At 36.7% G+C, this 144,179-nt stretch overlaps 5 protein-coding genes across 5 annotated transcripts; 2 read left to right on the top strand and 3 right to left on the bottom strand.

Annotated features, from left to right (window-relative positions):
* The first annotated feature begins 31,058 nt into the window (after positions 1–31,058).
* On the top strand, positions 31,059–61,146 carry LOC124959625 (tripartite motif-containing protein 43-like). Its single transcript, XM_047518008.1, is given in 9 exon segments — positions 31,059–31,260; positions 31,263–31,468; positions 33,945–34,040; positions 34,647–34,877; positions 35,505–35,527; positions 37,117–37,214; positions 38,431–38,890; positions 58,002–58,225; positions 60,857–61,146. Coding segments are annotated over 9 exon segments (1,830 nt in total).
* Positions 61,147–62,437: 1,291 nt separating this feature from the next.
* LOC124959624 (KRR1 small subunit processome component homolog) lies at positions 62,438–92,077 on the bottom strand. The gene is given in 3 exon segments (XM_047518007.1): positions 62,438–63,380; positions 65,070–65,092; positions 91,862–92,077. Coding segments are annotated over 3 exon segments (1,182 nt in total).
* A 9,825-nt stretch (positions 92,078–101,902) lies between these two features.
* On the bottom strand, positions 101,903–104,651 carry LOC124959623 (BTB/POZ domain-containing protein 1-like). The gene is given in 5 exon segments (XM_047518006.1): positions 101,903–102,963; positions 102,966–103,380; positions 103,382–103,673; positions 103,675–103,910; positions 104,607–104,651. Coding segments are annotated over 5 exon segments (1,497 nt in total). The 3' UTR covers positions 101,903–102,454.
* Positions 104,652–112,927: 8,276 nt separating this feature from the next.
* Positions 112,928–118,979, bottom strand: LOC124959622 (tripartite motif-containing protein 43-like). The gene is made up of 6 exons (XM_047518005.1): positions 118,569–118,979; positions 117,626–117,721; positions 116,805–117,035; positions 116,170–116,192; positions 114,580–114,677; positions 112,928–113,430 (listed from the first exon to the last, which is right to left on the bottom strand). The coding sequence occupies exons 1-6, from the start codon at positions 118,977–118,979 to the stop codon at positions 112,928–112,930; spliced, it is 1,362 nt and encodes a 453-aa protein (XP_047373961.1).
* Positions 118,980–133,057: 14,078 nt separating this feature from the next.
* LOC124960352 (tripartite motif-containing protein 64-like) lies at positions 133,058–138,976 on the top strand. The gene is made up of 5 exons (XM_047519084.1): positions 133,058–133,474; positions 134,247–134,342; positions 135,020–135,283; positions 137,359–137,449; positions 138,498–138,976. Exons 1-5 carry the CDS (start codon positions 133,058–133,060, stop codon positions 138,974–138,976), a joined length of 1,347 nt encoding a protein of 448 aa, XP_047375040.1.
* The last annotated feature ends 5,203 nt before the right edge of the window (positions 138,977–144,179 follow it).

Here is a 144,179-nt window from a genome sequence, read left to right as displayed (position 1 = left end):
GAAACCAATGAATTTTTGAAAGTGAAATTTCCTGGAGAGCCCATGAAGCCACCAATGAATGCATATCATAAATTTCATGAAGATATATGGTCAAGTAGGGAGCTACAACATTTGCCCCTGAGGGAGCGAATGGTAGAGATTGGGAGACGCTGGCAGCGAGTTCCACAGAGCCTGAAGGAACAGTATAAGAGACAGGCTGAGGAGCTGCAGCAACAGTATAGGGTGGAGCTGGACCTCTGGCTCAGGACTTTGTCACCTAAGGAGTATGAGGCATACAAAGAGACAAGTTATGGAAAGCGTAAAAACATAACCAGGACTGGAGGACCAAACCCCAAGTTCAGACAAATGGACCAGTGGTCCCCATCATCTGAGGATCTGCAAGAAGACCTGGAAGAGAAATAGGAGGTGAAGTCTCAGGGAGTAATCCCCCAGAGACTGCTCAGATGTCGATAAATTAACACCTATAATCCCTCATGGGGATCAAAAGAGAACAAGAAAGAAGAGTTCCAAGAGGCTGAAAGAAGTGACTCCACAGACTCCAGCAGTGGACAGGAATTTGGAGATGTTTTGGCTGAGGGCAGTGACTCTAGCTCATCCCTCTAGGGGAATCCTCACACTTAGACTCCATCTGAGCTTAGTTCTTATCCTAAATTGTTATGGTGAGGGAACTTTCCATCAAAAGGAAGGAGTACAGGTTGGAAAGAAGGGAATGTGGAGTAGTACATTCTATACCAGTTTTCTAAACATGGGATACAACGACCCTTCTGAAAGAATAAACATAGCGGTTACCAAGTGGAATTCCACACAACTAAGACTCTGAAGAATACAAAACGAGAGGATTGAGCTTTGGAAGGCACACAGGACTAGACTGAGTATTTTTGAAGGAGGTTTTGCTTTCAGTTTCTGACTTCCAGTGTTGGTAGAGGAACACCCATGAACCTGTGACCCTCCCCCTTCCGAATTCTTCCCTCAGCATTCTTGTACTGAATCTGGAATGAGGACTATTCGATGGTGGGTAGGATAGACAGATGCCTTGAGAAAATCGACCAACTCCTGTATCTTTCTTCCACCTGGAAGTGGGCAGATTTATGCAAGGAGAAATACCTCTATATGTATATTTAACTGTAGGTCCTCAATGAGTTTGCCACTGATTTTAAAAGATGGTAAATAAATTTAATTTTGTTTGAATAAGCTCCTCCATAGAAGCAAAGTCATAACTTTGATAATGGTTGCTCTAAGTGATATCTGAATTTATTCTGAGCAGAAGGTCCAAATCCTTCCTATTGACCCTGGTGAGTGAATCTCACGTTCAGTACTTAGGACATATAATTACACAGATATGGACATAATAAGTATACTACTCTGTGATTTTATGTGATCTGACTTGAGTTCATGCACCAGTATCATAATGCATTAATTACTTTGGTTTACCAGTGTTTTCTAATGTATATGTGTAAGGCTAGAAATTTCTTATAATTTCCCCCTGAATATTGCTTGCTATTTTTATATTTTGTTCTCATGAATGTTAGCATCATCATAACTGAATCATTTTTATATGAAAAACATTGAGATTTGAGTGGTTAAATTGTTCTTATCTTTTAAGAATTTGTTTCTTTACCTGATACATTAAAGTAAAACAAATTGTACATTGTAATGGAGTGCTGTGTTAAGTTTCAATATATGTATACATTGTAGAATTTTTAAACCTGATTATATGTATTTATTTTCCTCAAAATGTTATCATTAGGAGAATATTTTCAAAATCCTTTCTTCTAGCTTCTTGAAATGTACAGAACATTATTGTTGCTCCTAAATACTTTAGTGAGCTATAATTTATAATTATTTTTTCTAGGTTAACAATCTTTTTCAGATAATAAGGGCAATATTTACAATAGCTGCTCCTCTGCTGTATTTTCACTATTAAATGTGTGGCATGAATATCCAGAACAATGTTAAGCAACAGCAGAGATATGCTCTTGACTTCATTCTTACTTTCAAGCTAAGGCTTACTGGATTTCCAAGTATAAAAATCATGCTGACTCACACATTTGAAATAATTTATGACATGTTAGGAAAATGTTTATTGTTATTATTAATCAGTTTTAACATATATTTATTACTAATTCATTAGATACCTTGTCTCTTATATAAGAGTGACTTTTATTTAGTGTATTAGGCAAGTTTCTCCACAGAAATAGGACTTTCATACAGGCAGAGAGATTGCTTCATTTTGAAGAAATTACTCACATAGTTATGGAGGATGAGAAATCACATGACCTACAATATGCAAGTTGGACACTCTGGAAAACTGGTGTTATAATTCAGTCTGAGTCTGAAAAACTTAGAACCAGAGGAATCAGTATTGTAAATCAAAATCCAAGGTTAAGAGAAAGAAAATGAGGCAATTAGGGAAGAAATGGTAAAACCTTTCATCATTTGCTTTTTCTTCTAAGCAGTCTCTCCATGGGGTGGATGATGCTCATTCATTGTGGGAAGGGAAATCTACCCTATGGATTCCACTGATTCAAGTTAACACATAAAGGAAACAGTAAAATTAGTAAAGGAAACTGAGTTAAGAACATGCCTAATATTCCCTTGTCACATTCCAGAAATGAACTCCCTTTATTATGCAATTTTAAAGTTATGACTAGAGTTTATGAAATTCCTTCAGTCATTCTTATGTTGGTAATGTTAATGTTAAAGAGATGCAGAGTTATTTGGTTCATATAAGTTATTCCTGGGCAATGATACCACAAAGTACACAGTCATTCACATCTTTTCCATTCTATATTTAGTGTCATCTCCTCCTCTCTTCTCCATCAGCACAGTGAATATGAACAGCTCTCTCAATACACCATCATAATGTGGGCCCCAGGAATAGAATCATAAAGCTGCTAAGTTCTAGTACAATTTTCCCTTTTCTCTAAGCTCTGTAATATTTACTTAAATAACTGATGCACAAACAATAGCAAACTTCACTTTTTTCATATTGAAAGAAAAGAGGACTTTGTATGCTATCTGCATACATATTATATACCAATATACCCATTATGTGTTCTGCATTTCATTAATGCTCTGGTCCCTAGACCAGTTTTTAAAATGTCATAAAGACATGTGGAAGATGGCAAAAACATCAAACTTATTCAGATTTAATAGGAATCAAACATTTACTGTTTGCCTATTTGTACACTATAGGAGGTTTTATATACTTCACCTATAAAAAATATACTTAGGATAATCTGTTCATAGAAGCATTCCTACTCCCAGGATGGTCTATACTTTAAATGCTCTTTCACTTTCAGTACAAACTAGAACCAAACCATTGATTTTTGCCCACAGAGAAATATTACATGCCCTCATATGTGGCATGTATATATATATATATATACATATATATCCTCATATGTGGATTCCATAGAAGTGTGATCTGTCAGTTCATGACTTTCATGCTGCTATTTCTCCATTGAAATGTGGGGTTCCTTTATTCTCATTTCCTGAGTTTTATTTGTTCAATATCAGGACTTCTGGTTCCATCACTAAGGAAAACTGAATATAGGAATAGCTAGTGCTCAGTAATCATGTTTCTTGGGGAAAGAAAGCTGATTTTTGTTTTTAAACAGGGTTAGCTTTCAAAAGTAGTACTGAGTCAGCATGGTGGTACATGCCTATAATCCCAGGACCTCATGCGTCTGAGGCAAGTGGTGAGGATCACAAGTTCAAAGTCAGTCTTAGCTACTTAGGGAGGCCATATGCAACTTAGTGAGATTCCTTATCATAAGATCTAGGAATGTGGTTTAGTCTTAAAGTGCATCTAGGTGCAATCCCTGGTACCAAAATACAACACATTAAAATGAAATAAAATAAAGTGGCAGTTATTTTAAAGTCCCAAATCTATCATTTAAATATGAAAATGTCCTTGATCACTCACTGACTTTTCTACTTCTGGAGTGAAATCGATTTTCTTCATAGTGCCCAGTGACACCCAGCTCACAGTACACTCTGAGGTGGTCAGTCTAATATGCCCCTTACCCTCCAGGCAGCCCTTATTTCTCTGAGCCCATTCTTTCCTTTGTCCTTTTTCTTCCTCTATTCTTCTGACCCTACTCTGGACTTGAGCAGAGAATTGTTTCTTGGCTGTGTGGTTAAACTCTGGTCAGTCACAGCACTGCTTTGGATTTGTGATCCTATTAGTAAAACTCACTAACAATCCTGTTTGTACAGGTCATTACCCACCACAAGTGTACTGTGTCAACATCAGGAAGCACTGTTTAAGTTTCAGGACCACAGATCCAAAAGGCACCTGAGAAAGAAACCTAAAACTTGTATCTCCTAAAAATACCAGATGTGAATTCAGAGATATGAGGGGAATTGCCCATAGTTAAGCAGCTAAACAGACATAGAAAATGGAGCCATATTTCAAACCATATCCACAACAAAACAAAGGTTAAAGCTAAGAAAACATAAGTCAATCAAAATAAAGTCTGGTTCCCATCAGACACTTTCGGATTTCTCCATAGATTTTTAGATAAAATACAGGTAACCTGTAAGTTGAGAAATGCTGCTCAGTGGAAGAGAGGCCATTATGTACCAAGAATCTTTATTCTCAGTTCTCAAACTAAGTCTGTTAGCTTCAGATAATATGCTACTATTTGAAAATAAAAGCTCCAGCTCCAACTCCATTTATTTATTTATTTATTTATTTATGGTACCAGGGATTGAATCTAGAGGCACCTAAATGCCACAGTCCGCTGAGCCACATCCTCAGCCCTTTATGCTTTTTGTTCTCAGACAGGGTCTCACTGAGTTGCTTAGCACCTCTCTAAGTTGTGGAGTAAGGCTTTGAAATTGCAATCCTCCTGCCTTGGTCTTCCAAGGGGTTAGGATTACAAGGGGGCACCACGAAACCACCTTTCTTTCCAAAAAGTTAGTTATAAGATTAGACCTTACACATCACATGAGATAAATTAATGAACCTGAAGAAGAATTAAGGAGGTACATGAAGATGAAAGCAAAAGTGGAGCAAACAGTTTTACAAGCAAATTATCCCAGTTAACTAAATATTAAGTTTAAGATTAATTTACAGAATAGTGACAGAACTATTTTAGTGTCAGTATTGTACCATTTTTAAAAAGATCAATTTGGAAATACTAAGGCAAGCATGCAGAATTCAGAATACTAAAAAATACAAGACTTGATTGACCCAATATTCTCAAGTGAAGGTGGATTTAAAGATGCTGAATAAAACCAATGAATTAGAACCTGAAAGGGGTATTTGAGAGGTGAGCAGCCTTGCTTCCTTCTTTTATATATGAGGAAAGTGAGCAGACAGGAACTGGTGAAGCTCACATGGAGATATCAGTGTGCATACAGCACTAACTTACGGTGCTATTTGCAACCACATATACTTAAAGTAAAAGGAGACAAATACCCAGAACACATTAAACCAACTAATTTAAACAAAACATTGGAAGATTAAGACTTTGAATTTCATACATATCAGTATTATTCTCAGGGAGTTATGCTATTCCCACAGTACTAAGTTTTTTTCCTTAACACAGGGGTTAAAAAGGGTTCTATGTTATCAGGGGATAACAGACCTCACATTTTTTAAAAATTTTTTTAATGTTTTTTTATTGTAAACAAATGGGATACATGTTGTTTCTCTGTACATGGAGTAAAGTCATACCACATTTTTAAGAGATTAAATAAAAGTAAATGATCTTTGAAAGATTTTAATGTTTGGTTTTCACAAATGATGAAGTTTTTATTCAATCTTCTGATTTATGGTAAAATGTACTAACTTAAAAATGTTCATACTTCAGCTATCTCCTACACTTTTTGCTTTCTTTGCACATTGTCAAACTGAGAACTGGGTGTTTGTAACCTAAGAGATGTTCTGTTGTATGTACATTATAACTGTATGTCCTACAAATAATTAGGCCCATATTTTAGCAACTCACAGTGTATTTATAAAATAAAAAATAAATCTCTATTGTAAGTAAAAATAACTGAAATAGGGGCAGACCACAGGACAAGTGATGTCGTCCATTAAGCCATGGAGTCAAGCAGTTAGGCTATTGGAGAGGTGCATTTTCTGGGTGGAGAATGGCCACCAGGTACAAGAAGAGTCTTGTTTCATAGGTTACAATGAAGGTGACTTTTTCATTGTAGACCTAAGCAGAACCTGTTGCTTTGGGCATTCAGGAAAACAGTAAAGTTCTAAACCAATTGTTACTGGAAAGGGATGAAAATCTGGAGCCCTAAGCTCAAATTTATTTATTCCTTCTGGGACTCATTTTTACCCAGAGCTCACTGTTTGCTTTCTTCCTCCAGGACCCATAGTCACTGGGAAGGGGTGAAAGCCCAGAGCACAGTGCTCAGTATTGGCTTCCTCCCTTCAGGACCCATTGTCCTCCATTTTCCTTGGGGGATGTTATTTTTCATTCCTTCATCTATCAAAATCATTTTGACTGGAATAAATAAATAAAATGATCTATGCAAAGAAAACATTAACTTTGGTAGATTTCAGTGTAGGACAGTCTATCACAAACATATTTGGCCCTTATTCCCCAGAATTACTTAATTTCAAATTAAGAAATTCAAATGTTAAGGATTTTTAAAATTTTTTATTTAGATTTTATTATGTCTGTCAATGTTTGGTTTTCATTCCACATGATCTTCAAGCAAGCTCTAGCACTTAAAATTTTCTGACTAGTTGTTGGAATCTTAGTCGCCAGAATCTGGAACACATGTGATGGAAGCGTTTGCTGCTAACAAGGGCAGCTGTCCACACACAGCTATTGCATTTGTCAGATGGTCTATACCTTCTCACCTTCACCTTGAGCTAGGAACTCTTCGCCAAGTGGTATGTCTTAATGGAAGAATTTCTGAACAGCTTTAGCATCTTTACGATCCTGTAATTTAGAAAACACACTCTCTCCTTGGAAAACTGCTGCTTCTTTCTTCGTTCCTGAAGTGTGCCTTTGAAGTTGGGCACACTTTGAAGTTGCTCCATCTCTTGCAATTGAAGTAAGTGCAGTAGCAGATGATGAATCCTGCATACCAAGGCAACCAGGGTGTGGCTTGGACTCACCTCTTCCCCAGGGGCTGGGCATGTCATTGCCTTGGGCAAGGAACAGCAGGTGGCTGAGCCCAGAGAGAGTGGAATTTTAATGTATTTTCTTTACAGTAAAGTTTACATATTGATTGTCTTTCACTCATTAGACTTTGCTCTTCTTTCAATACCATAAACTCTAGTTTCCTGACAAGGCCTTCTAGTTTCCCTCATTGCTTTCTCATTCATGGGAATGTGTGCATTTTCTTATTCCTGATCTCACTATAACTGGTGCTTTGATCTATTATTACTATATTGAGTACAAAATTGTTATCTCAAAGTGTCAAAAACTCAGAACTCATCCTACATCTAAACCCTGCTCATTTTTAAAGCGTGTTGTGTTCTTCCTTGTTAACTAAGTCCCCAACAGCCCACATTTTTCCCCTTTTTATTCAGTATGTCCCCCTTGATTCTTCCCCATCAATACACAATCATAAATGTGGGGACCAGGAAGAGTGATATGGGGCTGCGAAGCTCAGCTAGAATTTTAACACATTTTCTGTATAGTTAAACATTTTCTTTAGGCTTTGCCTAATGTTAAACACAGAATTAAATGGGATGAAGGATGTCTAAGAGGAGAAAATTGAATTTTCCAGTAATAATATTTGTTAATACTAACATTTGTTTATTAACCCACTCTTCTATTTGTATCATGTACTACTTCCTAAGCATTGCATTTTGGATAAACGGAATATAGTAGTAAATATGACAAATACTGCCCTTCTGATCTTGGAATTTGGAGTCTACTAGTAACAAGTAACTATGAATTTGAAAAGAGTTTGTTGGATTTTATGAGTTGGTATAATATGCTTGGAGTGGTTAATAAGAGGAACTACCCTGGTCTATGTAGGCAGGGATGGCTTCCCTGAAAAACTTGGGAGCAGAGATGTGATGAATGTCTAAAACTTGGGGAAATGATAATCCGTCAGATACCCAAATCTACCCAACTAGTTCAGACTTGAGAGGAATCCAAGCACCCTTAAATGCTTTCTTTTCTTTAGTAAGTTAAGATATAAGTCACTTCATCCTTCTTCCACAGCTCTGCTCAGTTATGTAGATCAAACACTTAGTTTGCAATGTGAATAAGCCTTGAAGGTTTTAGACTAAATGATAGAAATAAGACACAAAGAGTCACAGCTATAATTCCATTTTCTTGAAATTTCTAGAATACACAAATCCATAAAGAACTAAATAGTTAAGAGGTTTCCAGGTGGTGGGGAGGGGAAATAAATGGGGAATTAATGTTAATAAGTATTGAATTTCTTTGAAGGGACTAAAAATAACCTCAAGTCAAAAAGCGGTACTTACACAACTTGATTTTATTTACAAAATAAAATTTAATATATGAATTTATAAATTCAATGTAGTTTTCATGTTTTATGACCATAAGTGATTATATTTCCTTAAGTTAAAACCGGCCCATAGACATCATGTGTAGACTTGTAACCTGACATGAGAAGGTCCCAGGAACACAGTTTCTCAGATATTGGCATTCATCAATGAGGTCTCATTTTATTTCTCCTTTTATTCTTCTTTTTAAACATTTCTCTTTATTTATTTATTTATTTTTTTTCTATTTTAAGTACTATGGAATGAGCCCGGGGTCTCCCACATGCTTAAGCAAATGCTCTACTGCTGGGCTACACCCCTTTTTTCTCCCCCCTTTTAAAATCTCACTAAAATGCCCGTTCTAGCTTCAAAACTTTTAGTCCTTCTGTCTCAGCTTCTGTGTAGCTAGGATTATAGGATTGCAACACCATTCCCAAGAAAATCTCACTTTTTATGGGGAAGCTAGGGAGAGAAAAGACTTCAGTGGGCTGATGAAGAAGGAAAGAAACTATATATGAGGGAACCTTGGTAAACATCATAGAAGCTCATAGTTGCATTGTTTAGATCCAGAAATATACCTTAGGCCTTTGCACTTTAAGGTTGGGGGTTGGTATAGAGGCTATAGTGGTAGATCCACTTCAAGGAAGAGAAAAGAAAAATTTCTCACTGTAAAACTCTCCCTTGAGGATACTGTGGTTGTAGCTCAGTGATAGAGCATTTGCATTGCATGTGTGAGGCCCTGGGTTTGATATTCAGAACCACAAATAAACAAATAAAATTAAAAATCCATTGACAACTAAAAAAAATATTTTTAAAAGAAAACAAACTGTCCCTTGTGAGAACACCCAGCACCCATTGGATGTGTTTGTCACATCCACCTCCCAGTAGTTCCTACCAGAAATAAAGGCCTCAACATTCCATGCAACATAGTTCTCATGCTTTGGGTCTCTTCAGTTGCATCCTCATCTCCAAATATTCTGTTTCTAACTTCCTCAGAAAGGCTGACATAGTGATTGGCCCATCCTTGAATCATTTAATTATTCAGTGCACACACACAAAAAAATAAAAATCAGATCAACAAATAACATTTGCAAGTGTTGGGGCAAAGGTTGTCTACCCATTGAATCTCTTTCTTTGTCATCATCTAAGGAATGGGAGATGAGTATGGAGAGTTCAGATTCGCTCATGTATGGAGAAATGTCATTATCACCTCTATAGCTCAAGTCAAAGAAAATAGAAGGTATCTATGCTATGTGAAGGTGTGATTTAATATATACTTTTGGATCGTTTGTTTCAGGACATACCTAAAAGTCTTTTTTCTTTAGTAGAATATTCTTCTTAGGTTGTTTGTTTTTGATATGATTGATAAATAGACATCACTTCGCTATGATTGTGCCTGCTGCAGTATCAAATATCAAATAATTTGATGGAAAGCAACAACTGCACACTGTGTTGAAAAGAATCTTCCGATGTACATTATCAGTATATTATCAGAACATGTACATTACCAGAATATGCATTCAATCTACTTGAATTTCAGTCTTCTGCTATCTAGACCTCTTCTCAAGTAGAACAACAACGTGCATGGGTCATGTTCACAGATCCCTCAATTTTCAGTTGTTTTGCAATCTATCTGATAGTATTAAAATTGTTCTATTTATGGCAAATTTAGTCATTTTTGTTTATTGAAACTTGGATTTTATAAATAATAATTACTATGTGCCTAAAGCATATCATAAATCCACCTGTGATATAGAATAGATTAAAAAACACCCAATATCTTATTTAAATCTTCAAAATTAGAATAAACTGAAATAACACAAAAAATTGCTGCTCTGAGAAGTAAGCATTGTATTATTTAATAACCACAAGACTTGAATACTCTTCCTTCTCTTGTACTGTTGGTATCAGAACTAAAATAAGTTAACAAGTGCAGTCTTGATCATTGTATTATGACTAGACAGGGAAAGAAGATATAAATGTTTTGAAAAATCACATACCACCTTCATGTCAGAAAATTAACAATGGGAAGCAGTTCATTTCCAGGAATCCCTAAAAATTGAAGCTGACTGCCTGGGGGTTCACTGTTACCTTTGAAGTTGTTCGGCATGTCCAGGATTCCAGTGATGTACGATGAAGAGAGATCTTTGACTTCTGTCTTTGTACCAGCTCGATACTGTAAGAATGATACAGTTATATTTTCAAACGAAAGATTAACCACAAAATCATTACAAAGATACCACTTCTAATCCAAGACATTTCATCAGATTTCTCCCATTTCCGTGGATTATGTATACCTTTTATTCAACACTCTTGGGGGTATGAGATACTTTACTCTTTTTCTAAATTTAGTGTACTAAAGTTCCATATATTTATTCTCCTTGAATATTTTCCAACTTTAAATATTAATGAGCATCATTTTCTTCCTCTATTCCTCACTCAATCTTGAGTAATGCAAAGATCTTGGGTATCTTATAGAAAGAAGAAAGTTCAGGCAACATCTTTGGAACTTCAGTTTACCAAAATCTTTAGTGATATATTCATTGGTTTCTAAAGGGGAATGTTCCTTGAAACAGAGACGTTGATCATCTCTGCCCTTTGAGGGGACCTAATACAGTCTTCCAGTCCTGATCCTGAGGGTTCCCAGGTAGCCCTTCCCCTCTGAGTTCTGCCCACATCTGTGGTGTACTATGATGGAACAGGATCTGGTCATTGCTATTCATTTAAATGAAGTCCCCTCTCTTTCCCATTCTTATGAATATTCCTTTATACTGTCTTTTTCACCTCTACCTCACTAGAATAAGATTCTTCTCTGGAATACCTTAGGAAAATCTGAGTAATGTTTATTGGGGTTACGTAGAGAGGTTAGAGGAATGGGTGAAACAAAGACCAGAACACCAAATCACTCCTAGATACGTATTAACTCATTCACATCAGAAGAAAATTTTTGAGATCAAAGAACATATTGCCTTAGAGCCTCTTTTCAAACAAAATATTAAATAATCATAGGAAAGTGGTTCATAACCAAAAACATAAACAATCACTTCTTCAACAAGAAAACAACTTTCACAAAAAGCAGAAATTATTATTATAGAACTCACTATGCAAATATGTCTCCTAAGTCCTAAAAGGAAAAAGGCAAAAGGTAATGTTAACAATCAGAACACTGTCCTTTTTCATCTCCTGTGGTGTTCTTTTCTTTTCTTAGTAATTTTTTTCACTTATTCCACTCTGAGAAATCACCTGAGTCTATGCTAGTAATAAAGTCCAAAGGAAACAAGAAAGAGCCTTGGTATGTACTGAGAAGGGTGAAGCTTATAATGGTCTGTGCAGAAATGCCCCAGGACCTAGGTTCCTATGTCACTCATCTCCCAATCTTATTTCCAAGAGAGACCTGACCATGTCTGACTAAATAGTGAACTACTTGAAAAATGGTACAATGAAAATGATTAGCAAATTCTGTACATATTGCCTAGGAGAAGACAAACCCTCAATTGCTTTTGTGCAGGCTAACAGAGTGGTAATGGATTAGGGAAACATGAGTTTAATATTTCCTCAATAAAGTTATCTTTCCTTTGACCACTGAGTTTTGGGATGATCTCTTGATAACATAAACATTTTGTCTTGTGTTATATTCTAAAAGGTTTTAAGACTCCCAAGATTTCCAGAATATACAGAAACAAGTGATTGGACAGTGATAGGAGTGAAGGAGCTCGTGTCGCTCAGCTGAGCATAGTGCTCTCTGCAGGCAACACTGCCCAGACAAGGATCCCTGTGTCTGAGGATGGACCCTCCCTGCTCACCTGGAGCAACTCCTTGTTGGGCTTGGGGCACATCTCAGTCAGCCCCTTGTACATTTCTGTCAGTTTTTCTCTGTTTGGTCATTCTGATTTTACTGTCCCTGAGTTCTTGGAAAATATGCTGTGCTTTTGTTTAGTTTTGCCAGTTGAAATCACTCTTCCTCGAGGAGAAACGGATGCATGATGTGATATTGGGATTGAATTGTGTTCTTCCTTAAAGCCACATAGTCCTGCAGAGATATTCATTTAAAAGGATTACGTGTCCTCATTCTCAACAGAAAATGTAAAACTTCAAATATTATTGTCTTAGTATCAAGCAAGTACTTCATATACCTGTCTCATGCCTGCAAAGAGTCTTAAACGTGTACTAATCCTCTCTGCTGTCCTTTCTCTGTTTTTTGCCTCTGTCCTTTTTAAATCAAGACCTCTGAGGGGTTCCAGGATATCTCTTCAGAATTCTTAGTGCTGTATTTCCTCTTTTACCTGAATCTTCTCCCTTTTCTTTTGTTCCTTTTTCTGATTCTTCTAAATATTTCAAAATATTTATATATACACAGTATTATACATTTAAATAATTCTCCCCTTTGCTCATGGGTATGATTGTATTTCCTTCCTCTCCTCCAGAACTAAGTTAATTTAGTACTGTGTTATACTCAGTGTCTGGGGAAGATTTATCCAACTTTTAGTATTGGACAAGGAATACCAGTCATGATTTATTCACCCCACACTAATATTCTTAACATTAGCATATGTTGGCCAGTACATTTGTAATATTACCAGAAACTACTGTTTTCTGAGAGAAAAACACTCTTCTCAATGATATTTCAAATTTAGCTGACCTTATCCTGTTAATCTGCATAAAAACAAAGAAAATCTTTTCATACTTACTCCAAACAACTGCAATTTGCTAAATTCTTCATTTAGATTATTTTGCATTTCCTGAGTCATTTTCCATAAAGGATCTATTTTCTTTATAGGTTTCTCCTGCAAAATAACCATAGGCTTTAGAGGCAGGGAAGATAGTCTTGTACGTTTCATCCTTTTTTTTTTTATTATTTTTATTTATTTATTTTTCATTGTAAACAAATGGGATACATGTTGTTTCTCTGTTTGTACATGGCGTAAAGGCATACCATTTGTGTAATCATGAATTTACATAGGGTAATGTTGTTTGATTCATTCTGCCATTTTTTCCCTTCCCCCCCTCCCCTCCCACCCTTCCCCTCCATCTATACAGTCCTTCCTTCCTCCATTCCTGCCCCCCTCCCTAAACCCAACTCCAACCCCAACACTAACCCTTCCCACCCCCCATTATGTGTCATCATCCACTTATTAGCGATATCATTCTTCCTTTGGTTTTTTGAGATTGGCTTATCTCACTTAGCATGATATTCTCCAGTTTCATCCATTTGCCTGCAAATGCCATAATTTTATCGTTCTTTATGGCTGAGTAATATTCCATTGTATATATATATACCACAGTTTCTTTATCCATTCATCAATTGAAGGACATCTAGGTTGGTTCCACAATCTGGCTATTGTGAACTGAGCAGCTATGAACATTGATGTGGCTGTATCTCTGTAATATGCTGATTTTAAGTCCTTTGGGTATAGGCCAAGGAGTGGGATAGCTGGGTCAAATGGTGGTTCCATTCCAAGTTTTCTAAGGAATCTCCACACTGCTTTCCAGAGTGGCTGCACTAATTTGCAGCCCCACCAGCAATGTAAGAGTGTACCTTTCTCCCCACATACTCGCCAACACCTGTTGTTGCTTGTATTCTTGATAATTGCCATTCTAATTGGGGTGAGATGGAATCTTAGGGTTGTTTTGATTTGCATTTCTCTTATTACTAGAGATGTTGAACATTTTTCCATATGTTTGTTGATTGCTTGTATATCTTCTTCTGTGAAGTGTCTATTCATTTCCTTAGCCCATTTGTCAGTTGGATTACTTACATTCTTGGTGTAGAGTTTTTTGAGTTCTTTATAGATTCTGGAGATTAGCGCTCTATCTGAAGTATGATTGGCAAAGATTTTCTCCCACTCTGTAGGCTCTTTCTTCGCATTGCTGATAGTTTCCTTTGCTGAGAGAAAGCTTTTTAGTTTGAATCTATCCCAGTTATTAATTCTTGCTTTTATTTCTTGTGCTATGGGAGTCCTGTTGAGGAAGTCTGGTCCTAAGCCGACATGTTGAAGCTCTGGACCTACTTTTTCTTCTATAAGATGCAAGGTCTCTGGTCTGATTCCGAGATCCTTGATCCATTTTGAGTTTAGTTTCGTGCATGGTGAGAGATATGGGTTTAGTTTCATTCTGTTGCATATGGATTTCCGATTCTCCCAGCACCATTTGTTGAAGAGGCTATCTTTTCTCCATTGCATATTTTTGGCCCCTTTTTCTAGTATGAGAAAATTGTATTTATTTGGGTTTGTGTCCGTGTCCTCTATTCTGTACCATTGATCCACCTTTCTATTTTGGTACCAATACCATGCCGTTTTTGTTACTATTGCTTTGTAGTAGGGTTGAAGATCTGGTATTGCGATACCCCCTGCTTCACTCTTTCTGCCAAGGATTGCTTTAGCTATTCTGGGTTTTTTATTCTTCCAGATGAATTTCATAATTGCTTGCTCTATTTCTGTAAGGTACATCATTGGGATTTTAATTGGAATTGCATTGAATCTGTATAGCACTTTTGGTAGTATGGCCATTTTGACAATATTAATTCTTCCTATCCAAGAACATGGGAGATCTTTCCATCTTCTAAGGTTTTCTTGAATTTCTTTCTTTAGTGTTCTGTAGTTCTCATTGTAGAGGTCTTTCACCTCTTTTGTGAGATTGATTCCCAAATACTTTATTTTTTTCGAAGCTATTGTGAATGGGGTAGTTTTCCTAATTTCCCTTTCTGAAGATTCATCGCTTATATATAAAAATGCCTTCGATTTATGTGCATTGGTCTTATATCCCGCTACTTTACTGAATTCACTTATGAGATCTAAAAGTTTTCTGGTGGAATTTCCTGGTTCCTCTAAGTATACCATCATATCATCAGCAAATAGGGATAGTTTGAGTTCTTCTTTTCCTATTCGTATCCCTTTAATTTCTTTGGTCTGTCTAATTGCTCTGGCTGGAGTTTCAAGGACGATATTGAATAGAAGTGGTGAAAGAGGGCATCCCTGCCTTGTTCCAGTTTTTAGAGGGAATGCTTTCAGTTTTTCACCATTTAGAATGATATTAGCCATGGGCTTAGCGTAGATGGCCTTTACAATGTTAAGGAATGTTCCCACTATCCCTATTTTTTCTAGTGTTTTGAGCATGAAGGGGTGCTGTATTTTATCCAATGCTTTTTCTGCATCTATCGAAATAATCATGTGATTCTTGACTTTAAGTCTATTGATATGGTGAATGACATTTATTGATTTCCTGATGTTGAACCAACCTTGCATCCCTGGGATGAAACCCACTTGATCATGGTGCACCATCTTTTTAATATGTTTTTGTATGCGATTTGCTAAAATTTTGTTGAGAATTTTTGCGTCGATGTTCATTAAGGATATCGGTCTGAAATTTTCTTTCCTCGATGTGTCTCTGTCTGGTTTAGGAATCAGAGTAATATTGGCTTCATAGAATGAGTTTGGGAGAGTTCCCTCCTCTTCTATTTTATGGAATACTTTGAGAAGTATTGGAATGAGTTCTTCTTTAAAAGTTTTGTAGAACTCGGCTGAGAACCCATCTGGTCCTGGACTTTTCTTTGTTGGAAGGCTTTTGATGACTTCTTCTATTTCATTACTTGAAATTGGTCTATTTAAATTGTGTATGTCCTCCTCGTTCAGTTTAGGCAATTCATATGTCTCTAGAAACCTGTTGATGTCTTCGAAATTTTCTATTTTGTTGGAGTATAGATTTTCAAAATAGCTTCTAATTATGTTTTGTATTTCGGTCGTGTCTGTTGTGATATTTCCTTGTTCATTCCGAATTTTAGTGATTTGGGTTTTCTCTCGTCTTCTCTTTGTTAGTGTGGCTAAAGGTTTATCAATTTTGTTTATTTTTTCGAAGAACCAACTATTTATTTTGTCAATTTTTTGTATTGTTTCTTTTGTTTCAATTTCGTTGATTTCAGCTCTGAGTTTAACTATTTCCTGTCTTCTACTACTTTTGGTGTTGGTCTGTTCTTCTTTTTCTAGGGCTTTGAGCTGTAGTGTTAGGTCATTTATTTTTTGAGTTTTACTTCTTTTATTAAATGCGCTCCATGAAATAAATCTTCCTCTAAGTACCACTTTCATAGTGTCCCAGAGATTTTGATATGATGTTTCTTTGTTCTCGTTTACCTCTAAGAATTTTTTAATTTCCTTCCTAATATCTTCTGTTATCCATTCATCATATAGTAGCATGTTGTTTAATCTCCAGGTGTTGTAGTAGTTTCTGTTTTTTACTCTTTCATTAATTTGTAACTTCAATCCATTATGATCTGATAGAATACAAGGTAGTGTCTCTATCTTCTTGTATTTGCTGACATTAGCTTTGTGGCATAATATATGGTCTATTTTAGAGAAGGATCCATGTGCTGCTGAGAAGAAAGTGTATTCGCTCTTGGTTGGATGGTATATTCTATAAATGTCTGTTAAGTCTAAATTATTGATTGTGTTATTGAGATCTATGGTTTCTTTGTTCAATTTTTGTTTGGAAGATCTGTCCAGTGGTGAAAGAGGCGTGTTAAAATCACCTAGTATTATGTGTTATGGTCTATTTGGTTTCTAAAATTGAGAAGGATTTGTTTAACATACATGGATGAGCCACTGTTTGGGGCATAGATGTTTATGATTGTTATATCTCGCTGATTTATGCTTCCCTTAAGCAGTATGAAATGTCCTTCTTTATCCCTTCTAACTAACATTGGCTTGAAGTCACACATTATCTGAAATGAGGATGGATACTCCAGCTTTTTTGCTGAGCCCATGTGCATGTATGGTTTTTCCCCATCCTTTCACCTTTAGTCTATGGGTATCTCTTTCTATGAGGTGAGTCTCTTGCAGGCAACATATTGTTGGATCTTTCTTTTTAATCCAATCTGCCAGTCTATGTCTTTTGATTGATGAATTCATGGCCATTAATATTCAGTGTTTTATTGAGATATGATTTGTATTCCGGGTCATTTGGTTCATATTGAAAATTTTTGACAACATCTTGGTTCCTCCTTTATTTGACAGTTCCTTTAGGATAATTCCTCCCTTTGCTGATTGCTTCTTTGTTTTTTATCTCTTCCTCATGAAATATTTTGCTGAGAATGTTCTGTATGCTGGCTTTCTTTTTGTAAATTCTTTAGCTTTTGTTTATCATGGAATGATCTTATTTCATCGTCAAATTTGAAGGTAAGTTTTGCTGGGTATAAGATTCTTGGTTGGCATCCATTTTCTTTCAGAGCTTGAAAATGTTGTTCCAGGCCCTTCTAGCTTTTAGGGTCTGGATTGAAAAATCTGCTGATATCCGTATTGGCTTCCCCCTGAATGTAATTGGTTCTTTTCTCTCACAGCCTTTAAAATTCTGTCTTATTTTGTATGTTAGGTATTTTCATTATAATGTGCCTTGGTGTGGGTCTGTTGTAATTTTGTGTATTTGGAGTCCTATAAGCCTCTTGGACTTGATTTTCCATTTCATTCTTCAGATTTGGGAAATTTTCTGATATTATTTCTTCAAATAGATTGTTCATTCCTTTGGTTTGTTTCTCTAAGCCTTCCTCAATCCCAATAATTCTCAAATTTGGCCTTTTCATGATATCCCATAGTTCTTGGAGATTCTGTTCATGATTTCTCATCATCTTCTCTGTTTGTTCAACTTTGTTTTCGAGGTTAAATATTTTGTCTTCAATATCTGAAGTTCTGTCCTCCAGGTGTTCTATCCTATTGGTTATGCTTTCTATGGAGTTCTTAATTTGGTTTATTGTTTCCTTTATTTCAAGGATTTCTGTTTGGTTTTTTTTTCAATATCTCTAACTCTTTATTGAAATGATCTTTTGCTTCCTGAATTTGCTCTGTTAACTGTCGATTGGTGCGATTGTTCAATGCCTGCATTTGCTCTTTCATCTCATTGTTTGCTTCCCTAATCATTTTAATTATGTACATTCTGAACTCCCTTTCTGTCATTTCTTCTGCCATGCTGTCGTTGGATTTTAGTGATGTAACATCTAGATTTGTTTGGGGCATTTTCTTCCCTTGTTTTCTCATATTGTTCAGGAATCAGTGGGTCATTAAGATATTGCAGATTTCCTCTATCAACTTATAATGTCCCTGAAGATTGCTAGTATATCCCCTCTTATCCTTCAGTAGCCTGAAGTCTTGGAGGAGGTTGATAATGCAGAGCTCCACGAAGAAGCTGCCTCTCTAGGGGTGGTGACCCTCAGGTGGCGTATATTCCCTGCTAGTGGGCAGAGGTGCCTCCACTTGTTGACCAATGGTCATCCAATGGGGAACTAGACTGAGGGCTGAGGCAAGGCCTGTTTGTGCCTATGTCTCTGGCTTTACCGTCCCTGTGGGAAAACCTCCCCCGGCTGGGAAGAGTCACTCGGTGGGGACGTCTCGCTGGTCAGTTCCCCTCCTAGAGGTTCCCCTCAATCTACAACTACCACCTGGGCTGGGCTGTCTTCCTCTGCAACGATCCCAGGGGCCGGGACCTACGTCCTGGGCCTGGGAGCCTCCCCCTTCACAGGCGAGTCTCCTTAGGCTGCCTCTCCCAGAGAATCTGCCCGCCGCCCTGGAAACTTCGCTCCGCCCCTAGGCGTGTCTCTGTGCGGCTCTTCCAGCAAGAAGCCACCTAGCTCCTGGGACCCTGCTCTGCACCAATCGCCTGGCTATGCAGCCCCTCCCCTGAGCCACCACCTGGAGCCCCGCACAACAGCTCCGAGACCCAGAGACCCTCCACACACCTCCTCCTCCGGACAGCCACCCGGCTTCCGACGCAGTCACCAGGAGTCCAAACAACTCACTTCGGGTCTCCTCCTCCCGCCAACCACCGGTAGCCCTAGGCAGTCACTCCAAGTCCAAGTGACCCACCCTGTTCCTCCTCCTCCTCCTTGGGGTAGCCCCCCGGGTGTTCAGGAGCGGTGGCTCTGAGACCAGGTGACTCACCACGCTCCTCCTCCAGGCAGGCCACCGGTGTTCAGGAGCGGTCCCTTTTAGTCCAATCAACTCACCACTCGCCTCCTCCTCTGGCAACTGCCTGTGGTTCTGATGCAGTCACTCCCAGACTAAGCGTCCCACCGCTCTCCTCCTCCAGGCAGGTCACCAGTGTTCTGGAGCAGCTGCTCCGAGTTCAAACAGCTCGTCACGCAGCTCCTCCTCCGGCAACCGCCCACGGCTCTGATGCAGTCACTCCCTGGTCAAGCAACACCCCGCGCTCCTCCTCCTCCTCCTCCGGGCAACCTCCCGGCACTCAGGAGCGCTCGCTCTGAATTCAAACAGTTCACCACGCAGCTCCTCCTCTGGCAACCGCCTGTGGTTCTGATGCAGTCACTCCCAGACCAAGCGTCCCGCCGCGCTCCTCCAATTCCTCCGGGCAGTCCCCCGGTGTTCAGAAGCGGTTGTTCTGGGTCCAAACAGTTCGCCACGCAGCTCCTCCCCAGGCAGCCGCCCGGAGCCCCAGCGGCTGCTCGAGTCCAAGCGCTGTGCTGAGCAGCCTCCTCTCACGTTTCATCCTTTGTGTTTTGGAAAAAAGCAGTGGTTGAGAGAACAGTAACTTTGAGTTAAAGAGTCTAATTTTTACCAAGTATTCTAATTTGATTCTTATATTTGGATATCAGAAGCCCAAAACTTAAGAGTTTGAAGGGAATCTATAAATAATACAGTCCATTTCTTCAGAATACAATTTTTACATATCTTCACCAAGAAAATGTCCATCTTGCAGCCCATGTATCTAGTGCTAGCCATCAGCTCTATTGCTGCCCAAATTCCACATATTTGTACAAAACTTTTTTTTTTTTTTTTTACTTCCTTCTTTCAATATTGGAGATTGAACCCAAGGCTTCACATATTGTAGGCAAGCATCTTCCACTGAGCTATATTGTCAGCCCCTTAAAAAAATTAGAATAGGATCAGATCTTACAAAGTTGCCCAGCTTGGCCTCAAACTTGGGAACCTCCTGCCTCAGCCTGCTGAATAGCTAGGATTATTGGCATGGCCACCATGCCCTGTTATTTGGATGATGTTTCTAGAGGAACATTCTAGGGGAACATTCAAGAGCATTCAACTTAGTAATGATCATTGTGTTGAACTAATCACCTTTTAAAGGGTATATTCCCATCTGTAGATTTACACTGACACATGACCACCCGCCCCATCTGAAGGCTCATCTGTCTCACTATCGTGGGGCCGCCTCTTTCTGATCTGGATCCTGCAGCTTCTCAGTTACTTCTCAGCCATCACTCACCCTGCACTCCTCTGCCGCCCATGACACTGGGTTATGACTGTGAACCACATATTCCAGTGACTCAGAGCAGGGAGCACAGAGCAGGCTCTTCTCTACATTGCAGAAGATCCCCTGTGCCTCCCTGTGTGCCCTGCAGAGCTGCTCCCCAGAGCAGCTGTCGGGGGAGTTCTGGCCTGGCTGGCGAGGGAAGCCAGCTTCTTGAGGATAATGTTTGTACTGAAGCCTGGCTTTTCTGTTATTTCTCTTCACTTGGGGCAGCACCTTGGTGTTTGGGCTTCTTCCCGGTAGATGCAGAGGTAAGGTCGGCAAAAGCTGTGCCCATAGTCTATGGTGATGGGGTCTAAGTAATAGTTCATGCAAGTTTTTGGCAACTTTGTCTAGTTTGAGATAACTGTACTTATGTGGGTATGTCTCTGTGTCTTCTATCCTGTACCATTGATCTACCTGTCTATTTTTTGGTGCCAATACCATGCGGTTTTTGTTACTATTTCTCTGTAGTAGAGTTTAAGGTCTGGTATTGTGATACGTCCTGCATTACTCTTCCTGCCCAGAATTGCTTTGTTTATTCTGGGTCTTTTGTTCTTCCACATGAATTTCATGATTCTTTCTCTATTTCTATAGGAAATGTCATAGATATTTTAATTGGAAATGCATTAAATCTGTATGGAAGTATGGCCATTCTGATAATAATAATTCTGCCTATCCAAGAACATGTGAGACCTTTCCTTCTTCTAAGGTCTTCAATTTCTTTCTTTAATGTTCTGTAGTTTTCATTGTAGAGATCTTTCACCTCTTTGGTTAGATTGATTCCTAAGTATTTTAATTTTTTTTTGAGGCTATTGTGAACGGAGTTGTTTTTCTCATTTTCCCTTCAGATGCTCCATCACTTATGAATAAAAATGCTTTAAAATTACACCAAAAATACAAATAACCCAATCAATAAATGGGCTAAGGAAATGGGCAGACACTTCACAGAAGAAGATATACAGGTGATCAATAAATATATGAAAAAGTGCTCATGATCCCTAGGAATTAGAGAAATGTAAATTAAAACCACCCTGGGATTTCATCTAATTCCAATTAGAATGGCCATTATCAAGAATACAAGCAATAATAAGTATTGACATTGATGTGGGGAAAAAGACACACTTGTACATTGCTGGTGGAGTTCCAATTGGTGCAACCATTCTGGAAAGCAGTCTGGAGATTCCTCAGAACTCTTGGAATGGACCCACCATTTAACCCAGCTATTCCACTCCTTGGTCTATACCCACAGGACTTAAAATCAGCATACTACCCTGTTGCAGCCACATCAATGTTCATAGCAGCTCAATTCACAATAGCTAGATTGTGGAACCAACTGAGATGCCCTTCAATTGATGAATGCATAAAGAAACTGTGATTATACATACACAATGGAATATTACTGGGCCATAAAGAAGAATAAATTTATGGCAATTGCCGGTAAATGAAGTTGGAAAATATCATGCTAAATGAAAGAGGCCAAGCCCAAAAAAACCAAAGGACAAATGGTAAGTGGATGATGATATATAATGAGGGTGGTTGGTTGGGGGGAAGAGAAGAATGAAGAAACTTTGGATATTGTAGAGGAAAATGAGGTGGAAGGGGGTGGGGGATGGAAAGATATAGAATGAAACAGAGAGTATTACCCTATGTATATGTATGATTTCATGAATGGTGTGAATCTACATTTTGTACAACCATAGAAATGAAAAGTTGAACCCTATTTGTGTACAGTGAATCAAAATGCAGTCTGTAAAAATAAAAAAAAAATAATTAAAAAATATAGAAATAGTTCATGCAAATGAAGCATGTGAATTCATTGGAATTCTTGGAAGGCATGGGAATCCATGTTTCTTGAAACAAAATATCTGGGGGTGGTGAGAGGAAAACAGCAGAGAGGAGAAAGTTATTCTAAAAGAATAAGATACATGAAAGTACTTTGGATCATCCTGCTTGTTCACTTGAGTTCTACCAAATCTCTCTATTAACTTCCTTCAGTACAAACCTAGGTATGGAAAATATAGACAGGGTGAGTTTGTTCTATGACACAAATGACAAAATGAGATGAGCATGATCTTTATGTAGAAAAACAACTTTCTCAACCATTTGGGCAAGTTTAATATAGGAACAAAGAAGAAAGATTAGGATGAGTCCAGAGTTACTTACAGTAGCTGATCACTCCAGGTGCCCATATAAAATATTTCTCTCTCTCTGACACAATAACTATAAGAAACATAGAAAAAGTATTTATGCCAAATTTCTATTAAGGTTGAGGTCTCATCTTCAAGAAGGGTATGGATAAAGAAAATGTAGACTATTCAGTGGAATACTATTCAGTCATAAAAAGAAGGAAATCCTGTCACATATAATCTCATTCACCTGTGGAATCTATTAAAGTAGTTTCATAGAACTAAAGGTGTGAATGGTGGTTATCAAGTGCTGGAACCTTGCAAAAGGAGATGGGAGTGTGGGTGATGCTGGTCAAAGTTTACACAATTCCAGTTAGGAGGAATAAATTCAACAGATCTATTTTCCAAAATGATAAATATAATTAATAATGATATATTGTGTGTTTGAAAAATTCTATGGCAGTTGATGTCAAGTATTTTTATTTATTTATTTATTATTTTTAAAGGGTACATTTTGATTCATTTTACACTAAGGGGATACAACTTTTCTGTTGTATGGTTTGGTTGTACATGTTGTAGATTAACACCATCCGTGTAATCATATGTGCACATAGGATAATTATATCTGTCCCATTCCACTATCTTTCCTATTTCCCTCCCCTCCCCCTCTAATTTATTTATTTATTTATTTATTAGTACCATGGATTGAATCCAGGGTTCTTAACAACTGAGCCATATCCTCACCCTTATATTTTACTTTTTATTTATTTTTTTATTTTTTATTTTTTTGTGGTGCTGGGTATTGAACTCAGGGCCTTGTGCATGCAAGACAAGCACTCTACCAACTGAGTTATATCCCCAGTCTGGCCCTTTTATTTTTTATTTTGAGACACAGTCTCCCTGAGTTGCTTAGGACCTCACTAAATTGATGAGTCTGGCTTTGATCTTGTGATCCTCTAGCCTCAGCATCTTGAGCTGCTGGGATTACAGGCATGCACCACCTGGTGGATGTTAAGTATTCTTATCACAAAATAGCTATGGGAGTTTATGCATAGGTTAATTAGATAAATTTAGAGACTCCACAATGTGTATGTACTTCAAAGTATGTTGTATATAAGTATATATATTTTATCTGTCAATTAAAAATATGAAAATAACTTTTAAAAAGGTTTGTGAAATAAATGATGTAGCACTGTACTGTATTTAATTAAAAAAAAATTTTTTTTTGAGAGGGTCTCACTATGTTGCTCATGCTAGTCTAAAATTCCTGTGCTCAATTGAACCAGAACTACAGGCATACACCATGCTGCCCACCCTATATGGTTCTTGAAATGTTAATGTTTAGGTGAGACAGCCCCTGTTTATAATCTAGCTCCTCAGAAGTTGAGACAGGAGGATCACACACTTCAGGTCAGCCTTAGCAAATTAGTCAGGCTCTAAGTAATTTAAGAGACCCTGTCTCAAAAGAAAAAAGAATAAAGAAAGTTTTGGGAACATGGCTCACTGGTTAAGTACCCTGGATTCAATGGCCAGGACAAAAAAAAATATTAAAAAGTCATAAATAAATGCCATGTTTGTTCCAAAAAGTGTATCATTCCCTCAAATTATGAGATTAAATTCGAATCTACTAGAGATTAATATTTTAATGTGGGTTGCTTGCACTGTAATTGGAGACTTTTTGTTGGGTAGCCTGTATTTTATTCAGTGATTAATAAAATGGAATGCATTCTTTCATTGCTTCTTTATTAACAACATGTGCTAGCCATCAATGACAAACCATGAAGAAAGCAGGCTACTCTATGGAATGCTAACCGCTCTCATGAAAGCTAATGTCTACTTCTAGAGCAAGACATTGAATAGACAGGCATAGGAGTAATCACATACTTTCAAAAGATTGAGTGTTATGAAGGAAGATACTGGTCACTGTGGTCATAACTGAATAGTGCACCCAGACTACTCTTTTTCAGAAAGAAAAATCTGATCTTAGAGATAAAACATGATTAATGTGTGGTGGGGAGGAATAATTAAGTGGGAGAAAGTGTAAGTTCAAATGTCTGTACAAAACCATTGAGTCTGGAGTGAGCCTGATACAAGAGCGGGATAAAATAAGTCTTTAAAGGTAAGCACCAGCCAGAATATTCAGGACCACAGGATCCCTGAAAGTCTTTTAATTTTTAATACATTTTCCTGTCTCTTTCATCTGTATAAAAATGTTTTGTTGATGTATAAATACAACCTAGAAGACAACACAGCCTATTTATAGGCTGATGCTTTAATATTTAAAGAGTTCGTACAAAGCAAAGAGAATTAAGATGGGCAATGGAAATGAAAAAATGTCCAAACACACGTAGAGATACTCCATCTGATTCATGAAAGGAATCAGAATTTTCAAATACACTGAAAAGAGCAGAGTTTGGAGGAGGGTGCGACCGATAGGCTCAGGAGGCGAGAGGAGGCCAAGCACAGGCAGAACTCGCGCCCCTCTGGCGGACCTGGGATTTGGGGCACCCGCATTAGAACAGCTGGGGTGGCACCACAACCATACCTCTGCGAGCCCAGGCGAGCCCGCGCACTGTGTCATTTGGAGAACTCGGGAGAGCTCGCTGCTGGAGCTCAGCCCTGCTGGACTGCTCTTCATGGTTAGAGCTGTGGAAGGAAATTCATTAAGGAGCAGCCCCAAGAGAGCACACAGTGCTGTATGAAAACATGCACGTGACGTGAAAAACATGAAATTCACAAACCTATTTATTGGCCATTTGTGGGTTTCTGTCATTCACCCACCTGCAACTTCCAACCAATCTTGGTTTCAGGTCTCTGTTTCTAAGGTTTACCGGGGGGGGGGGGGGGGGGGCGGGGCACACAGATCAGGGTTTGATGAGAACATTGCCATTTAGCAGTCCAATTTAATCTCATTCGTATGGTGGCAGTAGATACCAGTGAAGGTTCAAAGAAAGTGAAACAAACTTGAGCCTTTCCTCTCACTCTCAGATTCACTATGGAAGGGTTTTGTGTAGATTTTCTCAGGGAAAGGTGGTCCTTACTTCTCTAAGCAGAATTAAAAGTTAGCTTTAAAAGCTTTGAAAATTGTAAATGAACCATCCATTGTTTAATCCCAAACAATGCAGAAACATATTTAGAATTTACTTTGCAATTACACAACAATCAGAAACTAATCATCACCATTTTGTAAAATACTGGAAAACAAAATAATAAAATTACATAATTTTACTCACATCACCCCTACAGCAACTTTATAAATACTTTGGGAAAATATGTAGTAATTTGTTTTTTCCTTCTTCCTTTTCTGTTTTTTCTTCTTCATTTTTAACCTAGGGGTGCTTTATCACTGAACTAAATTCCCAGCTCTTTATTATTTCATTATTTTTAAAAATTCAATTTAATCTGGTTTTTAATTTTGTTTTTCGGTACTGGGATTTGAACCCAGGGGCACTTAAGAATTGAGTCTCATCACCAGCCTTTATTTATTTACTTATTTATTCATTTATTTTTAAATGTTAAGATAGGGTCTAGCTAAAATTTCTAGGTCTGCAGCAAACTGCCAAGACAGGCCTAAATTTGAACTTCTCCTGCCTCAGTCTCCTAAGTGGTTGTAATTATAGACTCAGGCCACCACACCTGGCCCAGGCAGTATTTTCTTCATAAATACAGATTTTTATACTTTACTAAGGAGAGAATGGTGCTAGAAAAATTGATTAAGAACTGGAAATAAAGTCCTTGGGTTTAACAATTATGGGCCCCTGGAGTGCAGCTGTGCTTTTAGAATCCAAGATTATTCTAGAAAGCCCTGTTGTCAATACTTAAAAGACCATGAATTGTATACATACATATACGTATGTTGGAAGACTAAAAGATCAGGTGAGAATTCTCATTTCTTTCAAAAACCCTTATGTTCCCACAGCTGAATATTGTTGTGAAGTATGCCAGGATAGAGAGGCACCCACATTTAAAGATCAAGTTTGATGGAGTGGGAATACGAGTTATTCCTTTTTGAAATGCTATTTCTCAAAATCAGTAAATAAGGAAACTATTTCTCATTTTTTTCCATTGTTGTTTTCCATTTGTTATTGTGATGGGCTGGCAGGTCTGGCTCCATGAGAATGTTACAGGTCAGATTTTTAAGGGAAATGACTAAACAGACTCCATTTTGCTCTGAGACTCCATGTTATGTAGGAAATAAGCTTCTCCCGTCGGAACACCACACCTCTCTACCCATCATCAGTTACTTAGTGTGACATGTTTAACAATACAAAATGACAATTCTTATGTAATAAAAAATTGTTCTCTTTTTTTATCTCTATTGCTCCTAACCAATGTACCATGTAAATAGTAATTGTGTAGTTATTAGTAACCATTCTTTAGTTTGTACCTAGGTGGCCCACTTCCCCTCTGTCGATGATCTCATGATGTTAGTTTGTAATTTAGAATCATAGCAACAGACACTTATGATTGATGTGATTTTTGATATAAGAACCCCTATAACCCTGTGGTCTGGGCTGCTCTCCCAATAGCCATTTTTTGGGGGCATTGTATGAGACAGCCAGCTGGTCGGCTTAATAAAGTCTCGAATTTGGACTTCTCAGAGGTGATCAGTCTGTTCTTAAGTTGCGCCCCATAAGAGTTATAATGTTGCCAAAATTTCGGTCCTTTTTCCTGATATCGATCCAATAACCAGGACACAGTTTTGAGAAAAAAGGAAAAAAGGTTTATTGCTTTGCTAGCAAAGGAGAGACACAGGGACTCCTGTCCCAAAGGTTGTTATTCTACCCATCAGTAGGAACATGGGACTTTTAAAGTGATGATTCAAGTGCTACATACCATGTGTTTTCTGTTGGAGTTGTAATTCACTTGTTAATTGGGGAGATAGTCCTTTCTGAGATCTTCTTATGCCATCCTCAATGTGTGAATTACTTTCTTCCTTTGGTGGGTGTGTACTCAGGGACACATAACTCTGCCTATGATGGGAAACAAAGGTAATCCTATTTCCCCAGAGATTAGGGAGGGGTGAGATTAGGGAGGAGCAGGAGGAAAGGAAGAGAAAGAAATGTGTTTATTTTAAAAATAAGTTGCAGTTACATAGCAGCAAGGGTTATAGTCAAAGCATAAAGGGGACCACTGTTATAATAATAAGCAAATTATAGATTTCTGTCACAATGGTGTTTGCCTGTTATTCCACTACTCTGGAGGTTAAGTCAGGAGAATCTCAAGTTCAAGACCAGTCCAAGCAGTTGAGACTGCATAAAAAAATAAAAATAAGTGATTATAATTATTATTAATTAATTAAAATAAATAATTACAATGCCAATTATAAATTAAGGTGCCCCAGAAAGTTCCCTGAGCTAGGATTTCTTGGCATTTGTTCCCTGTAATTCTTAGATGGATCAGGCAGTACCAAGCAGAACTCCTGACCTTGTGGGATGCCTTGGGAAAACTGATCTGGAATGTGAAGACTGAAGAAATCTCCAGTGTGGAGTGGGATCAAAGATTCTTAGATTAAAATGAAAAAAAAAAAAAAAACATCAATAACTGCATCACTTTCTATAGGACAGGATAGAATTAAAGTTAATTTCAAGCAAAACACTTTCAAATTTTCTAAAATACTTGATAAAAGTATAAGTTGATGACATCTCTTTTCTATAATTTTATAAACAACAATAAAAATATTCCAAAAAAATTGCATATAAAGTGGACATTTGAAGGTTCAATTGTTGTAAAATCAGGATCTGTTGGTGAGAGGACGTTTATAGAAGATTGTTTATGGAGATTAGCAAAGACGTTAAATCAAACGTAATCATCCATTCAAGCATCTACCCCACCCTCCAAGAAATGCAATCACTTGGAAGAAGTGGGTGTGGTTTCAGCAGCAATAAAAGGACACTTCAGGAGCCAAACTCTTTATTCTCCAGAACCCACAGAGTGTCTTTGGGGCTGGCTGGGAGATTTCTGAAGTCTGCCACTAGCACACAGAGGCCCTGATTCCTGCATAGACTTCATATTTTTGCTTCTGCAGCAAGTATTGGTGAGCCACAGGCATATTTCTTAGGTGAGTATACAGAAGAGCAGCGCCTGCTACTTTCCCAAATCAAAGCAAGCACATGTGTGAATGTTAATGACTAGCAAACTGAACTTGTTTTCTGTGAAGTGATGCGATTTGCTTACTTAGAAATGATGAGACTGCTATTTTGTCATCTTGTTACATACCATGGAATTAATTTGATGATTAATTATACTTCAATAATTTTTGTATTCTATTGTTGTAACTAAGTTGCTGAAGCTGGTCTTGAGTTTGCAATCCTCTTCGCTCAATTTCTCCAGTCTCTGGGATTACAGGTGTGCACACTAAGCATTATTTTCATATAATTGTCCTCCAGTTGTACTTCTTTTTAGAACTATCTGTTCAGTTAATTTGCCTATTAACTGGTTATTTGTTTTTATAGTGCTCAGTTTTTTTAAGTTCTTTATGTTCTGGATATTAATTCTGTCAGAAGAGAAGATGACAAAGATTTTCTCCTGATTCAGTTTCTCTTTACTCTGTTCCTTCCTTGCTGTGCAGAAAGTTTTTAATTTGATTTCATTCCATTTATTGGTTTTTGGTCTTATATTCTGAGCTATGGAGGTCCTATTCAGGAGGTCTGGTCTGGCAAAATACATTCTGTCAGAAAGCACTGCTTGTTTCTTGGTGCCAATTAAGATAATCATGTGTTTTCCAATGTGAAGGGTACTTGATAATAGTTTTAAGGACTTGCTAGATATACTTATTATCTATAATTTGTGTGTATTTTCTTTTATTACAGGAGTATAGATAATAAAAATAGGAGGGAACCACAACAGATTAGTATATTCCTGTCAGTAGATTTTGGCTGAAATCTGTTCCAATTGGTCATGTTTAGTTTTATCATTAGCCCTTTTGAATTTGAAAATTATTTGGAGTAGTAGATTTTTGTTGAAATAATAATAATAATAATGTTTATGATAATAATAATACCAAAGGAGATATTTAATTAGAATAACTAAAGTTAAATTTCAGTAGCAGAACCATATTATTATTTTTATGTGCTGGGAACCAAACCCAGGCCTTCTACCATGCTGGGCAAAAATCTACCACTGAGCTAAGTCTGTTGCCCTCACATGCCCTTTGCTAAAGCAATTACTGGCAGTAAGCATTATGGTTGATGTTAAAAGCATTCAGAATCCACACTATAGAACTGTAAATTGGGTTGAATACCCATGGTTAAAGCTATTTAGAGGAATGTCACAGCTCTATGAAACTATGGTTCTTTCTTTTTTTCTTTCTTTTTTTTAAGAAAAGTCTGATTTTTGGGGGCAGTGAACCAGAGATTAAACTCAGGGGCACTCTACCACTGAGTCACATCCCCAGTCCAGTTTGTGTTTTATTTAGAGACAGGGTCTCACTGAGTTGTTTAGAATCTTGCTTTTGCTGAGACTAGCTTTGATCTCCGTATCCTCCTGCCTCAGCCTCCTGAGCCCCTGGGATTACAGGAGTACGCCACCTTGCCCGGTTAAAAAAGGCAGTTTTATAACTTCACTTGATAATCAGCAGTTAGTTCTCATCACATTGTCTGTAGGTTTTTGAATGTGACAACTGGGACGTAGGATACCAAAGTATAATGCTCCTTTGGTGAATCTTCATCCTCATATGTTTTCTGGGCAATTGAACATGGACACAAATACATTCCATGGTCTTGCTTTGTAGAGAGTTTTGATGAACCTTACATGTATCCATGCACATATCCATGCATCTCCTTCATAGCAAATTTCTGGATCTTGAGTGCCCAAGGAACATGGTTTGAAGTCCACTCCCTGGATGTGCTTGTGATTGCTGATAGGGCATTCTTTGGTCACCACTTCCTTGATGGCAGAACTACTCTTGTCACCCACTCTTCATTGTGAAAGTCATTCTGCCTGGGCCCAAGTTGGAAAGGAAGAGCACTAGGAATTATAAGGTTCTATTTTATTCATGAGAGAAAAATAGAATAGGATGCTGATGACTAGGCAAGCAATAATGTTTTCTACAGATGTTGAGAGTTCTCTTTGTGCCTCAGTTTTCTGTTTGTGTCATGCAAATAAAGTCTAGTCTTCTCTAGACATAGGCTGATTATTGGGTCATAACTTGAATAAAATCATGCTTAGTTCTTTGTATTTCCAGGGTAGGAAAAATGAAATTATTTTGATTCTCTTCTCTTAAAAAACAGGGGAAAAAAGGAAAAAAAATGGACTCAGACATCCTGCAAGCCTTCCAGAGAGAACTCACCTGCTCCATCTGCCTGAACTACCTTGTAGACCCAGTTACCATGGGTTGTGGGCACAGCTTTTGTCATCCATGTCTCTGCCTTTTTTGGGAAGAAGCCCAAACTCCTGCTCATTGCCCTATGTGCAGGGAGCTATCACAGCAAAGAGACTTCAAGACCAATATTCATTGAAGAATCTGGTATCTATTGCCAGACAGGCCAGTTTCAAGCATTTCCTGAACTCTAAGGAGTACATGTGTGTTACCCATAAGGAGAGAAAAAAGATCTTCTGTGAAGAGGACAAGAACCTGCTCTGTTTGCTCTGCTCCAACTCTGAGGAGCACAGGGCTCACAGACACTGTCCCATTGAGGAGGCTGCTGAGGAATATAGGGTAAGTGATGCTTCAGAGGGCACTGAGGAAGCCAGAGGGCAGGATGACTAAGATTGTAAGGCAAAGAATGATCATGCTTTTACTGAGTGCCACATACAGCTATAGGTGCCAGGGATAAATCTTTGAATAAAATATGTGAGTGTACTGCCTTAATGAAACCTGGGAGAGTGATGAAGATAATTTATCATAAGTCATCATGACTTTATAATAAATTGATTATATGACATACTAGTCAGGGCACCTTTAAATTTTCATGATCATAAAGAGTTTCTTTTTTTGGTTCGCTTTTTTGTTTGTTGATTTTTTTTATTAAAATCTTTTTTTTTATTTTTACAGACTGCATTTTTTTTATTATTGTAAACAAATGGGATACATGTTGTTTCTCTATTTGTACATGGAGTCAAGGCATACCATTTGTGTAATCATACAGCCACTCTGGAAAGCAGTATGGAGATTCCTCAGAAAGCTTGGAATGGAACCACCATTTGACCCAGCTATCCCACTCCTTGGCCTATACCCAAAGGACTTAAAATCAGCATACTACAGAGATACAGCCACATCAATGTTCATTGCTGCTCAATTCACCATAGCCAGACTGCATTTTGATTCATTGTACAGAAATGGGGTACAACTTTTCATTTCTATGGTTGTACATGATGTAGATTCATAACATTCATGTAATCATACATATACATAGGGTAATACTGTCTGTTTCATTCTACTATCTTTCCTTTTCCCCACCCCCTCCCACACCATTTTCCTCTACACCATCCAAAATTCCTTCATTCTTCTCTTCCCACCAACGCCCCTTGTTATATATTGTCATACACTTATCAGAGAAAATATTCAGACTTTGGTTTTTTGGGCTTGGCCTGTTTTACTTAGCATGATGTTTTCCAACTTCTTCCATTTACTAGCAAATGCCATAATTTTATTCTTCTTTATGGCTGAGTAATATTCCATTGTGTAGATATATCACAATTTCTTTATCCATTCATCAATTGAAGGACATCTAAGTTGGTTCCACAATCTGGCTATTGTGAATTAGCTGCTATGAACACTGACGTGGCTACATCACTATAGTATGCTGATTTTAAGTTCTTTGGGTATAAACCAAGGAGTGAGATAGCTGGGTCAGATGGTGGGTCCATTCCAAGCTTTCTGAGGAATGTCCACACTGTTTTCCAGAGTGGCTGCACCAATTTGCAACTCCACCAGCAATGTATGAGTGTTTGTTTTTTCCCACATCCACGCCAACACTTATTATTGCTTGTGTTTTTGATAATAGCCATTCTCATTGGAGTTAGATGAAATCTTAGGGTGGTTATAATTTGCATTTCTCTAATTACTAAGGATGGTAAGCACTTTTTCATATATTTGTTTATCATCTGTATATCTTCTTCTGTGAAGTGTCTGCCCATTTCCTTAACCAATTTATTGACTGGGTTCTTTGTATTTTGGGTGTAAAGTTTTGTAAGTTCTTTACAAACTTTGGAGATGAGTAGTCTGTCTGAGGTATGTGTGGAAAAGATTTTCTTCCACTCTATAGGCTCTCTTTTCACATTATTCTCTCCTGTGCTGAGAAAAAACTTTTAGTTTGAATCTCTCCCATTTATTGATACTTGCTTTTACTTTTTATGCTAAGGGGGTCTTTTTAAGGAATTCTGGTCCTAAGTCAGCATGATGGAGATTCAGATCTACTTTTTCTTCTATTTGGTGAAGGGTCTCAGGCCTAATCCCTAGATCCTTGATCCATTTTGAGTTCAGTTTTGTACAGGATGAGAGATAGGGGTTTAATTTTATTTTACTGCATGTGGATTTCCAGTTTTGCCAGCACCATTTGTTGAAGAGGCTATCTTTTATCCATTGTAAGTTTTTGGCAAAAAAAATAGTTTCTAAACTAACAAAACTAAATGTTCTTCTGAACTTTCGGGGGCACACCTGCAATCCTAGCTACTTATGAGTCTGAGACAGGAGGATAGTCAGTTGGAGGATGACTTGGGAAATTTAGAACCTGTCTATAAAAGAATAATAATAACTTTAAAAAAGGACTGAAAGTAACTGAGTGGTACAGCACTTTCCTAGCATGCAGGAGTCTCTGGATTCATTTGCTAGCAAGGTGGGTAGGGGAGTAATACTACAAATTCAAAAGGCTTCCATATAGGATACAGTGCATTGGAACTCACAAAGCAGTAGTCTCAGTAGATCCAAATTCTGAAGCAAATTGCTAAACTAAGAAATAATTATGCTCATGTATTTGCCAATTTCCCTAGAAAACTGGTTTTAGTACATTGTGCAATTCCATAGTCTGAATCTCGTAAAATTGATAATTACACATACCAAGTATGGAAACACCATCTTCTGTTCTCCCTAAAACATTTTTTTTAATCTAACATCAGTTGAAATTCTCCATCATTCCAGGTCTGAAACCATAAACTACTCACTTATTTAGTGCTCAAACTTTGTTCTTTTACAGGAGAAGTTTGTAAAACAAATGAGATCTTTTTGGAAAAAGATGAAAGAAAACCAGAGAAATCTAAAAATGGAGAACAGAAAAATTAACCAATGGGTTGTAAGTATGAGAGTCTATTTCCCTGAGAATCAACTTAAGACAGGAAAGGTAGAAATTTATCAATTCATTGTGTGAGCTGAAATCATCACAGGATTTTATCAAGATCTTTTTGATGGCTTCTACTTGTGGGGGTACAATGCAACACCTCTGCTCAGGGAGAATGGTTGGACTCCAGAGGTGGGAGGTTTGATGTTATCCACCTCTTTAATAACAGAAATCACAGTGTTACATACAATTATTTATGAATTATTCATAAATTCTAATGGATAGTATGTAAACTTTCACATTTAAGTAGATATATGCATATATGAATTACCATTGAAAAACTTTATTTGCAGATGTTTCAGAAACTCATGGAGTAGATGAGTTTGAGGGAGGACAGATATGGCTCTTAATATAAGTTAATAAGTTTATAAGTTAATAAGAAGTGAAAAATAAATGAAGGAAAGAAAAGAATGAATTAATGGTTTATGGGAAGCAGAAGGACATGAATTTAGGCATGTAACTTATAAGTATGTGACATGCATCAAAACACATAGATGATGTTAAAGTGGAGGAGAATAAAGTAGAGCTGTTATTTGATCTAAGATATCCTTGTCCCTGCAGTGGTATGTGCATTTGCACAGAGAGGCTACCAAGGCAGCTTATCGAATGGTGCATCCAGGTGTCCATGAGGAAGAAAAAGAACATTTGGAGACACTTATAAAGGAACGCAAAATGACTGTACAGCAACTTAATAAAAGCAAAGCTAAAATGCTTAAGAAGAGGAAGCAGCTAAAGAAAGGCTATAAGGAGCTAATGAAAACGTGCCATAAACCAGATGTGGAGTTACTCCAGGTAAGGACTGAGGACATGATTGACAATATTTTGAGTCTTGACCACATTATTTGATACCAAAGATATATTTATTTGTATCCTGCATTTTTTGGTGGGATCTTCCTCATTTGCAAATAATAGACACAGTGTAACTTCTATGTTCATGCAGCAAGCAAACATTATTAAATTGTGATGGTAGGTCCCTCAGGATATGTTTCCTTCTAAAATTATCCTTTTGAAGGTTTCTTCATTAAAAAACAGAAACCATTTATTCATGAACATTCTGTTTTTGTCTCCAGTTGAGCAACATGAAGAAATTTGGAAATAGCTAACATTTCTTACAATTTTTTTGACTTGAATGTCCTTAGTTCAAATTGCCCTTAGCACATGGTCCTTTATGGAGAATTCCTGCAGAACACCCCTTTGCAGACAGCTGCTGATTTGCAGCAATGCACAGTCACTGTCAGGGTTCTGAATGTAGAAAGAATTTAGATTCTGCCTGTTTTACCTTTTGGTAGAAAGTTAATTTACATGGAGGGTTGGTGTAGTGGTTGTATTCTTAACTTTCTCAAATACATAAGCTGGATGAGAAGAAGAGCTAATTCTGATGGAGTTTATGCTTTTCTCTCTTTTGGTTTTTCTTTACAGGATTTAGAAGAAACATTGGCAATGTAAGTTTTGCTTTCACTGAAAACTGGGGAGACATGAAGGCTGTGAATACCAAGATGTTTCTAACAACGAAGGGAGTACTTACTAGGATCTTGTACCTTTTCTCTATGTGTTTGTATTTTACTGAGTATGATTTCTTTTTACTTTTTATCAAAACTTATCTTTTCCCTCCCTGTTGCTGAGGGGCATATTCATTGCTGAACTGAAGCGGAGGTTTCTAAAGACACCTTTGATTTTAGATTTCAAGTCAAATATATGAGGTCCATAGAATAGGTATACCCAAATGATAGGTGAGAGAAATAGGTAAAGAAAAACATAAGGAAGATTCCTTCAGAGCAGAACAATCCTGAGGTGGGCACCATGAAGCATGCCTGTAATCCCAGTGACTCAGGAGGCTGAGGCAGGAGAATTGCAAGTTCAAAATCAGTCTCAGCAAACTTACTGGGACCCTGTGTCAGTAAAAAACAAAAATGACTGGATGTACTCAGCACCCTAGGGTTCAATCCTGGATACCAAGAAAAAGAAATTCTGGAATGATCCTACCACCCCATGATTATGTAGTTACACTAATTGTCAATGTTTGGTCATCTTTTAAGTGATACAGATCCCTTAAGCATTATAAGCACTTTTAGGGGAAAGAAACTTGTACATTAACACACCTTGAAATTGTCCTTTCCTTTGTCTCAGTTAAAAATGTTTGGAGAAATTTACAGAGTCAGCCATGATATCCATGATCACTTTGCCACTCTTAAGTTTTTCTTTTAGATTCATTATAGCATTTAGCTGAGCAAGCTGAGAAGTGTTTGTGTCTGCATTTATAAGTGTTCACATCTGCCATTTTAATCTTTTACCCTGTGCTTTATGTCCTCTACTTGAGCATGTCAAGAAATATATGCCATCTTTCCATCTTAAAATATGATCCTTAATTAAGCATGCTCAGAAAAGTACATATTTTGGTTGGACACAGCAGTGCAGGCCTGTAATCCCATCAATTTGGGAGGCTGAGACTGCAACTCAGAAGGATGACAAGTTTGAGGCCAGCCTCAGCAACTTATGAGACCCTGTCTCAAAATATAAAGGGTTGTACATAGTAAAGTGCCCCTGGGTTCAATTCAGAGTACCAAAGAGAGAGAGAGAAAGGGAGAGAACTGAGAAATGTACTTCTTTTCCTTCTTTTTTATTCATGGGGATTGAAAGCAGGGCCTAATCCATTCCAGACCATTTCACTGAGCAACATCCCCAGTCCAGAAATATATACCCTAATACAATAGCCCCAAAGAGACTGCATTTACACTCAGCAGAATAAAGTCTCCAAGCTTGTTTTCTTTGGAGGGGGCATTGCTTTTCAGACAACTACCATACTTTCCTTATTCCCTATCAGTTATAAATAGTTCTCCATTCTGTTATATTCTGGTGTGCTCCTTGACCTCACTGTCAACAAAATGCAAACCCTTTTCCTTAGGTTTCATAAGAATATGATTTTGAAGAAGAATTTTCAATTGAGTAATTATGTCTTTCTTTTAGCACTGTCTGAAACCAGCATTACAAAGTCTTGGTTCCAGAAAGATCAGTTTAATTTTTTTCTTTGCAGGTGTGAGTTAGTGGTGCTGCACATGCCTCAGCCTGTGAGGCCACAGCTCAATGCTCAACCCATCACTGGACTGGTAGACAGACTTAAACACTTCCAAGGTGAGTGTCAGTCTGTTTGAGGGACAAGTGTACTGTGCCCTTCAATGATAGTTTTCTATGGGTAATCATTCCCTCTTTATTGATCTTGCACCTAGTGAAAGGGAACAGCCTGCAACTAAGAATGTAAACCATACTTAGTGATATACATACCTCTGATATTATGGAACAATGTAAAGGAAAAAAACATAAATGAAAGCTGGTGTAATTTCAAAAACCCTGTCATGAAACTGATAAGTAGGAAAAGGAAACAAAAAGACTCACTAAACCCCAGAAACATTATCAAATATAAATAGCAGATGTTCACTGAGTCATACTAATGGACTCATGTCAAGGCATTCCAATTTCAAGTGCAATTATTTATGGTGATGGATTTATCGATTTTATATGTAAAAATACTTTCCTTTAATGTTTCCCAGTAGCTGAATTTGTAATGCATTACACTTGATATATAAACACATTGCAAACATACAATATCAAATGCATAGAACAAATTGTGAACAGTAATAAGTCAGTCGATGAGTCAATATATGGAACTCCATGGTAGACCTAAACCTTACAGGTTAGTTTATCAGAAAAAGACTGGGGCTTAGATGGATCCAAGTGTAAAAGGCAAAAAATGCTTAGTGGGAAACCAATTCTCTTATATTTACATTTTCTTAAACATAAACTTGGTTTCTTAACGAGAACATCGTAATATTCCTGACACAAATGATAACATTTATTTTGGTCTTATTTGTTTCTTCTTTCCTTAGGAAACAGTAATGAAGTTTAGTTCTGTTGCTATGGACTTGAGAATACTCAGATCTCTAGATTTTCAGGTGTCATGAAAAGTAACCCGCAGAAATAAGCTTTGGGTTGGGGTTGTGGCTCAGTGGTAGAGCGCTTGCCTAGCATGCGTGAGGCACTGGGTTCAATTCTCAGCACCACATATATAAATAGATGAATAAAATAACAGTGTATCAACATCTAAAAAATATTAAAAAAAAAAGAAATAAGCTTTATACTGCTTGAACTTCTAGAAATATTTCCCCCTGTAGTTAGTAAATGTTCAGACTTACTGGTAGCCCTTGTATCTGATACTGTTCTAGCCAGAGTTGTTCCACTAATCCTTGCTTTTTTTTTTTTTTTTGATAAATCTCTGAATAGACTCTCTCATTGTATTAATTGAAAAGAAAAAAAGACTTATTTTGTCTGAAATATTATCTTCTTTTCACAGTGAACTTTTCCTTCCATAATGAAGTAAACGGTCACAATACCATGCTGTTTGATGATGTGAGAAGTCTGATATTTGAACAAGACAATGAAGATGAATCTTTGAATTCTAACAGATCAAAGTATTGTGCCGCATGGGGAGATCAGGGCTTCTCCTCTGGGAAACATTACTGGGAGGTGGATGTGAGTGACTCCTGGGACTGGGCTATAGGAGTCTGTAGGGAATGTGTGGTAAGGACGAATCACACCGTGATGGAATTTCAGGACATGTTTCTCCTTTTATGTGTGAAGGAGGATAAACATTTCAATCTCTTGACTATCTCCCCAATATTTTCTCTGTATATACAGAGACCTCTGGGCTCTGTTGGTGTTTTCCTTGATTTCCAAAGTGAAAGCATGAGTTTTTTGAATGTTGCCAAGAGTTCCCTTATATGGCGATCCCCTGCTGGGTCCCTGAATTTCCTGTCAGGCCATTTATTTTCCACAGGCAACACATAATTAGGGATAATTGAGGAACCTGACTTCTCTGTGTGGGGACTCCATATTTAAGGAACTCCTCAGTTGAAGCAAAGCATTAATACTGTAGCTGTCTTTTTCCCCTATCTTAATGTAACCTCATTTTATTAAATATGAAATAGGATACAATGTAAATTGTGTTTGTTCGATTTTTCTTTAATAAAAATCATCTTTAGTGACCCATTATCTATAATAGGCTGTGGTTTCAGTGTTTTCTGATTTCTATGTGATTACGAAAACATGGGTTCATGATTCCAAATCAAGATCTAATGCAGGAACACAAGAATTTGCACATCTGGACAGATCTGGCTATCTATAATGCACCCATCAGTTTGAATTGTCCCTCTTGATTTACTAAGTCCTACAAATCAGTTCCCCTAAGAGGGGGAAATGTATAAGTGTGTGGGTGTGTGTGTGTGTGTGGGTGTTGCAATCATATTGGGCACACAAAATTTTTTGTTGATTTAAGGAGCTGGAACTGTAACTCAGTAGTAGAACATTTATCTGGTTTTTAGGGTTTGATTTCTAGCAGGTGTGAGGATGTTGGGGGATTAAAAATTTATGGGGCATGAGACAGGAGATGGGAGCATAGAAAAATAGAATACAGACTTGTCCTCCCTACTGATTTTTCCATCTCATCATATAATACTCCATTGATTTTTAATTGTTTTCATGTCAATTGTTTTCATCAATGTATTTCTTCCATCAAATGTTCTTCTTAAATGTATTATAGAAATCAAAAAATGTCTGTTAATAAAAAATTTAAATATAAACTTGGTAGACATTGCTGTCCACCATACCTGGGAATGAGAAGGTTCACTACACAGACTTGAAGTTACTTACATTCACTTTGCCACAGTTTTATTACATATCAGTACTGGTAAAAAGACTTATGACATTTCCATTTATTGAACATTTATTGTGTGGCTTACATATAAATGTATCCTGTGTGATTTAAATATAAAAACACTTATACTGCTGAGTTTAGTGGAGCAAACCTGTAATCCCAGCGACTTCAGAGGCTGAGGTAATAAGGTTGCTAGTTCAAGACCAGCTTTATCAATTTAGTGAGATCCTAAGAAAATAATCAAGACCCTGTCTCAAAAGTAAATAAGGGGGCTGGGGATATAGCTCAGTTGGTAGAGTGCTTGCCTTGCAAGCACAAAGCCCTGGGTTCAATTGCCAGCACTGAAAAAAAAAAAAGTAAATAAGGATTTGGGGTGTAGCTCTATAGTAAAGTGCCCTTGATTAATGACCAGTACCAAACAAAACAAAAAATAAAATCACTTATACTGCAATAATTATGAAGAGGAAGCTGAGCCAGGAGGAATTTGAGAGACTTGAAGGAAGGTGATGGTCTCCAAATAAGCTTTAACTTCGGATTCACTGTGTTTCCTCTCATGTGAGTCAGCTCAAGTGATAGACCAACATTCATTCCCATGACAGCTAGGTGAGATAATACAATGTAAGTAGTTTACCCTAGTACCTAAGAGAGTATACAAAATAAATATTGGCTGCAAATATTAAAATATAATATAAATGATTCACTAATTTAGCTATTTAAAATTTTTAATTATTTTTTTAGTTGTTGATTGACCTTTATTTATTTACTTATATGTGGTGCTGAGAATGGAACCCATTGCCTCAACCACTACCATTACCACTGAGTCACAATCCACCCCACTTTAGTTTTCTTGATATGCATTTTATTCACTCCTTCCTATCATTGGCTAATCTGCAACTTCAAGGGCTACCAGCAAGCCCAGTCTACCTTCTTTATTTTCACTGCATGAAGTTGCAGCCTATTCTACTGATAAGATAGAATTTATGCAGTTTCTTACATTCATATTCATACTCATGTATTCTTCAACTTGACAGTAGTTTCATTACTGCATTTCAATTATATGCAATAAAAGCAACTTAAAGTTAGTTTATATTTTTCATATAGAGTACATATTATGAAAATACTGCTTTAACCTTAACATAAATTGTTATGACCTACATGTACAGAATCTTTAGTATTCTCTTCTCACATTAGAACAAAAGTGTAGTGTAATCACATATTATGCTAGCTTGAGGAAAGTTTCCAAAGTGTAGCAAACATAACAGGACAGAAAAATATCAGAGGACAATGTTAAGGAAAGGCAAGAGGGATTTCCAGATTCAGAGGTTAAGGATGGTACCTTATTTTGAAACTTCAGATCATTATCTTATTTTGTGCCATAAAGTTGATTTTGAAATTTCTGTAGGGACAAAAATATGTACCAGTGGAATATGAAGATGTCTAGTGACAAGGAAACATAAAATTTGACTTAGAATGATGGAGACAATCAAGAATTCAAGTGACAAATTATTACGTCACTTACTAAGCCTAAGGTGATATAAATCTCCTTTATTGTGGCAAACAAAAAATACTTCTACATTTTAAAGACTAATACAAATGAAAGAGAATACATATTTTTATAACATGTGAGATATTTATATCTACTTAATAAATAAAGAAAACATCTATCCTGGGGGTATATCCATGAGACAAATAATGATTTCTGAAGAAATTGTAGCGTTTGTAATATGCTCAATTCCACCAAACTGAGGGTTATTCCCCCCCTCCCCTCTCTATCTCTCTCTTTCATATTGGTATTGGGAATTGAACTCAGGGGATACTTTACCCCTGCATCACATCCCCAACCCTTGGAATTTTATTTTAGGACATGGTCTCAAGTTGCTTGGGGCCTCACTAAGCTGCTGAGGCTGGCCTCAAACTGGTGCTTCTCCTGCTTCAGGCTTCAAAGCTCCTGGGATTATAGGTGGGAGCACATAGCCTGAGGGTTTGTTTCTCACAGACACTCAGTATAAGTTAAAACCTCTCATGGGATCTGTTAGGTCACAGGCCAAACTGCCTTCAGACAAAGGCCAATTTTAAAGGAACTGGAGAGCGTGTTCTCAAAGCTTTCTCCAAAGAGAGATGGTCAAAAGGAAGATTTTCAACAACTGGATTTTTACTGTGTATGCCAAAAAAGGCAATTTGTTGCCATGTACCATCCAGTAGGAAAGCTGAAGAATATCCTGAGCAAGGGGGCTGACTTGGGAAATGGCTTGTTTTCCACAGCATGTCTGTTTCCATCCTATGGGTTCAAACTTATCCTTATGGCACATCAAGCTGCAAGATATTTCTGGGTATGCTGGATACACAATGATGGGGACTTTATTTATTTAGAAGAAAAAATTAAATGACAGGTCCAAGAGAATACTGAAGAGTTCACGTTCAGTGCAAGTGAGGTAATTTTTTTTTCCCTCTCTTTCTGTTTTATTTCAGGCATTGAACCGAGGAGCTCTTAACCACTGGACCACAATCCCACTCCTTTTTATTTTTTATTTTGAGATGGGACATCACGAAGTTGCTGAGGGTCTTAGTACTTTGCTGAGGCTGCTTTGAACTTGTTATCCTCTTGCCTCAGTCTCTAGAGTGGCTGGGATTATAGCTGTGTGTCACTGTGCCCAGCTGAGAGTAATGTAATTTTAATCAGTGATACATGGATACCTTCAGTGTCAGCCAGGAGTGAATTACATGCCAGAGTGAGTAAACTCTGCTTTTCAACCATGTTGATTTGCTGAGTGTTTCCTTAGTTATTGCCTGGCTAAGTGAGGGTCATATGGCAAGGAGAAGCGTACTTGACTTTGATCTCTCAAATGAATGACTAAAACAGAAAAAATTTTCCAAATTTTGAAAATACTTATCAAAAATGTTCCTTTATTCTTATTGTTTGTACCAACTAGATTCCATTGTTGGCCCTCTCTCCTCCTCCTCCCATCCATTTTATGCAATTCCTTATTAGCGAAATGTTTTAGAAAACTTTTCCCTCACTGTAACCAAATATCTCACAAGAACTACTTAGAGGAGGAAAAGTTTATTTGAGACTCACAATTTGGTTTCAGAGGTCTCAATGAATAGATGACTAACTCTATTGCTCTAGGCTAGGAGTGAGGCAGCACATTGTGGAGGATGGTCCCAGCAGAGGGAAGTTGCTCCCATCGTGGGGGCCAAGAAACCTCAACACTAAGAGAGGATGTTTATTACTAGCGCTTCTTTTTTCTGGTGGTGTGGGTAGGTGCTCAGGACTGAACTCAGGAGCCTTTACAACTGAGCTGCATCCCTAGTTCTTTATTATTTTAATTTTTTTAAAATTTTGAGACAGTGGAGGGGTTGGGACAGTGGTCTTGTTAAGGTGTCCAGGTTGGACTTGAACTTGCCTTTCTCTGCCTCAGTCTTCCAGGTAATTGGGATTATAGGCACGCACCATTGTGCCCAGCAATCACCAGCTTTTTTTGACTAGTTTATATCTAAGTGAGCTTAGATTATGTAATTTCACCCTCCAGTCAAGCACTCCTTTCCATTCCCCCTAACATTCCTGAGGGCTTTCTGTGATGGGTCAACAGATCTGGCTCCATGAGAATGTTATAGGCCAGAATCTAAGGGAAATGACTAAACAGACTCCATTTTGCTCTGAGACTCCATGTTATATAGGAAATAAGTTTCTCCCATGGGAACACCCCGCCTCTGTGTCCATCATCAGTTACTTAGCGTGACATGTTTAATAATATACAATGGCAACTGCTATGTAGTAACCAATGTACCATGTAAATGGTAATTGTGTGGATATTAGCAACCATTCTTCAGTTTGTACCTAGGTAAGGTTCAGTTTGACCCACTTCCCCCTCTGTCGATGATTTCATGATGTTAGTTTGTAATTTTGAATCATAGCAACAGACACTTATGATTGATGTGATTTTTGGTATAAGAACCCCTACAACCCTGTGGTCGGGGCTGTTCTCCCAATAGCCATTTTTGGAGCACTGTGTGAGGCAGTTAGCCGGCCGGCTTAATAAAGACTCTTAAATTTAGACTTCTCAGTGGTGATCGGTCTGTTCTTAAGTTGTGCCCCATAACACTTTCTAGTGACACTATCATTTAAATAAAGAACAGCACCTGCACCCTAAATATCATTTGTCAATGCTAATATTTTTCCTGTTTTTTATTTATTTATTTATTTATTTATTTATTTATTGTAAACAAATGGGATACATGTTGTTTCTCTGTTTGTACATGGCGTAAAGGCATACCATTTGTGTAATCATACATGTACATAGGGTAATGTTTGATTCATTCCGTTATTTTATCCCTTCCCCCCCACCTCTCCCACCCCTCTTTTCCCTCTATACAGTCCTTCCTTCCTCCATTCTTGCCCCACTCCCTAACCCTAACTCTAACCCTAACACTAACCCCTCCCACCCCCCATTATGTGTATCATCCACTTATTAGCGATATCATTTGTCTTTTGGTTTCTTGAGATTGGCTTATCTCACTTAGCATGATATTCTCCAATTTCATCCATTTGTCTGCAAATCCATAACTTTATCATTCTTTATGGCTGAGTAATATTCCATTGTATATATATACCACAGTTTCTTTATCCATTCATCAATTGAAGGACATCTAGGTTGGTTCCACAATCTGGCTATTGTGAACTGAGCAGCTATGAACATTGATGTGGCTGTATCTCTGTAATATGCTGATTTTAAGTCCTTTGGGTATAGGCCAAGAAGTGGGATAGCTGGGTCAACTGGTGGTTCCATTCCAAGTTTTCTAAGGAATCTCCACACTGCTTTCCAGAGTGGCTGCACTAGTTTGCAGCCCCACCAGCAATGTATGAGTGTACCTTTTTCCCCACATCCTCGCCAACACCTGTTGTTGCTTGTATTCTTGATAATCGCCATTCTAATTGGGGTGAGATGGAATCTTAGGATGGTTTTGATTTGCATTTCTCTTATTACTAGAGATGTTGAACATTTTTCCATATGTTTGTTGATTGCTTGTAGACCTCCTTCTATGAAGTGTCTATTCAATTCCTTAGCCCATTTGTCGATTGGATTATTTGCATTCTTGGTGTAGAGTTTTTTGAGTTCTTTATAGATTCTGAAGATTAGTGCTCTATCTGAAGTATGATTAGAAAAGATTTTCTCCTACTCTGTAGGCTCTTTCTTCGCATTGCTGATAGTTTCCTTTGCTGAGAGAAAGCTTTTTAGTTTGAATCTATCCCAGTTATTGATTCTTGCTTTTATTTCTTGTGCTATGGGAGTCCTGTTGAGGAATTCTGGTCCTAAGCCGACATATTGAAGCTCTGGACCTACTTTTTCTTCTATTAGATGCAAGGTCTCTGGTCTGATTCTGAGGGCCTTATTCCATTTTGAGTTTAGTTTCAAACATGGTGAGAGTTATGGGGTTAGTTTCATTCTGTTGCATATGGATTTCCAATTCTCCCAGCACCATTTGTTGAAGAGGCTATCTTTTCTCCATTGCATATTTTTGGCCCCTTTTTCTAGTATGAGAAAATTGTATTTATTTGGGTTTGTGTCTGTGTCCACTATTCTGGACCATTGATCAACCTTTCTATTTTGGTACCAATACCATGCCGTTTTTGTTACTATTGCTGTGTAGTAGAGTTGAAGATCTGGTATTGCGATACCCCCTGCTTCACTCTTTCTGCCAAGAATTGCTTTAGCTATTCTGGGATTTTTATTCTTCCAGATGAATTTCATAATTGCTTGCTCTATTTCTGTAAGGTACATCATTGGGATTTTAATTGGAATTGCATTGAATCTGTATAGCACTTTTGGTAGTATGGCCATTTTGACAATATTAATTCTTCCTATCCAAGAACATGGGAGATCTTTCCATCTTCTGAGGTTTTCTTGAATTTCTTTCTTTAGTGTTCTGTAGTTCTCATTGTAGAGGTCTTTCACCTCTTTTGTGAGATTGATTCCCAAGTATTTTATTTTTTTCGAAGCTATTGTGAATGGGGTAGTTTTCCTAAATTCTCTTTCTGAAGATTCATCACTTATGTATAAAAATGCCTTAGATTTATGTGCATTGATCTTATATCCTGCTATGTGACTGAATTCACTTATGAGATCTAAAAGTTTTCTGGTGGAATTTCCTGGTTCCTCTAAGTATATAATCATATCATCAGCAAATAGGGAGAGTTTGGGTTCTTCTTTTCCTATTCGTATCCCTTTAATTTCTTTGGTTTGTCTAATTGCTCTGGCTAGAGTTTCAAGGATGATATTGAAAAGAAGTGGTGAAAGAGGGCATCCCTTCCTTGTTCCAGTTTTTAGGGGGAATGCTTTCAGTTTTTCACCATTTAGAATGATATTAGCCATGGGCTTAGCATAGATGGCCTTTACAATGTTAAGGAATGTTCCCACTATCTCTATTTTTTCTAGTGTTTTGAGCATGAAGGGATGCTGTATTTTATCCAATGCTTTTTCTGCATCTATTGAAATAATCATGTGATTCTTGACTTTAAGTCTATTGATATGGTGAATTACATTTATTGATTTCCTGATGTTGAACCAACCTTGCATCCCTGGGATGAAACTCACTTGATCATGGTGCACTATCTTTTTAATATGTTTTTGTATGCGATTTGCTAAAATTTTGTTGAGAATTTTTGCGTCGATGTTCATTAAGGATATTGGTCTAAAATTTTCTTTCCTCGATGTGTCTCTGTCTGGTTTAGGTAACAGGGTAATATTGGCTTCATAGAATGAGTTTGGGAGGGTTCCCTCCTCTTCTATTTCATGGAATACTTTGAGAAGTATTGGAATGAGCTCTTCTTTAAAGGTTTTGTAGAACTCGGCTGAGAACCCATCGGTCCTGGATTTTTCTTTGTTTGTAGGCTTTTGATGACTTCTTCTATTTCATTACTTGAAACTGGTCTATTTAAATTGTGCATGTCCTCCTCATTCAGTTTAGGCAATTCATATGTCTCTAGAAACCTGTTGATGTCTTCGAAATTTTCTATTTTGTTGGAGTATAGATTTTCAAAATAGCTTCTAATTATGTTTTGTATTTCAGTTGTGTCTGTTGTGATATTTCCTTGTTCATTCTGAATTTTAGCGATTTGGGTTTTCTCTCGTCTTCTCTTTGTTAGTGTGGCTAAAGGTTTATCAATTTTGTTTATTTTTTCGAAGAACCAACTATTTATTTTGTCAATTTTTTGTATTGTTTCTTTTGTTTCAATTTTGTTGATTTCAGCTCTGAGTTTAACTATTTCCTGTCTTCTACTACTTTTGGTGTTGGTCTGTTCTTCTTTTTCTAGGACTTTGAGCTGTAGTGTTAGGTCATTTACTTGTTGAGTTTTACTTCTTTTATTAAATGCTCTCCATGAAATAAATTTTCCTCTAAGTACTGCTTTCATAGTGTCCCAGAGATTTTGATATGATGTTTCTTTGTTCTCATTTACCTCGAAGAATTTTTTAATTATCTTCCTAATATCTTCTGTTATCCATTCATCATATAATAGCATATTGTTTAGTCTCCAGGTGTTCGAGTAGTTTCTGTTTTTTACTCTTTCATTTATTTATAACTTCAATCCATTATGATCTGATAGAATACAAGGTAGTGTTAGCTAATGCTAACATTAGCTTTGTGGCATAATATATGGTCTATTTTACAGAAGGATCCATGTGCTGCTGAGAAGAAAGTGTATTCGCTCTTGGTTGGATGGTATATTCTATAAATGTCTGTTAAGTCTAAATTATTGATTGTGTTAAGGAGATCTATGGTTTCTTGTTCAATTTTTGTTTGGAAGATCTGTCCAGTGGTGAGAGAGGCGTGTTAAAATCACCTAGTATTATTGTTACGGTCTATTTGGTTTCTAAAATTGAGAAGGATTTGTTTGACATACATGGATGAGCCACTGTTTGGGGCATAGATGTTTATGATTGTTATATCTTGCTGATTTATGCTTCCCTTAAGCAGTATGAAATGTCCTTCTTTATCCCTTCTGACTAACTTTGCCTTGAAGTCTACATTATCTGAAATGAGGATGGATACTCCAGCTTTTTTGCTGAGTCCATGTGCATGGTATGTTTTTCCCCATCCTTTCACCTTTAGTCTATGGGTATCTCTTTCTATGAGGTGAGTCTCTTGCAGGCAACATATTGTTGGATCTTTCTTTTTAATCCAATCTGCCAGTCTATGTCTTTTGATTGATGAATTCAGGCCATTAACATTCAGGGTTATTATTGAGATATGATTTGTATTCCTGGTCATTTGGTTCATTTTTAAATTTTATTTATTTATTTATTTATTTTTGACACAGCTTGGTTCCTCCTTTATTTGACAGTTCCTTTAGGATAATTCCCCCCTTTGCTGATTTGCTTCTTTGTTTTTTATCTCTTCCTCATGAAATATTTTGCCAAGAATGTTCTGTAATGCTGGCTTTCTTTTTGTATATTCTTTTAGCTTTTGTTTATCATGGAAGGATTTTATTTCATCGTCAAATTTGAAGGTAAGTTTTGCTGGGTATAAGACTCTTGGTTGGCATCCATTTTCTTTCAGAGCTTGAAAAATGTTGTTCCAGGCCCTTCTAGCTTTTAGGGTCTGGATTGAAAAATCTGCTGATATCCGAATTGGCTTTCCCCTGAATGTAATTTGGTTCTTTCCTCTCACAACCTTTAAAATTCTGTCTTTATTTTGTATGTTAGGTATTTTCATTATAATGTGCCTTGGTGTGGGTCTGTTGTAATTTTGTGTATTTGAAGTCCTATAAGCCTCTTGAACTTGATTTTCCATTTCATTCTTCAGATTTGGGAAATTTTCTGATATTATTTCATTGAATAGGTTGTGCATTCCTTTGGTTTGTTTCTCTAAACCTTCCTCAATCCCAATAATTCTCAAATTTGGCCTTTTCATGATATCCCATAGTTCTTGGAGATTCCATTCATGATTTCTTACCATCTTCTCTGTTTGTTCAGCTTTGTTTTCAAGGTGAAATATTTTGTCTTCAATATGTGAGGTTCTGTCTTCCAGGTTTTCTATCCTATTGGTTATGCTTTCTATGGAGTTCTTAATTTGGTTTATTGTTTCCTTCATTTCAAGGATTTCTGTTTTTTTTTTTTCAATATCTCTAACTCTTTATTGAAATGATCTTTTGCTTCCTGTATTTGCTCTTTTAACTGTCGATTGGTGCTATCATTTAATGCCTGCATTTGCTCTTTCATCTCATCATTCAATGCCTGCATTTGCTCTTTCATCTCATTGTTTGCTTCCCTGATCATTTTAATTATGTACATTCTGAACTCCCTTTCTGTCATTTCTTCTGCCATGCTGTCGTTGGATTTTATTGATGTAACATCTAGATTTGTTTGGGGCATTTTCTTCCCTTGTTTTCTCATATTGTTCAGGAATCAGTGGGTCATTAAGATATTGCAGATTTCCTCTATTGACTTACAATGTCCCTGAAGATTGCTAGTATATCCCCTCTTATCCTACAGTAGCCTGCAGTCTTGGAGGAAGTTGATAATGCGGTGCTCCACAAGGAAGCTGCCTCTCTAGGGTTGGTGACCCTCAGGTGGGGTATATTCCCTGATAGTGGGCAGAGGTGCCTCCATTTGTTGACCAATGGTCATCCAAAGGGGAACTAGGCTGCGGGCTGAGGCAAGGCCTCTTTGTGCCTGTGTCTCTGGTTTTACCGTCCTTGTGGGAAAACCTCACCAGGCAGGGAAGACTCACCCGGTGGGGAGGTCTTGCTGGTCAGTTCCCCTCCTAGAAGTTCCCCTCAATCTACAACTACCACCTGGGCTGGGCTGTCTTCCTCTCCAACATTCCCAGGGGCCCGGACCTACCTCCTGGGCCTGGGAGCCTCACCCTCCGCAGGCGAGTCTCCTTAGGCTGCCTCTCCTCAGAGAATCTGCCCACAGTCCTGGAAACTTTGCTCCGCCCCTAGGCGTGTCTCTGTGTGGCTCTTCCACCAAGAAGCCGCCTAGGTCCTGGTACCCTGCTCTGCACCTAATCGCCTGGCTATGCGGCCCCTCCTCTGAGCCGCCACCTGGAGCCCCGTACAATAGCTCCGAGACTCAGAGACCTGCCACACACCTCTTCCTCCGGACAGCCGCCTGGTGTTCTGAAGCAGTCACTAGGAGTCCAAGCAACTCACTTCGCGTCTCCTCCTCCCGCCAACCGCCCATAGCCCTAGGCAGTCACTCCAAGTCCAAGTGACCTGCCCTGTTCCTCCTCCTCAGGGTAGCCCCCCGGGTGTTCAGAAGCAGTGCTGGTAGACCAAGCGACACACCGTGCTCCTCCTCCAGGCAGGCCACCGGTGTTCAGGAGTGGTCGCTTTGAGTCCAAACAACTCACCACTCGCCTCCTCCTCTGGCAACTGCCTGTGGCTCTGATGAGTCACTCCTAGACCAAGTGACCCGCTGCACTTCTCCTCTTCTTCCGGGCAGCCCCCCAGTGTTCAGAAGCGTCGTTCTGAGTCCAAACAGCTCGCCATGCAGCTCCTCCTCTGGCAACTGCCTGTAGCTCTGATGCAGTCACTCCTAGACCAAGCGACCCACCACGTTCCTCCTCTTCCTCCAGGTAGCCCCCCGGTGTTCAGAAGCGATCACTCTGAGTCCAAACAGCTCACCACGCAGCTCCTCCTCAGGCGGCCGCCCGGAGCCCCAGTGGTTGCTCAGAGTCTAAGTGCTGTGCTGAACCGCCTCCTCTACGATGATCCCAGTTGTCCGTGTTTACCGCTCCAGCGGGGGGGGGAGGGGCGTCTCGCCGGGCAACTCTACTTCACAAAATTCCCTGCATTTCGGGGCTACTGCCCCATCCGGGACGCCTCCCCAACGGGAGAGACTCACCCGGCGGTTTTGAGTTGGTCCTAAGTCTCTCACTATCTCCTCTTTTGAATCCTGCGTTCTGGAGCAACATGAAATGCAGCCGCCCTCTAGGCTGACATCTTGAAAACCAATCTCCTATTTTTTAAATAAATTTCATAACTGATATTCTTATTTAACTTGCATTTACTTATACAAATAGGCAAAATTAGGTAATATGGACATTTATATTATGTCTTTGATTTTGGAAGAGGAGAAATTTATGTATCTCTTTGGTAAATTATTAAAAGATTTTTAAGGTATATATGGACAAATACCTTTATTTATTTATTTTTATGTGGTTCTGAGAGTTGAACCCAGTGCCTAACATATGCTAAGCAAGCATTTTACCATGGAGCCACAACCCGAGCTCTGTTAAATTTATAGAGCCTTTATAACAAGAATTTCCTACTCTAATAATGCTTCTGAAAATACTTAATTACATTTGCTTTTTTAACATTTTTGTGGCACTGGAGATTAAACCCAAGGGCACCCTATCACTGAGCCATATACACAGTCCTTTTTGTTTTTCTATTTGGAGAAAACATCTCACTAAGTTACTGAGGTTGGTCTCGATTTTGTGATCTTCCTGCTTCAGACTCCCAAGTCATTGGCATCACAGGAGTGTGTCACTACACTCAACTTGTTACATTCACTTTATCTTTCAGATATGAAGACCTATATTAGAATCATTATAACCTGGGATATACAATAGAGAAATGAAATCAGGTGAGAATTCTGGACTACTTGCCAATTATGTGGAAGATACAAGGCTCTCCTGTTGTTTATTCATTCACTTCGTTTTCTCTTTTGGCAGAAGTTTAACTCTTCATAGAAATAATAAAAACTGATGTGGAGAACATACCCGTGTGTTGAGTTTTAATAAGGCAGATGAAATTGTAAAAGGGAGAGTTACAAATTGAAAAAGAACATCGTCCATGATTCAATGCTGAGAAAGTCCTAAAATGAAGGATACCCTGAGGAAAACAACATCAAGGAACTAACCGAGTTGGCAAATATAGTAGCTGAAGGAAACGAGGAAATTAAGCAAAGGAATGATGACAGCATCAATGGAGTGCTTGCCCTGAGCCCTCCATGTTACCAGCAGTATCCTGTTTATTGCTACAACTGTGGCTGAGGAGACTGTGGACTTAGAGGAATGCCTTCCCACTGCTCTGCTATCATCTCTACTTTCATTCATTGTTAATGACCAGTGATCCAGGATCATGTGTTAGTGTCAGAAATGTTATTTTGGCTTCCAGCTAAACTACTGGTAACGTGTGTGATCGGGGCTCATTTCTTCACTTCTCTTTGTTTTTTATCTTATATCTCCATATGTCTGTGAAATAAAATTCATGGGAGGTCTTTGATTTGGGCTGAGCTCTCACACTAAGCCTAACAGAAGCAGCCAGGCACTGTGGCCCATGCTGGTAATTCCAGTGGTTCTAGAGGACTTCAATTATCAGTACAAAAAACAAAACAAAACAAACAAAAACAAAAACACTAAAAGACCGAATCATTACAGAGTTTAATCACAGTATCTGAGCTTGAATTAATCACAGAAGACTGTAATCTATTAACCAACTAAGTTGTGTCTATATGTCATTTCCATTTTCTATAAATGCTGTGAGATGAAGTCGGGGTTCCTGAATTTGTTTTGTTCTGGGGGATTTTCTGTTTGAGAACTGCTTTTGTTTTGTTATTCATTGCCCTGTTTTATTTAAAATTGCTCAAATAAATAATTCTGAATTTAATTAAGATTTTTCTTTTGATTTGTTGAAAGATAAAATTTCAACCAATTTGGTTACATAATCTAATTGACTTTATTTGCACCTCATGAATTTTATCTTGTCTAAAAATAGAGAAATGCAAAAAGAAAATGAAAAGCAGAAATAGACACTATGCCAGGTGCAACAGAATTGATGGTTTTTGTAAGGTAGTTTGAGCAGAAGCTAGGGAAGGGCATAAGACAAAGTGAACTGGTTAACATCACCTTACTTTCCTTGTGGGTTAAGGCAAAGAACATTCTCATTGTGTTGGCTAAAATTCGCTTGTTTAGTTGTTTGGCAGTTCTTTTCTGGTTGCTCAAAAGGTCAAAAAAAAATTGGTTTTGATTTAGTGATGTGGGATATTAGCATATGTGACTCCATTTTGGTTTGGACTGTTGAGGACTAATTCAAGTCAGCAGAATCCTATTTGTTTTATTTAACAGGTAGAATAAACATTTAAAAAAATTAATTATATACAACTACAGTGTACCATTTAAAATATGAGAAAATATTTATGTGTCAAATTTCTATTATTTTGTTAGATTTAATTTCAATTATTTTTTTCTAGTGGTGCTGTGGATTGAACCCAGAGCCTTAATGCATGCTAGACAAGCACTATATCAACTCTGCTAATTTCCACTTCCTTAATTCACCAGCCTGGAGTCTTCTTTCCTTTGAAAGTTTGAAGAAAAAAGAGAGGCTGATTCCAGTCCCCGAAAGCATATAATTTTTTTCAACCTCAAAATCTTACCAAATGAAAACTCAGAAATTTACAAGGATGTCTTTGATTTAAGCTGGGAGTTTAAATTCAGCATTTCCTTAATTGAGAAAATCTAAGGAAGTACAATTTTGAAAGAGAGGAACAAAATTGAGAGAGAACTACTGGAGGGAAATGTAATGTGGAAAAGAGATCAATGATAATTATTTCTTTAAATTATTATTATTATTTTTTGTACAAGGGATTTAACCCAGAGGCACTCAAACACTGAGACACATTCCGAGTCCCTCTTATTTTTTATTTTGAGACAGAGTTTGTTAAGTTGCTTAGGCTGACATTGAATTTGCAATTCTTCTGCTTCAGCCTTCTGAGTAGTTGAGATTATAGGCATGCACTACTGCTCCCAGATCCTTCAAATCAATCTCTCAGAAAGATCATTTGTTCATTCATGTGATCCCTTACCCCAAGCCACTTGGATTTCTTTCTCGTCTTCCTGCTTTGCTAGTCCATTTTCAATGAAATTTGGGAAACACAAGTAACTTTACATTACCATAATTCTATTCAGAAATGGAAAAAGAAAAAAAAATTGAGCGGGTCCCAGTGACCCATGCCTGTAATCCCAGTGATTCAAGGCTGAGACTGGAGGATAATAGATTTTGAGGACAGCCTCTGCAATTTAGAGACACTCAACAATTTAATAAGACCCTATTTCATAATAAAAAGGTCTGTAGACGTAGCTCAGAGGTAAAGTGTCCCTGGGTATAATCATGAACACCAAAAAAAAGAAAGAAAGAAAGAAAGAAGTTTGCAAGGGGTTATGAAAGGATTATGAAGAAAAATTCCTGTGGTTGTGTAGGACCATTCTTTGAGGATCCATTTAGTTTTTAGAGAGCTGGAGTAGTTCAGTAATTCAGTGAAGTTTTGTCTTGTTTTGTGGTAATGCAGATTGAACCCGGGGTGCTTTACTACTGAGCTACATCCCCAGTCCTTTTTTTTTTTTTGTATTTTGATATAATCTCTCCTTAAATTGCTGAGGCTGGCCTCACACTTGTGATCCTCGTTACTCACCCTCCCAAGTTGATGGGATCTCAAGTGTGACTCACCTCAGCTAGCCAGGGAATATTCCTCTATGGAGTAAAGGAAGCATTGCTTCAGTAGAAGTTCAGAGCAATCTGACATCATTTCTAATACATCTTTACTAAAATCTTTCTTTGAAAGTCAGGTAAGAAGAAACTGTAAGAGGTTGGAGATATAGCTCAATTGGTAGAGTGTTTGCCTCCCATACACAGGGCCCCAGGTTCATAGTCCTCAGCACTGCAAAAGAGGAAAAAAGCAAAAAAAGCTGTAGAGGTTGTTACATTCCCCAGGATTCTTTTCCTAAATACATTTCTGTAATTCTATATACTATGTATCAACAAATTATTTTTTCCTAGAAAATATTTTAAGTTTCAAGTAAATAATATTTAGTATTTTTCTTTGACAATTATTCAATGGTATGCTTATATTTTGTAAGCAAAACTTGTACTAATGATTTTATATTGTAAACATGTCTACTATCCTATGTGTTACTGCCTTAAATGTTCATCTAGATTTGAAGAACCAGGTCACGTGTCTAAACTCTTTTTAAGACCTTATAAATGTCTCATGTTTTTATTTGTTCCTAATTGATAGTACAATTACCTGGTCTCCTCCCCTTTTTTTTAAGTGGTAACATCACCCAAAAAACTTTTACATCTTTTACATCCATTTCCCTTTTCAAGGAATCATTATGCTCTTAATTTTTAAAATGTACATTTTAATAAATATATATCTATTAGTTTTCTTTGATGTTCACTTATATTTTTTCAGTAATAAACTTTAAGGCATTTGATCATTTGTATTTCATTTTATTTTATTTGATCATTTATTTCATTTTTGGGCATCTTTTGAACCCATGTGTTTTTATTTGAATGCTCCCTGCCAAAGAATTGAAATATCTTTCTGAACCTAGCATTCTTGAGAATATATTAACTATGCCTTCACAGTTGAATGTTTTTTGGTGAAATTTGTGATTCCTGGCTCCATGTTTTCTTTTAATAATTTAAACACTACTCCATTTTCTATTGGCAGACAGTGATACTATGTCAAAGTTTGATCCTAATCTAATTCTCATTCTTTCAAAATAATCTCTTTTTTTCCTCTGAAAATTTGTGTATAGTTCTTGCTGCCTTTGATATTCTTATACCACAATATTTTTACCTTTTTTTTTTTTTTTTTGATACCAGGAATTGACACTGGGAAGTCCTAACCACTGAACACTTTTTATTTTTTTATTTTGAGAGAGAGTCTTGCTAAAAAGTAAAAATAAATATATGCTCAACTCACCAATGGTAGAAAATGGCCACAGATGTGACAACCTTGTAATGCAGACCAAAAGAGAAGTCAAACTAATGCTGTGATATTGAGTGATTAAGAAAGGTACTTTTTTTGGCTAATAACATTAGAATTTAGAAATATTATGAATTAACAATATTTTCTAAAACTTATTAATTTTGAATATTTTATTAAGATTTAAATATATATTTTTCCAAATTCCTTAAGTAATAATGCAGCATTTGTCTCTTTTTTATCTCTAAGATTATGTATTTTAAAATATAATTAGCATCTAGGAACAATGAATTTTCTGGACTTTCAGAACCTTTGTTGATTATGAAAGATTCAATACTATTACTATTGAAAAGTATATAATGCATGTTTTCAAGGGTTCTCCCAAATCTAAGCTTTTGTACACTTCAGTTTAATGAAGTTGGGTGGGGAACAGTTTTGATGGTAATGGTCTCTAGTATTCATGGGATTCCTTTCTTTAACAAAGCACATTTAAAAATTCAGGTTAATTAAATACTTAAAATAATAACATTATAAGCATAAAAATATAAACTCAATGTATTCTTTTTTCTTCTTTTTTATCCCCCCACTTTTATTTTTCCATTTGGGCAGTTGTAGGGATTGAACCCAGGGCCTCATTTGTGCCAGGCAATCACTCTACCACCCAGTCATCCATGTAAACACTAGCTTTTTGCCTCTTGTCCTCTGTAGGAATCTGCCACTTTCATGAAACAATGGAAATCTGCATTCCTTTTGTACTTACTGTAGTTTTCCTTTTGTTATTGACATATGACATGCCAGTATAGGTATATGGGAATCTCAAGTATCTTGCTGAACCACATACGCAACCCAGCTCACACACAGGTAACCAATGTATTCATCCACAGATCTGGAGGAAGGAATGTCTGAAATTGAACGTGTGGTCTGGAGCTAGGTGTGGCAGTGCACACCTGTAATCTCAGTTACTCCAAGACGGTAGCAACAGGATAATAAGTTTGAGGCAAGTCTCAGCAATTTAGCCAGCAACATATCAAAATAAGAAATTAAAAAGGGCTGCAGACATAGTTTAGTGGTAAAGTGCCCCTGGGTTTAATCTTTAGTACTGAAAAAAAAATCAATCAATCTATCTATCTATCTATCTATCTATCTATCTATCTATCTATCTATAGATAGATATTATATATATATAGCAATAAGTTTTTAAATGGATTCTCAAGTTATTACCATTGAAATATCTAAGAAGTTTAGTCTCCTGGTTATTTTATTGTAAGTTTTTGTCTATGTCTATATCTATTCATAGTTTTAAAATGTTTCCAAAATTAAGTCATATTTAATGTTTTTTGTTTTGTCCTCTTTTGTTGTGCAACTGAGTGTTGAACCCAGGAGAAATCTAGCTCTGAGTTACATTTCCTGCACTTGCTATGTTGTTTTGAGACAGTGTTGCCTCAGCCAACCTTGAATTTGGAATCCTTGTGCCTCACTCTCCCAGAAAAACTTGGATTACAGTCATGCACCCCTGCACCTGGCTGTTATTTAGTATTTTGTTAAGCTAGTCACTTATTCAAACATTTCATCATCTTAGCCTTTCCAAATAATAACCCATTATTACTTATATTAAGTTAATTACTAGTTGGTAAAGAAATAAAAATTTTAAGTGGACAAAATGCAAAATATTGAAGCTGCTAGGTCTGGTGACATATGCCTGTCTTTGCAGGAGAATCTCAACTTTGAGGTCAGCCTCATAACTTAGTGAGACCCTGTCCCAAAATAAAAAATGAAAAAGTGCTAAGGATGTCACTCAGGGGTTAAATGGGTCAAGTGCCCCTGGATTCAAACTATGGTACCAAAAAAAAACCCCCAAATCTGATATGACCAAATAGTCTTTGTTCATATATCATTGTTTAAATCAAATGTCTTTTGGCCAATTTAAGTTTACTCAAATTGCTTTCAAGAAGATCATTATTTTTTTCTTTTAGTGCCTATATCATATTCCTAAATTCAAAATTAAATCAGTCAGGATGCCAGATATTCAAGTCTTTACTTTTACATTTTCAAATTACCCAAAATAAACATTGATATTTTGATTTTTGTTTCCAAAGTCTGGTAGAAATTGGTCAGGAGTGAAGGGATTTCAATGGCCATGATTAAAGTGAAGGTGACATAAGATCCTATATAATAATGAAGACAGGGCAGAAATTATGAAGGGAAAGATTTATGTTCAAATATCATATTGAAATATTATCAGGTATAGAAATAGGATTGGGAGAATGTGATACCACAGAAACTTAGACATGAATTTGCCTGTGGGTATTTTTTATAAATCAGTGAGTGGGTGGGAATATAATTCAGTGGTAGACAGCCTGCCCTGGGATCTATGCCCAGTGCCAGGGAGAGAGAGATCAGCAATAAGAGGTGTTTGTGATGTATTCTCAAGATTTGAAAAAGAATTAATGGAATCCAAGAATGGATCTTACTTTTTTCTTTATGTTCATTCTCTAGCTTGCAGAAACCTAATCTGGATGGGGCTTCAGGAATCCTAACTAATATAAAAGCTTCCCAAAGGAAAAAAATTGTTCTCTTCAGAGGCACTTGCATTTGGCTAGACTGCGGAAATCTTAAGAAGTTACAGTTTCCATCCAGAAAGCCCAGAAGACACAGAACCCCTGAGCCACTTGGATGGATTTTCCTGCAAGCACTTATAACACCAAATGCAGAATCTTCAGGTGAGTACAGAGTTCTGAGTAGATGAACTCATATTTTATCTTTAACTTTTTTAAAATTTCAGGTGTCAGAAGGCTAAAGACTTTCCAAATAAATGCTATAAACCTGTTCAATAGAAATCATGTAATTTTTTTGAGTTCATGCTTGAGGTACAGAATTTGAACCTATCATTGTTTTGAAATGTAGAAATAAATGCATTTTATTTTATGTTCCATGTGTATCCAAATTGTAAATTTATGGAGAAAAAAATTTTTGGTATCATGAAGTTTTATTTTGGGCATGGAACCTAAACTTAATGGGAAAACATTGAAGAACATGTAAAAAGCTATTATTGAGAACTTCAGGTTGCAGCTTAGTTCTTTCAAGTGCCCAATGGCAATCCAGAATCTGGTGATGTCTATGGATGGATGATATTGGTAAAGCAATTAGGTGCCAGAAGTGAGCGGGTTTTCAGTATTCATTCTGGTTTAGAAATGGGAATATTGACTACCTCCACTCATTTATTTTCAAGGCACAGTGTATTGGATAACACTAGTTTCCATTTTTTAAAGTTGGAGTTTGCATATTTCCAAATGTGGACGACTTTTGGGTAGTAAGTCTGATATGATTGTGGGGTGCAGTGCTCTTACACACTTTCCCAATGTTAATTTTATATATCTCTTTTTGAATATAAAAATTTAGAATGTATCCTATACTATATTAATTTTTAATAATCGTCACTTACAAAATAGTTGGAGATTAAAGACAAACTACTTTTTTTCTTTGGAATGATTTCAGAGTAAGTTGTGACCATAAACAGTATTTGGAATCATCCTTGCAGTTGTCTTTCAACTTTCTTGGGTGAATGTTACTTTTATCTCAGATACTCTCTCTGTTCTATGATAGTTTGTTTTTTATTTTCATTTTTCTAAGAACATTAATGAAGGAGGAATTACACTAGACAAGACAAGATTGGAAGAGAAGAGTAGCTACCAGATCTGCCATGTATTTAATTCTCTTCGGTAACAGATGTTCTGGAGAGACTATAGAAAGCAAAGATTTCATTGAGACTTCAGTATAAGAAATAGAAAGTCAAATAAAATTATCAGTGTTATAGTTCTCCTGAAACCTTGCTGTTTGAAAGAGGAGATAGTATGACTCTCTAAGACCCATTTGTTTCCACCTGCCAGGGTCTTGGAGCATCTGTCTGTCAGTCAATCACTTTTACAGGCTCACCTTTCAACCATAGTACACTGTTACAGGCTTGTATGGGGAGCCCACTTGAGTTCATTGAGTTTTGTTATTCTCTTTCCAACTCCTTATCTGTAACTTTAGTCATAACTGTTACGTCTACCCTTAGAAAGTGGCCTCACTTAGGGCACTACAGAAGGAAGTCCTTTCCCTTTTAGTCAGTTCTCTTCATTTTGTCTTTTTACTCTGTCTCCAGGGCCTTTGTTATCTGAAGCTTTTTGAGGAGACTGATGTTTGTATTATTGAGTTCTATTTAAAAAAAGCTCTGCTAAAATTTGGCAGAAGCAGCCTCAGTTGGAGAAGTAGAGATTTCAAATACCTCAAATGCAGTTTATAAAATGCAAGCATAAATTTTATTTTAAAAGTAGATAATATTCCATTTTCATTGTTAAGATTAAACTAGTCAAGAAACATATTGGAAGTGAGTTTTGATTTTTTTTCTTTAGTCCCTAATGAAAGAGAGTAACTTTCTTTCTCTTTTTCTTTAGAAATTCAGTAGTACATAATACAGGACTTTTAGAAATCATTTATCTGCTGAGTTGTGAGACTAAAGGAGTTGGAGCTCCTGTTGAGGTGTTTGCACAACTGAGACTTTTTCAGTGGCCCAAAGAGAAATCTCAAAATTGCATCACACCAGTCAAGACCTCTGATCTGACAAAAATCCTGAGGTTACTGGAAAATATGGAGAATAATGTCCCATAAAATGACAGAGAAACTTTCAAGATGACCCTGTCACATGGGGACTGAGAAGAAATAGCTTTAAGGCATTTCTCTGCAGGAATGTGCAAAGACAAATGGTTAAAGATGTCTCACATAGAGGAAGTTGCATACATTGAAAGAATTAGTTCTGGAAGCCAAGGAGTACATTAAAAATCCCATGAAAGGCAAAAAAATGTGAGAAACATCCAGACTTCCCCCCCAAAACCCTGACTGCTTATATCCACTTTTACAAGGAGAAGAGGTCCCAGAATTCCCAAGCGCATCTGGAAATTTACAACCAGGAATTGACCAAGGTCCTATCTGAGAAATATAAGAAACTTCAAGAACATATAAAACAGAAATATATTGAATATTTCCAGAAGGAGAAAGGGGAGTTTGAAGAAAAACTGACTCAATTCAGAGAAAATCATCCTGATTGAGCCCAGAACTCCAAGACATCTCATGTCTAACAGAGATGCCAAACTGAAACCCCAAAGAAGATATGAAGAAATGTGAAAAAAATGTGAAAACTCTCCTGGAAACTGATAGATTTTTGAAGGTGAAATTTCATGGAGAGTTCTTGAAACTTCCATTAATGGATACTACAAATTTCATGAAGATGTATGGTCAGGTAGGGAGCTGCAGGATTTGCCCCTGAGGGAGCACATGGTAGAGATTGGAGTCTCTGGCAGCATGTCCCACAGTGCCTGAAGGAACGTCTAAGACACAGACCAAGAAGCTGCAGAAACAGTACAGTGTAGACCAAGACCTCTGGTTCAGGACTTTGTCACCTAAGGTGAATGAGGCATACAAAGAGAAAAGTTATGGGAAGCAGAAGAACATGACGAGGATCAGAGATCTGAACCCCAAGTTCAGAAGAATACAGCAGCAGTCCCAATCAGCCGAGGGTCTGCAAGAAGACCTGGTAGAGAAACTGGAGTTGAAGTCTCCAGGGAGGGATTCACAAGAGACTGCACAGATGCTGATCAACTAACAACTATCATTCCTCATGGGGATCCAAAGAGAATAAGAAGAAAGACTTTGAAGAGGATGAAAGAAGTGACTCTCCAGACTCCAGCAGTGGAGAGGAAGATGGAGACGGTGTCTGAGGGCAGTGACTCTAGCTCATCCCTCTAGGGGAATCCTCACACTTAAACTCCATCTGAACTTTGTTGATATCCTAAATTGTTATGGTGAGGGAACTTTCCATCAAAAGGAAGGAGTACAGGTTGGAAAGAAGGGAATGTGGAGTAGTACATTCTATACCAGTTTTCAAAACATGGGATACAACGACCCTTCTGACAGAATAAACATAGCGGTTACCAAGTGGAATTCCACACAACTAAGACTCTAAGAATACAAAACAAGAGGATTGAGCTTTGAAAGGCACAGAGGACTAGACTGAGTTTTTTTTTTTTTTTTAACTTTTTATTTTGAAATATATTTAGACTTACAAAAAAGGCTGTGAAAACAGTGTGAAGAGTTCCTGTATACTCATCTAACTTCCTCTTATGTGGCCTAACTACATAATATTTATCAAAGGTAAGGCACTGATCTTTATTAAATACTATTAACCAAATTACAAAACATATTCAGATTTCATCCATTTTTCCTGTGTAAGTTCTTTTTCTGTTCTAGAATCCAGTCCAGGAATCCACATTGCATTAATCATGTTAGTCACAGCCTGTCTCTTTAGTATCCTCCAGTCTATGACAGATCCTTGGTTTTTCCTTGTCTTTCGTGACCTTGGTACTTTTGAAGAATAGTGGTCAGATAATTTTTAGACCATCCTTTAATCTGGCTTTTTCTGCCGGCACATCATGATTAGAATAAAATTGTAATTTCAGACTGAGTATTCTTTTTTTTTTCTGAAAAACTGGCATTTATTTTCCTCAAAACCAAATGCTGGGACATGATTATGTTTAAAAACTAACCTCTGAAATCAGACTTCGATTTAATGAAAAATTACAATAGTCACATTCCCAAAGTGTATATATAAAAACACTTAAAAGTTTCTCCTAAACTCATGCTTAGGCAAAACCTGCCTTGAACTGATTAGGTACAATGTATAAAAAGACACATATAGCACTTTCTAGCACAAAAATTTTCAAAACACACAAGAATAGAATATATTTAAAAAGAATATTATTATATGAACAAAAGCAACTCAGAAATATTATTTCTCACACATAAGGCAACTAATGCCCTGGCATCTTTCAAAATCCTTTACAAAAGGAGATAGCTATATAAGTTCTAGTTCAGGGGGTTTGGTTATTTTTTTAATGTTACTTTTTCTTTTCATCTGCTTCCATCTTAAGCTTAAATTCTTCAGCTGTAAGCACTCCCAGTTTCTTGTTCTTTGCTTTCTTAACCTTTTCTTTGATGGCAGCCACATCAATTTTAGTTTCAGTAGATGCTTCCTTAGGTTTCATAACTGTTTTTTCTTTAGGTGGAATAAATGCTTTGTTTCTTTCCTCTTGTCTCTTACTGAGAGCTTCTGCTTGTTTAGCCTTTATTGCTTCCATTTTTTGTCGCTTCTTTTGATTCGCCTTCAAAAAGTATTCACCACTAGCCAATTCTTTATCAATCTGACTTTCTGGTTGTGGTGGTGGAAATGGTGTGTATGCTTTCTTAACAGTTTTCTTCTTTGGTTCCTTGTGTTTATTCACATTTTTGTGTTTGAAGTGTGGCAAGAATCTTTCCCAACTTTGTGATCATAATTCAGAATCTTTTGCCAACTCTTGTCTAATCGTTAAGGTTTTAATGTTATAAATGGGATGAATATTCTTCATAGTGTATAGAACTACTTTTCGAACCTCTTTTAAGCCACTGAAAGGTCTAATGGCTGAAACTGTATTTCCCTGCACCATAATGTAACAGTTTGTTAGGAGTTCCAATGCCTTCAAAGTAGAGCCTTTTGGACCAATAAGCCGTTGTCTTCTTTTTACAAATCGTTCCTTATTTCTTACTAAGGAACCTATTTTAATGATATGGCATGCGACATCATCCTGAAGAAACCGTACTGCCTGTTCAAATGAAACACTCCTTGCCAACAGTTTTATTAAGTCTCTGGCCCTAATGATGACATATGGGTCAAAAGTCTTCTTAGTAGTACAAATAGTCATGCTGCCCTCAATCAGGTCCAGAGTTGCTTTAACGTGCTCTGTTCTCCGACTTCGACTTCTGGTTGCAAAATTCACTTTTTCCAGCTGCAGTAACTGGCCGGCTCTGCACGGAAGACGCCATTTTCAAATTGCCTCCCAGACTGAGTATTCTTGAAGGAAGTTTTGCTTTCACTTTCTGGGTTCCAGTGATGGTAGAGGGACACCCATAAACCTGAGATCCACTGCCTTCTGAAAGCTTCCCTCAGCATTTTTGTGCTGAATCTGGAATGAAGAATACTGGATGGTAGGTAGGATAGATTTATTAAAAAAAAACAACCAACACCTGGTATCACTCTCCCACCTGGAAGTGGGCAGAGTCATGCAGACAGAAATACCTCTATGTGTATATTCAATTGTTAGTTCTCAATGACGTTTTTTCACTAATTAAAAAAAAAAAAAGGAAATTAAATTAAAAAAAAACCTTACCTATTTTGTTTGAAGATGTTCCTCCATAGAATCAAAGTGTTATAACTTTGGGAACAGTTGCTGTAATCGATGTCTGACTTTATTCTGAGCAGAAGCTTCAAATCCTTACTATTGACCCAGGTGAGTGAATCTCACCTTTATAACTCAGGATAATTACACAGATATAGACATAATAAGTATATTACTCTGTGATTTTACCTGATCTGAGTTCATGCACCAGTTTCACAATGCATTAATTACTTTGGTTTACAAGTGTTTTCTAATGTATATGTAAGACTAGGACCTTCTTACAATTTCCCTCTGAATATTCCTTGCTATTTTCATATTTTGTTTTCATGAACGTTAGCATCATAATAGTTGAATTACTTTCATATGAAAAACATTGTTTTCAGTGTTTAAATTATTCTTATGTTTTTAAAATTTGTTACTTTACCTGCACATTGAAGCAAAAAGTTGTACATATTAAAGGAGTGCCTTTTTATGTTTTGATATATGTATACATTGTAAAATTTTTAAATTGGGTTATATGTATATATTTCCTCCAAAAGTTATCATTAGGGCAATACGTTCAAAATCCTTCCTTCTAGATTTTTGAAGTGTACAGAACATTATTTTTGTTCCAGAATATTTTAGTGAGTTACAATTTATAACTATTTTTTCTATCTTACCAATAATTTTCAGATAATAATGTTAATATTTGCAGTGATTGTAGCTTGACTGTATTTTAACTCATAAGTATATTATGTGGATAGCCAGAAAAATGTTAAGCAACAGCAGTGATATGTTCTTGATTTCATTCTGATTTTTAAGCTAAGACTTACTGGATTTTTAAAGATGAAAATGATGCTGATATACATATTTGAAATAAATTATGATGGTAAGAAAATGTCTATTTTCTTATTATTAACCAATTTTAATATACAGTGTTTACTAATTCATCAAAAACACTTTCTCTCATATTCGAGTGACTTTTCTTTACTGTATTCGGCAGGTTTCTACACAGAAACAGAACTTCCATTCAGGCAGAGAGAAATTGTTTCATTATGAGGAACTGGGTCACACAGTTATGGAAGTTGAGAAGTCACATGATGTCCTATATGTAACCTGGACACTCTGGAAAACTGGTGTTATAATTCAGTTTGAGACCTAAGAACCAGAGGAGTCAGTAGTGTAAAGCACAGTGCAATGTTAAGAGAAATAGAATAAGATGTCTCAGTTCAGGCAATTAGGCAGGAAAATGTAAAACCTCCCATCATTTGCTTTTTCTTCTATGCAGTCTCTCAGTGGGGTGGGATGATGCTCATTCATTGTAAGAAGGGAAATTTACCCTACAGACTCCACTGATTCAAGCTGACACATAAAGGAAACAGTATTATTAGTAAAGGAAATTGAATTAATGTCATTCCTACTATTATTCCCTTGTCACATTCCAGAAATGAACCCCCTTGATTATGAAGTTTTAAAATTATGACTAGAGTTTATACAATTTTTTCAGCCATTCTTGTGTTAGTAATATTAACAGTAAAGGAAATGCAGAGTTTTTGGTTCTTATAAGTTCTTCCTTGGCAATGATACCACAAAACACCCAATCATCCACATCTTTTCCATTCTACATTCAGTGTTATCTCCTCCCCTCTTCTCTGTCAGCATAGTGAAAATGACCTGCTCTCTCAATTCACAATCATAATGTGGAGCCCAGGAAGAGGATCATAGAGCTAATAAGCTCTAGAAGAATTTCATTTCCCATTTCTCTAAGCCCTTTATTATTTACACAAATAGGTGAGGCACAAGCAATAGAAAACTTCATTTTTTTCATATTTAAAGAAAAGAGGATTTTATATGCTATCTGCATTATACACCAATTTTTCCTTATGTCTTCTGCATTTCATTAACACTCTGATCCCTACATCAATTTTAAAAGGTCATAAAGACAAGTGGAAGATGGCAAAAACATCAAACTTACTCAGATTTAAGAGGAATCAACCATTTACTGATTACTTCTCATGTACACTACAGGAGGTTTTATATACTTCACCTAAAATATAAACTTAGTTCTGGTTATCTGTTTATAGAAGCACTCCTACCCCCAGGATGGTCTGTACTTTAAATGCTCTTTCACTTTTAGTACAGCTAGAACCAAACAATAGATTTTTGCCCAAAGAAGTATCTTACATGTCCTAATACATGTTTCATTTAAAAGATTCCATACAAGTATGCAATGTCAGCTCACGGCATTCAAGCTGCTATTTCTCCACTTTAATGTGGAGTTTCTTTATTCTCATTTCCTGCAAGTCATTTGACCAGTATAAGGACTTCTGTTTCCATTACTAAGAAAAACTGAAGATAGGAATATATAGCGCTCAGCAATCATATTTAGGGGGGAAATACAGCTGATTTTTGTTTTTATACAGAGCTCACTTTCAAAAGTGGGAGTTCACCAGCATAGTGGTACACGCCTATAATCCCAGTGCTTCATGAGGCTGAGGTCAGAGGATGAAGATCAGAAGTTCAAAGCCAGCATTAGCAACTTAGCAAAGTCCTGTGCATCGTAGCGAGATTCTGTACCAAAATGTCTAGGAAAGTGACTTAGTGGTTAACCACATGTGGTTAGTGGTTTCTACTGCTGGAGTGAAGTCAATTTTCTTCATAGTATCCAGTGATACCCAGTTCACAGTACACTCTCAGGTAGTCAATCTAAGATTCCCTTTACCCTTTCAGCCAGCCCTTATTTCTCTAATTACATTCTTTCCTTGCTGGGCTATCTGTCTCTCCCTTTTCATACCTCTATTTTCCTTCTGACCATCTATCCACCCTGGGCTTGACCAGAGAATTGTTTCTTGACTGTGTGGTCAAACTCTGACCAGTCATCAACACACAGCTTTGGTTTGAGATCCTATCAGTAAAATTCACTAACAAGCCTGTTTGTACTGGTCACCACCCCTCAGTAGCATATTGTGTCTCCAACAGAAAGCACTGTTCAAGAGTTCAAGACCACAAACCCAGATGGTACCTGATAAAGAGACCTAAAATGTGTATCTCCTAAGAATACCAGATGTGATTTAAGAGATATGAGGGTAATTGCCCAAAGCTATGTAGCTAACCAGAGGCAGAAACTGTAGCCATATTCTAAACCATACCCACAGCGAAACCAAGCTTAAAGATAAAAAACATTATAGGTAAATCAAAATAAGTTCTGGTATCCAGTAGACCCTTTGGGATCTCTCCATAGATTTTTGGATAGAATACAAGCAGCCTGTGTGATAAGAAATGCTGCTTTGTGCAAGAGAGGCCATTATGTACCAAGTCTTTATTCTTAGTTCTGAAACTAAGTTTGTAGCTTCAGATAATATGCTATTATTTGAAAACAAAAGGTCCCACCACCTCCACTTCCAGCTCCATTCTTATTTATTTATTTAATTTTGGTAACAGGGATTGAACCCAGGGGCACTTAAATGCCAGAGTCCACTGTGTCACATCCTCAGTCCTTTTTGCTTTTTGTTCTCAGATAGGATCTCACTGAGTTTTTTAGCAACTCTCTATGTTGCTGAGTATGGCTTTGAACATGCAATCTTCCAGCCTTGGTCTTCCAAGCAGTTAGAATTACAATGTGACACAACCATGATGCCTTCTTTTCAAAAAGTTAGTCACAAGGTTAGACCTTACTCATCACATGAGATAAATTAATGAAGCTGAAGAAGGATTAAAGAGGTACATGAAGTTGAAATCAAAAGTGGAACAAATATTTTTACAAGCAAATCATCCCAGTTAACTAAATATTAAGTTTCAGATTGATTTACAGAATAGTGTCAGAACTATTTAGAGTCAGTATCGTACCATTTTTAAGAAGTTTGATTTAGAAATACTGAGTTAACTATGCAGAACTCAGAATATAAAAAATGCAAACTTTGTTGGTCAAATACACTCAAACGAAGGTGGATTTAAAGATGCTGAATGAGAAAAAGGAATTAGAACGTGGAAGGGACCCTTCAGAGATGACCAGACCCGTGTCCTTCTTTTATAAATGGGGAAAGTGAGCAGAAAGTGAGTAAAAACTGGTGAACCTCACATTGAGATATCAGGGTGCCCATATCTAACTCCTGGTGCTATTTGCATTCACATATATATAAAGTACAAGGAGATAAACGCCCAGAACACATTAAACCTGCCAAGTAATATAAACAAAACATTTCAAGATTAAGATTGATACACAGCAGAGGAAAAGGGGTTATAGAACAGCAGCAGAGATTAAATAAACATTTAAGAGATTAAATAAAAATAAATGATCTCTCAAAGATTTTAGTGTTTGATTTTCACAAATGATGAAATTTTTATCCAATTTTCTGATTTATAGTAAAATGTACTGACTTAAAAAGTGGATTCTTGAGCTATGTCCTATAGGTGTTTTTTTTTTTTTTTTTTTTGGTCCTGTCTTAAAACTGAGAACTGGGTGTTTTTAACCTAACAGATGCTGTGTTGTATGTATATTTTAACAGTCTGTCTTAGTAGAATGGCAACTGGGTACAAGAGGAGTCTGTGTATTTTATATTAAAATGAGGAAGACTTCTTAATTGGAGACTTAAGCAGAACCAGTTGCTTTGGGCATCCAGGGAAACAGCTGTAAAAGTCTTAGAACCATTGCTACTGGGAAGAGATGAAAATCCAGAGCCCAGAGTTCACATTTGCTTATTCCCTCCTGGACTCATTGTTATCCAGAGCTCATAGTTTGCTTTCCTGCTCCAGGACACATAGTCACTGGGAAGGGGTGAAAGTCCAGAGCTCAGTGCTCAATATTTGCCTCCTCACTTCAAAACCAATTGTCATCTTTTTTCCTTGGGGATTGTTATTTTTCATGTCTTTCATCTATCAAAATACATTTTCACTTGGAAAAATAAACAAATGGATCTATGCAATGAAAACATTGACTTTGGTGGATTTCAGTGTAGGACAGTCTATCACAAACATATTTGCCCTTATTCCACAGAGCTGCTTAACTTTCATATTAAAAATTCAAATGTTAAGACTTTTAGAAATCCTTTTTTAGATTTTATTATGTTGATATTTGTTTTTCATTCCACATGATCTTCAACCAAGCTCTAGCACTTAAAATCCTGTGACTAGTCTTTGGGAGCTTAGTCTGCAGGATCTGGAATACCTGTGATAGAAGAGTTTGCTGCTAACACAGGCAGCTGTTCACACACAGCAATTGCATTTGTCAGATGGTCCGCAGCTTTCGAACAATCACCTTGAGCTAGGACCTCTTCAGCTAGCGGTATTTCTTCAAGGAAGAATTTCTGAATAGCTTCAGCATCTATAAAATTCTATAACTTAGAAAACCCATTCTCTCCTTGGAAAACTTCTGCTTCTTTCTTCGTCCCAAAGTGTGCTCTTGAAGTTGGGGTTGCTCCACCTCTTGCAATTGAAGTAAATGCAGTAGTGGATGATGAGCCCTGCATACCCAGGCAGCCAGGGTGTGGCTTGGGCTTACCTCTTGTCTAGGCTCAGGGTGTGAAGTCACCCTGCCAGAGGAGCAGCAATTGGTTGGTCCCAGAGAGAGTGAAATTTTAATGCATTTTCTTTACAGTAAAGTTTACATATTGATTGTCTTTCACTCATCAAGCTTTTCTCTGCTTTAAATACCATAAATTCTAGTTTCCTGACGTGGCCTTCAAGTTTCCTTTGCTGCTTTCTCATTCTTGGGAATTTGTGTATTTTTGTAGTCCTGAACTCTCTACAGCGGGTTCTTTGATCTATCATTATTTTATTGAGTACAAAATTGTTATCTCAATGTGTCAAAAACTCAGAATTCTTCCTACTTCTAAACCTTACTCATTTTTTTCAGTGTGTTGTGTTCTTCCTTGTTAACTAAGTCCCCAATAGCCCAAATCCTTCCCCTTCTTATTCAGTATGTTTCCCTTGCTTCTTCTTCATGAATACAGAATCATAAATGTGGGGACCAGAAAGAGTGTCACAGCGCTGCCAAGCTCAACTAGAATTTTTACATAGTTTCTTTACAGTTAAACATTTTTTCACACTTTACCTATTACTAAACACAGAATTAAATGGGATGAAGGATAGTCTAGGAAGAGAAAATAGAATTTGCCAATAATAGTATTTGTTAATTCTAACTTGTTTATTAATCCATTCTTTCACTACATTTGTACCATGTAATACATTTTAAGTATTGCATTTTGGATAAAGGAAATATAGTACTAAGTATGATAAATACTGTCCTGATCTTGGAATTTAGAGTTTAGTAGTAATAAGTAACCATGAATTTGTTAAGAGTTTCTTGGGTATTATGAGTTGGTACAATATGCTTGAAGTGTATAATAAGAGGAACTACCCTGGTCTATGGAGGCAGGGATGACTTCCCTGAAACACCTTGGAGCAGAGATGTGATGAATGACTAGGACTTGGAGAAATCATAATCTGTCAGATACCAAAATCTACCCAACTAGGTTAGACTTGAGAGAAATCTAAGCACCCTTAGATGCTTTCTTTTCTTTAGTAAGCTAAGATATAAGTCACTTCATCCTTCTGCCACAGATCTGCTCAAACATGTAGAACAAATACTTAGTTTGCAATGCGAATGAGCCTTGAAAATTTTCGACTAAATGATAGAAATAAGACATAAAGAGCCACAGATATAATTCAGTTTTTATGAAATTTCTAGAATACACAAATCCCTAAAGACCTAAATAGTTAAGAGATTTCCAGGTGGTCCAGAGGGGGAACAAATGGGGAATTAATGTTAATAGGTATTGAATTTCTTTGATGAGACTGAAAAATAACTCCAAATCACATAGTGGTGATTTCATGACTCTTTATTAAAATAAAATTTAACAAACAATTTTATAAATTCAAGGTGGTTATCATACATTATGACCATAAATGATAATACTTCCTTATAATAAAACAGGTCCACAGACATCATGTGTATACTTGTAACCTGACATGAGAGGGTCCCAAGAACACAGTTTTTTAGACATGGGCACTCAGCAGTAAATTCTCATTTTCTGTCTTTTTTATTTTCTACTCTTTTTAAAATTTTTCTTGTTTTTTAACATTTTTATCTTTTTTTCTTCTTTTTTTAGTACTGTGAAATGAACCCTGGGCCTTCTACATGCTTAGGCAAGGGTTCTACTACTGGCTACACTCCTTATCTCTCCCCGCTTTTAAAATCTCCATGAAATGCCCATTGTAATCTCAAAACTTTTAGTTCTCCTATCTCAGCTTCTGTGCAGCTAGAATTATAGATATGTGACACAATACCCAGGAAAGTCTCACTTTTTATGGGGAACCTAGGCAGAGAAAAGGCTTCAAAGGTAAAGTGAAGGAGGAAGGAAAGATCCTATATTTGAGGGAACCTCAGTAAACATCATAGAACTCATGGTTGCATTATTATAATTCAGAAACAATACAACCCAACCCTCAGGCCTTTGCACATAATGAGTTACAGGTGGGGAGTTGGTATAGAGAATACAGTGGTTGTTCCTTTTCAAGGAATATTGGAGAAATACTTTCTCACCATCAAAACTGTTGCTTCCTAGGGCTGATGTTGTGGATCAGTGGTAGAGTGCTTGCTTGGCATGTGTTAGACCCTGAGTTTGTTCACCAGAATAACATATAAATAAATAAAATAAAAGATCCATTGACAACAAAAATAATATTTAAAAAAGGGAACAACTGTCACTTTTGAGAACACCCAGCACCCAGCAAAAAGTGTTTTCCACATCCACCTCCCAGTAGTGTCTCTCAGCAGTAAAGGCCTCAACACCCCATGAAACATAACTCTTCACACTCTGGGACTCTTCAGTTGCAACATCATCTCCAAATATTATATTTCCAACTTTCTCAGAAAGGCTAATATAGTGATTGAGCCATCCTTGATTTATTCCATTACTCACTGCACAAAAAAAAAAAAATAAAATAAAAATCAAATCAGCAAATTACATTTGCATGTCTTGGGGTAAAGACTGTCTACCCAAGGAATCTCTTTATTTGCCCCTCCTCTAAGGAATGGTAGAGAGCAGAGAGAGTTCAGATTTTCTCATGTATGGAGAAGGGTCACTATCAAATCTATAGCACCCAGGAATCTTCAAACTATAGTGCCAAACAAAAGAAAAAAATGTATTGGGTGCTGTGCAAAGGTGTGACTTAATATATACTCTTGAATAGTTTGTCTCATGACATATGCATAAGTTCTTTTTCTTTAATAAAAACTCTTCTTGAGTTCTTTGTTTTTGACACCATTGATAAATAGACATCTCTTTGCTATGATTGTGTCTGCTACATTATCAAACATGAAATAATTTGATGGAAAGAAGCATCTGCACACTTTACTAAAAAGACTCTTCTGACTTACATTATCTTTTGAGACCATGGATTCAATCTAACTTGGGGTTCAACTTTCTGCTATGTAGACGTCTTCTCTAGTGAGGCAACAACATGGCTGGGTCATGTTCAGATTAATCACTTTTCAGTTGTTTTGAAATCCATCTGATGATATTAAAATTGCTCTTTTTATAGCAAATTTAGTCATTTTGTCCATTAAAAATCAGATTTTATAAATATTAATTACTATGACCTAATGCATATCATAAATGCACCTGGGATATAAAACCATCAATATCTTATTTAAATCTTCAAAATTAGAATAAATTGAAATAACACAATATAGTGATTGCTGCTCTGAGAATTAAGCATTGTATTGCTTAAAAACTGCAAGACTTGAATTCTTTTCTTTCTCTTGTACTGTATCAGAACTAAAATATAGGAGAGATCCAAGGTGATGGACTAGAGGGAGGCTGCTTTCCTTGTTGCTATGTAACTTGGGTTTCAAGCAGAGGAAATCTGTTTCTCTCTGAGGCAGTCTTTGCTACTTATTGATCCCCTAATGTTTACCCCATTCGTCCTGTTCGATCACCCACAGTCTGCCAGCATATTGACAACTTTTTGAGTGTAGATTGTTCCCTGAATGTTGACATCATCTGTCATTTGCCTATTTGCCTGCCTCTTTCCTGCCCATTGCCTGTCTTTCTCCTACTCATCACCTCCCACCCAAGGTCCACCTGCTGACCATCCACCGGTAGCCTGTAGACTACCCACAGATCCCCAGCTGCCTGCTGTTGCCTGGAAGTCTACTGTCACAGTACTCACAGGTTTGGTTACACATGACTGCTGCCATTTTGGACAACAGCAAGACCTGAAGGACACCCAGACCAACTCACCAAGCACTGCCTCCAGGACCCCCGACCTGACAAATTGCACCCCACAGGGACTTGACATCCATGCCCCACACTGCAGCTCCCTATTTGCTAACATGTTTGGAAGTCAGTGCAGCCATCTTGGATTATCCTGGAGGTGGAAGCTCCCATCTTTGGGTGGGGCCAATCCCATCTTGAGACACCTGTTGGATATTGGAAGCTCATTGTCAGGTACCTGTCATGTGTTAGGCTATTGAAGATTGGGAGGTTTGAATAGCATGACTGTTATAATGTAGATTTTTTTTTTCACCTTTTGAAAAATTTTAACTTTTTCTTTATTTTTCTTGCTTTCACTATTTTCCTTCTGTTTACCTGTTTCTTCAGTCACTTTCTCCCTTTTCTCATGCTAACAACCAACTTCTTTTGATTACACTTTCATTCTTCCTATGACCTAGAACATCTATGTACTTTTATTGTCCCATTAATAGTTACATGCTACACCTATTTGTCCTCCATTAGAAATTGTAGACCTCATTGGAAATCTATTTTTTATACTGTAGATAATAATTGAACTCATCCTCTCTGGTTATTATGACAATATTTTTAATATCTTCATAGGGGTTATTTGACTTATGGCTGCATATTGTCTGTACTGGGCACTGCTAATATTGATCTTCCCCTTAAAGAAAAGGTTTTGGAAACCTATAAGGTCACTATAAGTATGTAGGGGGGAAACTGCAATACCCCAGATCTGCACTCCTAGAAGGGAAGATACACAAACAATATGAAAAAAACAAGGGAAGAAAACGCTCCAAACAAACCTAGATTCTGTATTAATAGAATCCAGTTACAGAATGGTAAAAGAAATGTCAGAGGAGAAGTTCGAAATATACATAATTAAAATAATTTGTGAAGAAAAGGATGAGATAAGAGAGCAAATGTAGGCAATGAATGATCACTCCAATAAGCAGTTGAAAGAGCAACTGCAGGAAGCAAAAGATCATTTCAACAAAGAGATAGAGATTCTCAAAAACAAACAAACAAACAAACAAACAAACAAACAGAAATCCTTGAAATGAAGGAAAAAATAAACTGAATGAAAAATTAAATGGATCACTTGGAAGACAGAACCTCAGACAATGAAGACAAAATATTTAATCTTGAAAATAAAGTTGACCAAACAGAGAAGATGGTGAGAAATCATGAACAAATCCTGCAAGAACTATAGGACATCATGAAAATACCAAATTTAAGAATTATTGGGATTGAAGAATGCAGAGATACAAATAAAAAGAATGGGCAAATTTTTGATAAAATAATATCAGAAAATTTCTCAAACCTGAAGAATAAAATGAAAAATCAAATAAAAGAGATTTTCAGAACACCAAATGCCCAAAATAAGAACAGATCCACACCAAGGCACATTATAATGAAAATGTCTAACATACAAAATAAAGATAGGATTTTGAAGACTGTGAGAGAAAATAATCAAATTACATACAGGGAAATCCAACATAAATATTGGCAGATTTCTCAGCCCAGACCCTAAAAAAAAGAAGGGCTTGGAACAACATATTTCAATCTCTGAAAGAACATGGTTACCAACCAAGAATCCTACACCCAGCAAAACTTGCTTTCAGATTTGAAGATAAAATAAAATCCTTCCATGATAAACAAAGGTTAAAAGAATTTACAAATAGAAAGCCTGTGCTACAGAACATTCTCAGCAAAAAATACCATGAGGAGGAAATGAAACACAACAATGTATGTCAGCAGAGGGAGGAACTACCTTAAAGGAAAAACCAACCAAAGGAGAAACCAAGTCAAGTTAAAAATAAAAAATAAGCACAAATGACTGGGAATACAAATCACATCTCAATAATAACCTTCAATGTAAACTCATCAATCAAAACAGACAGGCAGATTGTATTAAAAAGAAAGACCCAACAATATGCTGCCTTCAAGAGACTTATCTCATAGAAAATGACATCCACACACTAAAGGTGAAAGGATGTGAAAAAGCCTACCATGCACATGGACTCAGTAAAAAAAGCTGGGGTTTCCATCCTTATTTCAGATAAAGTGAACTTCAAGCCAAAGTTAGTCAGAAGGGATAAAGAAGGACTTTTTATACTGCTTAAGGGAACCATGAATCAGGAAGACATAACAATCATAAATATTTATGCCCCAACAATGGCACATCCATGTACATCAAACAAATTCTTCTCAATTCCAGGAATCAGTTAGACCATAACACAATAATTCTGGGTTACTTTAACATATCACAGGATACTTTACTCCACACAGGATAGATCTTCCAAACGAAAATAAAACAAAGAAACCATAGAACTCAAAAACAGAATCAATAACTTAGATATAACAGACATATATAAAATATTCCATCCATTAACAAGTGGATACACTTTCTTCTCAGCAGTACATGGATCCTTCTCTATAATAGACCATATGTTATGCACAAAGCAGCCCTTAGTAAATGCAAAAAATAGTGATACTACCTTATGTTCTATCATATCATAATAGAATGAAATTAGAAATCAATGAAAAAATAAAAAATAGAAACTACTCCAACACCTGGAGACTAAATAATATGCTATTGAATGAAGCATGGATAACAGAAAACATCACGGAGTAGCCAAAAAAAATTCAGAGTTAAATGAGCATGATGATACAACATACCAAAATCTCTGGGACACTCTGAAAGCAGAACTAAAAGAAAAATTCATTGCATGGAGTGCATTCAAGAAAAGAATAAAAAGTCAACAACTAAATGACCTAACATTACATCTCAAAGTCCTAGAAAAAAAGAGCAGAACAACACCAAAAGTAGAGAAAGATAGAAAATAATTAAAATTAGAGCTGAAATCAATGCAATTGAAACAAAAGGAACAATTCAAAAAATTGACATAACAAAAAGTTGGTTCTTTGAAAAAGTAAATAAAATAGATAAACACTCAGCCACACTAACAAAGAAAAGGAGAGAGAAAACTGAAATTACTAAAATTCATGATAAAAAAGGCAATATCATGACAGACACCTCTGAAATAAATAACATAATTAGAAGCTATTTTAAAAATCTATACTCCAACAAAATAGAAAATCCAAAGACATTGAAAAATTTCTAGAGACATATGATCCTCCCAAACTGAACCAGGAAAACATACACAATTTAAACAGATCAATATCAATCAGTGAAATAGAAGAAGCCATCAAAAGCCTAAAAAGCAAGAAAAGCCTGGGTCCAGATGGATTCTCAGCTGAGTTCTACAAGACCTTCAGAGAATTTATACCAAATACTCCTCAAAGTATTTCATGAAATAGAAATAAAGGGAAACCTTCCAAATTCATTCTATGAAGTTAGTATCACTCTGATATTTATAAACATCAAGGAAAGAAAACTTTACATTGACATTTCTGATGAATATAGACACAAAAATCCTTAAAAAAATTCTAGCAAATCTCATACAAAAACATATTAATAAAATAGTGCACTACACTCAAGTGGGGTTCATCCCGGGGATGCAAGGTTGTTTCAACATCAGGAAATCAAAAAATGTAATTCATCACATCAATAGACTTAAATTAAAGAATCATAAGTTTATTTCAATAGATGCAGAGAAAGCATTTGACAAAATACAGCACCCTTTCATGCTCAAAACATGAGAAAAAGTAGGGATAGTAGGAACATAGCTCAACATTGTACAGTCTATTTATGCTAAGTCTACAACCAACATCATATTTTTTCTTTTTTTTATTAAATTATTGTTAATTTTACAAACTGCATCTTGATTCATTATAAACAAAAGGGGTACAATTTTCATTTCTATGGTTATACAAAAAGATTCACATCATTCATGTAATCATACATATACATAGGGTAATACTGTCTGTTTCATTCTACTATCTTTTTCGTCCCCCACTCCCTCTTACCCCATTTTCCTCTACACCATCCAAAGTTCCTTCATTCTTCTTTACACCCCCAACACCCCACCTCTTTATATATCATCATCAATTATCAGATAAAACATTTGGTCTTTGTTTTATTGGGCATGGCCTATTTCATTTAGCATATTTTCAGGCTTCACCCATTTACCAGCAAATTCCATAATTTTATTTTCTTTATGGCTAAGTAACATTCCATTGTGTTTATATACCATAGTTTCTTTACCATTCATCAATTGAAGGACATCTGGTTGGTTCCACAACATAGATATTGTGAATTGAGCAGTTAAGAACATTGATATGGCTTCATCTCTCTAGTATGCTGATTTTAAGTCCTTTGGGTATAAACCAAGGAGTAGGATAGCTGGGTCAAATGGTGGGACCATTCCAAATATTCTGAGGAATCTCCATACTTCTTTCCATTGTGCCTGCACCAACTTGCAACTCTACCAGGAATGTATGAGTTTGCCTTTTTCCCCACATGCACACCAACACTTATTGCTTGTGTTCTTGATAATAACCATTCTAATAGGAGTTAGATGAAATCTTAGGGTGGTTTTAGTTTGCATTTATCTATTTCCTAGGGATGATGAGTACTTTTTTTTTCATATATTTGTTGATAACCTGTATATCTTCTTCTGTGAAGTGTCTTCCCATTTCCTTAGCCCATTTATTGATTACATTCTTTGTATTTTGGTGTAAAGTTTTGTAAGTTCTTTATAAACTTTGGAGATTAGTGTTCTGTCTGAGGTATGGGTGGACAAGATTTTCTCCCACTCTGTAGGCTCTCTTTTCACATTATTGATGGTTTCCTCTGCTGAGAAAAATCTTTTTAGTTTGAATCTATCCCATTTATTGATTCTTGCTTTTATTTTTTGTGCTATGGGGTCTTGTTAAGGAAGTCTTGTCCAAGCCAACATGATGGAGATTTGGGGTGACTTTTTCCTCTACTTGTAAAGGGTCTCAGGTCTAATTCCTAGATCCCTGACCCATTTTGAGTTGAGTTTTGCACAGGGTGAGAGATAGGGGCTTATTTTCATTTTACTGTATATGGATTTCCAGTTTTGCCAGCACCATTTGTTGAAGAGGTTAACTTTTCTCCATTGTAAGTTTTTGAAACTTTTTTCTAGGATGAGATAACTGTACTTATGTGGGAATGTCTCTGTGTCTTCTATCCTGTACCATTGGTCTATCTGTCTATTTTGGTGCCAATACCATGCTGTTTTGTTACTATGGCTCTATAGTAGAGTTTAAGGTCTGGTATTGTGATACCTCCTGAATCACACTTCCTGCTCAGGATTGCTTTGTCAATTCTGGGCCTTTTGTTTTTACAGATGAATTTCATGATTGCTCTTTCTATTTCTCTGAGAAATGTCATTGTCATTTTAATTGGAAATGTGTTTAGTCTGTATAGCACCTTTGGAAATATGGTCATTGTGATAATATTAATTCTGCCCATTCAAGAACATGGAAGATTTTTCCATATTCTGAGGTCTTCTTCAATTTGTTTCTTTAATGTTCTGTAGTTTTCATTGTAGAGATTATTCGTCTCTTTAGTTAGATTGATTCACAAGTATTTTATTTTTTTGTGAGGCTATTGTGAACAGAGTTGCTTTCCTCATTTCCTTTTCAGGCATTTCATCGCTTATGATTAAAAATTCTTTAGATTTATGCATGTTGATTTTATATCCTGCTATTTTGCTGAATTTATTTATGAGGTCTAGAAGTTTTCTGGTGGAGTTTTTTGGATCCCCTAAATATAGAATCATGTCATCAGTAAATAGTGACAGCTTGAGTTCTTCTTTTCCTATTCATATCCCTTTACTTTCTTTGGTCTGTCTAATTGCTTTGGCTAGTATTTCAAGGGTGATGTTGAGTAGAAGTGGTGAAAGAGGGCATCCCTGTCTTATTCCAGTTTTTAAATGTAATGATTTAAATTTTTCTCCATTAAGAATTATGTTGGTTGTGGGCTTAGCATAAATAATGTTTACAGTATTGAGGTATGTTCCTACTATCCCTATTTTTTCTAGTGTTTTGAGCACGAAGGGGTGTTGTATTTTGTCAAAAGCTTTCTCTATGTCAATTGAAATAATCATATGATTCTTAACCTTAAGTCTATTAATGTGATGAGTTATATTTATTGATTTCTATATGTTAAACCAACTTTGCATTCCCGGAATGAACTCCACTTGATCATGGTGCACTATCTTCTTAATATGTTTTTGTATGTGATTTGCCAGAAATTTTTTAAGGATTTTTTGCATCTATACTCATCAGAGATATCAGTCTAAGTTTTTTGCCTTAATGTGTCTTTGTCTGGCTTGGGTATGAGAGTTATACTAGCTTCATAGAATGAGTTTGGAAGAGTTCTCTCCTTTTCTATTTTCTGGAATACTTGGAGGAGTATTGGAATGAGTTTTTCTTTGAAGATTGTAGAACTTGGCTGAGAATCTGTTTGGTACTCCCACTCTGATCCTACAGATTTGGAGAAAATTTTTTCCACACACACCTTAGACAGAGCACTAATCTCCAAAATTTATAAAGAACTTACAAAACTTTACACTAAAAATACAAAAGAACCCAATCAAAAATGGGCTAAGGAAGTGGGAAGACACTTCACAGAAGAAGATATACAGGTCATCAACAAATATATGGAAAAAAAAAAGTGTTCATTATCCCTAGGAAATAGAGAAATGCAAACTAAAACCACCCTAAGATTTCATCTAACTCCTATTAGAATGGTTATTATCAAGAACACAAGCAATAACAAGTGTTGGTGTGCATGTGGGGAAAAAAGGCAAACTCATACATTCCTGGTAGAGTTGCAAGTTGGTGCAGGTACAATGGAAAGAAGTATGGAGATTCCTCAGAATATTTGGAATGGTCCCACCATTTGACCCAGCTATCCTACTCCTTGGTTTATACCCAAAGGACTTAAAATCAGCATACTAGAGAGATGAAGCCATATCAATGTTCTTAGCTGCTCAATTCACAACATCTATGTTGTGGAACCAACCAGATGCCCTTTAATTGATGAATGGTAAAGAAACTGTGGTATATATATATGCAATGAAATATTGCTCAGTCATAAAGAAAATAAAATTATGACCTTTGCTGGTAAATGGATGAAGTTGGAAAATATCATGCTAAGTGAAATATGTCAAGTCCTAAATACCAAAGGTGGATGTTTTCTCTGATAATTAGATGACAGGGCAACAAGAATAATGAAGGAATTTTGGATGTTGTAGAGGAAAATGGGGCAGGAGGGATGGGGGAAGGAAAGATAGAATGAGACATTATTACCCTATGTATATATATGATTACATGAATGGTGTGAATCTATATTGTGTACAACCATAGAAATGTTGTGCCCCATTTGTGTACAATGAATCAAAATTCAGTCTGTAAAAATAAAAATTTAAATTAAAAAAAGAACTAAAATATATATCTGAGCTATAAGTTAACAAGTGCAGTCTTTTTTAAAACTTTTATTTATTTGTTTTTTTCATTAACTTCTTTTGACAGTGATTAATATTTTTAAAATTCTTTTTCTACATGTATATAGGGTAGCAAGTGTAGGCTTGATCATTCTCTTATGACTAGACAGGGAAAGAAGTTAAACATGTCTTGAAAATCACATAGCACCTTCATGTCAGAAAATTTAAAATGGGAAGCAGCTGATTTCCAGGAATTCCCTAAAATTTTGAACCTGACTGCCAGGGGTCTCATTCTACCTCTGAAGTGGTTCAGCATGTTCAGAATTCCAGTGATGTGCAATGAAGTGTTCTCTGGATTCACTGACTGGGGCTTCTGTCTCTGCCCCAACTCGATCCTGTAAAAATGACCCAGCTATATTTTGAAACAAAATCATTACAAAGTTACCACTTCTTAATCCAAGACATTACATCAGAATTCTCCCATTTTGGTGAAGTAGGTATACGTTTTATTCAACACTCTTGGTGATATGAGATATTTTACTTTTTTCTAAATTTAATGTACTAAAATACCATCTCCTTATTCTTCTCAAACATTTTCCAACTTAAAAAATGATTGAGGGTCACCTTTCCTCTATTCCTCACTCACATCTTCCAGTCTTATTTCTAAGAGAGATCTGACCACAACTGACAATTAAAGCAAAACAGTGAACTACTTGAAAACTAGTGCAATGAAAATGATTAGCATTTTCTGTACTTCTTGCCTAGGAGAGGGGCACTCTGTTTTCTGTGTAGTGATGATGGATTTGGGAAACATAAATTGACTATTTTCTCAATAAAGTTAACCTTTCTATGACCACTGAGTTTTTGGATAATTTCTCTGTGTGAATAGCACTCTTAATGACACAAAAAAATTTGTCTCGCTTATCTTCTGAAAGGCTTAAAATCTCCCAAGATTACCAGAATATACAGAAAAAAGTGATTGAACAAATGATGGGTTTGAAGGAGCTGGTGTCACTCAGCCAAGCATAGTGATCTCTGCAGGCAACACTGCCCGGACAAGGACTCCTGTCTCTGAGGATGGACCCTCCCTGCCCACCTGGAGCAACTCCATGTCCAGCTTGGGGCACATCTCAGTCAGCTCCCTGTACATTTCCTTCATCCTTTCTCTCTGTTGGGTCATTCTGATTTCATGCTCCCTGAGTTGTTAGAAAACTTCTTGTGCTTCTCTGTTCAGTGTTACCAGTTGAAATTGCTCTTCCTCAAGGAGAAATTGATGCATCATCTGATAATGAGCTTGGATCTTGTTTTTCCTAAAGGCCACATATTCCTGCAGAGATATTCATTTAAAAGGATTACATGTCCTCACTCTCAAAAGAAAATGTAAAACTTCAAATATGATTATCTTAGCATCAAGCAAGTACTTCATATACTTCCTGCCTCAAGACTGCAAAAGGTCGTAAATATGTACTAATCTTGTCTACCATACTTTCTCTGTTTCTTGTCTCTCTCCTGTTTAAATCAAGACCTCTGAGGGGTCCCAGGTTAACCCCCTATGATGTCTCTTTGGGGTTCTTAATGCATTATTTCCTCTTTCACCTGAATCTTTTGCTTTTTCTCTTGTTCATTTGTCTGATTCTTCTAAGTAATTTAAAATATTTACATATACACAATATTATACATTTAAATAATACTCCACCTTGTTCTTAGGTATGATTGCATTTCCCTTCTCCCCTCCAGAACTATGTGAATTCAGTACTGTCTTATCCTCAGTGTCTGGGAAGACTTATCCAAACATTTAAAGTTGGATCAGGAATGCCAGTCATGCCTCATTCTCCCCATATGCTACTATTCTTCACTGTTGCTTGTTTTGGCCAGAACATTTGTAATATTACCAGAAATTACTTCTTTTTATGAGCGTAAAACACTGTTCTTCAATGGTACCTCAAATTTAGCTGACAATATTCTGTTAATCTGTACAATAACAAAGAAAATCTTTTCATACTTACCCCAAACTACTGTGATTTGCTAACTTCCTCATTTAGATTATCTTGCCTCTCCTGAATCATTTTCAATAGAGGATTCATTTTCTTTAGAAGTTTCTCCTGAAAAATATTCATAGAGTTTAGCGATAGAGAAGATAGTCTTGTAGGTTTCATCCTATTCATGTGTTGGAATAAAAGCAGTGGTTGAGAGAACAGTAATCTTGAGTTAAAGACAGTTTGGTTTTTACCAAGTGTTTTGGGATTATCAGAAAGAAAAAAATAAGAGTTTGAAGGGAGTCTACAGATGTACAGTCCATTTCCTGAGAATACAGTTTTACAGATTTTACTCACTGGAAATGGTTCATCCTGCAGTAAATGCAGTCATGGTTCTAGTGCTAGCCACTGGCTCTTCTAGTGCCCTAATTCCACATATTTAGACAATACATTTTTTTTACTTCTTTCTTTTAGTTTTGGAGATTGAATCCAAGGTTTCACACATGGTAGGCAAACATCTACCACTGAGCTATATCCCCAGGCCCTTAAAAAAATAAAATAGGATGGAATCTTGCAAAGTTGCCCAGGTTAGCCTAAAACTTGGGATCCTCCTGCCTCAGCTTTCTGAGTAACTAGGATCATTGGCATAAGCCCCATGCCATTTTACTTGGACAATGTTTCTATGGAAACTTTCCTTCAGGAGCATTTAACCTAGCTATGAGTATAGTGTCAAATTGGTCAACATTAAAAGGACACATTTACAACTTGAGGTTTCCACTGAAATATCACCACCTCATCTGCCTCATTATGGATCCTCATTTTTCTCTCTGATCTGGACCCTTCAGCTTCTAAGTTACTTCACAGCCATCACTCACCCTGTACTCCTCCACTGCCCATGACACTGGGCTGTGGCTATGAACTGCATGTTCAGGTGAGTCACAACAGGATGCACAGAGCAGGCTCTTGTTGACATCACAGAAGATCCCCTTTGCCTCTGTGTGTGCCCAAGAGCTGCTATCAGAGCGAGTTCTGATCTATCTGGCGAGGGAAGTCAGCTTCCTGAGGATGATATTGGGTCTGAAGTCTGGCATCTCCATTATTTCCCTGGAGTTGGGGCAGCACATTGGCATTTGGGATTCCTCCCAAGCAGAAGCAGAGTCTGGGTTAGCAAAATTGTGCTCACAGTCTATGGAGACAGAGTCTAAGAGGTAGTTCACGCAAATGGAGCATGTGAGTTCATTCTGGAAGTTGTGGAAGGCATGTGAATGCAGGTTTCTGAAAACAAAATGCAAAAAGAGAATAAAAAGTTATTCTTCAGTTCTGATGAGAAGCACAGTCATGCTTATTTGCTTGGGTTCTGCCAAATCTATCCATTTACTTAGGTCTGATACTCTTCTAGACATGAAAAATACAGCCAGGTTATGTTTATACTATGAGAAAATGAGACATGTATGTTTTTTGTTTAAAATAAGCATGTTCTTAATCATATCTTTATTACATGGACAAGTTAAAAGTTGTGGCAAAATGGAAAAGTTGAGATGGTTCCAGAAATACTTATATTTGCTGATCGGTCCTGGACATACACAAATGACTTCATGACTCTCTCAATAATTCCATGACTGCAACATACAGAAGGATACTTCACTCTGTGCAAGTAGTCCATACTCCCTGCACCTCTAATCCAGGCATTGTAGAGACAATTAAACATTGATTGTGTTTAATTCAATCTGATTTAATTAAGTTAATTGATGTTAATATCGACTTTCAATTCCTAAAATTTTAAACAGCTGTGTTTATTTCCCTCTTTAATACCAAAATTTCTCAAGAGGTAAAATGCAAAAATTATTATGTCTTGTTTGGAAAAATGCTTTCCTAGAGTACACAGACCATACATGAGACAGCTTCCCATTCTGAAAGAGTGACTATTCAATCAACAGGGATGAGCAACAGCCATTCAATGGTCATGTAAAACAAGCAACAGTAAATGAAGCCGTGAGTTTTCTTCTCTACCCTAGAGAATCCAGAGATGCATTTAATGGAAGAATGACCATTAATACATCTTTATTTCTTATATTTCCATAGGGACCAATGCTGCTTCTTAGGAACATTCATTAGCTGTTTGTATTAATTTCTATTTATTTATGTTTTTTGGGTGGTGTACCTGGAATTGAACTCAGGGGCACTTAACCACTGAGCCATATCCCCATCCCTCTCTTTGTAATTTTTTTTAATCTAGAGACAGGGTCTCACTGAGTTGCTGAAGCTGGCTTTGAACTCACAATCCTCCTGCCTCAGTCTCCCCTGCTGCTGGGATTACAGCCATGCCTGGCATTTGTATTTATTTTGAACATTTTTCAAATGTCGTCTGAAAATTGAAGGTTTTAAAGGAACAGCCAAAAGAATCTTAACAACAAGGGTCTTCAATAATTCAATTTCATTTTTCTTTGCAAAAAACTATTACATGCATATATTGTATTGAACATTTTAGGTACATTGTAGGTTCTATGGTTGTATAAGACCATGGAAGCCAGATGTGTTGGACTTTCCTCTAATCGTACCGAATCTGGAAACTGAAGCAGGAGGATTGTAAGTTCAATGCTCTTGAATTCTCATTTCTGATTGTAGTTCAAATTAACCTCACACCACTGGTTAAAGATTATCTGACTTTTAGCTGGGCACAGTAGTGCACAGCTGTAATCCTGATGACTTGGGAAGCTGAAGCAAGAGGATCCAAGGAGGCCAGCCTCAGCAAACAGTGAGGCCCTCAGTAACTCAGTGAGACCCTGTCTCAAAATAAAAAATAAAATGGATTTGGAATGTAGCTCAGTGGTAAAGCACTGCTGGGTTTAATCCTCAGTACAGAAAACATGAATGCATAAATAAATAAATAAATAAATATGAAGAAATATGCATATTTCAGGACATAAAATATTGTAATACATAAAGTAGTAAAAATAATTACATAACAAATTCATATATTACAGATGCTCTAGTTATAGGTACTTTAAATATTGTCATTTTGAATATCTAAGAAAGGTACTTGTGGTTGACTGTGCATAAAATATTTTTAAGGGAAAGTAAATATGATGATCTTTGCTCTAGCATACTCATCATTGTGTACTATAAGTTGCCTGGTGTCTGGAAGCTCAGGAAGATCAGCAGAATCTCTCTGCTCCCCAAAGCCAAAATTTTCCCGGTGTTCTATGGAGAGGATGTCTTCTCTGAACAAGGGGACTTTTAAAATAATTAGACTCCTCTAAGTGTATACCCACTTGTTGAAATTGACTATTCTCTTCAGAAGGAAGTGGAAATGGCTGATTAGGTAGGTGAGAAGTAACTGGTTAGGTTTAAAAAGTATAGAAAACAACATTCTTTTTTTGTTCTCAGTTGTTTTTGGTGTATCCTGTTTTTTTTTTTTGTTGTTGTTGTTTGTTTTTTTGGTTGGATTGTTTGGGAGTTTTTGATGGGGTTGTTTTTTGTTTTGTTTTGTTTTGTTTTGTTTATTTTGTTTTGTTGGTATAAGGGATTAAACCCAGGGGCATTTTAGCATTCAGCTACTTTCCCAGCCATTTTAATGTTTATTTTGAGACAAGTTCTTGTGAAGTGGCTTAGGACTTCACTAACATTCTGAGGCTGATCTCAAACTTGGGCTCCTCCTACCACAGCTGCCCAAATCACTGGGATTACAGGCATGCACCACAACACCCAGAGAGAATATTTTTAAATTGGGATGCTTTTCACTGTAATGAGAGACCATTGTCCTTTTAATCTATACTTTTCTCAATATTGTGAACAATAAATCAAAATACAGTATTTCATTCCTTATTAACAGTATTTGCTAGCTATCAAGAGGTAGTCAAGATGGGAGAGAAGTTTCTATTTTCATGAAAGCTACAGTCCAATTGGGCAGCAAGATATTGAACAAACTACTAAATAATAAATGATCATTTCATTTCTTCTAGTTGAGTGTTAAGGAAAATACTGAGCACTGTGGGAACAGCATCACTTACTAGGGATAGTACTGATATGTATAAACTTCAAAGTCTTAACCACAACCTCAGAAGCTACTTCATTGCCAGTTACTGGCCTAGTGCACTATCTAGAGTCCACTGATGACTGAAGAACACCAGCACCCAGCAACCAGCCTGTGGTCCTGGCTACTTCCGCAGTTGTGTCATCAAGGCCTATAGTCCAGTACCTTAAGCAGCATCACACCTGAAGCTACTGGGCATCCCACCTAATTTCATTTGCAACGCTTTCCTCAAACACGGAAAATGACTGGCTTAGTCACAACATGAAAACAAAGCAAATATTATGCATTCATTCTGCAAATTCATTAATTCTGTAAATGCATTTATTCTGTAAATATTTCATTCTATATTATGTACAAGGATAGAAGGGGTTCATGTCCCTACAACATCCAAGTAGACAGTCACAGGTAGGAAAATAAGTACACATGCATTTTATCTAATGCTCAGGTTATTTTTGAATGATGTTTTCACAGGAGGCATTTTCCACAGTCACAAAAAGAAATGGTTCTGATTTCTGTAATATTTTTCCCTATTATCTACTCCAGGAGTAAGCTATAGATCTTTACTGTGTCATCATTTAATCAAACATATTTATAAGTGTTTTTCACTTTTCCATTAGTCTAGGGACAGCAAAACAACAACAACACATAAAGAGAAGTAGTTATCTTTATACTAAATTCATAAATATCAAGAATTCTATTTTTCTGATTAATGTCGTTAGAGGCAGGGGTCACCTAGGTTGGCTGCATGTTTCTTTTGCTAAGTGCAGCAACTGGGGTCATGGGAAGCAATGTGGAGTAACATGAAGTTGGTCAGTCACCATGCAGTTCACCTTCCAAAGAAATGAGAAAAACAATACATTTACATCTTGAAGGTTAATTTTATGATGAAAACAACAAAAAAATATACATTTTTCTTCTGAATATATCATGTTTTACATGACACAGGAGAGAAACTATTGAAGCAAGATTTTATACTTCCTAAATACCATGTAATGAATTCTTTTTATTTCCTAGAACTAAAATTGCTGGGCTAGGGCCAAGCAGATCTTAAGGATTTTAAGGCACATTTTTAAAAAAACCCCGATTAAAGTCATATAAACATGTCTCATAATATAAAGGTACTCAATTCATATTGCCACAATATTGGATGCTCTCATTTCTTCATAATCTCTAATTTCTTAGTTAAATAATGGTAATTTGCTTTCCAGAGAAATTAAATGCCTTTTCAATAATGTACTAACATCCCATAAATTTTAATAAGTGAACATGCTGAAATTATATCAAATATTACATTAAATGCATAAATATGTAATATTTATCAATTTATTTTAATAAGTATATAGTCAAACAAATAGCAGAGACAAAATATTGCCTCATTTAAAATTCATTATAACAGCATGCACCTAAATAATTTTTTATCTGAGTTTTATGGGAGATGTGCATCTTATCAAAATAGCTTTTCTTTTTTTATGAGTAGCTTATTCTTTTCTAGTATTATCAAAAAAATATAATATGTAAAAAAGAAAGCAACAAGGAATAAAAAGAATCATAAGTTATTACTGTGGTAACTCTAAGACTTTCAGTCTTTAAGGTTCTTCTGTACGTAGATGTTGCTATCTCCATTCCTATTCACCATTATATCAAATCCACACTTTAAGTCAGATTTATTATTGATTTGTAAACATAGCTACATATATAAACAGTTCATTAATTTAGTCTTTTATTATTTATATCCTGTTGTTGGATTTTTCCATGAATTACTCCTTTGAATTCAGATATAGTTCAATATAATTTTTAAGTTATCATTTTTTTATCAAGAGATTCTTCGAGTCATTTGAATTTGATCAAATTGTGCTTTTAATCAAATCATCTGAAATTTAAAAAATCTATTACTCATTTCTCTTTCCCAGATTCAGAGTTTATTGATCCAGAATGACAGGCATTTGACCCTCTTTAGCTCCTTCTCCTAAAGCCCCCAGAATCACTCATATTTTGATTCCAAAGCCACCTTAATTTCTAGAGAGTTTGTAGAAATTGATCAGGGCTGATGGAATTTAAAGAACCACCCAAACGGTAAAGATGACATCAAATCCTAGACCATAGTTAAGAGAAGGCAGAAATTTCCAAGGAAAGAATAGATGCATATTCCGTATAATGTTCAATCATGGTCAGAGGTGGGGCATAGGATGGGAGTTTAATATGGGACCCCTGAAACAGACAGGAATAGTGATTTGGGTGTGGCCTGTGTGAAAGTCAATTACAAGATTAAATCACCACTAGTGACTGCAGTGAGCTCTTTATGTAAATCAGGAAATAAATCATTTAATCAGTGCTGGGAAGCACGCCCCTCCCAAGCAATCTGTTTTGTGATGAACTGATCAGGGCTGGGTTGTAAGAATCTGGATATAAAGACGTTCTTAAAATAAGAGGGTTTCTGTTCAGAGGCATTTCAATTCGATTGGACTGTGGAAACCTGAAAAGTATCAGCTGCTGTCCAGAGAGCTCAGAGAGATCAGAAAGCACAGAATCACTTACTGGATTTGCTGTCTTATACTGAAAGTTTGTTGAGATTGATCATACAATCCTCAGGTGTATACAGAATTCTGTGGATATGAACTTATATTTCTTTAACTAAAAAGTTGAAAAGGGAAAATAAATAATGTTATTTTAAACATCTTTTCCTGCTCAATGGCAATATGTCTAAATAACAAAAAAAATTATTTTCAGTTTTCTCCTAAAATATAGAATGTTAATTTCTATTATTGCTTTGAATTTTATAGGTTTAGTAGGATTTTGAAGTTTATGGTGTAATGTGTAGAAATAGCCTGAATTTCTGGAGTGGATGCACTTTGAAATACCTTGTTGTAGAAGGTAAAAAGTGACTTCAGAAACTTCAGTTTGTAGTCTTGGTCTTTATTTGTGGTTTGTACTCATCTAAACATTGGGTGGCTATGGAAAGGTGATGATGAGTAACACAATAAAGTCCTGAAGTGAGGATTTCAGAATTTGCTCTGATCTACAAATCAGGAGTTCGTTAACGTCACCTTGTTAATGATATTGTTAGGGTCGCTTTTATTAAATATCTTGTACCACATGCATTAGATTTTATTTTCTATTTTCTAGAGTGATAACAGCGGTTTTTTATCTTTTAAGTTTACTATACTTTATCATTCTTCAATCTTCTATTGAAGTTTTCATTTCTGCTCCTTTTAAAAACCTAAGATCACTTTTATTCTCTGAATGTTCCTTTTAGGAAATTGCATTTTTTTTTTTTTTTTTTTGTGGTGCTAGGGATCGAACGAACCCAGGGCCTTGTGCATGCAAGGCAAGCACTCTACCAACTGAGCTATAGCTGAAGCACGGAATTTGCAATTTTTAACACAAAGAAATTTGGTCATCTCCATCACTTTGGCACATTTTTATAGGTTCTTTCAGTTTCCTTGATTTCCACATCTGAGTTGTGAGGAAATGATAGCAAACACACCTGGCAGAGCCATAAAGATGAGCATGAGAAAATGGGAGTAAAACACTGTTAGGGTGCCTGGATCATGAAAGTGCCACGTGGGAACACCACCACATTTAGTGGCTCCCTGCGTGTCATAACACTGTAGAAAACTGGAAAAAGAACCGTTCCTCCTCATTGGAATCATAGTCCAAATACTCCACATCATACTTTGAAAGTAAACTATATTTAATTTGCAATTTTTCTTAGATTATATCTGTTTACTTTTAGTCATAAAACATTTAAAAAATGTTGGAGGTTTAAGAATGAGAATTCTGGGGTGGGAGGGGTGGGGGGGAAGGAAAAAAATAACAGAATGAATCAAATATCATTACCCTATGTCAATGTGCAAATGGTATGCTCTTACTCCATGTACAAACAGAAACAACATGTATCCCATTTGTTTACAATAAAAATAAATTAAAATTTTTAAAAATCCACTAAAAAAAAAAAAAAAAAGAAAGAAAGAATGAGAATTCTTCTATGACTTTTGACTTAAGGCTATCCCCAAGAATAAACAAATGGATTTACTTATAAATCTTGTCCCTTTTTGTTTTGTTTCATTGTCTTGGGTACCAGACTTTGAACTCAGTAGCACTCAGCCCCTGAGCCACATCCCCAGCCCTATTTTGTTTTTTATTTAGAAACAGGGTCTCTCGCTGAGTTGCTTAGTGCCTCACTTTTGTTGAGCTGGCTTTGAACTTGTGATCCTCCTCCTCAGCCTCCAGAGCTGCTGGGATTACAGGCGTGTTCCACGGCACCCAGTCCTTTTTGATTTTTCATATGAGAAAAATTTCTGTCTTAATTATTTACTCTATGGCTTTAAAAGCTTCGTTTTTCTTTTATTTTTTTAAGTTAAAAGATCTTTTACTAAGATAAATCTGTACAGATCAAAATTTAAATGTATAACTTGATGAATTATAATTCTAGTAGTTTTTAAACTTATTTTTTGAAGCCAAAATCATTAACTTAAACAGAGATCTTCAAGTTATAATAAAATAATAGTAATTAGTATTATAAAACAAATGGAAGTAGAAAATTCATTTATAATGTTAAAAAAATGACTAGTTGTGAAGATCAACTTAATTCTTTACCACATGGATCACATTTCCATGGTAATTCGGGTGGGGGGGTGTAGTTTAATGCAGTTGAAAACTAGAGGCTGACCAAAGCAATTACCACACTCTCCACACCTGCCTGGCTTATATCCTGTGTGGACCTTCAAACACAGATCAAGATTTGAGCTCCTCTTGTAGTCCTTCCCACAGTCCTTGATTTGTTAGGCATTTTTCCACTGTGGACTTGCATGTATGAACTGTGTCCAAAGCTCTTCCCACACTCTTCGCATTTGAATGGTTCCTCTCCGCTATGGAGTCTCTGATGATTCAAATGAGATGATACTTAGCTAAAATTCTTCCCCACTCCTCACATTTTCATGGCTCTCCCTTTTTTGGACTCTCCTATGGTAATGAAGCTGTGAATTCTAATAAATCTCATCCCACATGCCTAGCATTTGGATGGTATTTCTCCACTGTGGAGCCACTGATGTCTCAAAAGAAATAAGGACCCAGTGAAGTTCTTCCCACACTCCTGACATTTGTATGGCTTCTGTCCTATATGGCACTGATTATTTAGGTCTGAAATCCAATGAAAACTCTTACCACATATTTCATATCTGAATGGTTTCTCTTCTGTGTACACTAGGTGGTGCCCTCTAAGTGTTGATCTCAAACAGAAGTTCTTACCACATATATCACATTTAAATGGGTTTTTCCCCTGTGTGAATTCTCTGATGTTCCTGAAGAGTGAAAACCTTAATGAAGGCCTGCCCACATTCCTGACAAATGTGAGGTTTCTCGCCTGTATGGGCTTTGCAATGAGCACTTAGTGTTTATCTATGACAGAAGCCTTTCCCACACTGCTCACATTTGAATGGTTTCTCTATAGTGTGCACTTTCTGATGAGTTTGCAGGTGGGACCTCTGACTGAATTTCTTTCCACATACATCACACTTGTAGTGTTTCTCTTTCACGTGAACTCTGATGATTATGAAGGCCTGAGCTGTTATTGAAGATTTTTCCACACTCAAGACATCTATTAGTCTTCCCTCCTGAATGTAACTGCTGACAGTCAAAATTGGAGACATCAGTGAGGGACTGTTTACATTCATCATTGAGGTAAAGTTTCCTTCTTTTGTAAATTGAAGAAAATTCTGGCCCATCCTGACAGGGTGAATCACCTTGTCTGGGTAACTGAGAGGTGTGAAACCTTGACCCTTGACCTAAGGTTGAATCACTTGCAATTTGTTCACAGATTTGCTGACAGGACAAGTCTTCATATGGTCCTGCTTCTGAAACAGTCTCCAGGTAGGTTTGTTATCCTGCTTCCTCATACCTGAATTCCCTTCTCTTAGGGTAGCAACTTCATCATCAAAAACTTGTCTTTCCTTATGAAGTGGAATGAGTCTTGTTGGAATGGTTGGTGCCCAATTAAGAGCATGTTCCTTAAGTTCTCAAGCATCACATCTTGGAACATCTTTACCAAGTACAAAAACCAAGATACAAAAATCATTAGTTTACATATATTCAAACAATCTTCTGGAAGATTTAATGGAAGAAAAGATTTCATATATAACAGTATAAAATATATATTAATATATTTGTCAAGAAAAATGTGAGATCTATTAAAAATAAAAATTAAAAATACAACTGAAGTAAAGAAATAGCCTTTCTACAAATAGAAGGACAATATTATTGTGTAAATTAATTTGTAACTTCAAGTAAATCTCAATGAAAACAGTTTTAAACTATATCGCCTAATGCTAAATGTAGGGAAATAAATGAATGTAGAAGTGGGACCAGCACTAAAACACATTAAAACCTAAATAATTTAAGAGTATCACACTAGTCTATTAGCAAAACAGAATGCCCAGAAGTAAGTGCACTCAGATTTATATAGTAATTGAATGAATAAAGAGGACATCATCTCAAATCACTGGGAGAAACAAGTAGTCAGTAAATGTTATAGGAATAAGTAAAGTAATATTCCTGCCTTACCTCATATACCATGATGAATTCCATACATAACAAAGATATTTTTTAAATAACACGATCATTAGATAATAATAAGAAAATTTGAATTTACTTTCCTTGAAAATCTGGAGTGAGCAAGAACTATCTAACCTTTTGTGACTCAAAATCCCCAAGTCATAAATTATTTCACTGGTACTTTTTGTTACATAAAATTCAATTTTTTATGGAAAAAGTCATCATAAACTTTTTAAAAAGACAACTAAGGGAGATATTTATATCTCATATCACAAGAGCTATCCTCCCTAATATGTAAATTGATAAAATCATAACCCCTTCAAAATATAGAAAAAGAAAATAAAATTTGCTATTAATTAATAAGAAGATAGTTAAATTTACTCATTAAAAAAGAGAAATGTAAATTAAAACTGTGGATGAAAGACCATTTTCTCTCTCTCCATTGGCAAAAGTCCTAAGTTAGCTAACATACTCTATAGATAGTACTCTGGAGGGGAAAGCATTTTCTCATGCATTCTGACAGTGGTATATTAAAGTCATCCAGAATTATTGTGTTGAGGTCTATATTATTCCTGAAATTGAAAAGGATTTGTTTGACATTCATGGATGCTCTGTTTTTAGGGCATAAATATTTATGATCATTATGCCTTCCTGATTTATAGTTTCCTTAAGAAGTATGAAATGGCCTTCTTTATCCCTTCTGACTATATTTGGCTTGAAATCCACTTTACCTGATATAAGGATGGAAACTCTTGCTTTTTTACTGAGTCTGTGTGTGTTAGGTTTCTTTTCCATCTTTTCACCTTTAGTTTGTGGGTGCCTTTTTCTATGAGATGAGTCTCTTGAGGGCAGCATATTGTTGGGTCTTTCTTGTTAAGCCAATCTGCCAGTCTATGTTTTTTGATTGATGAGTTTAGACCATTATCAGTTAGGGTTGTTATTGAGATATGATTTGTATTCTCAGTCACTTTGGCTTATTTTTGGTTTTTAACTTAACTTGGTTCAGTCACTTTGGCTTATTTTTGGTTTTTAACTTAACTTAACTTTGACTGACTTTTCCTTTAGGGTAGTTCCTCCCTTTGCTGACTTACATCATTGTTTTTCATTTCCTCCTCATGGAATATTTTGCTGAGAATGTTCTCTAGTATAGGCTTTCTATTTGTAAATTTTTTTACCTTTTTCATGGAAGCATTTTATTTCATCTTCAAATCTGAAGGTAAGTTTTGCTGGGTATAAGATTCTTGGTTGGCAATCATGTTCTTTCAGAACTTGAAATATGTTGTTCCAGGCCCTTCTAGCTTTTAGGGTCTGGGCTGAGAAATCTGCTGATATCCTTATTGGTTTCCCCCATATGTAATCTGATGCTTCTTTCTCTCACAGTCTTCAAAACCCTAACTTTATTTCACATGTTAGGCATTTTTATTATAATGTGATTTGGTATGGATCTGTTTTAATTTTGTGCATTTGATGTTCTGAAAGTCTCTTTTATTTGATTTTCCATTTTGTTCTTCAGGTTTGGGAAATTTTCTGATATTATTTCATTGAATAGTTTATTTATTTGGTTTGTATCTCTGTGCCTTCTTCAATCTTGATAATTCTTAAATTTAGTCTTTTCATACTGTCCTATAGTTCTTGCAGGATTCGTTCATGATTTCTCACCATCTTCTCTGTTTGGTCAGCTTTATTTTCAAGATTAAATATTTTGTCTTTATTGTTTGAGGTTCTGTCTTCAAAGTGATCTGATCTGCTGTGTGATGTTTTCCATTAAATTTTTCATTCATTTTATTTTTTCCTTCATTTCAAGGATTTCTGTTTTGTTTTTTTTGTTTTGTTTTTTTTTTTTTGAGAATCTCTATCTCTTTGTTGAAATGATCTTTTGCTTCATGCAGTTGCTCTTTCAACTGTTTATTGGAGTGATTGTTCATTGCCTGCATTTGCTCTCTTATCATTTTCTTTTCAAATCATTTTAATTAAGTATATTCTAAACTCCTTTTTTGCCATTTCTTCTACCATACTGTAACTGGATTCTATTGCTAGATAATCTTGGTTTGTTTGCAACAATTTTTTTCTTTTCTTTTTTCTTTTTTTTATGTTGTTCACATATCTCCCCCTCTCTAGCAGTGCAGATCTGGGGTATTGCAGTTTTCCCCCTATAGGCTTATAGTGACCCTTCAGGTTTCCAAAACCTCTTCTTTAAGTGGGAGATCAATATTAGCAGCACCCAGTACAGACAATATGCAGCCCTAAACTAATTAGCCCCTATGAAGATATTAACAATATAATAAACAGAGAAGATGAGTTCAATTATTATCTACAATATAACAAACAGATTTGCAATAAGGTCTATAATATCTAAAGGTGGAAAAAGAGGATAGGGAGGGGTGTAGGATGTAACTGTTAATGGAATAAGGAATGAGTATATAGAAGTTCTAGATTGTAGGACGAGTGAAAGTGTAATCAAAAGAAGTTGGTTGTTAGCATGAGAAAACGGAGAGACTCTGAGGAAACAGGCAAACAAAAGGAAAATAAAGAGAGTGAGAAAAGTAAGGAAATAAAAATGTAAAAATTTTCAAAAAGGAAAAAAAAATTCTACACTATGACAGTCATATACTCTTCAAACCTCCAAGTCTTCAGTATCCTGATACATGAGAGGTACTGGTCAATGAGCTTCTAGTCTCCAGCAGGGGTCTCAGGATGGGATTGGCCCCATCTAAAGATAGCAGCTTCTGTTTCCAGGATAATGTAAGATGGCTGCACTGGCTTCCAAATGTGTTGGGAAAGGGGAGTTGCAGAATGGGATGTGGGCATCGAGTCCATGTGGGGTGCAGTGTGGGGTCAAGCAGGGTGTTCTGGAGGTGTGGCGTGGTCAGTCGGGCCAGGTGTCCTGCAGGTCCTGACTGTTGTCCAAAAATGGTGGCAGCTACATATAACCAAACCTGCAAGTACTGTGACAGTGGACTTCCAGGCAACAGCAGGCAGCTGGCAATCCACTGACTGTCTGCGGTCAGTCCAAAGGCTACCAGCAAATGATTGGCAGGTGGATCTTGGGTGGTGGGTGATAGGTAAAAGGCAGGCAATTTTCCAGACAAATGGTCAAATGGTGGATGATAGGTGGCAGTCAGTGAATGATCTGTACTCAAAAAATAGTCAATATGCTGGCAGACTGTGGGTGATCAAGGTAAACTAATGGGGTAAACAGGGGATCCATAGCAGCAAAGATTGCCTCAAAGAGAAACAGATTTGCCTCTTCTTGAAACCCTAGTTATGGAGCAACAAGGAACAGCCTCTCTCTATTCTGCCATCTTGGATCATTATCTCTTTTTTCTTTTTTAAGGATATTGAAACAATTGCAATTTTTTTTTTAAATTGAAAATTCAGTGATTTTATAGTTTGTTTATTTTCTCTTCTCAGAGATATCCTCACATTTAAATATTTTTATTTTTTCATTCATCATTTTTATCTTCTATTATGGAGTATTCTTTTGTATCTTCTTTTTTTGGGGGGGTGGTTACTGGGATGCTTAACCACTGAGCAACACCCCAGTTTTTAATTTTTAATTAGAGACAGGGTCTCACTAAGTTGCTTTGAACCTCAATAAATTGCTAAGGCTGGTCTTGAACTTGAGATCCTTCTTTCTCAGCCTCCCAAGTTGCTGGTATTACAGGCATATGCCACGGCATCCAGTTTTTTAAATCATCTTTATGCCAGGCATGGTGGTGCACACCTGTAATTCCAGAAATTTGGGAGTCTGATGTAGGAGGATTGCAAATTCAAGGCCACCTTGGCAACTTAGTGAGATGTGGTCTTAAAATTAAAAAAAGTTTTGTGTGCTCACTGTGAGAATGCTTGCCTAGCAGGTGTGAAGCCCTATATTTAATCTTTAGTACTTTAAAAAATCTTTTTTTCTAAATGGTAAATATTTTATTCAAAGTTGTACTTCTTCAAAAGAGTAACAGTAAAAAAATAATTTAAGAAATATTGGACTGGGGATATAGCTCAGTTGGTAGAGTGCTTGCCTCGCAAGGCCCTGGGTTCCAATCCCCAGCACTGCAGTGTTTAAGCAATTGAATTAGACTCCTTTTGTTGATAACAATGAGAATTAATATAGATTAAATATGCCAGTTAATAAATACAATTTTCATATCAGACCAGAAAAGAAAAATTGGCAATTTATTGCATAGAAGAAGCACCAAAGCATTTTGATAAGGGTCACTTGAAGACAAAAGACTAGAAAATATAAAGAAAACAACATTTCTGACTTTCTCCCTGCTAAAATATTATGTGATATAGTCTACCTGGTCTTGGAATCCAGTTGCTAGGGCGGATAAGGCAGGAGGATGTAATGTTTTAAAAATCCTGGGCAATTGATTGAGACCCTGTCTCAAAATAAAAGAAAAAAAGAGTTAAGGGTATTGATCAGTGGTACAGTGCTGTCTAGCATGCATGTACCTTTGGATTAAATCTCTAGTACCATTAAAAAAAAGTTGGTTTTAAAAGGATTAAGGAAGGCACAGAGATACAAACCAAATGAACAGCCTATTCAATAAAATAAAATAAAAAAATTTCCCAAACCTGAAGAATGGCTTATACAATCTATTAAATATAAAAGCTATAGTTTATTGTTCAGGAAATAATGAGAAGAAAAATGTCTATACATTTTCAATTTGTGCGTAGTATTTTTTTTTAACCTGAGACTGAATGCATGGATGCAGACCCCACAGGTCCAGAGTGCCCCTGTTACTAGTCTATTGATATTAGTATATTGAGGGTGTTTAGAAGATTTACTATTGAATGTTTTAAATGCTGTCCCATTATAGCCTTCTGTTTTTCAATTTGATTTTAAAGAACAAAAACAATGGTGAGAATTGCAAAATAGTGGCAATAGGGGAGATGAGAAGGCTCCCTGAAATCCCTACACCAGAAATCAGAACCCAAGTGTTTGACCAATGATTTATTTCAAGGCTTAATTTTATGAGGCTGATTGACTTTCATTTCATGTATCTTACGTTATAAAAAATTTTCTGGTTAATGATTATGAATGACTTCTGAAGATTATTGGCAATTCCAAGATTTTTGTATTTTCTTCCTAAACTCATCAGTGTTAAGAACAGGAAGGTCAACTACACAGCATTGCCAAAATAAAGATTTCAGTTAAGGCATAATTATACATATTTTAGATTAAAATAAATCTTCTCTTTTTATTAAAAAGAATGAAGAGGTACATATAATCTTAATTGTGCTCCAATTTTCAGAACATCATGAAAAGACCAAATTGAAGAATTATTGGGATTAAGGAAGGCACAGAGATACAAACCAAATGAACAGCCTATTCAATAAAATAAAATAAAAAAATTTCCCAAACCTGAAGAATGAAATAGAAAATCAAATACAAGAGGTTTACAGAATGCCAAATGCACAAAATCACAACAGATCCACACCAAGTTACATTATAATGAAGATGCCTAACATACAAAATAAAGATAGAATTTTGAAGGCTGTGAGAGAAAACCATCAGATTACATATATGGGGAAACCAATACAGATATCAGCACATATCTTAGCCCAGACTCTAAAAGTTAAAAGGGCCTGAAACAACATATTTCAAGCTCTGAAAGAACATGGTTGCCAACCAAGAATCCTATACCCAGCAAAACTAACCTTCAGATTTGAAGACTAAATAAAATCCTTCCATGATAAACAAAAGTTGAAAGAATTTACAAATAGAAAGCCTGTACTATAAAATATTATCAACAAAATATTCCAGGAGGAGGAAATAAAAAACAACAATGTAGGTTAGCAAAGGGAGGAACTACCTTAAAGGAAAAACCAATCAAAGGACAAACAAAGTCAAGTTAAAAAATGATGAGCCCAAATGACTTGGAATACAAATCAATAAGTAATAACCCTGAATGTTAATGGCTAAACACATCAATCAAAAGACATAGACTGGCAGATTGGATTAAGAAGAAAGAACCAACAATATGCTGCCTGCAAGAGACTCATCTCATAGATAAGGACATCCACAGACTAAAGGTGAAAGAATGGGAAAAAACCTACCATGCTCACAGACTCAGTAAAAAATTGGGGGTTTCCAATCTTATTTTAGATGAAGTGCACTACAAGCCAAAGTTAGTCAGAAGGGATAAAGAAGGACATTTCATACTGCTTAAAGGAACCATAAATCAGGAAGATATAATGATCATAAATATTTATGCTGTCAACAACGGTGTATCCATTACATCAAACAAATCGTTCTCAATGCTAGAAATCCAATAGAGCACAACACAATAATTCTGGGTGACTTTAACATACCACTGTCACACTGGATAGATCTTCCAAACAAAAACTAAACAAAGAAAACAGAACTCAATAACACAATCAGTAACTCAGTCTTAACAGATATATATATGTATATGTATATATATATACACATATATATATACATATATATGTGTATATATATGTATATATATAAAATATTACATATATATGTGTATATATGTATATATATAAAATATTCCATTAATCAATGAGCAAATTCACTTTCTTCTCAGCAGCACATGGACCCTTCTCTAAAATAGACCATATGTTATGCCACAAAGCAGTCCTTAGTAAATTCCAAAAAATAGTTATTACCTTGTGTTCTAGCAGATCATAATGGAATAAAATTAGAAATCAATGACAAAAAAAATACCAGAAATTACTCCAACACCGGGAGACTAAATGATATGTTATTGATGAAGCATGGATAACAAAAACATCAGGGAGGAGATAAAAAAATTCTTAAATTCTTAGAGTTAAATGAGAACAATGATACAACATATCAAAATCTATGGGACACTATGAAAGCAGTACAAAGAGGAAAATTCATTGCATGGATCACATTCAAAAAAAAGAATAAAAATTCAATAACTAAATGATGTAACACTGCAGCTCAAAGCCCTAGAAAAAGAAGAACAGATCAACACCAAACATAGTAGAAGACAGGAAATAATTAAAATCAGAGCTGAAATCAATGAAATTGAAACAAAGAAACAATTCAAAAAATTGACAAAACAAAAAGTTGGTTCTTTGAAAAAGTAAACAAAATAGACAAAACCTTAGCCACACTAACAAAGAGGAGAGAGAAAACTCAAATTACTAAAATTCATGATGAAAAAAAGAAATATCATGACAGACACCATGGAAATACATAATATAATGAGAAGCTACTTTGAAAATCTATATTCCAGCAAAATAGAAAATACCGAAGACATCAACAAATTTCTGGAGACATATGATTCTCCCAAACTGACCCAGGAAGACATACACAATTTAAACAGATCAATATTGAGCAATGAAATAGAGGATGCTATCAAAAGCCTACTAACCAAGAAAAACCCAGGACCAGAAGAATTCGCAGCCGAGTTCTACAAGACATTCAAAGAACTCATTCCAATACTTCTCAAAGTATTCCAGAAAATAGAAAAGAAGGGAACCCTACCAAATTCATTCTATGAAGCTAATATCACCCTCATACCCAAACCAGGCAAAGACACATCAAGGAAAGAAAATTTTAGACCAATATCCTTGATGAATATAGATGCAAAGATCCTTAACAAAATATTGGCAAACCATATCCAAAAACATATTAAGAAAATCATGCACTACGATCAAGTGGGCTTCACCCCAGGAATGCAAGGTTGGTTCAACATCCGTAAATCAATAAACATAACCCATCATGTCAATAGACTTAAGGATAAGAATCACATGGTTATTTCAATTGACACAGAAAAAACCTTCAACAAAATACAACACCCATTCACACTCAAAACACTATTAAAAATAGGGATAGTAGGAAAATACCTGAACATTGTAAAGGCTATTATGCTAAGCCCATGGCCAACATCATTCTTTTTTTTTTTTAAAAGGATAATAAACATTTTATTTTTTAAAAATTCCAGGTGGTGTCCCAATGTCAGTACACTATTCCATTTCTTGTACCTGGCCCAGGCCAACCTACATTCAGTTACATTCAGTACAACACATGTGAAATGCCTCAAACATCAAAAACACTAACTTATCTCTGGCGTGCCACACTTTTTAAGGCAGAAGTACTTTCTATAATCACTACTACAGATTGTTTGCCAGTTAATCTTCTGTTAACCAGAACTACACATTCCATAGGTATTCCAGTTAAGTGAAGTTTACATCCCTAAGAACACAGTATCAAAGAAAAATGTCCCTTTTCTTCAGTAATTTCAAGAAGCCTAAATAAAGAACACACCTCACACCTTCTTGAAAATATGAAATATTACTTTTGATGAAAAATTATCCTAATTATTTTTTTAAAATTCTTTTTAAATTGATACTTAAAAGAATTTTGATTTTTAATCATCTGCCACAACTATCTGATATACTTTCAGCTTCATGACACTTAAGTTTTTAAATAAGATAATCACTTTCAAGAGAAAAATGTTATTTCATTTGTATTTTAAAATTCTGCTTTACATAAAAGTATATGTCATTCTGCCAAATATACTTTGTATCCACTTCTAATATAGATGTGCCTGTCATGTTAATGAAGTCACAAATATTAAACATTTTACTTCTTGGATAGAATTACATATGTGACAGAAAGCATACTTTTTTAGCAGGAGTAATCCTGTTGGATAGTTTTATAACTTCAAAGTAGTTGTTAGAAATGTTCATGTTTTATTCCATTTCTTACTGTATATGATTATCACAATGTTGAACTGATGTCTGTTTACCCGATCATCACCACCATCATCATCTCAGTCTTGGAAATTATCAGCAGCATTCCCCCATACAAATAGACAGGTACAGTGGTACAGTTTAGTGATAAAGGATTCCATTTTAGACCATTCCTTTAGATCCTTTGTTTATATCACATTATTGTGAATTTATACAAACTCCCACTTATTGTTGTAAAACTGTATTATGTAATGCATTACTATACCATTACAAAATATCCTTTTCTGTAAATACATTGAAAAATTTCCTGGGCATTTATTAGATTTTTTTTTTTTAAAGCTTGTTCCAAATGCTAACAACGAGACATTTCAAAACCCCAAATATAAGGTCAGTTTTCTTAATTTTCTGAAACTAGTTACTTGAATTAAAAGGAATTCTGTAGGAATACTGACCCACCTCATCTCATTTACCCTTCAAAATAGTTAAAACAGAAAAAACCAAACCTGTTATATATAACAAGAATCTTTCAATTCAAAACTATTGAAAGACCGTAAGTTAGCAGATCTATGAAATTATACAAGATGAAGCTGAAATAGCTGAGCTTTTTTTTTTTTTTACACAATTAAACCCACTTATCTTTTCTCCTAAGGTGATAAGAAAATTGAAAATCTGTCTTTTAAGTCATGCAGAGATTTAGATCAACATTTTTTCTATTTTCCCTAGGAAACTAAAATGTTTCTTATCTTACAATTATAAATAATCATGACACTCAAACTAATTTTTTTGTGGTCAGTTGTTTCTACTTTTGAGACTAGATTGCATGGTACTAATTAGTCAAGATGTATTATACTGCTACATTATGTATAAAATATTATTTCTGGTATCTGTCCATCTTCTATTGAAGTGCCATTATTATTGCCAGGGGAACTGAAAAAGAAAAAAACAGTCTTGCTTGCAGCAGGTGTCTCATGCACTACTTTCTTCAATCCTTTTGTGCTATAGTGGGAATCTGGACCTTTGAGTGTTGCACATGCTGTGTAGCATATGTTGGGCAGGATCTCTATAGGTTCTTTGAACATGACCCTGCATGTGTTAGCAGTCCCATCACAACTAAATCCAGTATTATTCTGTCTGAGGGTTTGTTTCTTTTCATATTCGATGATCTGTATATTCACTTGATAATCCGTGGGACCAAGAATAGATCCATATAAGCCAAATCCAACTATAGAGATTCTTCTATTGACTGTGAAACTGATTCGATCACTTGTTCCGCTATAACCCCAAAGACTCTCTACTTGCTGAAATCTATTGATGCAGTATTCCTTTCCTCTAAGGCAGCACCGTGGTCGATCAATGTATTCCACTCGGGTTTAGGATTAACAGTAAAATGAAGAAAGAGGTTTACCACTTCACGATCTGACAAAATCCCAGATTGAGCAGGACCTGCCGCAAACTCCTCAATTGTCATCAGTGGGAAACGGATTAAGGAAAGTGCTTTTCCTAGAACTTTCTGTTTGTTTGTAAAAGTAACAGGCAATTGTTGTCTCTGACATTCGGCTTCTGCCCATCTTACAACAGCTCCAAAAAGTCGACTTTCTCGAATACTAAGTGTGTCTCTTTCCAGAACAGCACAGAGTGTGTCTATATCAATATCAGTAAACCCTTCTGCACTTATTGCATCTACTGTACTTTTGTCTATAGTGTCCAGACAAAGACTAGCAAGCTGAGGTTCATCAAATAATCGAGCCTGAGTAAGTAACATAAAGATGCTTGGTGATGCTTGGTGCTCTAAGATGCTTGGTGAGAAATTCCACACAATGTGCTTCCAAGGCTGGGACTGCATATTTCTTAGCAGTATAAAGAGTGGTCATAACTGTTTCTGGGCCGATTTGAACTTCATCTGAATATAGGACTCTAAGCAACGCCAGGAAGGCGGCAGGATCCACCTCCTGCAGCTGGATCTCCGCCGACGTGGTAGCCATGCCGTTTAACATAGCGTTGAAGACTGCACTGCCGGCCGCCAGCACGAATCGGTGTGCGGGAATACGCTGCGGCCCCCTGCGACGGCTGCCCCCGGCCCTTGCCTAGTACGAAGTGCAGGTCGCTCAGCAGCTCCGAGTTGAAGAGGAAGGCAAAGCGCTCCTTTAGCGACGCCTTGGTCGCCTGCCAGTTGTACAGCGGCTCCCGCTGCAGAGGAAGCAGAGGCCCTACGGGCGGCGGCGGCGAGGCGCCTGGGACCTGGTCTCCTGCTGCGGCCTGGCCCCATTGGGGCCATCCTGCTCTGTGCAGCTCCGAGCTAGGCCCAACATCATTCTTAATGGAGAAAAACTGAAAGCATTCCCTTTAAGAACTGGAACAGGACAGGGATGCCCTCTTTCACCACTTCTATTCAACATCGTCCTTAAAACTCTAGCCAGAACAATTAGACAAACTAAAGAAATTAAAGCGACATGAATAGGAAAAGAGGAACTTAAGCTGTCACTATTTCCTGATGACATGATTCTTTATTTAGAGGATCCAAAAAATTCCTCCAGAAAACTTCTAGACCTCATAAATAAATTCAGCAAAATAGCAGGTTATAAAATCAATATGCATAAATCTAAAGCACTTTTATACCTAAGTGATGAAATATCTGAAAGGGAAATGAGGAAAACAACTCCATTCACAATAGCCTCAAAATAAAAAAAAAAAATTAGGAATCAATCTAACCAAAGAGGTAAAAGATCTCTACATTGAAAACTACAAAACATTGAAGAAAGAAATTGAGGAAGACCTTAGAAGATAGAAATATCTTCCATGTTCTTGAATAGGCAGAATTAATATTATCAAAATGGCCATACTTCCAAAGGCACTACATAGATTTAATGCAATTCCAGTTAAAATCCCAATGACATTTCTCATAGAAACAGAAAAAGCAATCATGAAATTCATCTGGAAGAACAAAAGACCCAGAATAGCCGAAGCAATCCTGGGCAGGAAGAGTGATTGATACAGGAGGTAGAACTATACCAGATGTTGATCTCTACTATAGGGTAATATTAACAAAAATGGCATGGTATCGGCACCAAAATAGACATGTAGGTCAATACTACAGGATGGAAGGCATGGAGACATACCCACATAAGTACAGTAAACTCAGACTAGACAAAGTTGCCAAAAACTTACAGTATGCAGTAAAACGAAATTAAACCCCTATCTCTCACCCTGCACAAAACTCAACTAAAATGGATCAAGAATCTAGAAATTAGACCTGAGATCCTTCACCAAATAGAAGGAAAAGTAGATCTGAATCTCTATCACCTTGATGTAGGACCATACTTCCTTAACAAGACCCCCATAGCACAAGAAATAAAAGCAAGAATCAATAAATGAGATAGATTCAAACTAAAACGTTTTTTCTCAGCACAGGAAACAATAATATGAAAAGAGATCCTACAGATTGGGAGAAAATCTTTGTCCCACAATCTTCAGACAGAGCACTCACCTCCAAAGTTTATAAGAAACTTAAAAAACTTTACACCCAAAATACAAAGAACCCAATCAATAAATGGTCTAAGGAAATGGGCAGACACTTCACAGAAGAAGATATACAGGTCATCAACAAATATAGAAAAAAGTGCTCATCATCCCTAGGAATTAGAGATATGCAAATTAAAACTGCTCTAAGATTTCATCGAACTCTAATAGAATGGCTATTATCAAGAACACAAACAATAATAAGTGTTTGTGTGGACGTGGTGAAAAAGGCACACTCATATATTGCTGGTGGAGTTGCAAATTGGTGCAGCCACTCCGGAAAGCAGTATGGAGTTTCCTCAGAAAGCTTGGAATGGACCCACCATTTGACCCAGCTATCCCACTCCTCAGTTTATACCCAAAGGACTTAAAATCAGCATACTACAGTGATGCAGCCACATCAATGTTCATAGCAGCTCAATTCACAATAGCTAGATTGTGGAACCAACTGAGATGCCCTTCAATTGATGAATGTATAAAGAAACGGTGGTATATATACACAATGGAATATTATTCAGCCATAAGAATAATAAAATTATGGCATTTACTGGTAAATGGATGAAGTTGGAAAATTTTATGCTAAGTGAAATAGGCCAAGCCCCAAAAACCAAAGGCCGAATGTTTTCTCTGATAAGTGCTTGATAATATATAACAAGGGGTGGTGGCGGGGGGAAGAGAAGAATCAAGAAACTTTGGATGGTGTAGAGGAAATGGGGTGGGAGCGGGTGGGGGCAGAAAGATAGTAGAATGAAACAGACAGTATTTCCCTATGTATATGTATGATTTCATGAGTGGTGTGAATCTACATTGTGTACAACCATAGAAATGAAAAGTTATACCTCAGTTGTATACAATGAATCAAAACACTGTCTGTAAAAATAAAAAAGATTTTAATAAAAAAATAACAAAGACATCCTTGTAAGTTTCTAAGTTCTCAATTGGTGAGAATTTGAGATTCAAAGAAGTATATGCTTTAGCTGACTTGTCTCAGCCTTTTTTTCTTTTTTTCTTCAATCTTCCAAATGAAAGACTTCAAGCTGATAAATTAAGGAACTGGGACTACAGCATCAGTAGAGTGCTTCTATACCATATATGTAAGGCTCTGGGTTCAATCCCCAGCACTACCAAAAAATAATGAGAAATTAAAGTTAATAAAATCATAGAGATTTGACACAAATATTTTCTCATATTTAATTGGTACACTATAGTTTTACATTATTAAACGTTTTTAAATGTACATTCTATCTGTTAAATAAAATGGATAGGAGTCTAATGATTTGAAATAGTCCTCAATAGTCCAAATCAAAATGGAGTCACTTGTGCTAATGTTTCACATGACTAAATGAAAACCAAGTTGTTTATTTGACCTTTTAAGAAACCAGGAGAGCACTGCCAATCACCTAAACAAGCCAGTTTTAGCTAACCCAGTAAGAATATTCTGTGCCTTATTCCACAAGGAAAGTAAGGTTATGTTAATCAGTTCACTTTGTTTCTGCCCTTCCCTAGCTTCTGCTCAAACTACCTTATAAAAACCAACTGTTCTGTTGCACTGGAATAGTGCCTCTCTATTTCTGTTTTTTAGTTTCTTTTTGCACCTCTTTATTTTTAGACAAGATGAAATTCATGAGTTGCAAATAAAGTAAATTAGATTTACTTAACCAAATTGGTTGAAATTTAATCTTTTAATGTACCAAAGAAAAATCTTAATTAAATTCAGAAGTATTTATTTGAGCAATTATAAATAAAACAGAGCAATGCGAAACAAAACAAAAGCAGTTCTCAAATAGAAAATTCCCAGAACCAAAACAAATTCAGGGAACTATGACCAGGACTTCATCTAACAGCATTTATAGAAAATGGAAGTGAGGAATAGCCATTAATTGGTTAATGGGTTACAGTGTTCTGTGATTAATTGAAGCCCAGATAGTGTGGTAAACTCTGTAATGACTTAGTCTGATAGTTTTTCTCTTTTTTTTAAGTCCTGAGATTTGAACCCCTCTCAAACCACTGGAATTACCAGCATGGGCCACAGTGCCAGGCTTCTTCTGTTAAGCTTAATTTGAGAGCTCAGTCCAAATCAATGGTCTCTCATGAATTTTATTTTACAGACATATCCAGAGATATAAGAAAAATAAAAAATAAAAAACAAGAGAAGTGAAGAAACACACACACTACCAGTAGTTTAGCTGGAAACGAATATAACATTTCTGATTTGAAAGCAGTGCAATTTAAATCATCTATGACATTAACACATAGTCCTCAATGAGGTCATTAGCAATGAATCAAAGTAGAGATGACAGCAGAGCAGTGGGAAGACATTCCTGTAAGTCCACAGTCTTCTCAGCCACAGTTGGAGCAATAACTGGATATTGCTAATAACAGGGAGGGCTCACCACAAGCACTCAAGTTGTACTCTTAATATTTCCTTTGCTTAATTTTGCTACAGTTTTCCTTTTGCTAGTATATTTGCCAACTCAATTAATTCCTTGATGGTCTGTTTTTCACAGTGTGTCCTTCTTGTTAGGAATTTATCAGCATTGTATCATGGGGGAATGTTCTTTTTCAATTTGTCACTCTCCCTTTTAAAATTTCATCTGCTTTGTTAAAACTCCACACACAGCTATGTTCTCCACATCAAATTTTTTTATTTCTATGAAGAGTTAAACTTCTGTCAAAAAATAAAAAGAAGTAAATGAGTAAACAACAAGGAGAGCCTAGTATCTTTGATGTAATTGGCAAGGATTTCAGTGTTCTCACCTTGATTTCACTTCTCTGTTGTATATCCCAGTTTATAATAATTCTAATATAGATCTTCAAAACTGAAAGATAGAATAAGTAAATGTAACAAACTGGGCATAGGGGTGCACACCTGTGATGCCAATGACTTGCGAGTCTGAAGCAGGAGAATCACAAAACTGAGACCAACTTCAGCAACTTAGTGAGATGCTGTCTCAAAATAAAAAAATAAAAAGGACTATGGATATAGCTAGTGGTCAGGTACCCTTGGGTACAACAAAAATGTTTAAAAAGCAAATGTAATTCAATATTTTCAGAAGCATCATTAGAGTAGGAAATTCTTGTTATAATGGTTCTAAAAATTTACCAAACAGGGCTCAGGTTGTGGCTCTGGGGTAGAACACTTGCTTAGCATGTGTGAGGCACTGGGTTCAATTCTCAGAACCACATAAAAATAAATAAAGGTATTTGTCCATAAATAACTAAGAAAATTAAAAATTTACCAAATAGATACATAATTTTCTCTTCTTTTAAAATCGAAGGCACAACATAAATGTCCCTATTACCTAATTTTCCCTATTTGAATAAGTAAATACAAGTTAAATAAGAATATTAGCTATGAAATTTCTTTGAAAAACAGAAAATATTAGCATTGAGAAGATGATATTTAGGGTGCAGTGGCTGTTTATTGAATTTTAGTGTCAATAGAAAGCACGTGGGAATGTTAGAGGAAATGGGAAAGAGTGTTCAACTGGAGTCTCAGAGGTTGAAATTACATAATCTGAGCTCACTTAGGTAGAAACAACTAGTCAAAAAAAGCTAGTGGTTGCTGGGCATGATGGTACATGCCTATAATCCCAATGACTTGGGAGGCTGAGGCAGGAGAAAGGCAAGTTCAAGGCCAGCATGGACACATTAGCAAGACTATCCCCTGCCTCCTACTGTGTCTCAAAATTTAAAAAATTAAAATAATAATAGACTAAGGATGCAGCTCAGTGGTAAAAACTTCTGGGTTCAGTCCCAAGCACCAACTCACCACTCACCCAGAAAAAAAAAGAAACACTAATAATAAACACCCTTTCTTAGTGTTGAGGTTTCTTGCCCCCCATGACGGGAGCAACTTCCCTCTGCTGGGCCCTTCCTCCACGATATGCTGCCTCACTCCTAGCCTAGAGCAATGGAGTCAGCCATCCATGCATCAAGACCTCTGAAAACAAACTGTGAGCCTCAAATAAACTTTTCCTACTCTAAGTAGTTCTTGTGAGATATTTTGGTTACAGTGAGGGAAAATTTTACTAAAACACTTTGCTAATAAAAGATTGCATAAAATGAATGGGAGGAGGAGGAGAGAGACAATTATGGAATCTAGTTGGTACAGACAATAAGAATAAGGAAATATTTCTGATAAGTATTTTCATAATTTGGAAAATTTTTCCTGTTTTAGTCATCTATTTGGGAGATCAAAAACAAGTAAGCTTCTCCTTGCCATGTGACCCTCACTTAGCCAGGCAATAACTAAGGAAACACTCAGCAAATCAACATGGTTGAAAAGCAGAGTTTACTCACTCTGGAATGTAATTCACTCCTGGATGAAACTGAAGGTATCCATGTATCACTGATTAAAGATTACATTATCTCAGCTGGGCACAGTGACATACACCTGTAATCCCAGTCACTTGGGAGGCTAAGGCAAGAGGATCACAAGTTCAAAGCAGCTTCAGCAAATTGGTGAGACCCTCAGCAACTTGGTGATGTCCTGTCTCAAAAAATAAAAAGGATTGGGGCTGTGGTCCAGTGGTTAAGAGCTCCTTGGTTCAATGCTTGAAATAAAACAGAAAGAGAAAAAAAAAAATTACCTTACTTGCACTGAACATGAACTCTTCAGTATTCTCTTGGACCTGTCATTTAATTTTTTCTTCTAAATAAATAAAGTCCCCATCATTGTGTATCCAGCATACCCAGAAATATCTTGCAGCTTGGTGTGCCATGAGGATAAGTTTAAACCTACAGGATGGAAGCAGACATGCTGTGGAAAACACCAAGTCATTTCCCAAGTCAGGCCCTCCTGCTCAGGATTTTCTTCAGCTTTCCTACTGGATGGCACATGGCAACAAATTGCCCTTTTTTTGCACACATAGATAAAAATCCAGTTGTTGAAAATCTTCCTTTTGACTATCTCCTCTATTTGGAGAAAGAACACACTGTCCAATCCCTTTAAAATTGGCTTCTGTCTTAAGGCAGATTGGCCTGTGCCCTAATAGATCCCATGAGAGGCTTTAATTTATATTGAGTGTCTGTGAGAAACAAACTCTCAGGCCAGTGTTCACACAGTTTGGAGACTGATCCCAGCAGTTTGGAGACTGAGGCAGGAGGAGCACAAGTTTGAGGCCAGTCTCAGCAGCTTAGTTAGGCCCTAAGCAACTTGAGACCATGTCTCAAAATAAAAAATTAAAAGAACTGGGGATGTGACTCAGGGGTAGAGTACTCCCTGAGTTCAATTCCCAATACTAATGTGAAAGAGAGAGAGAGAGAGAGAGAGAGAGAGAGAGAGAGAGAATATAATCCTCAGTTTGGTGGAATTGAACCTATTACAAATGATACAATTTCTCTACAAATCATTATTTTTCTCATGGATATACCCCCAGGATAGATATTTTCTTTATTAATTAAATAGACATAGATGTCCCATTTGTTTTAAAAATACGTTTTCTCTTTCATTTGTATTAGTCTTTAAAATGTAGGAGCATTTTATGTTTGCCACAATGAAGGAGATTTATATCACCTTAGACTTAGTGATTTAATAATATGTCAATTGATTTGATTGTCTCCATCATTGTAAGTTCCATTTTATGCTTTCTTATCACTAGAGATCTTCATATTCCACTGGTACTTATTTTTGTCCCTGGGGAAATTTCAATATCAATCTTATAGCACAAAATAAGATAATAATCTCAAATTCTAAATATGGACCTCCTTAACCTTTGAATCTGGAAATCTCTCTTGGCTTTCCTTAACATTGTTCTCTAATATTTTTCTGTCCTCTTATGTTTGCTACACTTTGGAAACTTTCCTCAAGCTAGCATAATATGACTATACTATGCTTTTGTTCTAATGTGAGAAGGGGAATAATAAAGACTGTATAGATCTAGGACATAAAAATTCATCTTAAGCCTAAAGCAGTAGTTTCATAAATATGTACTCTACATGAAAAATATAAAGTAACTTTAAGTTTCTTTTTTTGCATATAATTGAAATGTAGTAATGAAGCTACTGTCAAGGTGAAGAATACATGAATATGAACATGAATGTAAGAAACTGCATAAATTCCATTTTATTAGCAGGGTAGGCTGCAACTTCATGTACTGAAAATAAATAAGTTAGACAGGGCTTGCTGGTAACCCTTGAAGTTGCACATTAGCCAGTGGTAGGAAGGAGTGAGTAAAATGCATATCAAGAAAATTAAAGTAGGACTGGGTTGTGACTCAGTGGTAGTGTTAGTCGTAGAGGCACTGAGTTCCATTCTCACCACCACATATAAGTAAATAAATAAAGGTCAATCAACAACTAAAAGTTAATTTAAAATTTTAAAAAGCTAAAGTAGTAAATCATTTCTGTTAATAACATTTTAATATTTGTTGAAAATATTTATTTTTGTATACTGTTAGGTACTAGAGTAAACTCTACTTGCATTTTATTATCTCACCTCACAGTCATGGGAATGAATGTTGGTCTATCACTTGAGCTGATTCACATGAGAGGAAACAGAGAATTCAAAGTTAAAGCTCATTTGGAGACCATTACCTTCTTTCAAGTCTCTTAAATTCCTCCTGTCTCAGCTTCTTCTTCATAATTATTATAGTATAGGTGGTTTTCTTGTTTTGTTTTTTGTTTTGTTTCATCAATACTGGGTATTGAATCCAGGGCACTTTACCATTGAGCTGCACACTCAACCCTTATTTACTTGATAAGTTGCATAGAACCTCACTAAATTGATAAAGGTAGTCTTGAGTTAGAAACCTTACTACCTCTGCCTCCCATGTTGCTGGGATTACAGGCATGCTCCACCAAACCCAGCAGTATAAGTGTTTTTGTATTTAAATCACGCAGGATATATTTATATGTAAGCCACACAATGTGTTCAATAAATGGAAATGCCATAAGTCTTTGCACCAGGACTGATATGTAATGAAACTGTGGCAAAGTGAATGTAAGTAACTTCAAGGTTGCATAGTGAACACTCTTTCCCAGGTATGGCAGACAGCAATGTCTACCAAGCTTTACATTTTAATTTTTTATTAACAAACATTTGTTGATTTCTATAATACATTTAGGAAGAACATTTGATGGCAGAAATACATCAATATATCATTAAGTATGGTATGAAAACAATTAAAAATCAATGGAGTATTACCTGATGGTGAGATGGAAAAGTCAGTAAGAAGGACAAGTCTATATTGCATTTTTCTATCCTCCCACCTCTTGTCTCATGCCCTGGGAGATTATTGTAAATCTTAAATCCTCCCACACCTCCACCCCTGCTAGAAATGAAACCCTGAATGCTGGACAAATGTTCTACTACTGAGCAACAGTCCCAGCTCCTTAAATCAACATAAAATTTCTGCGTGCCCAATATGATTGTCACCCTCCCACACACACACACCTATACTGTTTTCCACCCTTAGGGTGAACTGATTCATAGCATTTATTAGATCAAGAGGGAGATTTCAAACTGATGGGTGCATTATAGATAGTCAGATCTGTCTAAATGTGCAAACTGTTTTGTTCCTGCATTAGAACTTGACTTGGAATCATGAACCCATGTTTTTGTAATCACACAGAGAACACAAAACAGTGAAACAATCATAGCCTATATTGTAGATGATGGGCCACTAAATATGATTTTTATTAAAGGAAAATTGAGCCAACAAAATTTTACATTGTATCCTATCTTCATATTTAATAAAATGAGGTTACATAAAGATAGAGGAAAAAGATAGCTACAGTATTATTACTTTGCTTCAATTGAGGAGGAGTCCCTCAAATATGGAGTCCCCACACAGAGAAGTCAGGTTCCTCAATTATCCATAATTGTTTGGCCTGCGGAAAAAAAAAGGCCTGACAGGGAAATTCAGGGACCCAGCAGGTGATCTCCATATAAGGGAACTTTTGGCAACATTCAAAAAACCCACACTTTCATTTTGAAAATCAAGGAAGACACCAACACATCCCAGAGGTTCCTCTATATGCAGAAAAAATATTGGGGAGGTAGTCAAGAGACTGGAATGATTTTCTTCCTTCACACTTAAAAGGAGAAACACGTCCTCTAATTCTATCATGGTGTGAGTCTTCCTTACCACAGAATCCCTACAGACTCCTACAGCCCAGTCCCAGGAGTCATTCACATCCAGCTCCCAGTAATATTTCCCAGAAGCAAAGGCCTGATCTCCCCATGCGGCAAAGAAGTTTGATCTGTCCAAATTCAAAGATTCATCTTCATTGTCTTGTCCAAATATCAGACTTCTCACATCATCAAACAGCATGATATTGCGACTGTTTATTTCATTATGGAAGGAAAAGTTCACTGTGAAAAGAAGAGAATATTTCAGACAAAATAAGCCTTTTTGAAAATTTCATATGAGATGAGAGAGTCTATTTAGAGATTTACATAAAAAAACAAGGAAGGATTAGCGAAACAGCTCTGGCTAGAACAATATCAGATTCATGGGCTACCAATAAGTCTGAACATTTTTCTAACTACAGGGAAAAATATTCCTAAAAATTCAGACATTATAAAACTTAATTCTGTTGGTTATTTTTCATGACACCTGAAAATCTAGAAACCTGAGCATTCTCAAGTCCATAGCAATGTGACTAAACTTCATTACTGTTTCCTAAGAAAAATAGAAAATAAAAAAGATCAAATTAAATGCAATCATTCTATCAGGGATATTATGATATTCTAGTTAAGAAAGCACATTTAGGGCTGGGGAGATAGCTCAACTAAGCACTAAGGCCCTGAGTTCAATACCCAGTACCGCCAAAAAAAAAAAAAAAATGCATGTTTATGTTTAAGAAAATCTAAATATTGTATAATTGATTTCTGAGAAAGAATTTTCCGCCTTTTAAACTTGATACCATCTGAGCCTTAGTCTTTTTTCGATAAACTAACCGGTAAGATTTAGGTCTACCTTGGAGTTCCATATACTGTCCCATTAACTGGCAACTGACTATTACATTTAATAAATTGTTCTGTGCATTTGTTATTTTGTGGTAGGTTTATCATATTGAGTGTGATGTATTACAAATTCAATTACTGAGAAACATTAAAGGAAAGCATTTTTAAATATAAAATCAATAAATCCATCACCATAATTAATTGCACCTGAAATTGGAATGCCTTGACATGAACCCATTAGTATGACTCAGTGAACATCTGCTATTTATATTTGATAATGTTTCTGGGGTTTAGTGAGTCTTTTTATTTCCTTTTCCTAATTATCAGTTTTATGACAGGGTTCTTGAAATGATGCCAGCTTTCATTTATGTTTTTTTTCCTTTACATTGTTCCATAATATCAGAGGTATGTATATCACTAAGTATGGTTTACATTCTTAGTTGCAGGCTGTTCCCTTTCACTAGGTGCAAGATCAATAAAGAGGGAATGATTACCCATAGAAAACTATCATTGAAGGGCACAGTGCACTTGTCCCTCAAACAAATGGACACTCACCTTGGAAGTGTTTAAGTCTGTCTACCAGTCCAGTGATGGGTTGAGCATTGAGCCGTGGCCTCACAGGCTGAGGCATGTGCAGCACCACTAACTCACACCTGCAAAGAAAAAAATTAAACTGATCTTTCTGGAACCAAGACTTCATCAATGCTGGTTTCAAACAGTGCTAAAAGAAAGACATAATTACTCAATTGAAAATTCTTCAAAATCATACTCTTATGAAACCTAATGAAAGGGGTTTGCATTTTGTTGAGTGTAAAGCCATGGAGCACATCAGAATATAAAAGAATGGAGAAATATTTATTACTATATGGTATAAGGAGTATGGTAGTTGTCCAAAAAGCAATGCTCCCTCCAAAGAAAGCAAGCTTGGAGACTTTATTCTGCAGAGCCTATATATATTCTCTTTGGGGGCCATTGTATTAGGATGTATATTTCTGGACTGGAGATGTTGCTCAGTGAAATTGTGTCATGGATGAGGCCCTTCTTTCAATCCCCATGAATAAAAAAGAAAGAAAAGAAAAAATGTACATTTCTTAGTGGTATCTCTCTCTCTGTCTCTCTTTTGGTACCTTGAATTGAACCCAGGGGCACTTTACTACATATAACCCTTTATAATTGAGAGAGGGTCTTATTGGGCTGACCTCAAACTTGCCATCCTTCTGAGTTGCAGTCTCAGCCTTACAAATTGCTGGGATTACAGGCCTGCAGTACTGTGTGCAGCTAAAGTATATATCTTTCTGAGCATGCTCAGTGAAGGATCATAGTTCAAGATGAAAAGATGGCATATATTCTTTGGCATGCTCAAGTGGAGGTCATAGAGCACATGGTAAAAGGTTAAAATGGCAGATGTAAACTCTTAAAAATGCAGACACAAACACTTCTCAGCTTGCTCAGCTAAATGCTATACTGAGTCTAAAAGAAAAACTTAGAGTGCTAAGTGATCTTGGATTATCATGGCACATTCTATGTAAATTTCTCCAAAAATTTGTAGCTGAGACAAAGGAAAAGAACACTTAGAAGATATGTTAGTGTATAAGATTTTTTCCCGTAGATGCCTAGATCACTTAAAGGTGCTGGTATCACTTAAAAGCTGACATAACATTGACATTTAGTGCAACTACATTATCATGGGGTAGGATAGTTCCAGATTTTTTTTTTTTTTTTTTTTTTTTTTTTTGGTACCAAGGATTGAAACCTAGAGTGCTGAGATGACAGGCATGCTTCACCATGACCAACTCGGGATTTTTCTACACTTAAGGAATCTTTCTTACTCTTTTTTATTTTTATTTTTGGACCTATTTCTCTCACCTATCGTCTGGGTATAACCTCAATATATTTGACTTAAACTCTAATATCATAGATAGCTGTCTTTAGAAACCTCTGCTTAAGCTCAGCAATAAATATACCCCTTAGCCGCAGGGAGGGAAAAGCTAACTTTTGATAAAAGGGAACAAGAAATCATACTCAGTGAAATACAAACACATAGGGAAAAGGCACGCGATCTCAGTAAGTACTCCCTTCATTGTCAGAAACACATGGTATTGGTATTCACATGGAACCCGAGGTTTCACTGAAAGCCAAACTTACATTGCCAAAGTGTCTTCTACATCCTGTAAAGAAAAGACAAAGTTTAAACTTCATCAGAATTAGCTCTTCTACCTATCCAGGTTTTGTATTTGAGAATGTTAAAAAAAATACTACTCCAACCCTTTGTGTGAATTAATTTTCTACCATCAAAGTACAATAGGCTGAATCTAAACTCTTGCTACATTCAGAACCCTGAGAATGACCGTGCATTGCTGCAAATCAGAAGCTGTCTGCAAAGGGGTCTTTTGCAGGAATTGTCCACAAAAGGCCATGTGCTAAGGGCAATTTGAACAAAGGACATTCAAATCAAAAAAGAATGTAATAAATATTAGCTATTTCCAATTTCTTATATTGCACAACTGGAGACAAAAATGGAATGTCCATGAATAAATGGTTCCCATCTGTGTTTTAATGAAGTAACCTAAACAAAGATAATTTTAGAAGGAAATATAACCTGAGGAACCTACCATCACAATTTAATTGCTGCATGAACATAGAAGTTGCACTCTGTCAATTATTTGCAAATGAGAAAGATCCTACCAAAAATGTAGGATTCATAAAAATAAATCTTTGGTACCCAATAATGTGTACAAGTCACATTATAAAATATTTTCAATCATGTCCTCAGTCCTTACCTGGAGCAGTTCCACATCTGGTTTATGGCACGTTTTCATTAGCTCCTTAAAGACTTTCTTTAGCTGTTTCCTCTTCTGAAGCATTTTCGCTTTGCTTTTCTTAAGTTGCTGTACAGTAATTTTGTGTTCCTTTATAAGTGTCTCCAAATGTTCTTTTTCCTCCTCATGGACATCTGGATGCACCATTCGATAAGCTGCCTTGGTAGCCTCTCTGTGCAGATGCACATACCACTGCAAGAACATGGATTTCTTAGAACAAATACCAGTTCTACTTTATACTCCTCCACTTTAACATCATCTATGCATTTTGACTCATGTCATATATAATAAGTTACCAACATAAATTTATGTCCTGCTTTTCATAAATCATTAATTCATTCTTCTTTTCCCTTAATTTATTTTTCATTCCTTATTAACTACATTAAGAGCCAGATCTGTCCTCCCTCAAACTCATCTACTTCATGAGTTGCTGAAACAAGTAGAAATAAAGTTTTTCATTGATAATTCATATATATATATATATATATATATGTTCAAATCTGAAAGGTTACATGCTATCCATTGGAATTTATGAATGATTCATAAATTGTATGCAACTCTGTGATTTCTGTCAATAAAGATGTAGATAACGTCAAACCTCCCAGCTCTGGAGTACATTTATTCTCCCTGAGAAGCAGTGTTGCATTGTACCCCCACAAGTGGAAGCCATCAAGAAAGATCTTGATAAATCCTGTGATGATTCCAACTAACACGATGAATTGATAAATTTCTACCTTTCCTGTCTTAAGTTGATTCTCAGGGAAATAGACTCTCATACTTACAACCCATTGGTTAATTTTTCTGTTCTCCCTTTTTAGATTTCTCTGGTTTTCTTTCATCTTTTTCCAAAAAGATCTCATTTGTTTTACAAACTTCTCCTGTAAGAAAACAAAATTTGAGTACTAGACAAGCAAGTAGATTATGGTTTCATACAAATATGGAGAGTTTCAAGTGATATTAGATAAAATTTAAAAAAGTTTTAGGAAGAACAAAAGACTGGTGTTTCCCTGAATGGTATGTGTAATTATCAATTTTAGGAGATTCAGAGGATGGAATTGCACAAAGTGATGAAAATATTTTCCTAAGGAAATAGGCAAATACATAAGTACCATTATGTCTAAGGTAGTGTGGCAATTTGCTTCAGAATTTGGATATACTGAGACTAATGTTTTGTGAGTTCCAATGCATTATATTCTATATGGAAGTCTTTTGAATTTTAGTACCATTCCCCTGCCCACCATGCTAGCAATTAAATCCAGAGGTTCCTTCATGCTAGAAAAGTGCTGTACCACTGAACTACACCCCCAGGTGTTTTTAAAAGCTATTATTATTCTGTTTAGAGATAGGGTCTAAATTTCCCAAGCCATCCACCAAATGACTATCCTTCTGCCTCAGTCTCATGACTAGCTAGGATTGCAGGTGTGCACCACACATCCAGAAGAACATTTAGTTGTGTTAGTTTAGAAACACTTTATGATCATGAGAGCTTTAAGGTGCCCTAAGCAGTATGCCATACAATTGATTTATTATAAAGTTATAATAAATTATCTTCATCACTCTCCCTGGTTCCATTAAGGCAGATATACTTACATGTTTTATTCACAAATTTATCACTGACACCTATAGCTGTATGTGGCACTCAGAAAAAGAATGATCATTCTTTGCCTTACAATCTTAGTCATCCTGCCCTCTGGCTTCCTCAGTGCCCTCTGAAGCATCACTTACCCGGTACTCCTTAGCAGCCTCCTCAAGGGGACAGTGTCTGTGAGCCCTGTGCTCCTCAGAGTTGGAGCAGAGCAAACAGAGCTGGTTCTTGTCCTCTTCACAGAAGATCTTTTTTCTCTCCTTATGGGTAACACACATGTACTCCTTAGAGTTCAGGAAATGCTTGAGACTGGCCTGTCTGGCAATAGATACCAGATTCTTCAAACGAATATTGGTCTTGAAGTCTCTTTGTTGTGATCGCTCCCTGCACATAGGGCAATGGGCAGGAGTTTGAGCTTCTTCCCAAAAAAGGCAGAGACATGGATGACAAAAGCTGTGCCCACAACCCATGGTAACTGGTTCTACAAGGTAGTTCAGGCAGATGGAGCAGGTGAGTTCTCTCTGGAAGGCTTGCAGGATGTCTGAGTCCATTTTTCTTTTTTTTTCTTTTCCCTGTTTTTTAAGAGAAGAGAATCAATCAACTTTATTATTCCTACCCTGGGAAGACAAAGAACTAAGCAAGATTTTATTCAAGTTATTACCCAATAATCAGCCTATGTCTAGAGAAGACTAGAATTTATTTTGCATATGACACAAACAGAAAACTGAGGCACAAAGAGAACTCTCAAAATCTGTAGAAAACATTATTGCTTGCCTAGTCATCAGCACACCATCCTATTTTTTTCTCAGCATAAAACAGAACTTTATAAATCCTAGTGCTCTTCCTTTCCAACTTGGGCTCAGGCAGAATGGCTTCCACAGAGAAGAGTGGTAAGGAGAAGGACATTTCTACCATCAAGGAAATGGTGACCAAAGAATACCCCATCAGCAACCACAAGCCCATTCAGTGAGTGGGTTTCAAAGCATGTATATGGGCACTCAAGATCCAGAAATTTGCTACAAAGGAGATGGGGATTCTAGATATGTGCATGAATACATGTAAGCTTCATTAAAACTCTCTACAAAGCAAGACCATGGAACGTATTGGTATCCATGTTTACTTGTCCAGAAAACATATGAGGATGAAGATTCACCAAAGGAGCATTATACTTTGGCATCCTACGTCCCAGTTTTCACATTCAAAAACCTACAGAAAATGTGATGAGAACTAACTGATAATTATCAAATGAAGTTATAAAACTGCCTATTTTAGCCAGGCAAAGTGACACATACCTGTAATCCCAGGGGCTCAGGAGACTGAGGCAGGAGGATATTGAGTTCAAAGCTGAGGCAGGAGGATATGGGGTTCAAAGTTATCCTCAGCAAAAGTGAGGTTCTAAAACAACTCAGTGAGACCCTGTCTCTAAATAAAATACAAAATAGGACTGGGGATGTGACTCGGTGGTCAAGTGCCCCTGAGTTGAATCACTGATCCATGCCCCCTGCAAAAAAAAAAAAAATCAGCCTTTTTTTTAAAAGAAGAAAGAACCATAGTTTCTGACAAGAATATACTAATCTGTTGTGGTTTCTTCCTATTTTTCTTATCCATACTCCTGTATTACAACAAAATACACACAAATTATAACTAAAAGTACATCTAGCAAGTTCTTAAAACTATTACCAAGTACTGTTCTCACTGAAAAACACATGATTATCTTAACTGGCACCAGGAAACAAGCAGTGCTTTCTGACAGAATGTATTTTGCCAGACAAGACTTCCAGATTAGGACCTCCATTGCTCAGAAAATAAGAAGAAAAATCAATAAATGGGATGGCATCAAGTTAAAAACTTTCCACACAGCAAGGAAACAACAGATTAAAGAGAAACTAAGGAGCAGAAGACAATCTTTGTCAACTTCTTGTCTGACAGGATTAATATCCAGAATATAAAGAACTCAAAAAACTGAGCACTATAAAAAGAAATAACCCAGTTCATAAATATGCAAATTAACTGAATAGATAGTTCTCAAAGAAGTAAAAATGGTAGACATTTATATGAAAAAAAATGATCGATATGCATACCTATAATCCCGGAGAATGGAGGTTGAGGGAAGAGGATTGTAAATTCAAGACCAACTTCAGCAACGTAGTAGGCCCTAAGCAACTTGGTGAAACCCTGTCTCAAAATAAAAAATAAAAAGGTCTGGGGATGTGGCTCAGTGGTAAAACACCCCCATGTTCAATCGCTAGTACTTCCCCATCTTTCACAATACAAAAAGAAAGAAATGTTTAATATCTTAAGCCCTCCAACAATTGCAAATGAAATCTACATTGTGAGTCTCACTCCAATGAGAATGGCAATCATCAGAAATAAAAAACAAATAACAATAATATCTGATAAGAATGTGAGAAAAAGAAGCTATTAAACACTTTGGGGAGGATGTAAATTGGTTCCTTTAATACATAGGAACAATAGAATACATAAATTATTGAAGTATAATTAATCATCAAATTAATTCCAAGGTATGTAACAAGACAAGATGACAAATAGCAGTCTAATCATTTCTAAGTAAGTTAATTACATAACTTCACAGAAAACAAGTTCAGTTTGCTGATTATTAACGATCACACGCTTGCTTTGATTTGGGAAAGTAGCAGGAACTACTCTTCTGTATACTCATCTAAGAAATATGCCTGTGGCTCACCAATACTTGCTGCAGAAGCAAAAATATGAAGTCTATGCAGGAATCAGGGCCTCTGTGTGCTAGTGGCAGACTTCAGAAATCTCCAGCCAGTCCCAAAGACACTCTGTGGGTTCTGGAGAATAAAGAGTTTGGCTCCTGAAGTGTCCTTTTATTGCCGCTGAAACCACACCCACTTCTTCCAAGTGATGGCATTTCTTGGAGGGTGGGGTAAATGCTTGAATGGATGATTAGGTTTAACACCTTTGCTAATCTCCATAAACAATCTTCTATAAACGTCCTCTCATCAACAGACCCTGATTTTACAACAATTGAACCTTCAAATGTCCACTTTATATGTAATTTTCTTGGAATATTTTTATGTTGTTTATAAAATTATAGAGAAGAGATGTCATCAACTTATACTTTTATCAAGTATTTTAGAAAATTTGAAAGTGTTTTGCTTGAAATTAACTTTAATTCTATCCTGTCCTATAGAAAGTGATGCAGTTATTGATTTATTTTTTATTTTAATCTAAGAATATCTTTGATTCCACTCCACACCGGAGATTTCTCCAGCTTTCATATACCAGATCAGTTTTCCCAAAGTATTCAACAAGGACAGGAGTTCTGCTTGACATGCCTGACCCATCTAAGAGGTACAGGGAACAACTACCAAGAAATTCTAGCTCAGGGAACTTTCTGGGGCTTTTCTTAATTTATAATTTGCCTTGTAACTGTTTATTTTTAATTATTAAATAAATAATAATTATAATAATATATTTTTTTAATTTTTGATATAGTCTCAGCTCCTTGGGCTGGTCTTGAACTTGAGATCCTCCTGACTTCACCTCTAGATTAGTGGAATTACAGGCATACACCATTGTTACGGACAGCTGTAATTTGCTTATTATTGTGGCAGTGGTCCCTTTTATGCTTTGAATATAACCCTTGTTGCTCTGCCACTACAACTTATTTTTAAAACGAGCACATTTCTTTCTCTTCCTTTCCCCCTGCTTCTTCCTAATCTCACCCCTCCCTAATCTCAGGGGAAATAGGATTACCTTTCTTCCCCATCCTAGGCAGAGTTATCTGTCCCTGAGTACACACCCATCAAAGGAAGGAAGTAATTCACACTTTGAGGATGGCACCACAAGATCTCAGAAATGATTATCTGCCAAATTAACAAGTGGATTACAACTGCAACAGAAAACACGTGGAATGTAGCCTTTGAATCACCTCTTTAAAAGCCCCCTGTTCCTACTTATGGATAGAATAACAGCATTTGGGACAGGAGTCCCTGTGTTTCTCCTTTGCTAGGAAAGCAATAATTTTTTTTTCCTTTTTCTCAAAACTTTGTCCTGGTAATTGGACTGGCATCAGGGACAAGGACCGAACTTTCAGCAACATTATAAAAAATGGAAACAACAATGGGAAAAAAATGAGAAATAGTTTCTTTATTTACTGATTTTGAGAAATAGCATTTTAAAAAGGAATAACTCATATTCCCACTCTACAAAATTTGATCTTTAAATCTGGGTGCCTGTCTTTCCTGGTGTACTTCACACCAAGATTTAGTTTTGAAACATAAAGGTTTCAAAAGAAATGAGAATTCTTACCTGATCTTTTAGTCTTCCAACTTACGAATTTGTACATATACAATTCACAGTCTGGTAAGTATTGACAACTGGGCTTTCTAGAAATGATCTTGGATTCTAAAAGCACAGCTGCACTCTGGGGGTCCATAACTGTTAAACCAAGGGCTTTATTTCCAGTTCTTAATCAATTTTTCTAGCACCACCCAATCCTCAGTAAAGTAGAAAAATCTGTATTTATTAAGAAAATACTGCCTGGGCCAGGCGTGGTGGCCTGAGTCTGTAATTCCAGTCAATCAGGAGGACCACAAATTTTAGGCTAGCCTCAGTAATTTAGTGAGGACCTACGAAATTTAGCTAGACCCCGCCTTAACATTTAAAAATAAATGAATAAATGAATAAAGGCTGCTGATGGGCCTCAATACTTAAGTGCCTCTGAGTTCAAATCCCAGTACCAAAAACAAAATTAAAAACCAGATTAAATTGAATTTTTAAAAATAATGAAATAATAAAGGGCTGGGGATTTAGTTCAGTGTTAAAGCATCCCTATGTTAAAAATCAAGAATAAAACTCAGAAAAGGAAGAAGGAAAAAACAAACTACTACGTATTTTCCCAAAGTATTCAGAAGGTTACTGTAGGGGTGATGAAAGTAAAATTATTTAATTTTATTATTTTGTTTTCCAGTATTTTATGAAATGCTGGTTGACAGTTTATGATTGTTGTGTAATTGCAAAGTATATTCTAAATATGTTTGTGCATTGTTTGGGATTAAACAATGGATGGTTCATTTACAGTTTTCAAAGCTTTTAAAGCTAACTTTTAATTCTGCCTAGAGAAGTAAGGACCACCTTTCTCTGAGAAAATCTACATAAGACCCTTCCAAGCTGGATCTGAGAGGTGATATCAGAGTGAGAGGAAAGGTTCAGGTTTATTTCACTTTCCTTGGAACCTTCACTGGTATCTACTGCCACCATACAAATGAAAATAAAATTGGACTGTTATATGGCAATGTTCTCGTCAAATGATGATCTGTTAATTTTTTTCGGTAAATCTTAGAACATGAAACCAAGATTGTTTGGAAGTTGTGTGTGGGTGGACGGTAGAAGCCCACAATGGGCAATACTTAGGTTTGTGAATTTCGTTTTTCCACTTTACGTGCATGTTTTCACACAGTACTACGTGCTCTCTTGGGGCTGCTCCTTAATGAATTTCCTTCTGCAACTCTAACCATGAAGAGCAGTCCAGCAGCGCTGCCCTCCTGCCGCGAACTCTCCCGGGTTCTCCCACCTGACACAGCGCGCGGGCTCGCTTGGGCTCGCAGAGGCATGATTGTAGCGCCACCGCACCTGTTCTGAAGCAGGTGCCCCAAATCCCGGGTCCGCCAGAGGGGCCCGAGTTCTGCCTGCCCTCCGCCCGCCCCTGGATGCCCGAGTCTATCATTCGCAACCTCCTCCCAACTCTGCTCTGTTCAGTGTGTTTGAAAATTCTGATTCCTTTCATGAATCGGATGGAGTATCGTTGTGTGTGTTTGGACATTTTTTTCATTTCCATTGCCCATCTTAATTGTCTTTGCTTTGTACAAATTCTTTAAATATTTAAGTATCTCAGTCTATAAATAGGCTGTGTTGTCTTTAGGTTGTATTAATACAAGGAAAATGTATTAAAATTTAAAAGACTTTCAGGGATCCCTGTGGTCCTGAATATTTTGACTGGTGCCTACTTCATAGACTTAATTATCCTGCTCTTGTATCAGGCTCACTCCAGACTGAATGGTTTTGTACAGACATTTGAACTTACACTTTCTCTCACTTAATTATACCTCTCCACCACACTCTAATCATGTTTTATCTCAAAGTTCAGATTTATATTTCTTGCAGTAGTCTAGGTACACTTCAGGATTTAGGATCACAGTGACCAGTATTTTTCTTCATAATATTCTACCTCATTGAAAGTATTACTCCTATACCTATCTATTGACTGTCTTGCTCTAAAAGTAGACATTATCTTCCACGAGAGCAGTTAGCTTTCCACACAGTAGCCTCTTTATTCATGGTCTGTCCTTGATGACTGGCACATGTTGTTAATGAATAAGGAATGAAAGAATGCATTCCAATTTATTAGTCACTGAACAAAATACAGTTTGAAAAACAAAAGTCTCCAATTACAGTTAAAGCAGCCCACATTAGACTATCAATCTCTAGTATATATGAATTTAATCATGTAGTTTGAGGGAGTGATACACTTCTTGGGACAAACACAGCATTTATTTATGTACTTTAATTTTTTTTTTTGATCTTGGCAATTGAATACAGGGGTACTTAACCAGTGAACTTTGTTCCCAGAACTTTTTCTTTTTTCTTTTGAGACAGGGTCTTTTAAATTACTTAGTGCCTGACTAATTTTCTGAACCTGGCCTGGAATGTGTGATCCTCCTGCCTCAACCTCCAGAGGAACTAGATTATAAACAGAGGCTGTCTCGACTAAACATTAACATTTTAAGATTCATATAGGTTGGGCAGCATGGTGTGTGCCTGTAGTTCTGGTTCAACTGAGCCCAGGAATTTTAGACTAGTATGAGCAACATAGTGAGACTCTCTCAAAATTTTTTTAAAAAAATTAAATACAGTACAGTGTTACATCATTTATTTCACAAACTTTTTTAAAATTTATTTTTATATTTTTAATTGACAGATAAAATGTATGTACTTATGTACAACATACTTTGAAGTACATACACATTGTGGAGTAAATAAATCTCTCTAATTAACCTATGCATAAACTCCATAACTATTTTGTGATAAGAATACTTAACATCCACCAGGTAGTGCATGACTGTAATGCCAGCAGCTCAAGAGACTGAGGCTAGAGGATCACAAGATCAAAGCCAGACTCATCAATTTAGTGAGGCCATAAGCAACTCAGGGAGACTGTGTCTCAATATAAAAAATAGTAGGACTGAGGATGTGGCTCAGAGGTTAAGCACCCCCGAATTCAATCCCTGGTACTAATAAATAAATAAATGAATAAATGAGAAAGGAGAGGAAATGGGTGTAGAAAAGTTAGTGAAATGAGACAGACATTATTATCCTATGTACATGTATGATTACACAAATGGTGTTAATCTGCATTGGGTACAACTATAGAAGTGAAAAGTTTTACCCCTTTGTATCCCATGAATCAAAATGCAATCTATAAAAATTAAAGAAATAAATAAAAGTACTTGACATCCACTACTATAGTATTTTCCAAACATGTAAAATATTGTTATTAAATATAGTTACCATGTTAGACAATAGATCTATTGAATTTATTCCTCCTAACTGGAATTTGGCCAACACCATCCATACTCCCATCTCCTTCTCCAAGTTCGCAGTACTTGATAACCACCATTCACACCTTTAGTTCTATGAAACTACTTTAATAGATTTCAGAGGTGAATGAGATCATATATGACAGGATTTCCTTCTTTTTATGACTGAATAGTATTTCATTGTATATATAGTCTACGTTTTCTTTATCCATAACCTTGAGGGTGAGACCTCAACCTTAAGATAAAAATACATCTATAACTCAAGAGAAACAAAATGATTCTGACAGAAGACCAAAGGAAACTTTAGATTTTGTGTGAAAAGTAAGAGGAAGAGACAGGGAGAGAGTGTGTATGATGATAAAATTATCTTAAACCACATTTTTTAGATCAGGTAAAGGACTACATATTATCATGATCATCAAAGCAGAATGCTATCATATCAAGCCAAAAATTAGAGAAGAAAAAAACAGAACTTTTTACTGCAAAATAGCTACTCTGACACACAGTGTGCAACCCTGTTAGTGTAGCTTAACTGAAGGAATGTTGTGCTTAATGTTCTGTCCTCCAGTTATTGACAAAATAAGTGCCAGTGGGTCTAGTTAAGCATTAGTACAGTACTATGACATAAGGTCCCTAAGCAACTGCCTATCAAGGCAATTGATTCTCCACCAAGACCAACTAACTCTACCAATCCTGAGATCAATGCCTCACTCACAGTCAGAACACCCTAAATTCTTTGTTACATCAGATTACGATTCTCTGCCCTCGAATTCTTTGATTCTCCTTCATCCCTCTGGAGAAGATGTAAATGAGCAGCCCACCCAAACCAACAACAGTGGTTCACCTAGCACAGATTCTCAGTATGAGCAGATTCAGACTCATAACCATAAAAGGACGACTACATTCAATAAATAGCCTCACAACACAACTGCAGAGGTCTCTGTTGCCAGGATCAACTAAGGACTGTTGCTCTAATTCTTTGTCATAGATTGATTATACAAAGTATAACAAATTTTGTGTCTGTATATAAATGACTTTTAAAATCTTTTAGGATTTTGTTGTCTTAAAGATAGCTAAACATTTATAGGGCACTTACTATGTTCCAGGTACTACAATAATCCTGGTTCATTATACTCAGAACATTTCTGAGGTGCTAATTTATGAATAAAGAAACTAAGCTTTAAAAAGAAAAGAAATTAAGTCTAAAAAAGAAAAAATAAAAAGAAATTAAGTATGGAGAGAATAAATTGTTTGCCTACTAATGTGACTACTTGATGGGATTATCTCAGAAAATCAAGTATGAAAACACTTCGCTGAGCTTCTAATTAATCCTTTCCAACTCTGATAACATACACCAGATGTTACTTAAGACTGAGGACCAGAGGTGGACATGGTGGTACATGCCTGTAATTCCAGCTACTAGAGAGTCTGAGGCCAGAGGATTGCAAGTTTGAAGCCAGACTCAGCAATTTTGTGAGGCTTCAATCAATCTAATAAGACTCTGTCTCAAAATAAATAATTTTAACAGACTGGGGATATAGCTCAGTGGTAAAGCAACCCTGGGTTCAGTTTCCAGTACCCCAAACACAAACAAACAAACAAACAAAAAACATGAAAAAAATTCAGAACAAGAAAAACACTGAAGAGTACTTGAGACTGCTCTATTTGAAGTAGAATTATTTACTAGACTTCTAACACCATGATTTATAATGCTTCATCATTCTTATTACTACATGACTATGGACATATATGTGTATAAATATATAAATAATTATATGTGTGTGTGTATGTATATATATATATATATATATATATATATATATATATATTTCTTATTATTACCCCTTCTGCAATTTTTAAAAACCTGTCCATCTGAGTAAGGGCTAATTTTTCTCTTTGAAATTTCCTATGTCACTTTGGTTTTATAGAAACAAAATATTGGAAGATGCCAAAAAAACAAAACAAAACAACAACAACAAAAAAAAACGCAAGGTGGGTGAGCTGTAAAGTTTACATCTATCTCACTGCCAAACTCCATACCAGTTTTTAAAGAAAGTCCTTAACTAAATTCTCCCACAGTTCTGTCTTTTTAAAACTAAACATTTGTTAAAAGTTGAGTAGAGGGGCTGGGAAGATAGCTCAGTCGGTAGAGTGCTTGCCTTGCAAGCACAAGGCCCTGGGTTCGATTCCCAGCACCAAAAAAAAAAAAAAAAAAAAAAAACTTTTGGGGGTCTTAGGAAAAATATCCCAAGGTCTTCAGCAAACTCTGTAGAAGTTTTACCACTGAGCTGCATTCCCATAGCTGAGGTCAAATGCATGGTACCACCATGCCCAATTATTTTTTTTCCAGTGCTGGGGATTAAAAACAGGACCTGGCACAATAAAGGCAAGTGTTCTACCTGTAAGATTTGCTCAAGGGACCTCACTTTATTATTATTTTGAGAGAGGGTCTCACTAGGTTACATAGGCTGACCTCAAACTTAGAATCCTCCTACCTCAGCCTCCCATGTAGCTGGAAATCATTCCAGGGTTGGGGGGTAACCACACCCAAATCCTTTTTTTCTTTTTAAAATCCAATTCTTGTTGAAGGAATTAAAATTTGTCCAGGTACTTTCTCTGAAATTTCTTTATTTGACATAGGTAACTCCTTTTCAAGCTCAGTAGGTAGAAAATCATGAAAGAAAGAATATTGTAGTGGTGTTATGGGGTGCAACTTAAGAACAGACCAATCACCACTGAGAAGTCCGAATTTGAGAGTCTTTATTAAGCTGGCCAGCTGACTGTCTCACACAATGCCCCAAAAAAATGACTATTGGGAGAACAGCCCCGACCACAGTGTTGTAGGAGTTTTTATACCAAAAATCATATCAATCATAAGTGTCTGTTGCTATGATTCAAAAATACAAACTAACATCATGAGATCATCGACAGAGGGGGAAGTGGGTCAAACTGACCCTTACCTAGGTACAAACTAAAGAATGGTTGCTTACATCCACACAATTACCGTTTACATGGTATATTGGTTACTACATAGGAGTTGCCATTGTATGTTATTAAACATGTCACACCAAGTAACTGATGATGGGCACAGAGGTGGGGTGTTCCCATGGGAGAAACTTATTTCCTATATAACATGGAGTCCCAGAGCAAAATGGAGTCTGTTTACTCATTTCCCTTAGAGTCTGGCCTATAACATTCTCAAGGAGCCAGATCTGTCAGCCCATCACAGTGGTCAATCTGACCTGTAGTTGCAAGAGATTCTAAAATGCTTTTGAGTGGGGAGGTTCATTTTGTTTTCTCTTTTAATTTCATTATTGGAGTTGAATGCAGGGTATTAAATTCACGTTCAGCAAGAATTCTTTACCACTGAGTTACATCTGCAGCCTTTTCTCTTTTTTTAATTTATTTTTATTGTAAACAAATGGGATACATGTTGTTTCTGTTTGTACATAGAGTAAAGGCATACCATTTGTAATCACACATTTACATAGGGTAATGGTGTTTCATTCATTCTGTTATTTTTTCCTTCACCCCACCCTCCCACCCCTCTTTTCCCTCTATACAGTCCCTCCTTCCTCCATTCTAAATTGTCCAGCCTGAACTCTAACTTGCAACCCTCCTCCATCAGCCTCCCAAGTTGCATGAACCACCACTGCAGTTCATTCTCTGGTCTTTATTTTGTGGCAGAACTGGGACTATCTATTTCATTCACTATAATTTTATTCCCTATTCTTAGAACATTGTCCTCAGTTAAAACAAAAAGCAAAAATGTCTTCAGTGAACATTTTTTGAGGGAGCAATGAAATATCTAAAGTAGAAAAACAGCCAGGTGTGGTGGCACACACTTGTAATCCTAGTGATTTGGGAGACTGAGCTAGGAGCATTACAAATTCAAAGCCAATCTCAGCAGTTTAGTAAGGCCTTAAGCAATTTAGCAAGACCCTGTCTCAAAAGAAAATGAAAAATAAAAATAAATAAATAAATAAATGGGTCTCTTTCCAAAACCTAAGTCATGTGCCCTTTCTTGCTTCTGACGCCAAATCTCATCAGAGTTGTTTACTGCACTTCATAAACAGAATCAGTGAGATCTAATAAATCATTTCCACCACTTTCAGAAGAGGTAGGCCCACAGTGGGTGTGGTCTTAGGTGAGCCCCAGGCATTTAAGGAGGACACTTAACTTGGCATTCCTCTACCTCTAAGGAGCAGACTGAATTTTCAGCTGCTGAGCTTTGGAGAAGTGAGAGTTACTGCTCACAGTGATACTGAGGAATCTTTCAGAACTTCTCGACCTGAGGTCTCCCATAGCTGACTATTAAGCTGGGAATTTAGAGTAAAGCCTTTCAAGCTTACTTTATCTCATGAAAACAGTTTAAATTTACTTTTCAGCTTAGTTGAGTTTTGTCCAAGTAAAAAACTACTTGTTATTTTTTTCCTAGTTAAAATGTATATAACTAGAGCATTTGTAAAATATCTGTAGTGGAAAAATAATCGGGTGTTGTGGCATGCACTTGTAATACTTGTGACTTGGGAGGCTGAGGCAGGAGAATTACAAATTTGAGGCCAATTTCAGCCACTGAAAAAGGCCCTAAGCAACCTAGCAAAACCCTGTCTCAAAATAAAATTAAAAAAATAAATTAATAAATAAAAGTTTGGGGGATGTAGCTCAGTGGTAAAGAACACTTGGCTTCAATTCCAAGTACAAAAAAAATGAAAGAAAGAAAGAAAAATCAGAGATTTCAAATTTTAAAAATAGTAGGGGAAGAAAGCAAATTTTTTTAAATTGTGAGGATGTTGGCTGTAGAATGAACTATTATTTAATAAAATAATTGTTTCAGTTAAAATGTCACTTTGCAAAACCTACGTCACGTGACCTTTTTTGCATCTGACCCCAAATCTCATCAGAGCTGTTTCCTCTACTTCATAAATCTAATCAGTGTAATCTAATAAATCATTTCCACCACTTTCAGAAGAGGTAGGCCCACAGTGGGTGTGGTCTTAGGTGAGCCACAGGTATTTAAGGAGGACTCTTGTCTGGAGCATTCCTCTACCTACAAGGAGCAGACTGAATTTTCAGTTGATGATCTTTGGAGAAGTGAGAGTTACTGCTCACAGTGAAACTGAGGAATCTTCCAGAACTTCCAGACCTGAGGTCTCCCATAGCTGACTCAGGTGAATTGGGAATTTATAGAAAAGGATTTCAAGCTTACTATCTCTCATAAAAATAGTTTAAATTTACTTTTTGACTTTTGGCTTTTGTCCAAGTAAAAATCCTACTTGTTTTTTTCCTGGTTAAAATATATATAACCAGAGCATTTATAAAATATTGGTTTCCATTAAGTTATTTGAGTAATTTTGATTCTATTACCTTGTATTTTACTAGACTTTCAGGTCTTAAATAAAATATTTCTGTATTTTATCAATTTTGGAAACCATAAAATGCTTAAAACATTCAGTGTATTGTATGCATGTAACAGTCTTTATGCAAATCAATCTAGTATAATATATAAATTTGAGTGTAAAACCCTTGATGTAAAGGTTCTATTTGCTCTCTCTTTAAAACCTTCAGTTTGCAAACTAGATTTGAAAACTATTCCAATAGATGCAATAAATTTGTAGAAGTTTGCAAAGTCGTGCGTACTTGATCACTAGAGAAAAATACGAGAAGTTAAGATGAATTTGATCATGCTTCATTAACTGCATCTCCAAACTGAAGGATAGTCTCTAAACTCTAGTATGGAGAGCAAAGCACCATTGTTACCATTGTTAACATACTCTCACTAATTTTTTGGGTGAGGGTACTGGGGATTGAACCCAGGGGTGATCTACCACTGAACTATAACCCCAAATCTTTTAATTTTGAAATGGTCTCAATAAGGTGCCACACTGGCCATGAACTTAGTTTCCTCCTGCCTCAGACTCCCCTGTAGCTGGGATCGTAGGCATTCACTATAGCACTGGGCTCACCTGTTGATTTCTTCAAACTAACAATGGATCAATTGTTGATGATTATTACTGAAGCATGAGTGTCCATCATCTCAATATAGGAAGGCATTCTGATAGTCAGAACAGATCCTGGGAAAAATTATTTTTTTTAATGAGAAGTAACAGAAAATTTTTACCTTTTTTTTTTCCGTTTCAGTACTGGGGCTAAAACTCAAGACTTGACACATGCTAGGCAAATGCTATACCACTGATTACATCCCCAATCTTACATTTTATTTTAATTTTGAAAAATTTAAAACTTTTTATTTACTTATTTATTTATTTATTATTTATACTGAGGAATGAACACAGGGTTGCTCTACAGTTGAGTTATATCCCAACCTTTTTTTATTTTTTATTTGGAGACAGAATCTCAATGTTGAGGTTGGCCTCACACTTTTAAACATCTGCTTCAGCCTCCTGAGTAAGTAGGATAAGAGGCATGCATCAAAATACCCTGCTTGCATTATATTTTTTGAAAGAAATTGCCCAATAAGATTAGAAGCATAAATTCAATAGTTTGTAGTTTCAGGATTTGGAAGTTGAGCATAATACTGATTAAATTAAGTCATCTTCAAATGAATTAAACAAAACTTTTAACTATCTTTAAGAAAAGTATATCTGTTGGTTGAGAGGCAGAGAGCATAGAAATTTGGAATGAATGCTAACTTTCTCTATGTTTGTTACAGTTATTGTGTCAGAGAGAGAAAAATATTTTATACGGGCGCCGGAGCGATCAGCTACTGTAAGTAAATCTGCTCTCATCCTAATCTTTCTTGTTTGTTCCTATATTAAACTTGCCCAAATGGTTGAGAAAGTTGGTGTTAAAAATGAAGCTCATGCTCATCTCATTTTGTCATTTGTGTCGTAGAACAAACTCATCCTGTCTATATTGTCCATATCTTGGTTTGTACTGCAGGAAGTTAATAGAAAGATTAGGTAAAACTCAAGGGAACAAGCTGGACTATCCAAAGCCCTTTCATATTTCTTATTCCTTTATGAAGGCGGAAGAAAACATTTTTCCTCTCACCCCACCCTATGTATTTTGTTTACAGAAACATGGATTCACATATCTTCCAAGAATTCCAGAGTGAACTCACATGCTCCATTTGCATGAACTACTTCTTAGATCCTGTCACTATTGACTGTGGGCACAGCTTTTGCCGACCCTGCCTCTGGCTCTGCTGGGACGAAGCCCAAACGCCAAGGTGCTGCCCCGAGTGCAGGGAAATAACAGACAAGGCAGACTTCAGCACCAACATCGTCCTCAAGAAGCTGGCTTCCCTCGCCAGACAGGCCACGCCTCGCCCCGACAGCAGCTCTGGGGAGCAGCTCTGCACCGCACACAGGGAGGCACAGGAGACCTTCAGCGATGTTGACAAGAGCCTGCTGTGTGCGCCCTACTCTGACTCACCCGAACACGCGGTTCACAGCCACAGCCCCAGCCCCGAGTCATGGGTAGCGGAGGAGTGCAGGGTGAGTGATGGCTGAGAAGTAACTTAGAAGCTGCCAGATCAGAAAGATGAGGACCCATGATAATGAGGCAGATGAGCATGCAGACGTTGGGCGTGGTGATGTTTCAGTGTAAATCTAAAGATGTATATGTACCTTTAAATGTTCAACAATTTAACACTGTAATCATTACTAAGTTGCATGCTTTTGAATGTTCCCCTAGAATCATTGTCCAAATAACAGGGCATGGGGGCCAGGCCAATAATTCTTGCTATTCAGCAGACTGAGGCAGGAGGATCCCAAGATTGAAGCCAACAAGGGCAGCTTAACAAGACCCTGTAGTATTTTTTTTTTAAGGGACTGGAATATGGCTCAGTGGTAGATGCTTGCCTACCATGTGTGAAGTCTTGGATTCTATCTGCAATACCAGAAAAAGAAAAAAGTAAAAATAAATGTATTTTCCAAAAACGTAGAATGGGGCAGCAGTAGAGCAGATGGGCAGCACTAAAAACATGGGCTTCTTTTACTGCAGGCTGAACACTTTCATAGTGAGGTTATGTAAACACTGATTTCTCAGGAAATGGACTGTATTATCTATAGACTCCCTTCAAACACTCATGTTTCTGTTGCTTCTTATATCCCAAGTTGTAGGATCAAATTAGACTAATTTGTAAAAATGTGACTCTCTTCTAACTCAAGATTACTGTTCTCCCAACCACTGTTTTTTCCAATACTCATAAGGATCAATCCAATAATACTGTCTTCCCTATCACTAAAGCCTATGGTTATTTTGCAGGATAAGCTTCTGAAGAAAATGGATTCTTTATGGAAAATGACTCAGGAGATGCAAGATAATCTAAATGAGGAAGTTAGCAAATCACTGTCCTTTCTGGTAAGTACAAAAAGGTTTTCGCTTTTTTTTTTTTATGCAGAATGAAATGATGCTCTCAGCTAAATTTGAGTTATCACTGAATAATAGTGTTTTCCTCTCAGAAAAAGCAGTGATTTCTGGTAATATTACAAATGTACTGGCCAACACATGCTAATGTGAACAATGCTAGTATATGGGGTGAATGAGGTATGACTGGTATTCCTAGTCTGTTTTTAAATATTTACATAAATCTTCCCAGATATTAAGGAAAGACAGTACTGAACTACTTAGTTGTGAAAAAGAGAGGGGAAACAGAATTCTACTATGGTCAAAGTGGAGTGTTTTCTAAAATGTATAACATTGTGTATATGTAACTATTTAAAAATATTTAGAAGAATCAGACAAAGAAATAAAAGAAAAGGGAGAAGATTCAAGTAAAAGAGGATATAATGCATAAGAACCCTGGAAAAACATCATAGGGAGATACCCTGGGACTGCTCAGAGGTCTTGATTTAAACAGGAGGACGGCAAGAAACAGAAAGGGCAGTAGACAGCATTAGTACATATTTAAGACACTTTGCAGGCATGAGACAGGAAGTGCATGATGTACTTGCTTGATGCTAAGACTAATAATTGAAGTTTTACATTTTCTGTTGAGAGTAAGGACATTTAATCCTTTTAAATGAATATCTCTGCAGGAATATATGGATTTAAGGAAGAACATGATTCAAGCCCAATATCAGATGATGCATCAGTTTCTCTTTGAGGAGGAGCAATTTCAACTGGTGACACTAGGTAGACAGGCAGAGGAGATTTTGCAAGAACTCAGGGACAGCAAAATCAGAATGGTCCAATACAGAGAAAAGCTGAAGGAAATGTACAGGGAGCTGACTGAGATGTGCCACAAGCCCGACATGGAGTTGCTCCAGGTGAGCAGGGAGGGTCCATCCTCAGAGACGGAAGTCCTTGTCTGGGCAGTGTTGCCTGCAGAGAGCACTATGCTCAGCTGAGCAACACGAGCTCCTTCACTCCTATCATTGTCCAATCACTTCTTTCTGTATATTCTGGTAATCTTGGGAGTTTTTAAAATCCTTTTAGAAGATAACACAAGACAAAATTTTTGTGTTATCAAGAGTACTCTTCCCACAGGGAAATCTTTCAAAAACTCAGTGGTCATAGGAAGGTTAACTTTGTTGAGGAAATACTCAATTTTGTTTCTCAAATCCATCACCACTCTGTTATCCTGCACGAAAGCAATTGAAGCTTTGCCCCTCTCCTAGGCAAGATGGACAGAATTTGGTACCCAATTTCATGCACTATTTTTTCAAGTAGTTTACCATTTAGTTTTAATTGTCAGACGTCATCAGATCTCTCTTTGGGAATAAGACTGGGAGATGAGGGACATGGGAACCTAGGTCCTGTTGCATCACTGCACAGACCCTTTCTAAGCTCCATCCTCTCGGTGCACATCAAGACCGTCTTTCATGTTTACTTAGGGCTTTGTTATTAACATAGCTTCAGGTGATTTCTCAGAGGGGAATAAAAAAAAAGTTACAGAAAAGAAAAGAATACCAGAGGGTATGGAGAAGTATAGTGTTCTCATTATTAACATTACTTTCTTTTTTTCTTTTAAGGTCTTAGAGGATGTATTTGAAAGGTGAGTTTTATAATAATGATCTCTGATTTATGAGAAAGTTGTTTTCTCATTGAAGAAGTGAATATTTATGTGTTCCATTATTAACATCTTTTTCTGAGGTTATTTAATATTTTGTTTCAAAAGAGACTCTGAGGCAATATGTTCTTTGTCTCAGTAATTTTCTTCTTATGTGGGTGAATTCAAATATACTTAGAAATGATTTGACACTCTGGGCTTAATTTCACCCATTCATTCTATCTTCTCCAGCCAAGCCCCAACAAAAGCTTGATAAGGAGATTTTCCTACGGTATCACAGAGAAGCAGCCTGTTTTAGTAAGGTAGAAGGTAGAAAAGACAGAAAAGGGTAATATTTCCTAAGGATAGGAAGGGGAGGGACCTTCATTCCCATGAGTAGCAATGACCAGATGCCAGATCCTGTTCCATCACAGCACACCACAGGTGTGGGGAGATCTCAGAAGGGAAGGGCTGCCTGAGAACCCTCAGGATCAGGGCTGCCAGACTGTAACAGATCCCCTCAATGGGCAGAGATGATCATAGCTGCTTGTTTAAGGAACATTCCTCTTTAGGAATCAGTGACTCTATCATTGGTGACTTCTGTGAACTGAAGTCCCAAAGGCTTGGTCTGAACTTTTGCTCTTGTAAGATACTCAGGATCTTTGAGGGAATGACACTCAATGATTTTTTAAGTTAATAGTGTTTGAAAAGAAGGGGATTTTATTTTATTTATTTTTAATTTTTTTCATACATGTATATAGGATAATAATGTCTGTCTCATTCTACCATCCTTCCCATCCCCACTGCCCCATCCCTCTCCTCATTCCCCTCTGCATAATCCAAAGTTCCTTCATTCTTCTATACACACCCCCCACTATGGATCAGCATCTGCTCATGAGAGAAAACATTCAGCCTTTGATTTTTTGGGATTGGCTTATTTCACTTAGCATGATATTCTCCAGTTCCATCCATTTACCTGCAAATGCCACATTGTAATTCTTCTTTAAAGCTGAGTAAAATTCCATTGTGTATATACATCACATTTTCCTTATCCTTTCATCTTTTGAAGGACATCTAAGTTGGTTCCAGAGTTGAGCTCTTGTGAGTTGAGCTGCTGTAAACATTGATGGGACTAAGTGACTGTAGTACGCTGATTTTAAGTCTTTTGGGTATAAACCAAGGAGTGGGATTGGATTTTAATACATTAAATTTAGAAAAAGTAGCATCTATGTCCCTGAGAGGGTTGAATAAAACATATACCTAATTCACCAAAAAGGGAGAATTCTGATGAAATATCTTGGAATAAAAAGTGGTACTTTTGTAATGATCTTGTGGTTAACCTGTGGTTTTGAACCTAAAACTGATATCATTCTTTACAGTATTGAGTTGGTGCAGAGACAGAAGCCCCATCCAGTGAACCCAGAGCTGTCTTCATTGCACATCACTGGACTCCTGGACATGCTGAACCATTTCAGAGGTAAGAGTGAGTCCTCTGGCAGCCAGGCTTAATTGTTTTAGGGGGTTCCTGACAATCAACTGCCTACCATTTTTAGTTTTCTCACATGAAGATGGTATGTGGTTTTCCAAAATATTTCTATCTTCCTTCCCTGCCTAGTCATAATACAATAATAAAGACCACACTTATTAACTTATAGCTCAGATATATATTTTAGTTCTGATACAGAGTACCAGATGAGGAAAAGCATTTAAGTATTATGGTTATTAAGATATACAAAACTTACTTCTCAGAGCAGTAATGGATATTTTGTGTTATTTCAGTTCATTCTAATTTGAAGATTTAAATATGGTACTGATGGTTCTTAATCTATTCTACATCCCATATATGTTTGTGATACACATTGAGTACATAGAAATTATTATAAAATCCAAGTTTTAATGAACAAAAAATGACTTAATTTGCCATAAACAGAGCAATTTTAATACTGTCAGATGGATTTCCAATCAACTGAAGGTTAAGTGGTCTGTGAACATGACCCAGCCATGTTATTGCCCCACTAGAGAGGAGGTCTAGAGAGCAGAAGGATGTAACCCAAGTTAGAGTGAATCCATGCTCTCAACAAATAGGGATAAATCAGAAGATTCTTTTCAGTAAAGTGTGCGGATGTTGCTTTCTACCAAATTAATTGTTTGATAATGCAGCAGGCAAATTAATTGGAAAGTGATGTCTATTAATGGTATCAAAAACACTCAAGAAGAGTTTTTACTAAAGAAAAAAGACTTTTGGGTGTGTCCTGAAACGAACCATGCAAAAGTAGATATTAAATCACCCCTTCACACAGCACAGGATACCTTTGGTTTTCTTTCATTTGGCACTACAGTGTGAATATTTCTGGGTGCTATAGAGGTGATAGTGACCCTTCTTCATACATGAGCACATCTGAACTCTCTCTGTTCTCTACCATTCCTTAGAGGAGGGACAAATAAAGAGATTCCTTGGGTAGACAACTTTTGCCCCAAGACAGGTAAATGACTTTTGCTGACCTGATTTTTGTTTTTTTGTGCAGTGAATAATGGAACGATTCAAGGATGGGCCAATCACTATATGAGCCTCTCTGAGGAAGTTAGAAATATGATATTTGGAGATGATGGTGCAACTGAAGATCCCCAGAGTGTGGAGAGTTATGCTGCATGGGGTGCTGAGGCCTTTACTTCTGGTAGACACTACTGGGAGGTGGATGTGGCAAAGGCCTCCAACTGGGTGCTGGGTGTCTGTAAAGATTCCATGACAAGAGACAATTTTGAAGGGGAGAAAGCTTTTCTCCTATTTTCCTTGAAGAAGAACAATCACTATAGTCTCTCCACCAACTCTCCATCTGTAACTCATTTTGTGCAAAGGCCTCAGGGTCGGGTCGGGGTGTTTCTGGATTACGACAATGCAACTATGAGCTTCTATGATGTTTGCCGAGGTTCCCTCATATGCACTTTCTTTCCTTCCCCCTTTACTTCCCCTCTGAAGCCGTTTCTCTGCCTAGGTTCCCCATAAATAGTGATGTTTTACTGGACCTGGTGTCACATGCCTAAAACCTTAGGTACATGGGATGTGACACGAGAAGACTTCATGTTTTGAAGCTAGAATGGGCATTTTAGGGAGATTTTAAAAGCAGGGAAAGAAGGGGTGTGGCCTAGTAGTAGAGCTCTTGCCTAGCATATGGGAGACACTGGGTTCATTCTATGGTACAAGAAAAAAATAAATAAATAAAAAAGTAAAAAAAAAAAAAAAATGATGAAAATGAAAATAGAAAAAAAAAGAGAATTTATTGGTGAATGCCCAGGTCTGAGATTAAAGGTCTATGCATGATGTCTGTGGGCTGATTGTAACTTCAGGAAGCATAATCACTTTATGGTCATAAACTGTTATAACCACCCTGAATTTATGAATTTGTTTATTAAATGATTTTTTTAACCTTTATTTATTCATTTATTTATATGCAGTGCTAAGAATTGAACCCAATGCCTCAAATATGCTAGGCAAGTGCTCAACTGCTGAGCCACAACCCCTAGTAAATGTTATTTTATTAAATATTTGTAAAACCTCTACTATGTGATTTAAGGTTATTTTTCAGTCCCTTCAAAGAAATTCAATACCTACTAACATTAACTCCCCATTATCCCCCCTCCCCTGGAAATCTCCTATTTAGATCTTTATGGATTTGTATATTCTAGAAATTTCATAAAAATTAAATTATATCTGTAGCATTCTGTGTCTTGTTTCTCTCATTTAGTATAAATCTTCCAAGGCTCATCCACATTGCAAACTGTTTGATCACATATTTGAGCAAAACTGTGGTAGAAGAATGAAGTGACTTATATCTTAGGTTACTAAAGAAAATAAACCATCTAAGGGTGCTTAGATTTCTCTAAAGTTTGACCTAGTTGGGTAGATCCCAGTTTCTGAGAGATTATCATTTCATCATTTCTCCACATCCTACTCATTTAGCACATCTCAGCTCAAAGTTGTTTCAGGGAAGCCATCCTGCCTCCATAGACCAGGGTAGTTCCTCTGATTACACACTCCAAGTGTATAACACCATCTCCTAATATTTGACAAACTCATCAAATTCATAGTTACTTATTACTACTAGATTCTAAATTCCAAGATAAGAAGCATTGTTCATCATATTTACTACTATAGTCTCGTTATCCAAAATGCAATGTTTAGAACATAGTATATGATACAAATGTAGTGAAAGGGCAGACTAATGAAAAATGTATTAATAAATACTATAATAGCATTAAGAATGTTTCTCAAAATGCAGCTAACTAATTAGGACAGGAAATACTAATGAATAAAATCAATGTAAGAAGTAATAGATTGATTTCCAGATTCATGATCTGCTGTGGGTTGGATCTGAAAGTCCCTGAAAGGGCTATGTGTTTAAAGGCTACTTCCTGAGATGAGCTATTGGTTCACCAGGTATTCAAATTTTTGCTGTATGCAAGATGAAAAGTGATTCCTCAGATGGATGGCCCAGCACTGTGAGACCTGTTGAGATTGAGTTGCAGACACTGTAGAAGCATTGAAGATGGGACATGGATTTTTGTCTTGGTAGTAAGTGAGTCAGATCCCTGAGCCTTCCTCACCTAGGTGCATCTGTGCACTTCCTTGCAAATCCACATCCACTCAATAAGATTGCCATTGCTTAAAGGAGAAGGCAACAAAGCCTCAACTTTGCTCCCTCCTGCCGCCTTCCTTTGTCCAGTGACTGCCATCACCTTAGTCCAAGAATAGAGGTAAAAGTAAAAACATGGTTGAGACTGAGAAGGAATCTGAGCTGCTGTTCCAAGAGGATCACCTAGAGAACACTCAGGTCATCCAAATATGGGGCAAGAGGTGGACAAGCAGGAACATGACTGGAGGGTTGGCCTGAAGAGTCTGAGTGTCGGGTACAGGTGGAAATGAATTTGCATGCACACCTCAGGCATCACAGTGAATGGTATCTGGTACTATCAGGATAACAGAGCTGACGGTCTCCTGAAGACTTCCCAGAGGAAACTCAAGTCTTAAGGCATAATTAGGGCCAGCCTTCTGAGTGTCCTCAAATCAACCACCTGATCCATCTTGCTTGGTGTGTGGAGATTTTTATGCTAACTTGTAGGTCATTGACATCTCTTTCATGATTGTGTTTTGTCATGAGAAACATGAAGACAAGAATATGGATATGGATGTAGTGATATGTCCAAATGGGACTGATTGTGGAATTTGGTATGGAATATAGATTTTGAAATAATAATAATTTGGTTTCTGGCAGTTGCAGAAACTGAATGCAGGGGAGCTCCGGTGACCTTGACTGTGGAAATGCTGAGCTCATTTTTAGCTCTTTGGGATCACATATATGCAGGATTCTCTTTTGAACTGATCAGAAAGGTTATGTGAACGACATGATTTTCAGAAGTCACACACATGAAATCTACACATTAAGCGCTTTATTGGCACATGAAATAAACTTCGTCAATTATTTAATTTTGTGACTCCAATTTATTAATGGAAGAGCTGTGACTGAGAAATATAAGAAAGAAAATGTCATGCTTCCAAGTATATTATACCCTTACTTTTCCTTAGGGAGACATTCTATGATGTGCAAAAAATTTTTTAGAAATTTATTTTTATATTGGGTATTTAGGCTTGCCCTTCCTTATTTAATTTTTGTCATTGGGTCCTCCACTAATATAAACTTAGGACTGGGATAGTTAGGCCTTATAACCACATTGGAAATTATAACACTTTTTTTCTTTTATTTTTTTTAGTTGTGCTGGGAACAAATTCAAACTCAGGGCCCACCAGAACCCCAAACTGCCTAGGTTCTGCAAGCACTGTACCACTGAGCCCCAGCCTCATTCTTCCCTGTGCAACTTTGAGACTCATCCAGGCTGGGTAGGGTGGGGCACAGCTCTAATCCCAGCTGCTGGGAGCCTGAGGTAGGAGGATTGCAAATTCAAAGCCAATCTCTGCAATTTAGTGAGGCCCTATGCAAATTAGTGAGATCCTGTCTCAAAATAAAAAAAATATAGAGTCAGGAATATGCCTCAGTGTTAAAGTACCCCTGGGTTCATACCCTATACGAAAAAAAATAAATAAATAAATAAGAAAGAAAAAGAAAATGATTTATCCATCATGCAGCTTATGAAACTTTTATTCTCTTGTTCTCCCAAGAACTGTTAAGAGATGAAGAGTAATACAAGACAGAATTACCTTCACATAACTAAAAAACAAACAAACAAACACATCTCTGAAATTTTTGTTTGATTGTAACTGAAGTCTCTCTGTGTTGCTCAGGTTGGTCTCAACTTCCCTGGCTCAAGGCTGAACTCAAGTGGTCTTCCTGCCTCAGCCTCCACAGTAGCTGGAATTACAGACTGTCACTTCATTTTAGAGTTTCTCAATCTTTACTATGATCAGAATCCATCGGTAGTGCTTGATATACACAAATTACTTAGTTTCTGATTCAATAGTTCTAGGATTGACCTGAGACCTTGCCTGGCTAACAGATTGCCAAGTGATAATATTGCTGTTGATCTAGGGACTTCATGCCAGGAACCACTTCTCCTGATATTTAATATATTTTTTTGTATCTGGTTAGAGAAAGGATAAGTGTGGACTTTACGTGTGAAAATCAGACATATCAATGTTTTTTTGTGTATGTGGAAGTTTAACTATAGGTATTATAATACGTGGATGAATATTGGAAAGGCAAAAGAATGAACTATATAAACTTTTTAGTATAATTTTGTCAGTTTGGCAAGCCTCAAACTATTACTTGGAAATGAAAATAACTTTTTCAACCCTGTAAACAGTAAGATCCTAAATTATTTTTTCAAATGCCCACAAAGAAACCTGAACTCAGTGAGTTTATTTATGTATTTATTTTTTCATTTCGGTCACAAATACATTCTGTTTGGCTTCTAGTTTTGACGCAGTTCATGGAATTCACCATGTCAGGAGCCTAACTAGCCACCGCCTGGGAAGCCTAGGGCACAGCCCAGTCGCTCCAGCTTCAGGCTTTCTCCCTTTACCTCCGCAGAGAGGCAGTCCGGAGAGGATGATTTGTACACTTACCCACCATAAAGCCCGCCAGAAAAGATGCCAGCACTGCAATCAAACAGATCCAAAGGTACAGACGGCCCCTGGACTTCGCCATGGCCTATGCTCTGGGATCTGGGCGCAGCTGCCCTCGCCAGGATCCAGGCTGCAGAAGAGCAGAGAGCTCGCGCGCCCTGAAGGCAGTGACAGCCCAGGCAGCTTTCACCTTGCTGACCGCCTGTGACCTTCCCAAAGGCGCCTCAGCCCTGCTTGTAGGTACAGAGACAGGAAAAGGAGGGAGCACCGAGCTCCTCCTGGCCCCCAGGAGCGCCAGGAACCCTGGAGCGGAGAGAGGAAGCCCTGCAGAGGGAGGAGGCGCTCTTCCTGTTGGCCTGCAACTTCCATTCTGTGGACCCTGCACAGACCCGACAAAGTGGGCTGCGGGAGCTGCTGGAAATGTTCCCGCCTCCTATAAAACTGCCGCCTATTTGCTAACCCCATCCCAAGAATTGCCGAATCTTGGCGGCAAAATGCATTTGAGTGTTATTTTTATTCCTCCAGTTCCAGATTCTCTGACCCAGTTTCCAACTTGTCAGACTTGGGAATAGTCTGACTTGGGAATAGGTCCTGACTGCTCCTCTGCAACTCACTAATATCTCAGGCATACATCAACACCACAACTGGAATTAAGTTCTTTTACCCCACCCCCACAAGTCTCCAAATTCGGGTAATTCCTCTCCACCTGAGGTTTTTACAGTCCTCACTGGAATGTCATAGATTCAAATTAATATAATTAACCATTCAAAGGATCTTGCATTATTACTGACAGTGGGTTTTGAACAAATGTCATTGCCCAGACCTCATCCTTCCAAGTATTTACATTTTCTTTAAGGTGTTTAGAAGGTTTGCATACAGAACTACTGCATCCATCCATCTCTCCACAGAGGAAAATTGTAGAAATATACAGCTGGCTAATCATATCTAATCAAAAACAGTTTCTTTCTCAGTCAAAGCAAAATTTTTGTGTGGGAGATGGCACATCCAGGGTTATGCCCTACCTTTCTGTTAGGCTCCCAACATGGCAAATTCCATGAACTGCATCAAAACTAGAAATCAAACAATGTATTTGTGGAAGAAATGAAAAAATAAATAAATGAACTCACTGAGT

Source organism: Sciurus carolinensis, chromosome 11 (assembly GCF_902686445.1).
Source record: "Sciurus carolinensis chromosome 11, mSciCar1.2, whole genome shotgun sequence".
NCBI lineage: Eukaryota > Metazoa > Chordata > Mammalia > Rodentia > Sciuridae > Sciurus > Sciurus carolinensis.
Note: the sequence above shows the minus strand (reverse complement) of the source record. Positions and strands in the feature narration are given on the sequence as shown.

Bases quoted from the DNA above. Each gene is read 5' to 3' on its own strand.
- LOC124960352 (XM_047519084.1), top strand. From the start codon at position 133,058: ATGGATTCACATATCTTCCAAGAATTCCAGAGTGAACTCACATGCTCC. The intron at 133,475-134,246 runs GTGAGTGATGGC...GTTATTTTGCAG, and splicing joins GGGTAGCGGAGGAGTGCAGG to GATAAGCTTCTGAAGAAAAT. The intron at 135,284-137,358 runs GTCCTTGTCTGG...TACAGTATTGAG, and splicing joins GTCCATCCTCAGAGACGGAA to TTGGTGCAGAGACAGAAGCC.
- LOC124959622 (XM_047518005.1), bottom strand. From the start codon at position 118,979: ATGGACTCAGACATCCTGCAAGCCTTCCAGAGAGAACTCACCTGCTCC. The intron at 117,722-118,568 runs GTAAGTGATGCT...GTTTTCTTACAG, and splicing joins AGGCTGCTAAGGAGTACCGG to GAGAAGTTTGTAAAACAAAT. The intron at 116,193-116,804 runs GTAAGGACTGAG...TTTTCTTTACAG, and splicing joins CAGATGTGGAACTGCTCCAG to GATGTAGAAGACACTTTGGC.